The sequence below is a fragment of the Enhydra lutris genome, unplaced genomic scaffold (assembly GCF_002288905.1).
Source record: "Enhydra lutris kenyoni isolate GAN:26980312 unplaced genomic scaffold, ASM228890v2 scaffoldscaffold33, whole genome shotgun sequence".
In the NCBI taxonomy this organism is placed as follows: Eukaryota; Metazoa; Chordata; class Mammalia; order Carnivora; family Mustelidae; genus Enhydra; species Enhydra lutris.
In genome coordinates, this window is record NW_019154117.1 from 4896208 (window position 1) to 5033907 (window position 137700).

At 41.5% G+C, this 137700-nt stretch overlaps 3 protein-coding genes across 11 annotated transcripts in view; 1 reads left to right on the top strand and 2 right to left on the bottom strand.

The window, feature by feature from the left end:
* Positions 1 to 10852: 10852 nt before the first annotated feature.
* Positions 10853 to 65376, bottom strand: LOC111153617 (programmed cell death 1 ligand 2). Of its 2 annotated transcripts, XM_022512759.1 has the most exons (8): positions 65050 to 65376; positions 54080 to 54148; positions 42813 to 43118; positions 33734 to 33976; positions 28389 to 28415; positions 27022 to 27156; positions 21306 to 21355; positions 10853 to 11516 (listed from the first exon to the last, which is right to left on the bottom strand). In XM_022512759.1, the coding sequence occupies exons 1-8, from the start codon at positions 65072 to 65074 to the stop codon at positions 11511 to 11513; spliced, it is 861 nt and encodes a 286-aa protein (XP_022368467.1). In that variant the 5' UTR covers positions 65075 to 65376; the 3' UTR covers positions 10853 to 11510. The 2 variants fall into 2 exon arrangements, with proteins under 2 accessions (XP_022368467.1, XP_022368466.1); XM_022512758.1 differs by lacking the exon at positions 28389 to 28415 and having other exon boundaries at positions 33701 to 33976.
* A 29424-nt stretch (positions 65377 to 94800) lies between these two features.
* Positions 94801 to 114263, bottom strand: LOC111153609 (CD274 molecule). Of its 2 annotated transcripts, none has more exons than XM_022512734.1 (7): positions 114219 to 114263; positions 108280 to 108345; positions 107632 to 107973; positions 101094 to 101384; positions 99101 to 99208; positions 97153 to 97212; positions 94801 to 96144 (listed from the first exon to the last, which is right to left on the bottom strand). In XM_022512734.1, exons 2-7 carry the CDS (start codon positions 108329 to 108331, stop codon positions 96086 to 96088), a joined length of 912 nt encoding a protein of 303 aa, XP_022368442.1. In that variant the 5' UTR covers positions 108332 to 108345; positions 114219 to 114263; the 3' UTR covers positions 94801 to 96085. The 2 variants fall into 2 exon arrangements, with proteins under 2 accessions (XP_022368442.1, XP_022368443.1); XM_022512735.1 differs by lacking the exon at positions 114219 to 114263 and adding an exon at positions 113255 to 113279.
* Positions 114264 to 127719: 13456 nt separating this feature from the next.
* Positions 127720 to 137700, top strand: part of LOC111153610 (plasminogen receptor (KT)) — a 75391-nt gene continuing 65410 nt past the window's right edge. For 2 of the 7 annotated variants that reach the window (XM_022512736.1, XM_022512742.1), the window contains exons 1-2: positions 127924 to 128990; positions 131013 to 131099. In XM_022512736.1, coding sequence (XP_022368444.1) covers positions 131019 to 131099 — 81 coding nt within the window. In that variant the 5' untranslated portion in view covers positions 127924 to 128990; positions 131013 to 131018. Of the gene's footprint in view, positions 127852 to 127923; positions 128991 to 131012; positions 131100 to 135051; positions 135151 to 137700 lie in introns of those variants that run through there. The other 5 variants (XM_022512743.1, XM_022512737.1, XM_022512738.1 and 2 more) reach the window with 5 other exon arrangements.

Sequence of the window (137700 nt, forward strand, 5' to 3'; positions counted from 1 at the left end):
ACTCCTGGCTGGCGCCTTAAAACCAAGCCCTCCGCTCTTCCTCAATCCTGATGTTATCCTCCAGGTAAAAGGCAGATATTTCCCACCCTTTAATTAGTCTCTCATTTGTGTGATTAGCCTCACTCTGTTCCTAGACACAAGGAGTGTTGAAAACAGGATGTTTGGGTTTACAAACAGAGTTTAGAGGGAAAAAGTAAGAATATTGAGAAAGGAATATGGCTGGGTGCCTGGGTGGCTCAGTTGATTAAGTGTCTGCTTTCTGCTCAGGTCATGATCCCAGGGTCCTGGGATCAAGTTCTGCATTGGGCTCCCTGCTTGGTAGAGAGCCTGCTTTTCCTTCTCCCTGTCTGCAGCTCCCCCTGCTTGTGCTCTCTACCTCTCCCTTTCTGTGCCAAAAAAAAAAAAAAAAAAATGAATATGGCAAGTTGACATAGTTCTCAAGGAACCATGCCAATGAGGTACGGAAACTGGGCTCATCTGATGATAGATTGGTTAGAATATCTTGGTAGAGGAAAGTTCATTTGAGGATAAGATCTTGAGAGTCATGCTGCTGATGGAAGATCCCGGTCTGTGGTATCGCTGTGAAACAGAAGTGAAACTCCACCCTAGAACCAATGCATCAGACAGGGGAGAGCTGGAATCCATCTCATTCTACCATCACCCCCTCAACTGCCACCTGACCCTGAAGGAAGTTGAATGACTAGTTTGAACAGTTACAGATCTTAGGATAAAAAGGAGACCTTATGAGTATGGCTCCTTCGGGAATGTAGTTCCAGGATGTGTGAATATTTCCAACAACTGGGAGATGAACTTTGGTGAGTAGCTCTAGTTGTTAGTGAGTTCTTGCCAGTTCTAGGTCAAACTCTACTTCAGTGTAACTCATACCTCTTGAACTCGGCTTTCATGTTTTCCCTTGATAATTCTTCTTCAGGAGAAATACACCCAACTCCCTTATGTATTCCTAATCAACAATGTTTTCCAGCCCTGTCACTATTTTGGGTGTCCCACTCCAGATCTATTCCCATCAATCAATGTCCCAGTTAAGTAGGGCCGAGAATAGAACAAAACACCCTAGATGCAGGCTGGTCTAGACAGAGAAGTTGCATCAAAACTATTTGTTCACAGTCCTAAACAGTATCCTGCTATCAGATGTGCTAAAGTTCTTAGCTTTCTAGCAGTTGGATTTCAATTCAACCCCCATTTGTGGTTACAGCACATTTGTACTTTATGAATATGATGTTACTCATCATTTTACATTACGTCCTGAGATTTTTTTCACATTCACTGCTATCAAAGCAAGCTTCTTCCATCTTCGGTGCCCATACACCTGAAAGAAAGACTTCATACTCCATCTCCTTAGTCTTGACTTAGTCAGACTGGGATCTTAAATTAGAAAACTCTTGCTTACCTGACTATTCTCTCTGCTTTCTTAGTCTTCAGACAGTACAAGCTCACCTTCTTGTCCTTATGTGGGTTGCTAATTAAGACAGAGGTAAACAGAAAAAAAGACAATTTTTTAAAATAGATGCTTTGTCAGTGTGAGCTCTTTCCCCAACCATATTGATTGATGTGTATGCATATCAATGCAACTCTTTGTACGTGCTGGGATAAAAATGAAGATGTTCTGTGTTTATGGCCTCTCCTTGAGCTACTCAACTGGTAACCCTACTTAAAAAGAAATGGACAAGTTACTCTCCTTCTCCAAACCTGATTTGCCCTAGCAGTAGATGAGAATGTTTGCACTATTTGCTTTACCACTTGTCAGGAAGGCTCAACTAGATATTTGAAAATGCTTTGCAAATCTTAACGAGCCACAGAAATCGAAATGATGGTGATATTACTACTCTCGAGTCCAATTGGTTCAGGCTCTATTCGTTTCCTTCTCAAACCTGTTTGCAATGCTGGAGAGCCATCAGTTCCCGACAAAACACCATGATTGGATTTCTGATGGGTCCCTGCCTCCCTGTCAGACCCGCCTCCCCTGACACCTCACTTGGATCCATACTCAGATTATGATTCACTTGTTTCCTCCTGTTGCCATTTGCAGATTCTGACCTGGCTGCCTGTCAGGGCTTGTTGCATGACTCCCAGTTCCCATGTGACAATTCTAGCTCTGGATGGACTCCTCAGCTCAGGGCCCAGCTGCCAACACCCAGGGGCCCTGAGTTTGTGAGGGGCATGGTGAAATGACCGAATGAAAGATGAGTGATGGCTGCCTTCAGACCCATGTCTGCCCCTTCACCTGTGTTTTTGGTCTCTTGTGGACAGACAGAAAGACAGATAAATAGACCCACAGATAGGTAGATCAAATGAAATGCCATATACAAAAGCAAGTATCACACTTTCTTATACATTTTGCCCTCATTCAGGGCTGATTTTCAGCAGATACTGGATACTAGATAGAACTATCTAGATAGAAAATAGTCACTATCCCAAGCACCCTGAGTGACCCCCACCATCCTGACCACCTTGCTGCTTCCCCAGGTTCCCCAGATATCCCCCCGGCCACCACTCAACAACCACCCTCCAGAGGCTTCCCCAGCCTGTGGTCCGTTGCCACTGCTGGGCGGGTCCGCGAAATTTGCGAGTATCAGCCTTGCCTCCATTACTGATCTATTCCTTACTTGTCACTAAAAATCTTCTAGGCCCAGTACATTTCTCATTCCCTCCCTAGTCTTGTGCTTTTTCCTCCCACCCACTCCAATTCCTTGAGTCTTATGGTCTGTTTCCTTTCATCAGACACGTAACTGTGAGTGGCCTTGCTTTTTTTTTTTTTTTAATCATGTTGTTAGTCACTATACAGTACATCATTAGTTTTTGATGCAGCGTTCTGTGATTCGTTGTTTGTGTATAACACCCAGGGATCCGTGCAACAGGTGGCTTTGCTTTTTCTACAACTTCTCCCGTGTGGATTTCTCCAGCCCCTTGAGAATCCCTGAAAGTGCGGGTTATCTCATAGAGAACGTGTGCCCCTCACATCTCACGTGGTGCTGACTTGGGCGGGGGGATGGTCTAAGACCCCAACATGGACTCTGATGGGTCCCTGGGACTAGACCAGCGGCTTTTCCCCCAAGTTGGCCCTGAAAGGGAGAAGATGTTGTTGGGGAGTCCAATGAACCCCTAATCTCATTGATGAACACTCAGAAAAGTGCAGTGTCTGCCAGCCTGGGCTTGAACTTTTCTTCTTTTTTTAGTGTTCAACATTTCATTAGTGGCCTATATATAACACCCAGTGCTCATCACCACACGTGCCCTCCTTAATGCCTGTCACTAGGTCACCCCATCCCCCCGCCCACCTCCCTCTGTAACCCTCAGTTTGGGGTTACATGAGATCATGAGAGACTCTGGACTCCGGCTCGAGCTTTTCATTTCACCTCTCAGGGGGACCGAGCTAGAGATGGTGCGACCGGCATTTCCCCGAACAGCTTCCAAATGTCACATTCCAGCACCTTACACACACTGTTCTCCCCTTCTCTTCATTTTTAGACGAGAACTCAAACAATGTGTGTTTTGGAAAGACCCCTCTCACTCCCCACCCCTGACCTGCCTGCCCCCAGGAGGGTGGTTTCTGAGGTCAAGTCCCCAGGGCGCGATGTGGAGCAGAAGGGAGGCGCTCACCCATCACATGTGTGTGTCACACGTTCTGTCACAGGCCCGTCATGCGCTGTGTGCAGAGGCCGGCATCACACCTGACTGAGCGGGCAGGATGCTGGCAACCTTCGCGCCTCTGCGCACTTTCACTTAGTCAACTTTTCTTTTAGTTTCTTTTTAGCGTTTCTTAAAAACATGGGTGAAAATGTGCCCCTGACATGAGGGAAAGAACAGGGGCTGTGCTCATAAAATTGTTGCCAAAAATACTATAATATTTGCCATTCATGCATCCTTTTAATTTTCAAGAGATAGACACGGAAACTCCAAAATTATTTGATTTATTTATTTGAGAGAAAGAGAGCACCAGCAGGAAGAAGGGCAGAGGCTGAGGGAGAAGCAGGCTCCTCATTGAGCAGAGAGCCCGATGTGGGGCTGGATCTCAGGACTCTGGGATCCTGACCTGAGCTGAAGGCAGACACTTAATTGACTGAGCCACCCAGGTGCCCCTAAAATTTCAAAATATTTTTAAAAAATATTTTAAATTTAAATTAAATAATTTGATTTAAAACATCAATTTTATTATTTTTTCAGATTTAAAAGATAAAATGTTGGGATGTCTGGGTGGCTCAGTGTGTTAGGCATCTGCCTTCGGCTCAGGGCATGGTCCCAGGGTCCTGAGATCCAGCCCCACATCGGGCTCCCTGCTCAGTGGGGGGCCAGCTTCTCCCTCAGCTTGCTGCTCCCCTGGTTGTGTTCTCTCTGTCTCTCTCTGGCAAATAAAATAAATAAATAAATAAAATGTAAAATGTGTTTTTTAAAACCTTCCAAATACAGGAAGAATATAAAGAAAATAAAAATTGACCATAATCTCACCACACTGACAGAGACAGAGACTGTTATTGCCATTTTAATTTCACAGTTGAGACAGCAAAGGAGAGGAGGAAGGAAAAAAGGAAGGAATATAGGATTTTATTTTATATTTTTTTTTATTTTTTTTTAATTTTTTTTTTTAAAGATTTTATTTATTTATTTATTTGACAGAGATCACAGGTAGGCAGAGAGGCAGGCAGAGAGAGAGGAGGAAGCAGGCTCCCCGCTGAGCAGAGAGCCCGATGCGGGCCTCGATCCCAGGACCCCGAGATCATGACCCGAGCCGAAGGCAGAGGCCCAACCCACTGAGCCACCCAGGCGCCCGGAATATAGGATTTTAGATTTTCTTCCCAAACATGCTAAAAGCAGGACTTTGTGGAAGTAAACTCCATATTTTTTTTATTGACATATAGTTGATATATAAAATTCCTTAGTTTCAGGTATACAACATAGTGATTCGACATGTACATACTTTATGAAAGGATCACCACAGTTAAGTCTAGTCACCATCTTGTACTGTACAGAATTATTACCCTATTATTGACAATATTCCCTATGCTGTGACTTATTTGATAACCGCAAGTTTATACCTCTTCCACCCCTTCCCCTATTTTGCCCACCCCCTCACCCTTCCCCTCGCACCCACCAGTTTGTTCTCTGTAACTATGAGCCTCTTTCTCTTTTATTGTTTGTTCATTTGTTTTGTTTAGAATCCACATATAAATAAAATCATAGTTCTCAAAATCTCTGATAGAAATGACAGATATTTCATATTTCTAATAACACACTGCCAGAAGTACCGCTGCTATTTCCAAGTATCACGGTGTTTCAACGGTCAATAAGCAGAGCGAGCTCTGGCTTCCGTATCATGATATACATCTATATTTTAACATGGAATGCTTTGCAGAATTGTGTGCACAGGGCCATGCTAACATTCTATCTTTCCAGTTTTAGTGTAGGTGTTGCCAAAGGGAACACTTAAAATAATACTTTGCAAAAGTGCTGTACAATACCAAAAATTTTTGTAAAATAGAGAAAACTATATCATACCAATTATTCCATATTTCCATATGATCTTTATAACTGTCATTTTATGACTAGATAGTAGTCTGCATTCCAAATACAAATTACAATGACTAACTCACTTGTATTTTGTTTGACGGGTTATTTCCAGTTTGGGGCCATTCAGATAAGACAGTAATTAGTACATTTTTTCATATAAGACACATTTTACTTCAGTCTGTGGATTCCTTTAGAAAAAAATCATTAGAATGGTATTTTGGGGTAAAAGTATAAGCCTTGACATGGTTCTTGCTACATATCCAAGCATATGTTTTTAGTTCATTTTTTTAAACTTTAACTGAGTATAGAGTTATATACTTTGCTTTTTTTTTCCTTACTCCGTGTTATGGCAAAGCTTTTTTCTAAAAAATCACACATCTAGGGGCGCCTGGGTAACCCAGTGGGTAAAGCATCTGCCTTTGGCTCAGGTCTTGATCCCAGGATCCTCGGATGGAGTCCCACATCAGGTTTCCTGCTCTGTGGAGAACCTGCTTCTCCCTCTCCCTCTGCCTGTCTCTCCCCCTTCTTGTGCACGCTCTCTCTGTCAAGTAAATAAATGAAATCTTTAAAAAAAAAAATCACATATTTATATTTGCAATGAATGTCTCTATATCTTTAGCTTTCTATATCTTTTTGGATTATTTCAGATTTATAGAGTATAATTACTTAAACAAATGGTATGACAAATTGCATGGTCTCTGATCTATAGACAAATACATCTCAAAATAATTGTACTGATTTATATGACCACTAACAATTTATGAGTCCACCAATTTAACAACATATTCTGGAACAGTGTATGTTATCAATAAAAAGGATTTGCCTGGGTGGCTCAGTCAGTTGAGGATCTGCCTTCACCTCAGGTCATGATCCCAGGGTCCTGGGATTGAAACCCAAGCAGGCTCTCTGCTCAGCAGGGAGCCTGCTTCTACCCTCTCCCAGTGCCCCTGCTTTGTTCCCTCTCTCACTGTCTCTCTCTATCAGATAAATAAATAAAATCTTAAAAAAGAATTTGCCAATGTTATGATTGAAAATGCTTCCTTAAATTTTGTTTTGATTTAAACTTTAAATTACCTATAAGTTGAGCATTGCATGTGCTGAGTTTTAAAGCAAAGGGGATCAAGACCCTGGGAAGTTGCCTGATTTGACCAGCAGTCTGATTACATTTCTTTTCTCTTTTTTCTTTTTACCCTTTTTTTTGTTTCTTAAATGTGGTTATATTACTGTTCAATCTGTACAACCCGGAATTCTGGGCATTCGTTGCTTCCTCAGTACTTCTTGTAGCTGTTCTAACATGGAATTCTATTTTTATAGGACTGAGAGGAAACAGAACTGAGAGGAAAACATGCTATTTGGAGTTTACTTCCCCCTGGAGGAGCCTGCCGTTGAGAATACAAAGTCGTGTTTGACAATAGGTCAACAAAAGGTAAGCAGAGGGAAGAGAGGGTAGAAGGAAACTGGATCCTGATGTCATCGTTAGACCCCTGTGCCCGCCCACACCTTTAGCCGTTCGGTGACATAAGCCAGTGCATTCTGTTTTTTTGATATAAGCCCATTTGCATCAGGTTTTCTTTCAATTGCAACCAAATGATGCAACTGATACAACTTCTTCTACAAAATGCATTTAAAAATTAATTTATTTCATTCTATGTTCTTGGCCAAAGCAGTTCCCTATTGCTATCTTCTTGTCCAGTTAATCAATAAATATATATTAGGCTCTTGTTATATGGGCAAATGCCACAAAGTTTAAGAATGTTCCTTGTGCTGCAGTGTAACTGGAATCCATTGCCTCTGTATTTTCCTCTCTCAGGGAATAGATCTCCATTTACCTAGGTAAGTTTTGGTGCAGGAATTGGTTGGTTCTTTACCACCTGTTCTCAGTTCCAAACCTACCTTCCTGCCAGGAAGGGGCTGGAATTCAGCAAACTGTATCTACCAGATTCCCTTGCCAGCTGACTTCATGTAAAGTTCAATAGATGGGAGGCCCTAGGAGATGGGAATGCGGGAGGCAGAGAATTCCTTCCTGTTTCCAGTTCCTGCACTTGCCACTTTGGTAAGCAGCCCAGGCCAGAAAGTTAGCTGCTGTCTGTAGCTCTAATATTTGGGTTTCTTTGCTATCTACTTTTTGCTCTTTCTACCTTCTACTATCTTTATAACCAATTCCTAATATTAAATCCATTCCACTTTCCTGACCAGACGCTGGCTGGTAAAGGACTGGATACCAGGAGTAATCCTAGGAAACAGACTCTGAAAAACAGGATGCTGGGCTGGATTTGCTTCAAACTCAGAGCTGAGCACTTGACCGGTAGAAAATGGGAACGGGCAGTCAGCATACAGCGGCACTGTGATTCATTACACTAGGGGCTATCCAAACTAGGCTGAGTGTCAGCAGGAGGCAGGGTTTTGGAGACATACTAATGGCGCAGAGCTTACAGCTCCAAAGCTCAAATAGTCTTCAGCGCATCAGAGGGCTTCTGAGCCTGCCCTGAACACATCTCTTATTCCTTTTAGTTATAGGACAGATGTATCTAAACAATCAGACCCAAGTCCAACAGTCACAGACTGGCCAAGTCTCACATGGGAAAGCTGAGGCAGGAATTTGGAAGGATAGGACCCTGACGACTAGGAAAGGAATGTTGGGCAGACTTGGACGAAGCTGAAAATTTTGACCGCCCCTAATGCCTCAATATCCCTGAGCTTCCCTTGGAAGAAGCCTCTCATTTTCTATTTGCTGATACCAGACTTCCTTTGCTTGGGAACCTGTAATTAGCTCAGATGAGACAGTCCCCTTGCATGGAGACCCCCTATCCTTTTCAAACCCCACCGCTCTCAGCTCTCGTGGTCGTTGGGCTTTTGTTTAGAGTCAGATCCCAGCATATTCAGGGGGAGAAGGGCAGAGTCTTGCTCTGGAGGAGAAGGCTTTACTCCAAAAGAATTACATGATTTTGTTAAATTTATACTAGAAGAAACCTAACTAATCTACATTGAGATGGACTCTAAGGGTATCGGATCAAGGAAAACAGGATACAACATTGGGTTGGGGCTAAATGTAGGTAACCCTGATATAATCTGCTCTTCATAGGTTTTTGGACTTAATGCTCGGGTAGATTGTTACAGCAATAGCCCCCAGGGAATCATACCGTTGTGTGGATCAGGCCCTCACTTAAGTCCCTTCCACATTGATTTTGGCCTAGCTATCTGACTTGCTCTGGCCACTGAGACATTAGCAAGTGTGATGCAAACAGAAACCTGAAAACTACTTGCGCATTGGGATTGGCCCTCTTTTTGCTGTTTTGGATCAGCTTCCTTACTGAAAAAAAGCATGGATAGACCTCCCGAAGGTGCGTGGCTCAGCCCACAGCCAGCACCAACTCCAAGACATGTGAGTGAGGCCACTTCAGACCAGCATCCTCCAAGCAATCTGTCAACTGATCGCAAATGTGTGAGTGAGCCCAGCTGATGGAGAAATGAGTCGGCCCCACTGAACCCAGCTTGAATTGCTAATGTACACAATCATAAAAGCATAAGTGAGAAACGTAAGTCATAAGGTTTGTTATATAGTGGAAGCAAGCTGAAATGAATGTAGGAGTTCGAGCAGCTGGGAGTGGTCTGTTTTTTTAGTTCTTTTGGCTGAAACCTGTGTTCAACAGTGACATTGAGTTAATAGAATTTCTGTGGAATAATGTACAGGAAGGATCCTAAAGGCTTAAGGAGTTAGGGATAATGGAGTAATTTATCATATGTAACCTGTGCATCTTTCCTCACCTTCAAAGGGCCCAAGGAATATTCCCTTCACCAAAGCATTGAGAAATGCATTAGTGAGGGAGCCCCAGCCACCGTGGACACCTCCAGGTGGCTGTTTTCTGCAATGCCAAGGGTGCTGGGAGGAGATGCTGCCCCTGAGATGGGCTTCCTGTTTTCAGTGGAGAGGACATGATCCCAGAATAGTCATCAGAATTCTTTACTTGCAGGAAATCATCAGTGGTGGTTGGCCCTAAGAATGAAGTTGACGGCCAGCCTACCAAAGCATTACTTGATTTATATAATAGAAATCTAACTTGAGTTTTCACAATTGAGAGTCATAGCTTCTTCCCCAGTTCTCAGAAAGGACCTGCAACAACACCGCATACTGGAGATCTTCCTCAAAGCCATCCCCAAAGGGACTTGAGGTCATTATGAAGGTGTCTGTGCACTGGGGGAAATGGAAATACCCAGGCTTTTCAGGGATTCCTAAACACTACTCTGAAACGATACTAATCCTTAGGAACCCTAAATGTCACTGTAGGCCGCTAGTCAAAATATGGGCTTATAGCAGTCAGAGGATGAAGAGAGTTTGGGCCCAATCCCTACTCATTATGATATGTGACTCATGCATTCATTAAAAATGATACTTAGGAGGACTAGTCAGCCACACGGGTGGGAACCCGTGGTACAATGACAAATTTGGGGGGAAAAAAAAAAGGATAGACAATCACAACTATGGCTGAAATCGTGTACATGTCTGGACAAGGACCAAACGCCAACAGCAAAAACGAAAATACTTGTGTTGAGATGATGAGATCATAGGTGATTTCTGTTTGTTCGGCCTTTCTCAATTCCTCAAACTCTCCCAAATGTTATTTTTGCTTCTTTTGTAAAAGGTAATTTTTTCTTTTTTAAAGACACACAACTCCTCCAGTTCTTCTGTTTTTAAGGATTGCCATTACCTTCTTTTTAGCCATTCATATTACGGTCACAGAAAGTAAGAATATTACAGGTAACCGTTCTCTTCCGTATTAGGAGGAGTCTTAGAGTCAATCGTGCCTGAGGCAGCTCGCTGCAACATTAGCAAAATCTGCTCCCTCCTTGCCCTCCAGGAGCTCACTGTCTAAGGGGAAGCTATCACATGTGCCCCAATCCTCATGGCTCCAGACTAGAGAGATAGGCCGCTAACCTAGGACTCTGCTGAGCTCAACAATGCACACATCTGGGTACGTCACAGGTCAACTAGTGCTCCGAACTTCCCGACTGCAGGACACAGACCAAATTTAACAGGATTTACCGGTTGTCGCGGCATGCAGTTACTGTCCCCCTCGACGACACACACAAGGGGATCCCACAGCATTTCTGCAGTGCCAGCCGTCAAAGGTCTTGACTCGTGAGTGTTACTGTGTCACAGACAGGGACAGAGACACTGAAAGGTGGAGTTTAGAGTCAGAGAGAGGGCCAGGAAAGGAGCCTTCATTTGGGGCTTTGACCATTATGGGTACCCATCTGAAATCTTTGCACGTATGGCATATTAGCGTTTTGGTTTTTTTTAATGTATGCCATTGGCTTCTGAGGTTTAAAAAAAAAACAGCATTTTTAAAAGGGAAGATGGAGTTTAAAAAAAATCATTTAGTATGGTGCCATTACAGGTTAAAACAAATGCTTTGTGATTTAGATCTCACAGAAATACTCAATGGCCTTTCTCCACAATTGGAGTTGTCCACTGTGTACTTAAATGCTTTCTGTTAATTAAAATAACTCAGATTCTTTCCAGATTCCACTAAACCATACGATACGCCAATTATGGCTTGACTTTGTTTAAAGTTCTGTGAGTTCATGGACTCAATAGGCTTTTCTGGAATCAAGAAGAAACTGCAGATAAAAATAACTCTATTGGCAATGGGTCCATTTCTGCAACTGAAAATTTCCACTCATCTCTGCTTCTGGAAATCACTTTGGAAAAGCAGGGGGGGGGGGAATTCCCTTTGTTTTCGGCCTGGCAGCAAGAAGGAGCCTCAGAACACTCATTGGGGTCTACGATCCAGGGTGGTCATTTCCTAAAGTGCTATCGTGCTTTGCTTAGAGTCACAGCTGTGGAGGTGAGTGCCTGGATCTGGGAGGGGTGGGGTGCCTGGCTTCCTCTGAGCACACATGGCCTGGTGCTGCCTCTCTCTTGTTCAGAGTCCAGAAGCTTCTTAAGGATGTTCCATCAGGTCACCCCAGCTCCTGAAACCACAGGTTCAAATCTGGGGAGAGAAGTCCACAAATAGGAAAATCAGTTTTCTGGTTAGAAAATATATAAGCTCTCAAAAATCAGATTGGAGTGAGAGACTGCCAAAGCAGAAAAGCTCATGTATCTGAAAGCAGCATAGTTCCTGACCTTTTGTCTGCACCACTGCCTCTGCCACTCTACCACTGCCCTGGGTCCGCGTCTCCAACCTCTCTCTCCAGACCTAACGCAAGAGCCTTGTTCCGCCCATTCTCCCGCTTGTAGTCAGCTCGGTTCATGGGCTCACCTGTTCAAAACCTTTGCTAGTTCTCCATCACACCAGACATTTCCACCGTTTCTTTCAGACTCATTCTCCTCTCTGCTCCACCGGGCTCAGGTCCCAGGAGGAAGACACTGGACTGCTCACTGGGCTCTCCTCTCCCTAGCTTCCACTCCATGCTTCCCCCGCAGGCTGGAGATAAAGAAGACTGTAACGGGCAGCACAGTGAGGCTGGGGCGTGCATGCTTCTGCAACCTCCAGACAGGTTGCGGACTGGCTTTATCCTTGTGGGTGGCCCTCTCCCACTGTTTCTCACCAGCCTTGTGGCAACTCCTTCTTTCCTTTTCCCCTTCAGGCCTGGGGTAGTCAACTCTTCCTTGTTCTTGCCAGTTCCAGGGTGTTCAACCTTCCTAACCGGTCTCTCCCAACCTTCCTCCTGTCTTTGTAACTAGTAAAAACTTAGAAGCGTGCCTCAGTCACCCCTACTGAGTGTGCCCTCTGCTTCCGGCTGAGACCTGACTGAGGCACTAAGCCTGATGAGTACAATCTAACCTCTATGCCTGGAACTCCTGGCTCATATGATGGCCCCGACAGTCTTTCCTCTTATCTCCCCACTGGCTCTTACCAGGATAGGAGCCCATGCTTTTTCCCATGGATGCCCATGTCTCCTCCCCCTGGTCTCTTCCATCTAGAATAGTCTGCTATTTCCATTCTTGCTTGGTTCAAATGTCACCTCCTCCATGAAAACTTCTCTCTTCCCTGATTATCCCCAGCCTAAAGTGATATTTTTTTCCCATCTCTGAACTCTCATGCTGTATTTGTACTTCTTGTAAAGCCACAGAAAACTATAAAAAACTACACTGACTTCTGGCACAATTAAAAACTCATGAGCCCAGGTGGATGAGGCTGTTAGTGTCTCCTCCTCCAGGGAACACCTGGCTGCTGTGTGGCAGGAAGCTGGACATGGGGTGGGTGTCTCTGGGGATTCTGAGGATATGTAAATAAGGTGGGCTTTGGGATAAAGTGATAGTTTGAGAACTACGTGATTTTCTGAGTATGTTCCAAGAAGCACATGTGCACCTTAGAGGCCTTTGCAGGGACCTACAGTAAGGTGTTTATATCCCTCACTCTAGTCTCACCATGGTTTTAATCTACTTTTGTGAGGTCATAGAAAATGTATGTACTGGTCTCTGCCCCAGGTTCCTGCATAGAGTTCCTAAAATCCTTGTAATTTCCTATGAGATAAGAGCACTAGGAACATCTTTTGTTCTAATGTTCAGCCTTCACTTCCTGACGGAGTTCCCAAATCCCTTGAAATTTCCTGGATGATAGCACTGTCTTTTGTTGTAAAGAGGTGACTCTTGCTGAACTCCTGGATGGGGGCTGGTCACCAGAAAGACCAAGCTATGATTAGTAGCTTGGGATTTTTCAGCCCCATTTCCCATTCTCCTCCCCATTCTCCAGGGAGAGGAAAAGAGCTAAAGATGGAGTTAATGATTGGTTATGCCCATGTGATAAAGCCCCTATGACAATCCCTAAAGTAGGGCTTCCGAGAGCTTCTGCATGGGTGAGCACATGTTGGTGCTGGGAGAGTGAGGCGTGCATAGAGCATGGGCGCCCCACATACCCTGCCCTGTGCATTTCTTCCATCTGGATGTTCGTCATATCACTTCATAACCATTTATAATAGACTGGTCAACAGTAAGTAAACCATTTTCCCGAGCTCTGTGACCTACTCTAGCAAATTCATCGAACCCAAGGAAGGGACAGTGGGAACCTCAGATTTTTAGCTGATTGATCAGACGTACAGGTGACCACCTGGACTCGCTCTTGGCATCTGAAGTGGGGAGTGGAAGTCAGGGAGGGCAGTCTTGTGGGACTGAGCCCTTCATGGGCGGGATCTCAGGCTATTTCCAGGTAGATAGTGTCAGAGCTGAGTTAAGCCACAGGACACCAAGTGGGTGTCGCAGAGAATTTCCTGGTAGAGAAGAAACCCCATGCATTCATGTCTGAGGTGTCTATGCAGTAGTGAGAGTAAAGGAGACACACAAGAGGACTGAGCTTTCCCCCACTCATTGCATACAAGTATTCCATCTAATATTTCCTTTATGAAGGGTTATCATGGGAAAAGAAAGAAAAGGTTGGCACCCACTGAAGAGAAAAGGGGAACAAGGCACCTGTACCATAATGGGTGTGGAGGTTGTGGGCAGTCCTCAGGTGGAAGTTCCTATGGGGAAGACAAGAGTCTCATGCAACAGAAGAAAACAACAAAAACCCAGATATCTGATCAGTTGCTAGAGGGTCTATAGAATCTGGCTTCTTTAATCTTAGCCCAAATTACGCCAATGATAACAGGATTTTGAACACCTTATCTCCAATTCCTGATTGTAAGAATCTTGGAGTATTACTGCTGGGCTTCATTCATCCTTACACTTCCCACACAGCCTACTTGAGAGTCATGCAAATAGCAGACATGACGTGTTTCAGAGGGAATGAGAGAATGACTAGCACTATACTGGGAATCACAAGACCTTTCATTTTTCTATCGTTATTTCATTCAAGAAAGTCACTTAACACCTCTTAGCTCAAATCCTGCCATCTGTAAAATGAGGAAGTCAGGTTACATGGTTTGTAACTGCTAACGAACCATGTCCTGATGACGAGGATAACTTTTTTAAAGGAGCATGATATGTATCTATGGTATCAGAATCGACTCCTGAAGTTATACTGCTTGACAGCTTGGTTGCCGGTGTGAGAACAAGAAGCCATGGGACCAGACCTGACCTCTTACATCCTTGGAGTATGTATCTACTCCTTCTAGGCTCACTAGGTCAGGAACCTCTGAAAGGCAACTAAGACACTTGTATGTGTCCTTGAAAGAGGACTCCCTGAAGCTGATGAGGACCCAGTGGAGAGTTCTATACAATGCATTTGATATGCTGGGATATGAAAGAGGTGATACATAAAATGACAGATGAGGACAGAGATCCTTCTTCATCTAACACGCACTGCTGAGTACTTAAAAATGATACACTGGGACATTTAATAATGTATTCAAGTACAAAGAAAATTCAGGAAATATAAAAGAAGAAAACAATACAAGCTTCCGTCATGGGAGGGTGAGAGCCCTAGGGCCCTGAGCTGGCTGGACCCCCGTGGGTCTCTGTCCTCAGACTTTACAGAGCTGAGATTGGAGCTGGGGGTAGCGTTAGAGCATTGAGAGCAAGACCGAGTACATTCAGTGTGAGAGAAGGCACAGAGCCGTGGAGAACTTGTGGGTCAGGGTTCAGCACATGCTTTCTGTAGGGCTGGATTGTGAAATATTTCAACTTTATGGGCTATATGGTTTCTGCCACAGTCACTTAACTCTGCTGTTGGATGCAGGGGAAGGGGTGGGGGGAAAGCTAGAGGACAACATTAAACATGGCTTTGCTTCAATAAAATTTTGCTTACAAAAACAGGAAGTGATTTGGCCCCCTGGCTGTAGCTCACCACTCCTTCTGAGCTGACACGTATCAGTGGAGAGCAGAATGTTCACTTTGGTCGACCATCATTTCAAAGGCAGCTACTGAAAGTACAACACATCCTAGGATGTGATAGGCTTTGAAAGGAAGAAGAAGACACTGCACCTGCTTTCTAGAAATGTGTGACTCAGTCCTCTGGGGACAGCAGATCCTACTTGCTGTAAGCTGTTACATAGCATAAATGTTATAATTAATATACTTTTCATTTTTTAAGATTTTATTTATTTGAGAGAGAGAGCGAGTGAGCAGAGAGAACACAAGCAGGGGAAAGGGAAGAGGGAGAAGCAGGCTCCCTCCGCAGGGAGCCCAGTGCAGGACTTGATCCCAGGACACTGAGGTCACGACTGAGCCAAAGATAGATGCTTAACCGACTGAGCCACCCAGGTGCCCCTATACTTACTTTCTTTTAATAAATATATCACATATAGGACATCAATGTTTATAATGTGGTCCTCTGAACCTAATTTTACTATACCCAATGCCTGTTTTCTCAGGATAAGAAAAAAACCAACTTAACAGTAAGTGACAAATCAGGGGGAAATTTATAAAATATATCACAGGAAATGAGTTACTATTAACTCTAAGTGAAGACATAAGTAAAAAGATGGACAAAAGATGCATAGACAGTTCCCAAAAGAAGATAAAACCTATACATTTATGAAGATGTTTTATCTCACTAATAACTTTAAATGCAAAATAATGATGGAGTTGCCTGGGTGGCTCAGTTGGTTGAGCGTCCATCTCTTTATTTTGGCTCAGGTCCTGATCACAGGGTGAGATTGGGCTCTGTGCTGGTCGTGGAGCCTGCTCTAGATTCTCTCTCTCTCCCTCCACCCTTCCCCCCAACCCTCTGCTCACACTTGCTCTAAAGAAAGAAAGAGAGAGAGAGAGAGAGAAAGAGAGAGTAAGCAAGAAAGAAAGATGTACGGTTCTTAATTTCTAAATTAGCAAAATTGAAAAACAGTAACATCCAGCATTGGGACAGGTATAATGATTAAACTAGCTCTTTCATATATTGCTAGTACAAATTGGTACAACTTTTTAGAGGGCAATTCAGCAATACCGTTTGAGAGTCTTAGAAATACCTACAGGTTTACCCTAGTAATTTTGCATCTTAGAGTTTACCCATGGTAATAATCAGAGCTGCACACAGAGATTTATGTATAAGGCTATTGTGATAATACTTAAATAACAAAAACATAAAAGACTATGAGGTAGACATGAAATGTCCAGCAAGAGGGAATTAGTTAAGATAAATCCCAGTCCATGTATACAATAAAATATGAAAACTATTAATTATACTTTTAGCACATAGGTAATACTAATGACATAAAATTAAGTTAAAAAAACTATACCAAGTTATATATGCATTATAATTTAATTTTATGAAATTTAAATACAGAAAGATGTTAGAAATTAAAGTAATATTAAGTATTAACCATGGTAATCTGTGTGCAATGGATTATAAATTATTTTTGTTTCCTTTATGCCTTTTTATTTTTCATTTTTGTTCTGAAAAAATGATGTAATTTGAAAAATGTTCTCAAAGTTTTGACATGCCCAACAACTAAAATTAAGCAAGATTTATCTTTCAGTAGTGAGACAAATTTGGTCAAAATCAGTTACCTTTTACATTTACTGCAGAAGAAACTATAAGAAACACAGACAAAGGAAGAGTCAGGCAGACAAATCATTTCCAAACCCTTCAGTTAAGTTCTGTCAGAGATTTTGGTGACAGTGTTGTTCTGCCCCCTCCATATTTACTCAGCTATTCATGATTCCAAAACACATCAGGTGCAGGGTGCCAAGGCCACACATATCCTTTTGTTGCTGAGAGAGGTAGTGAGCTAAGCAGAAATCCCTAAATAGTGAGTCTGAATATCTGGGGTGGCAGGTTCATGGCTCAAGGGGTTTTAGACAGAGCCCTGGCCCCTCGGACAAATCTGTGACCAGATAACAGAGAGTCACTTACTTCTATTTTTTTAAGGCTCAGGGAAGTCTGACAAATCCACTTACTCCAGCCAAGACTGCCCCCTTCATGTCTTGGTGGCTGTGATGATTAACTTTTTGTGTCAGTTTAGCTCAACTATTGCCATCAGGTGACCTTACATAAAGCAGATTACCTTCTAGAATGTGGGTGGGTCTCAGTGAATCAGTTTAAGAGCAACCAAGATTCCCCAGAGAAGGAATTTTGCCTCAGACTGTAGTATAGATACCCCACCTGAGTTCCCAGCGTGCTGGCCTACTCAACAAATTTTGGATTCCATATTTCAAGTCTTAGTGAACTTGCAGACCGCAAGCCTGCCCTACAGATTTCATTCACACTTGCCAGTCTCCAAGTGGTTCTGTGGTTCTGTTCCCTGGGAGAAGCCTGAAGTACCCCTCCCTCAGCAACAGGTATCAAGTTTTCTTGGCAACCCAAACAGGGGCCCCAGACCCATCCTCTTTCCATTCCCCAAATCAGTATTTCCATGTCCTGTTTCCTCTTCTTCCTGGGGGGATAGTCTCCAAAATGCTAAATTAGTTCTCCATAAAGAGTTAACAACTGGTGAGCAACTTTATAGGGAGGAACTTAAAAAAAATCTGCTGAAATCTAACACATTGGTATTTGTCTTGACAAAATCATAAAACATTATGCTAAGGAAAAATGAGCCGTTTTTTCCTTTAATATTCCACTGCCATTGATCACTGTCAATTTCTACATTTGAACCAACCCACAAATAACTTTGAATGCAAATGGAACACATAAAACACAACATAATGTGTCAGCATTACCCAAGTGTTAAAATATGTAGGTATATGACAGATAAATATCATGTATCTTTGTGTTTTATCTGACAAACAGACAAACACAAAACCGTTTTTTGCATAAGAGCATCTATTCCAAGTTTAGCAAATTATATGGCCAAGATCTATGACTTCCCCCCACCCCTCACCCAAAGCAGACATCATTCATCAATCACCACACTCCGCACCTAGAAATGGTCTCCCAAACCATCCTCATCTCTGCCCTAGGCACCTCCTCAACCTGACAGGGGCCTGTTTGCCCTCCTCTGCTTTTGGTCCAACCTTCTAGGTTGTCAGTTTTACAAAACTAAAGCCCAGAAAGGGGGTTGAGCTTACCTAGAATTGTATAGCTAGCTCACAGAAAAACTTGAATCTAATTCTCTTGATTTTTAATCATGATCTCTTTTTTACAAAAAAGAAATATTTCAGGCACAGAACAAAGTATAAGAATAATATCATCAACATCTGCATACCCACACCCGGAATGATATCAACATTTGTGTACCCACCCTCAGAATATCAACATCTGCATGCCCACCCCCAGAACGATATCAACATCTGCAGGCCCACCCCAGAATATCAACATCTGCATGCCCACCCCCAAAATGATATCAAGATTTGTGTACCCACCCCCCGAATGATATCAAGATTTGCATGCCTACCCCCAGAAAATATCAACATTTGCATGCCCACCCCCAGAATGATATCAAGATTTGTGTACCCACCCCCCGAATGATATCAAGATTTGCATGCCTACCCCCAGAAAATATCAACATTTAACATGCCCACCCCCAGGATAATATCAACATTTGCATGCCCCCCCAGAATAATATCAACATTTGCATGCCCCCCCAGAATAATATCAAGATTTGCATACCCACTCCCAGAATACTGTTTGCATCTGTATGCCTACCACCCAGCTGAAGAGGTTAAAATTGGTGTTTATAATTTCCTTGCTGTTTTTTTTACTTTCACTTCACATGACTATTTCCATAAACACTATGTAAAGTTCTTTGTCAGCTTTTAAACTCCGTAATTGCCAGTATACTGTCTATATCTTTCTGAAATCTATTTTTCCTCTCAAAATTATACTTCAGAGTTATCCATCCACAAAATACATCCAGTGCTGGTACTTCCATTTTAGTTGTTATATATACACTCTATTCATCTGTTCTCCTGTTGATTCACATCTGATTATTTCTAATTTGTTACTCTTATAAATAATAGTACAGGAATATTCCTATGTGAGTCCTCTGTGGTGTATACCTAAGTGGTCCTGACCTCTTTACAGCATACCCCGCATTCTCAGGCAAGTGCCAGGGAGGGGTGAAGAAGAGAGAGGACGAGTCTCATTCTCTCACCTCCTTGACTCTCCCTTCCCCTGGTTGGAGGGTACAAAGGGTGACTATATGTAATCAGTTGGGGGAAAAGAGGATTAGTCTAATTTCTTTAATTTGACTTTTGGCCAAGATATTTACTTTATTTTGAATTTCAGATACCACTAAAAAAGGGTATGAGATTTTTCTGTTTATAAGGAGATGTATTGTTAAAAATGGTTGTGGTACCCTGTTAATCCAAAGAAATCACTCTATAAACAGTACAATATTCACACCATGTGGGGGCCATAGGATGGGACATTTGAAATGGCTGCAAGCCTTTGAGCATCCCTCATTCCTCAGACAGACGGTTCTGCCTTCGTTACTCAGATACAATACTTTCTCTCTAGGACAGAGGCTGCAACTAGTCATTAATAGGCTCAATTAGCCTATGGACATGTTTTATTTGCTTTGTTTGGGATTTGAAATACTTTCAGGACATTTTATATAAAATTTTGGATTTCCATCTTCTCGGACAGCCTTAGGCTAGTGCTAAATTGACAGCACTAGCCCTCCATTTTGTCACCATTCCCGATCTGGTTAAAGAATGTCCTTTTTCCTCACTTCAGCACCTGCCTGGCCCTGTGGGCATCTAACTTTACCACCTCTGCTCTCGGGACTTTTCACTCTATCCTCCTCACACTCAGCAACTGAAGGAAACACTTACACAAAGCTTGGAGCTCATGAAACTCAAGACAGATGCTGAGGCCGCTCCCAGGGAACGCTCCTGCAGATCAAGAGGACCGAGCTATAGGAACACAGGAGTGTTCTTTCTCAAGAAACAGGTGTTTCAATCAGGATGGCCAGCATTAATCTGAAGCTTTTTTGAGTCAAGAAAATCTCGCTGCTGATTCAGAGAAACGCAGCACAACTGGACCTCAAGTAGAGTCCAGGTCTGAGCGGCATTTGCTCCTTGGGACAGGTATTACGGTAACGGGTGTATTTCACGAGTGGCTTTCAGGGAGGTGGCAGCAGGTGCGGGGGGTGGGGGGAGGGCCGAACTTCATCCCTTCCAGTCATACTCTGTGCTCATGAGTTGCCATGTGTCCTGTATTAGCCAGACACAGATCCCGGTATTAAAAGTTTTCTAGAGTTGTTTTACGGTTGGTGTCTCTGGAATTTTATAGATACATTCAGCCGAATTCTCAAATGACCAGCTCTGAATATTTTGAGTAGCTGACAACAAGGTTATTTAGAAATTTCTGTGAATTGCCTATAATTCTGGTGAACTCATGAATTCATGTGTCACATCATGTGATTGCTAGATTACAAAAGGAGGGTGGCTTTCCCAAGAAAGTTAGAAATACCCACTGTACAATATGACCCAGGCCTGTGGGTCCCCAAAACAGCATTTCCCCAGCCTGAGTGATTTTAGCAACCCCAATTCTCCTGACCTCCACGTCACATCTACAAATTCCAGCTCCAAGCCTGTCAGCCTCACGGAGAGCCTTCTACTCCTCCCCCATCAAATTCTTGACCTCAAGCGGCCAACAGTGTACTTAGTAATCGTTGTAAAACCATGAGCTGTTGATTGCTTTGCTGTTGAATATCTTCCCTTGCTGTTAAGTGTTAACCATGTTATTAAGTATCTAAGCCCAGATGTCCTGTGCAGCTGCCCTTAGGAATAGAGACAGACTGAAGGCTCTACAACTTTCTATGGCTGTACCCAAACACCCTTTTCTTCCCAAGAAGGGTGTGGAACGACATGTTTGTAACAACAGCTAGTGGAAGTGCCATCCAACAGGAAGGTTCTGTACAGGCTGAAAGCATCCCGTTGCTCTTTGTGCACACACAGCACAGGGGCTATTGCTTAATTCAGGTTGGGAGACAAAAAGGTAAGAAAAACCATGACTACTCACAGCTCTGTCCACTTCCCTCCTTATGGCGGCAACAGATTTTTTTGTTGCGTCTGAAAAAGAGAAATTCCAGTGAATTCCAGTGAATAAGAGTAGCGAGGAAAGTATTCTGTTCCTAGATGAAAACACAGCAGAACAAAGTTTAATCCAAATAAATCACATGCAGAAGTCCAAGTGTGCACTGTGGCTCGAGACCTCAGGCTGAAGGACAGACAGGGGAGAATTGTGCCCTTAGGTGAAAACTGCAAATAAGGCAATCCTCTACTTTCCGTTCCTTCCTCAGTCACTGGTCCCAGGCACTCCAAGGCTGAGGGACTGATGATTTGGATAATCAGCCCAGGAAACTTCCAGCTTCAGGAGTTCCTCTCCATTTTCTGCTTTGCTCTTCACTTCAAGAGGTCGGACCAATTAATTCACACTACGGTGTACATGACAGATAATATTCCAAAGCAACTCAGGGGGCAGAAGCACAAGTTCACATAATGGGATGCCACACACCATTGTTCCCCTGGTTTCTTCTCTTCAACCACTGACATCACACGTCCCCCCTCACTCTGATTTTCTTTGAGCTTGATGCCCATGTCCTGCAGTTGCCTGGATTCCTGAACTCAGGGAATCCCTAATTCAGCTTTTGCTCTGCACACCAGCTTTTTAGGAACTCCTTCATGACAATACTGACCTTGACCTGGACTTTGAGGTCCTCCATCCAGCATTGCCATCTCCTCTAAGAGGATTCACATTTGAAAAGAGTCTAGGAGTTAACCCACAGAAATTGCCCTTACATGGTGGAGTTTCAGGGCAGTGCTCTCTAAGGCTTGGGGTTAGTGCTGCCATTCTGTGGTTCTTAAGCAACCTTTGGCCAACATATTTGGTCTTTGGTTTAAATCCCTGTAAAGTTCTGGCTCAGTCTTTTAGGGCAGTGCCATTCAAAGTGTAGAGCTCATGGGTTAGTGGTGGTAGGTGACCTACTGCTTACCAACCCACAATGAGACAGTTACAGAGATCTAGTGTAAACCTTTAGAAACTTTTATAGTAATTCTTTTACTGTGTTTTTTCCCTGATACTCATTGAAATGTCATATATTTATTGAATCCAGTAAAAGCTGGGCTAGTATGTCTTTTTATTTTACTTTTTGGTAATCCTATTTTTAGTATATATATTACAAAAGCATTGACCCTAGCATATTAGAAATATAAGAATAAATGGTTCCTTACCCTAGAGAGGTTGAGAAATACTGTGCGTAAGATCCACAGGCCCGTCCTAGGTATCTGGTCTCTAGATGTCTAGGCAACACTTTGTGGATTCTGTTCTTGGCTTTCCCATTGGCTCAACCAACAGTCAAGCCCCTTGATTCTTTTGGGTTGAAACTCTCTCCTTCCATTGCTCAAAATAATACTATTCAGATTGAGCCAATTTTTCTTAAGCACTTTGGTAACAAAAAGGCCACAGATTTTAGTGTCTGACAGACCTGTGTTCACACCCCAGCTATATGACGTTGGGAATATTTTCTGAACTTCTGTTTCTTCATCTGCAATATACACTCTACTTCTTGCTTCAAACAGTTTTTGTAAAATTAACTGAACAGGAATTTGTAAAGGGTCTAGCTCAGTGCTGTCCAACAGAACTTTCTGCAAAGATGAAAATTTTGTATATTTTCTCCGTCCAGTGCAGTGGCCTCTAGTCCCATTGTCACTATTAAACATTAACAAGGTGTAGGCACTTAAGATGTGACCAAGGAATTAAATTTTTATTTAATTTAAACTTAAATGACCATGTATGGCTATTGTACCATACAGAGCAGGTTAGCATGGCTACCTGCATATAGTAGGCTCAATGTGTCAAATATTATTGAATATCTACATATGTCAGGTAATGTCTTAGACAGTGGACATGTATTAGTGAATAAGAGAAACACAGCCCTTATGGTTATGAATAAGAACTTGATATTAATTTTACAACAGAAGTTGCCAGATTCTTCTCCAGAACCTAGTGAGTCTCCTGGAGTCCTGAACCTCTGAGGGCTCCACTTATGTAGAGACGGTAAGCAGAACCTTTTATGGACTGACCCCGGCTGCCCTCCCCACACATCATGGTGTGCAGAGCTGGGCACTGAGACATAGGTGGGTAAATGGAGCCAAGGGGCCTTCTCAACAAACGGGGCTGAGATTGCCACCCCTTTACTTGACTCTCTCAGATAGATTCAGAAGTTCAGGACAGCACCGGCCCTAAAAGGAGCTCAAGAGAAGGAAGTTAAGGGATGCCTGGGTGGTTCAGTGGGTTAAGCCTCTGCCTTCGGCTCGGGTCATGATCTCAGTGTCCTGGGATTGAGCCCTGCATCGGGCTCTCTGCTCGGCAGGGAGACTGCTTCCTCCGCTCTCTCTGCCTGCCTCTCTGCCTACTTGTGATCTCTCTCTCTGTCAAATAAATAAACAAAATCTTAAAAAAAAAGAGAGAGAGAAGGAAGTTAAGACTGACATCTCAGGCTTAACGTGAAGGCCTTGAGGCGAGGAGGCTGGTTGGGCGCAGTGGTAGTTAAAGAAGGAAGCCCCTTCGGCCTCATCAGCTCTTGAGGGTCTTGCTGTGGGAGCAATGGCAGAACAAGTGAGGGGAGCCAGAAAGTTGTCATGTTGGATCATTCTGGTCTGTGTTGGGATCTGGACCAGCAAGACTGGGGGATGGAGAACCTCCCTCCCCAGAGGGAACAGAGATGCACACGGCAGGAGTGGGAATAGCAATAGCAGCAGCTCATAACCAGGGCCCGCTGGGGAACTGACCTGGCTCCCCAGGAGCCTCCCGGCCTGTTCGGAAGCGGCAGCACTGTTGGTGAACTTAGCCTCCTGACAGTCTGTAGGAGGTGGGGAAGTAGAAGCTGTAAGAGGGAGACATTGGACTTCTGGCTAAGACAGGCAAGTGGGTGCTCAAGGTATTAATTAGAAAATTAAAAGGGAGGCAATTGCATTTGGAGCCCAGGGTATTCAAAGGGGCCCTAGATATATAAGGGTGTGCTGAGTGTATTGAAAGAAGATGTAGGTACTACGGAAGCATCTCACAAGGGGATTTGCTGTAATGGGTGTGACGAGGGGGCGGAATCAGGGGAGACTTGATGAAGTGGCAACTTCACTGAGATTTGAAGGATAACAAACTTCAGTGAACAAGGAGAAAGAAGTACTTTAAGAAGAGCAAATGCTGAGGGTTGCCAGAGGGAAGGGGGGGCGGGGTAATTGGGGGATGGACATTAAGGAAGGTACGTGATGTAATAAGCACTGGGTGTTATATAAAACTAATGAATTTCAGACCTGTACCTCTGAAACCAATAATACATTGTATGTTGTTAATATAAAAATTGATGTTGAACAAAATTACTAAAAATGAAAGATAACAATGAATTAAAAAAGAAGAAGAAGAAGAAGAAGAAGAAGAAGAAGAAGAAGAAGAAGAAGAGAGAATGTTGCCTGAGAAAACTCAGAATTGAAGGAAGCCATGGAGGAGGTCCAATCATGGAGACATGGTAGACTAGTGGCATTTAAAAGCCTGTTCTAGCTAAAAGTGAAAATAAACTATATCGGAAGTGGCAGGAGTGGATGGAGGGAGACAGCTCGGAAGGTCCTGTTCTAGTTCAGGTGAACTCCAATAGGGACAGCGAGGTTGGGTCGATAAGCCACGAAGAGCTCATTCTCATGTCACCACCCATTTTACAGGTAGAAAAGCCATCTAAAGAAGTTAGGTGACTCGTACAAGGTCACGGAGCCAATACATGGCAGCACTGGGTGCAGACCTAGCCTTCTGACCCTGGCTTGGAGCTCGACTAACAGTGCCAGCCATTCTCAACCTTTTTCCATGACACATGAGTCTGTGTGCATGGCAGATGCATTTCCGCATGTGTGCATGTGTCTCCCATGAGAGAAAGCAGAACTCAGTGCATGCGAGTTGTGGGGTGGGGGTGAAGAGTGGGTATTATATAGGCAGCCATGATTTTACTCTGGCTCATTAAAAACAAAAAAGGAACGATTTGCAGATTTATTTGCTTAACTCTCGTTAGCAACAAGGGTCTCCCACCACAGTTGGCACCCGAGTCTTACACCCAGCTTGGAGCTACAGATATCCTTGCCCCTTCTTGAGACTGGGATGAAGGATGAGGGGAAGAAGTTTTTCTTCTCTATCTTGAGTATGACCCATTTCATTCTTCCAAAGAGAGTCAAGACAGAAAATTCTTGCTCATTCCTGAGGTGACTGAAGGGTTGTCAGGCCCCAGGCCTAGAACTAGGTATAAATCTGTTTCTGAGGGGTGTGCATGGGAGAGGAGAAAGAAGATGGCAGAAGACAAGATTCTAATGAGGGGCATCTACCATGCTTCTCTGGGGTCACAGACTTGCAGAAGTGATCTTGTTTAGTTAAAGTTCTATCAGTTGCTGTAAATCCTCCTCTATGGTGAGATGCCCTTCCTCTCCATTTCTGTAATTTCTCTCTCTTTCTTTTTCTTTTCCCCTTCTTCCTCTTTTCCTCCCTTCCTTCTTCACTTCTTCCTTCCTCCTCATCCCCCTTTCTGTTGACAATAGTACGTCAGATTTTATAGCAGAGGGTTTTGTGGTTAGCACACAAGTTGATGCATACATAGGGCAACGGACAAACAGAGCACGAGAGAGAGTATCAGAGCAGGAGCAGAGAATATCTTATGGCAGAAGAGAACACAGAAGTTAGATTATAGATGTAGCATGACAACAACCTAAAGGTCCCCCGATTCTCAAAGAGTGGCCACGCCAAATTCCTATGGAATTATTTCCACATGTCATTTCTTTTCTATAGACAAGGCCATGTGTAGACTTTGGGAGCAGCTCATTGGGTGCTGACAAAGGAATAGTTTAGGAAAGTACCAGACAGTCTGCAGATATTGTGGCCATGGTTCAAATGTTGCACAACAGGAGTGGATGGGTGACAATAGGACAGGCTAAGGAGGGACTCCTGGAGCTGCTGAAAGACTTCAGGGCACCATCAAAACAGGCACTTTTCCTGTCCCCAAATGGCCTCACACACTTTTCTCCTTTCCTTACGAACCAGGGCATTCAGATTCCTGGGGGTTTGGGGGAAGGCTTAGCTCAGCCTTACACCCAGTTGGGGGAAACGAAGGATGAGAACTGAAGGAATCCTCTGAAGCGATCTTGGTACCCTCCCACCCACGAACTCTGACACACAGCCATCCGCATTGCCAAAATAACACTGATCTCATGAGGCTAAGGACACTTCTTAGCTCAAAGAACAAAGCAAACTATTTTAGCACAGGAGCAAAACATTCCTTTTAAAAACAGCATGGGGGGGGCGCCTGGGTGGCTCAGTGGGTTGAGGCCTCTGCCTTCGGCTCAGGTGGTGGTCTCAGGGTCCTGGGATCGAGCCCCGCATCGGGCTCTCTGCTCCACGGGGAGCCTGCTTCCTCCTCTCTCTGCCTGCCTCTCTGCCTACTTGTGATTTCTCTCTGTCAAATAAATAAAATCTTTAAAAAAAAATAAAAATAAAAACAGCATGGGGATTTCAGCTCACTGAAGACTAGAGCCATTTTCTTCTGGGGAAAAATCATCAGGACGGGCCCTCTGAGCCCAAAGTGATGCATGAGGCTTTGAGGAGATTCGTGGGAAACTGGGAAGCTGTAGGCCACTGGAGAGAAGCAGAACCCCACACTGCAGACACCAGTCCATTCAGTTACCTTGAATAAAACTCAGGTACTTACCTTTTCTAAAAGGAAGCTTTTGGAAGAGCTGTTTTCTTAGGCCTATCATTGTAGCTACGAACATCAAAACAATGATGAAGGAAGGGATGAAAACATGAAGCAGCCAGTTTGAAGAGGTGCCAGGTTCTTTGCCACCTGGATGAAAAAAAGGCACCAGAATCCCATTACATGGTAGCTTAGAGGTAAACCAACAAGTTGGCCCTCTGAGTAGATTATAACCAACACAGCCAATGTGCAGTGAGCATTTATTCCATGCCAGGTACTAATCTGTGTGTGCTGCGTGTACTAGCTCATTTCCTTCTCACAACCCCCTAAGTGGCAGGATTTGCAATGACCCTCATTTTCCTGATAAAGACAGTGAGGTGCAGAGAGTGTAGGAAACTTTCCCAAAGTTACACAGTAAGAGACAGAGCTGAGATATAATCTAGGCTGTCTGGTTCCAGATTCTGTGTTTTTCATCATTCTGATACCTCCATCCATCCATCTATCTACCTATCATTATCAATTTTGTTTCCAGTAGGATAGTCTCTGAACCCAAACATGTCTTCTCTCTCCACTGTCAAGCACTCGCAGTGCTCAGAAGCTATGCCATTAATCGTTCAATTTCAAGAATTAACAGGATCTTTTGGGAAAATATAATATTGTAGATAGTATTAACGTACAAAATCCAGTCATTCATACCTCAGTATGAATTACTACAATGGGGTCTTTCCTTGGCTCAGCTAATCAATGTTCTGGCACTGAGGAAATGTGAGTTTAGTAGAGAGGTGGATGAGACGAGCAATTTTGGAGACCAGGGAAGGTCTTGTAGAGGAGAGCTCTGGGTATCTATAGATTAGAATACGGGCTCCAGACTGACAATGGGAAGGACTGGAGGGGGCTTCATAATAGGAGGTAGAAGAGTACCCAAAGTAAGCTGTGCTTTTTCCAAAAGCCTGAATTTTGCCCTGTGGAGTAAGTTATACAGAATAAACACAAGAGCCTAGTCCAGGAAAAACCTGGCAAAACGGCTGGGGAGGAAGGGCTCAGTCCTGCCAACTGCCTTCCCTCTCTCCCATCTCAATACCTTCTGAGAATTATTGAATTTTTTAGCTGAGAAGGGATTAGACATCATTTAATCTGAGCCTCTCATTTTAGAGCTCAGGAAGTAAGGCTCAGAGATACTCAATAATCTATCTGAGGTTATCACTGCTAACTAAGTGGCAAAGTAAGGGTTGTGAGCCTGGATCTGTTTGATCCAAAGCTCAGGCCCCACAGGTATTTGTCTCTACTGAAAACAGTGTGGGGAACAGTAAGCAAGAAAGGATTCAGAAGCCCTGCTCATCTACAGGTTGGATAACCCACACTGACTACAACTGATTCTTTACTTTTTAGGAAATGCTTACTAAGAACCACTGCAGTGGCTACATGAGTCAAGGAGCCCTGGGACCTTCAGAGTCCTCACAGCAGGAGAAATCCCTGCCTCAGCATCACCCTGCAAACCTGTGTCCTTTGCAGGTTCCTTCAAAGCCCCTTCCATGTATATAAGCTCTATCCATCCCTGAAGACTTTCTAACAATGAACATTGGTGTGCTCAACCTGCAAGGATTTGGAGTGCAAAGACTTCACCTGAGTCACCTCTGAATCCCCTATAGAGCCAAATACCATTTACATGAAAGATGTCAGTAAGGATTTGGGGCGATAAATTAATCATCTGTCTACCTAGTCTGCCTGGCCCAATCCTTCCTGTCCTTAGTTACCTTGTGGCAGACTGATGTTTATCCCTTAAATCCATTCTCCCTGTCTTCCCTATTAGGGCATTAGCTGGACACATGGCTCCTCAAGACTACATTTTGGAGCCTCCCCTGCAGTTAGGCATGGCCAACCATGAAAACTCAGTTCAGGTCATGGGTCTTCTGAGTCTTGGCCTTCAGATAATGGATAGGTCTTCCACCATTCTTCTCCCTTTTGGAAACATGGATGTGGTAGTCATCCAGCTTTCACAGTTCCAAAGAGACAATATTCTACAGAATGGGGGAGCAATAAGATGGAAAGAACCCAGAAGGAACAGAATATAGATACTTCCCTGCTCTGAGTCACCTTCTATCTCTAAATATTACATAAGAGAGAAATATGTTCCTGTCTTGTTGGAGTCATATTTTGAGGTCTCTCTGTTATGGAAGCCTAGTCTATACCCTAATATATATTCTTATAGATTATTTTACAATAATTACATGTTACTTAACAATGATATGATGATGCAGTGGAGAACTATGTTTTATCCTTGCCACAATCCCATGCACTCTTGTTAGAGACACTATCTTTTTCCCCGTTTCCACATTGAGTGCTGAGGACTTTGCAAGCATGTTTCATTCAATCCCCACAATCATGCTCTAAGGTATCTATCATTATTCACCCTTATTCTACAAATGTGAGACCAAGTTCTAGGATGTCTCGGTTATATGTTCATGTTCTCAAAGCTAACAGCAGCAGAAAGAGAATTTAAAGACTCTTGAAGACTGTCAGAGAGTCCCCTCCAGGTCTCTTGGGACCTTCACTTCCTAACCCACAAGAATGTTGTTAGAGTTATTTCCAGTCTCCAATTTCATTACATGTCCTCATGAAAATGCAACAAGGCTGGCCAAGCAGAAGAACCCTTGTTTCAAAATGAAAATGCTTTCATTGCCCTTTCATTTCTGGTTAAAAATTAAGATGTTCAGTCATATCCTAGAGCCACTGGAGCACCTCCCATCACCACACTCTCATTGCTGTATTTGCTTTATTCATTGACTTCTGAAGAAGTATGTGGTGGGTCACAGAAGTCAGCAATGAGCAGCTCAACTGATGAGAATGAGTAGAAAGGGGACAGTCATAAGACAACTTAAAAATCCCTTTGAGGGACGCCTGGGTGGCTCAGTTGGTTAAGCAGCTGCCTTCGGCTCAGGTCATGATCCCAGCGTCCTGGGATCAAGTCCCACATCGGGCTCCTTGCTCATCAGGGAGCCTGCTTCTCCCTCTGCCTCTGCCTGCCATTCTGTCTGCCTGTGCTTGCTCTCTCTCCCTCTCTCTCTCTGACAAATAAATAAATAAATAAAATCTTTAAAAAAAAATCCCTTTGAGAATTAGATGTGAGGAATCGTGGGAGGATGTATGACTTTGGTCATTTGTTGCTGGTATTTGGACCACAAACTAGGGGATCATTTGACTGCTGAGATCTGGCAGCCCACACAGTCTGGAAGCTGGGATAATGGGACTGGGATTATTAAGGCTCATCTTCCAACCCACTAATCTGTCATTTATTGAACACTTAGAATAGGGAGACTGCTCTGTTTTTGCTTTCATCTGGGTATAAAGAAGACCCATGTGAACAATTAAAATACATGGAAAGTAAAATAGCAACGAACGATAAAAGACATATATAGTCACAGGCAAACAAAGTCATGGTACATGTAATCAGTCTTAGGAGGAGAGATAAGGTAAAAACCTCTTGTGCCCCGGAGTTCTCTAAGCTGCTCTGGAGAGAGGGTGGGCTTCAAGTTGGTGAAGAGGGTGATTATATTTTATGTGGGAGAAACTGCCTGAGCAAAGAAATCACGAAAGTGGGAGATGTGCAAACAAGTTCAGAGAGCACATGGTGAGGAAGGGGAGCTGACTAGAATGCAGGAACAATGTCAGTGGGTAGAAGCATGGATATAACTCTAAGCATCTTGGTAGAAATGAAGTCATAAGAAAAGCCTCATTTTTAGGGTCAACTTTGAGTAAAAATAGTGAACTAGGCAAGTTGGTCTTTCAAAATTTTCTATCTCTTTTTATCACAGTGACGATCCCCAGACTTGTCACCTTATGAAAACTGAGCTGTAACTAATTCATACTAGAACTTCAGAGGCATTTAAATGCTAACAATCACAGGGGGATTTATTTTTCTTGAAATTGCTTAACTGTCCTTTGCTGTGTGGAATCTCTTGCCTAGTTAAGTGCAAGCCAGTACTTTGGATGGAATGCGGTTTTCCAGAAGGGTCAGGGAAATAGGGGCCTGGGTAAGATGAATTTAGAAATAACTAGAATCTAGCCTTTGCACCACTGATTACATCAGTATTTTTTTCTTTGTGGTGGAGAAGTGAAAGAGCACACTGACCATTCCTCTGGAAACCTTGAACTAGTGAAAAGTTACAGATGAAGTAGGGTGGCCCTTCTTTCCATGGAAGCCAGCATAGCTGACGGCAGACTCAACAGCTTGTGGGTCTACATCAGCTCAGGATCTTCTAGGATATCACTCATATATGCAACTGGCGAAGAGATAAGGAGACCTTTGTGCAGCTAGAGATCTTTCACCCATCCTTGCCAGAATTGTATCCACGCAACCACCCCCTGACATGGCTCCTGGGCTCCAGTCAGCTCCCCTTCCTCACCACGTGAGTCTCTGATTTTTGTGACCTGCATGCTCAATAGTAACAATGAAAAGGTAATTACGACCACTGTTCAGGACAAGACAACTAAAGGCTCAGTTCTCTCAGGCCTGGAACTCAGAGTCTCCAGTCCTCTCCCCACCCCCAGAGAAGCAGACTGTGCCATCTGAAGTGCTGAGTGAGGGAAACCTAGAATGTCCGGTGGATGAGAGAGATCTCAATGACCAGTTATGGCTTGGGATCAACTGTAGCAGCAGGAACTGTAATCTGTTCTCTGAACTCTTGCATATGAAATCTTTTGAAGAGATCATGGCTGCCTCCCAGCCTGAAGGGTTAGTCACAGTGGACTTAATGTAGGGTTGTAGGTGAACTTGAGCATGCAAGGGACAGACTGCTGTAGTCCTACCCCACCGCCTCTCACTTCCCCTCTAACTTCAGCCATGGCTCAGCAGAAGTCTAAATGGATTTCAATCACCTCAAATGGCTACTTTGCTTTCTGTCCTGGGATGACTCTGACAGTGCAGATGCTGGGGGGGGCTCACTCAGCACACACGCATGCATAGCTCATGGGGGAATGGCCTGTGCAATCCTGGACACTACTGTCAATTTGTAGGGGTGAAAGTAGATGACCTTCACCTGACGTGCTCTGAGTGAGCATCTGAGGAGGCCATCTGTACACTTCTCAGGTGGTCCTTGGGTATCTGGGCTCTGTTTTCCCAACAGCAACAACTTTGATAATGTACCCTTATGTTTACTCTTCCTTCTGCTCTGTCTGAATCGCCCCAACCTCTCCTTTTTGCTCCCCGAGGTCGCCACTTAAATACTTAGATGCTACACAAGCTCCTGTCACACGCTCTGTTTTGTCTAACTAACATGAAGGGCAAAAGGTGAAATACAATGACAACACAGTAAATTTTCTATAAAGTCATATTTAAGTAGTGCTAGGGACTGTCCTTTATTCGGAGATTATGTCCTTTACTGGTATGGTAGGAGAATACTGAGTCCCCTCAAAGAGGTCCATGTTTGAATCCCTGAAACCTGTGAACATGTTATCCCACATGGGAAAAGGGATTTTGCAGATGTGATTATATTCAGGACCTTGAAATGGGAAAGTTAACCTGAATTATTGGGTTGTGGGAAGGCATCCAATGTAATTAGAAGGGTCTTTATAAGGTGGAAGAGTGAGACAGGAGAATTAAAGAAAGATGTGAGGACACAGAAACAGAGGTCTGAGGCATGTAGCTTTTGGCTCTGCAGGGGGAGGAAGGAACCATGAGCTAAGAAAGGCAGGTGATCTCTAGAAACTGGGAAAGATGAGAAAAGGAACTCTCCCTTAGAGCCTCTGTCACCCTATCAACACCTTGGTTTGAACCCAGCACAGCCCCTTTTGGATTTCTGATTTTCAGAAGCGTAAGTTAATTAATGTTGTCTTAAGCCCATGAAGTTTGCAGTAATTTGTTATAGGAGCACTAGGAAAATTATGACGTGCTTGGTGATAAAATGACCTCTTATGAAAGAATTTTGGTACTAGATATAAGTTGCTCTTACTTAGCAAATAAATGGTCTTATTCGGCAAATAAAAAATAGACTCCCAAAATCGTGTGAAATTGTCCTGGTGTCTGAAGATCTAAAGGGTGGGACTCAGCATACTCAGCAAAGGCTCTGATTTTACAAAAGACCAGTTTTCCTTGGAATCCCCATAACCACTTGATTATCAGCAAAGCCAGCAAAGTAATATTCATCCTGCTGATTCCTTGCACTGTGCCTGAGTCACAGCGACTCACTTTTGTGGATATTTTCTGTTTCCTCTTCAGATCCATTCTCTACACTGCCACACTGTGCTCTGAGCTCTGAGAGGTTGACCTTTATGGAACACATCAGTGGACTCCCTTGTTTTCTGACTTCTAGTGGCTTCAGCCAATGGGAGGCACCAGCAGGAGATTGGGAGGTGGGAGGAGGCGGAGGCTGGGGAGTTCATTTACCCAGCTTCCATCTTGCAGAGTTGTTACAGGTGGCGGAGTCCCTCTATTGGAGGCCACTGCTCCTGTCAAGGGGCACTTTCCCTGCAGCTCCCTTTCCCAGGATTCAGTAATCCCTCCAACAGTGGTAACTGCTTCTCTGACTGGGGAAGCCCCAGGGTCCTGCAATACTCTTCCTAGCTTCTCTAAATCCGGCCACACCTTCATACATAGGTCTTTCATCCCTCTGTCCTCAAATGACTCATTCTGAGTGTGCCATCTATTTCCTGCCTAAACCCTGACCGAGGGAGTTAGGAAGGGGGGAGCCACTCTTACCACTTTCACCATATTCAATGACGGCTGAAAAACGTTCGTCCATGTTAGCATTCCAGAACACACAGCTGACGTTCCCGCCAGGGTGCAGCTTGAGGCGCAGAATGCTGGTGACCTGGTAGAGGCCATCAGCGGTCTTGATGTGGCTGGTGTTGGCAGGAACGCTGATGTTTGACCAGGATACTTCTGCCAACGGATAACCTTCAGCCTGGCAGGTGAGCTCTACCTCATCTACCCCGGGGATCCTAAGTAAATAAGTGTTTATTTTCTTGTAGGAAGCTGGATAATAAAAGAAGAAAAAGAAATAATCTTTCTTTTCTGGTTCCGAGACGGCTTTGGACTTGATAACACGCGAAATGAATAAAATTATCATTATCGATACTAAGTAATAATGGCCTTACTTTTTTACACATTTCTTTGCCTCAGATAGCACCCTATTTACACTGAATGATATAATTCTTATAACAAAAATGGCATTGTTGATAGTCCCAATTTTTGTTGGAAGTAACTGAAGTGAGATTGAGTATTTTTCCCAAAGTCACGGGGCTAACAACTGGGAGAGTCGATGTTTGCACACCAGAAGTCTGATTGCACATCTCAACAGTACTTTATCCCACCACACTCTGTGGCTTCCTGTATTATTCCAAATTATCTCACGGCTGAGGACTGGAGAAAAGAGAGGGGGATAAATAAAATCACTTGATTACCCCCACATTCTTGGTTTATTTGTTGCTGCTTCTACAGGAGAAAATTCTCTTCCCACTTCCCTCTTTCCTTTCTTCTCTGTGAGATTAGGAGGAGAAAAAATAAAGACCTAGAGTCTGTCTATAAGTAGTTTGACTATATCTATTACTTGCTTCTCCTGTCCAACACACACACACACACACACAGTGAGCCGCACACACTTGTGGTACATGCTGAGTGAATTAATCAAACATCGCTCCCTGCCCTCTAGGAAACAGATCTAAAACGAATACAAGTGACATTGAAAGCAATAGGAAGACACAAGGACAAATTGTCCAATTATTTTAGATGATAGCCTAAAACAAACAAATATTGATAACACATGCAAATACCAGGGAATACGGGAAGTAACCTGTTGATTTTTCAGTGAAGGGAAGAGGAAATGCATACTAGTTTTCATTAGGTAGGAAATATTTAAGAAACAGAATTTTGATACAAATTTTGATCGCATATATGGCACAGGGGTGACAAAACTATTTTTTTTCTTAAATTGTTGGGAGGAGTAGAAATGAGCACACCCTTTGTGAAAAGCGATTTTAACTTAAAATCACGATAACAGTGAGGTACTAAGGGTTTTCTAGGTGCTCAACTTCGTGCCCTGTGATTTTACATCCTGCTGAGGGGAAAGGAATGTTCAGGCCCCTCTTCACAATTTTTGCCTCTTTGTGTCCCTGTGTTAAGAGTTGCTAATTTGATTAGTTATGGTCAAAGATGCTCAGTGGGTCACAGTTCACTGGACTGGGTGACTGAGTCTTGAAGCACGGTTCACAACCCACAGCCCTCTCTTAAGTTCTTGCCTCCATGTGGGAAAGCATACTCAGCTGGGCCCGTTGGCTGGCCTAGCTCAAAAAACCTCTGATATCTTCCCTGCTCATGGTTTTCCACCTTCTGCTGTAACTGGATGGGTGAGGTGAACTTTCTTACCCATGACGCTGGATAGATGAGTAACTTCAGGGTCTTCTGCAAACCTGAACTCTAAGCTAGGATGAGGGTGCAAGAAAAAAGAGGCCCCAAGTCATGTTCTCCAGTGTAGACCACCAGAGAAGCCCTGAAGCTGGGAGAGGGGAAAGGAGAAAATCATGTGCTCATCTGGTTATGAATTTAAAAAATGGAGTTCATTTCCCATTTGGTTATTGATTCTTGTACGTATAGCTTAGAGAGGAACAGAGGTGAGTGGCTCTAAAATCTGATTCTATCTCTTTAACATACATTACCTCATTTAAACTCTGTAAGGACCCTAGGAATTAGGGAAAATTCGTTTTCCTATTTTATAAACAGGGAAACAGCTGGAATCTGGGGTGGGGTGGGGGACTTGAACTCATGCCCTTCATGGCTACATTATTCTGAATCATCATAAGAGGAATCTTCATAAGAGGATGATTGTCTATGTAATAGCAAAATGTTTGGGGATGGAGTAACAGACACAGGAAGGGCGGGGACTTAGGGGCACACGGGACTAGTAGAACATGAGGAGAATCAGGTTTTGAAGCAGCCTAGTGAGGACTTGAACTGGTTAGACTTACCAGTCTCCTTTAGGCCAATTTTGATCTACCTCTGGCAATTTAACAGTATCTGAAGCATGCATTTTGAGGACTCACTTATCTTTCATTATATTTATCTATACTATTTCCCCTTGGTTTGATGTCCTCTTATGATCATTTATCCTATTACATTGCAGATTATTTCTGTAAGCACTGGGGTCTTTGAGGGAGGGATGGAGGAGAACAAATGGATGCAATGTGTTGCATATGAAGGTCTGGCCCATTCCTGCAGGGGAGCTCAGAATAAGAAGCTGCTCTTGGGGGCCATGTTGAGAGGTGATTTCATCGGTAGGAGAGTCAAGAATCAGAAGGGAGGCTGAGTCTGTAACCTGGGATATACAAATGAGGGAGAAGATGAGAGAGATGTTCAACTAGAAGAACCAGCAAGGCTGGGAAAAGGGATGGGCGCTTACAACCTGCATGTATACAATATTAAAGATGTCTCCACAGCCTTGTGCAATTCGGGAAGTGGGGGGAAAGGCATCATTATCAGCCACACACAATGGGGAAGCTGCACCAAGGAGGCTATTCTTAGGAAAAGATGAGTAAATTTTAGAATTTCAGAGCTAAAAGTGATCTTCCAATTCAAACGAGTCCAATTCCTACTCGGCTGTTGTTGTGTATAAGTTTCACACGCGTCAATAGGCCAAGATGGCGCTGTTTACACAATTCTTCTATTTTCTTTTTTGTTTACTTTACCTGTTGTAATAGAGTTGAAATCTCCAAAAGATTGTGGATCTATTTCTGCTTTTAGAGAATTTTTTTGTGTTTTTTTTTTTGTGTGTGTGTTGTATGTTCTGAAGTTATGTTGTTAGACATGGACACATTGAGGACTGTTACGTCTCCCTCTCATATTGACTTCTTTATCATGATGAAATGTCCCTTTTTATCTTTAATAAAGATAAAAGGAATAAATAAATAAATAAAAAACAATAAATAAAATAAAGATTATCTTTTCTTTTTTCTTCCTTTTTTTTTTTTTTTAAAAGATTATCTTTTCTGATATCTGTAAGCTGCTAGATAACTAACTTTTGGCTAAATACATCTATAAATGGAAACTCCTCCTGCTAGGAGCAGCCATTACCATGATTAGATAATAAGAAAGCTAAACTTTCACTGGAAAGATCATTCTTCTCCCAAGTCAAACTTTGCCTCTTGGCAGCTTCAACCCCTTGATAACTGTCTGGTTTACTAAGTCAATGTATGAGCTACATAGTAGTTAAGAACGTGGTTAGATTAGGCTTGAGCCAAGGGCTGGTTACGTGACCTTTAAAGCCCTCAAGTTTCTCCTTTATAACCAGGTATCATAATACCTATCCTTAACAGAGGTGTTAGGGTGATTGAATGAGCTAGGTGCCTAGAGCGTAGTAAAAATTCAATTAATATTAGCCATGATCATTAGCTGCTAAATATGATCCTTTGGGTATTTGAAGGTAAGTGGCAAGATTCCATATAGTCTTTCCCTTCTGGGTAAAACTTGCCTATTTTCTTCAACCATATCTCAAAGGACAATTTTTAGACCCAGTTCCACATACCAGTCTTTGGATTCACTTTGTTTGCCAATGTAACATGATCTATATTCCAGATTTTACCTAAGCAGTATGAAGTGCAGGATGACTAATTACTTCCATGTGTTGAGCACATTTTAGGCCCACATAGGGTTTTCATGCAGCCTAAAGTCATAAATGTTATTAAATGAATGATCCAGGTGCAGCTTTGTTGGCTGTAACAACTCTGTGGGCACCTGCAGACTGTCTCCTGGTTGACCCAAGAGCATCCATCACCCTTCGTCAGCCTTGAGTCAACACCTACCAGCTATTGAGTCTGTTACAGTTCTGGTCAACTACACCACCATTCATCTCACATTTTACCAGTTTACGCACAAGATGTGTGCTGTGTGGATCCTGGGCCTGTCTGCCCTCAGATCCATCCCGCAAGTGTTCTGCTCTGCTCTGCTCTGTGTGAAGGCCGACTCTGCAGGCCGTATCTCCCAGGCTCCTGACAGCCCACAGGAGGCACAGTGGGAAGTCTGGAGGGCAAACAGGAGGGAGAAGTTACGGTGTTTCCCCCCCAATGCCTTATGCTCCACGAGCCTCTCCAGCAGCCCCCACAGTTTCCTTCCTCCTGCTGCCGCTGGATGGGCCTGCTGTGGTTCTCGTATCTGCTCCGTGACTCAGGCCGCTGAGCTCCATTAGCCCTGCCCCCTTCCTCTCCCTCCAGTCCAGTGCAGGCAGCAGCTTCTCGTTATTGCTAATTGCTGATTCGCCTCCCTGTTCCCCCTGATTAGTTACTCTGTCTGTTCTAGTAAAAGAATTTCTGTTTTCAAATTTAAATTTCTGCCGGTTTGAATGGTTTCTGTCTCCCTGGTCATCTCTGACTGAAGGATCCCTATGCGACTGGCCACTCTGGCATAAGCAGCCGGTGGTATTATCTGCTCTATCATTGTAAGGACGTAACGAAGGTGAAAAAATGTAGTTTCACACGCCTTGGTCTTACAGAATGTAGGCAGGTTTCTAGGAATCGCTGACGGAAATCTTTTAGGCTTGCTCCCAATTCCTCTGTCAGATGACCTCGGAAGGAACCTCGGGTTACACAGCTTGTACTCCCCAGGAGCTTTTGCCCACTGCGGAATTCAGAACGTAATTGTCAAACTCCAGCTTTCCTTATTGCCCTTCTGTTTCCCCAAAGGAGGAAAGGGAGAGACTTAGCCCCATCACTAAGTGCTTTAAGCCAATGCTTTCTCTAGGTCCAGAGGCCAACTGTCCCTTATCCTTTCAAGGCTGCCCTGCTTCCCTTGGGCTGTTCCCTCTCCAGGTCCTTTGTCATCCCCTCCTCCGGGTAGAGGCCATGGTGAGAGAAAATGGAAGCCTTGTTGCCTCCTTCCTCTGCTCACTCAAGTCGAACTCCCATCTAGCCTGGGCCTTTTTGTGGGTTTGAAAGACTTCTGTGAGCCTCAGTCCACTCTGGGGGTTGGCGCTCTCCCATCCCCCTCCTCATTTCCTACTAGGGTTTTGGGGGCGGGTTTGGCCCTTCTGTTCCCAGGACTTCTGTGTCTGTCTGGGATCCTTGGCTCAGGCCAGTTCTCAGCCTGCGGGCTCAGTCCCTGGGCTCTCTGGCCTCTTCTCTTCAGCCACACTCCCTACCCTCTCTCAGACAGGTTCCTCGTTACAGCTGCCTGTCAGAACCCTGTGATCCTGTGTCTTTTAGACTCTCTAGCCCTTCTACCTAGTACTGTTTTTCCTGTGCTTTTAAAAAAGTAGTTTTCTTTTCACTATATTTAATATCAACTACTGCCCAGATATCAAAGTAGGTGCTATAAACCTGTTTTCAAGTTTATGCCATAGATCAGGCATTTTAAGGAAGAAGCACATACTTCTTCCTGTCCTGTTTTATTGAAGCAGATCCTAACTGAGGCACCGGGTCTCCCCTGATCAGGATAGGATACTCTCAGGTGATGGTCTTCAACTTTTCCTGTTTTTGCTTGCATTCCTCTTAAAGGCTGTGACACAGTATGCACCATCTCACACATTTATTAGGTAGGTTCTTAAAATTTTTTCTAAGTGTGTGTATTGGAAAAATATATAAGGTTTATCATTTTATAAACATTATATATTTTAAGTAAAACAACGATTTCCCTCTTACATATGTACCTAATGCTGTCTAGATATCAAAGGAGGTATCTTTTATACACCCCCCCGTCCTTGGAAAAATACATATACAAATTCTCCTGTAGGCGCCTGGGTGGCTCAGTGAGCTGGGGCCTCTGCCTTCGGCTCGGGTCGCGATCCCAGCGTCCTGGAATCGAGCCCCACATCAGGCTCTCTGCTCGGCGGGGAGCCTGCTTCCTCCTCTCTCTCTGCCTGCCTCTCTGCCTACTTGTGATCTCTGTCAAATAAATTAAAAAAAAAAAAGAAAAGAAAAAAAATTCTCCTGTAGGGGCACCTGGGAGGCTCAGTCGGTTAAGCATCTGCTTCAGCTCAGGTCATGATCTCAGGGTCCTGGGATTGAGTCCCACATTAGGGTCCCTCCTCAGCAGGGAGTCTGCTTCTCCCTCTCTCTCTCCCTGCGTGTTTTCTCCCTCTCTCAAATCAAAAAATAAAATCTTTTTAAAAATTCTCCTGTAATGGTCAGAGCTTTAAACTCTCTCTTTTTCACACTGTTTCAGTCCATGACCTTCAGCTCCCATTCCACTTTTCTATAGGATTCTATCCAATCTCAACATGTTGTATTGGGGATCCTTATATTTCTGTGCAACAACGAAACACGTATAGCTATTGAGATTAATTTTTTGCTTGTGATCACAAGGCTTCAAGTGTTCAGTTTCCTTCTGGACTGAAATCTAATTTCTATTATCAGAACACCTAAAATCAAAATGTAAAATATTATGAATATTGATAATGATTAAAAGATAAGAGTTTTCCTTCTCCTAATGTCCTCCATGGGTGTGGTGCATAAACAATGAATCTTGGAACACTGAAAAAAAAAGATAAAGGTTTTCTGGAAATATATCCCTTAAGGGGACGGGTGGGTCTCTCTTTTTCAATTTGTTCATGTATCCAAGGATGCATATGGTTGTTGGAATGAGGCAAGACTAGCCTCAGCTCTATTTCAATTTTTCCATTTTTATGACAAGAAAGGCTAAGGAAACTTGCTCATACGAACAAGTAAGTGGTTGTGGGAGGAGTTTTGTTATAGAGATGTCATTTCATGCTCAAAAGCCTTATGATTTATATGGCAAAAAAAAACAAAACAAAAAAAAAAAAACAAAACAACAACCCCTACTTCATTTTTTAGCATCAGCCCTTAACTGTATTAGGGCCTCCTCCAGCTTTGCTGAAAACAGAATTTGGCATCACCTGTTCTGCAGAAGGATTTGTTAGTCATTAGTTTGATAAGGTATCAATATTTCCGATTAGTCTTTTGTTTAGCAAGGTAGAGTTTTTCTACACCCCGAGGCAACACACCACATTGGTGAGAGGTACACTTCTTATGAAATGGAAGAAGCCAATGATAAAAGAGGAAGTGTTTTAGGGGAACCCCAAGAGACTTGCCTGGAAGCCTAATTCTCAGGCACACTCAGTTTGGGGAAAGAATACGTAGGGAAGAGGAAGAATTAGAAACTCATTTCCTAAAATTGCCCGGGCCCCTGCAAACCCTCAGAAAATCTTGTGATCCCCATATACCATCATTTGAAGAGCAGCAAGGATTTAAAGAATAAATAATTAAGATTTAAGGAATACACTGGTCTGCAGCTGAGCCATCTCTGCTCTAGGTGATGAAGCTGGCAGCGTGGCATCCCAGGAAGGAGGGGCAGCCCTCAGCTGGAGAGGAGTGGAAGGACTGGCCCTAGGTTGCCCAGAGACCCTACAATGCATTATAGCATTCAAGCAGAGGTTAACAAACACGGAGGCAGTGCACTAGGGGTGCAGACACGGAATTCATTACGGGATCGTGAGAATGTAGAGACTGCTTTCCTCCCATTAATTGAAATCAGACGAACTTGAAAGTTCTGGAGTTCATCCCAGTTGTGGGTACGGGAAATGCAATTAAGAGAGAAGGCAGTTACATCCAGGCTAATGACTCTCCTCATGACTTACTGAGAGCTAAAGGGAGAGGAGGGCTTTGGACCAGCTCTCCAGACACTCAACACATGCCAAGAACCATGCTCACTTCTTTAGGTTCAGTATCTTTTAAAATTTGTACCATAATCCTCTGTGGGAGGTGCTACTATGGTATCCTTTTACAAATAAGAAAAATCTGTGATTGTAAAGGTGAAATAACCGGCCCAAGATCACAGGTGAAAGCATTCACCCTCATGTCTAATCCTCCCAGTTTATCCTTCCTTGTACCAGATCATGAAGTCACAATATTGCTACCAAGGTCCATGGTCTTTAGGGTCCAAAGTCTATGGACTTTCCAGATGACGGTACAGATCCTCTGAGGCTTACTGGGTGAGACTGGGAGGGGACAGAGAAAACCCAGATAAGTCAGTGTGGGCTGAAAGACACAAGCTAGCAACAGAACCAAGTCTGTTCTTTTGTATTTGTTAGAAGGCTTTCCCAAAATGGCCTTTTCCAAAGCAAACATGAACTTGAAGATTTCTTCAGACTTAGGTTCTTGGCTTGTGTTGTGGTGAGGAGAGCCCTCAGTCTAGAGGAACTGGGACGGCGTTGGACCGGACTGGGTTCCCCAAGCCCAGCACTCTTCGCTTCTTGGACTTTGGCCGCTTCATTTGCAATACGTGAAGCTTGGACTAGAGCAGTGTTCTCCAAACTTTTGGGACCGCGTCCCACAGTGAGAAAAAATATTTTACATCATAATCCAACACACATGCACACACCCCATCTCTGAAACAAGAGTTCCACAAAACGACGTTCAGCCCTATTATGTGATGCCTTCTGATCTATTCATTTTATTTGGAGAAAGACACCCACCTGGTTGCTACTCACTAAACCGATGCTTTATTCCACGAATGGCCAGCAAACCACGGTTTGAAAAACTCTGGACTAGAGGAGTAAGTTTCTCTTAAAGAGGAGCTTAATGATCAAGCCAGTGTTGTTCCTTGGGGGAACTGTGAGCAGGCAAAGCTTATCTTTGGCACCTTCCTGGCTTTCAGGGACCCCTTTCCTGCCTTCCCTCTAGACCCACATCATTCCTGCAGCTCCTACCCTGATGTACCCTCACCTCAGCTACCTTATATTCAGATGTTAAGAAAGTATTTCTGGGCAGGTGCTTCTGTTTTCTCTGATAGCCCCGTCTCTGTGCAACCATCCTCCTGGTTTTTACTTGGGCAGATGCCTCCACAGATTCCCGCGCTGGAAACGACTCACCTTTGACTTTCAGAGTCAGGTACTTGTAGTCCCAGGCGAGGCCGTAGATGATGAGGCAGCGGTACTGGCCCGCGTCCGTCAGCTGCACTCGAGGGATGTGGAATGAGGCCTTCCCCAGGGGCAGCTGCTCTTCCAGCAAGCTGGCTCTTTCACTCTGCAAGGATGTATAGTTTTCCATCTTCTGCAAACTGGCCTTTAAGTTCCTGAGTTCCACATGACCTCCAGTGTCAAAGTGACACTCCAGGGTCACACTGCTCCCATGGTCCACTGTGTACAGTTCCTGAGGGGCCGTCACTGTAAATAAAGCTGAACAAAAAACAAGGTGTTCTCCCATTGTTTGCCTTCGCATCTCAGTTCTGTGGAGAGTGGGAGTTGAGGAGGCCCATCCCACCCCCGTGGTCCGGGAGACACCTGTCACGAACTGGGCTGTCCTTCAGGCTCCTTTCTCTCCTGTGCCCTGTCCTGTCTGGGCAAGAGTGGAACTCTTGATCCACTGTTTTGAGCTACTTCGCTCCTCTCAACATGCCCCACCTGTGTGGCTGATTATTGTCTTCTCACCTCTCACCCAGGCTCATTTTCTCTGTATGGATCAGATTATATCAACCCTGCCAAAGACGACCTCCTCTCGTGACGGGGAGTAATAATAATTATCATCTGTTGAGTTCTTACTAGGGGTTAGTCCTCTGCCAACACACAATCTCATTGAGTTTTCCCAGAAAGCCAGCAAGGTAGAGCCATCCTCTTGTTAGAAAATGAAACTGAGGGGCACCTGGGTGGCTCAGTGGGTTAAAGCCTCTGCCTTCGGCCCAAATCATGATCTCAAGGTCCTGGGATCGAGCCCTGCATTGGGCTCTCTGCTCAGCAGGGAGCCTGCTTCCTCCTCTATCTCTCTGTCTCTCTCTGCCTGCCTCTCTGTCTACTTGTGATCTGTCTGTCAAATAAATAAATAAATAAAAAACTTAAAAAAAAGAAAATGAAACTGAGGCACAGGAAAGTAGCCTGGATCTAGACCCAGGTGTGCCCTTAACCACCGTGTCACTTCAGCCCACTGGACAAAGTTCTTCTTTTTTGTCAGTAAGGAGAAAGGAAGAATAGAACTAATATTTAGTGTATACCTACTATGCACCAGGCACCATGCTAGTCCTCTGTAACTACATCATTTAATCCCGAAAATACAACCATGAAATATGTATTATTATTACTGTTTTACAGTTGAGGAAACTGGCTCAAAGAGGTTCACGCCAGGACATACAGTTAGTGAAGTTAAAATTTGGAGCCAGTTAGATGTTTCGCTAAAATTCTATAGTTACTGCAACAGTATTTCCCTAAATATGAGGCAAATATGAAGCATGCAAAATAATTTTATTTAAGGTAGAATTAAGGGCTAAAGGGAACTGAATTATTCAGAGAGGAATTTATTTCCTCTTTAATCCTGTTTCAACCCTTCAAGTAACATATAATTTGCAGCTAGATTCTCACACCTCCAATAATGGCTATTTCTCCTTTTAATAAAAGAGAAAGCTCCCAGGCAGATGCTGTAGGTATCGGGGTAGAATTTAATAACACTGCTTTCATCACATTTATTTTTGCTTATATCCTCTGTTTACCAGTAACAGTGGTCCTTGTTCTCCATTGTTCTCAAAGAATAAAAGCTGAGTTGATTTTAAGGAATTCTATAAAAACAACGGCATGAAGAGTGGTAAAGCAAAGTAAAACTAATGAAGGTAGTGTATGCATGAAGACACTGTGGGAAACTGCCCAAGGTTATGTCACCTCCATCATTAGTGAATGGATATTCATTATACAGAGGTGTGGCAAGATCTTAAAGTAATTTCTGAACGATGACAAAAGACTAGATCAAATTATATTCAGGACAGCTTGCTTAATCCATTCATGTAATTAGTCAAGACTTCCATTCAACAAATACTTGTGGCTTCTAAGCATATGCTATTCAAGGAGATTTTACTATTACAAAAAGTGGTACAGTAAGAGCCTGGGGTCTAATGACAGAGCGACTGGGGTGAGATTATGAGCTCTTTGATCTTGAATATGTCATTTAGCTCTGTGAGTCTCTGCCTCTTTATCTATAAATGTGCGAGGTTAATATCTGCATCTAAGTACTGTGGTGAATGTTAGACAAAATGGCACGTATGCAGTGCCTTATTTTGGCAGGGGATAGGCAGTCAGCAAACACTGGTTCCTGTCTTTTGTACCCTGTTAAAATTCTTGGGAAAGTGGTAATCTGTATATGCAACACAGGGCTGTAAGGACCTATTTAGCCAGGGCGACTCCATCTTGGTTAAAAGCCATTTTGTTGTTCGTGCAGTAAAACTTAAACTGACCCTGACCCCTCTCCCGAGAGGAACTTACTTAGAAGCAAGTCTGGGAAACCAGTAAAATATGGTCAGCTAGTTCCTAATAACAGAGCCCAGAATACAAGGCCAGGTCGGCCAGTTCTTGATAACAGAGCCCAGAATACAAGGACGAGTCCGGCCAGGTGGAGACATTCAATCAGTAAGAAACACACATACTTTTCCCCTAACCACCAAAGAATGTAAACCCCACAGTTTGGGCGCCAACCTTGAGCACCAACTCTGACCAGAGAAATAGGTTGGGCCAAACAGCTACTATAGGGTAAACTGTAATTCAATTGGCCACCTGCGCGTGACCTAACATGACTACAATCTCATTGGCCACCTATGTGTGGCCAGACTTTTGCTCTCTAAAAGGTAGTCTGTAAGATGGGGAGGGGTCGCCCTCTTCGGGGTCAGTCAGTCAGTTCTTGAGCCTGTGAGCTGGGGGTGGGCGCTCTCTTCGGAGCGGCCCTGGCCGGTCAGTCTGACTTCTAATGCTTGACATAAAATAGAGCTTTGCATAACTTTCACCTTGTCTCAGTCTCGTTCCTCTGACCAACCAGCCTGACTTCTAATACTTATCATAAAATAAAGCTTTAAATAACATTTCACTTTGTCTCAGTCTCGTTTTGTTTAATAACGGACCTAACGAGGGCCATTCTTTTTTTTTTTTTTAAGGATTTTATTTATTTATTTGACAGAGACAGATCACAAGTAGGCAGAGAGGCAGGCAGAGAGAGGGGGAAGCAGGCTCCCTGCTGAGCAGAGAGTCTGATGTGGGCCTCGATCCCAAGACCCTGAGATCATGATTTGAGCTGAAGGCAGAGGTTTAACCCCCTGAGTTACCCAGGCGCCCCAGGGCCATTCTTTATTAACTGTGATATTTTATTAACCAGGACAGCCCATTCCCTGACCATCCTGGGCAATTGATTTTTTCTTGAAAGATTTTATTTATTTATTTGAGAGAGCACCGTTTGAGGGGGAGGGGCAGAAGGAGAGGGAGACGTCACACTGCAGGGCTCCATCCCAGGACCCTGGGATCACGACCTGAGCCTAAGGCAGACGCTTAACTGACTAAGCCACCCAGGAACCTCCTGGGCAATAGATTTTCAAGTACTAGTAAATTCTGGGTTTCCTGTTGCTTAAATGGTTCACATTGCAATTCTCTTCTGACATGAGTCTCTCCTCCTACAATCCTGCAAGACTTTGAAGGTAGTGACCAGGCTGAGTTTGTTGTGGTATCTTCAGCGCCTAGCACACAGTACCTTCCACTTAAGGGTTTGGCAAAGGGCAGCAAGAGGGAGAAGTAAGAGAGGATGAGCCTGACCATACTCACTTCTGTCTTCCTCTCATCAAACTGCAACTTGCCCATGTGGCACAAGCGGGCTGGCATTCTTAGTCATCACACAGCACACTTGGTAGTTACGCCCAAACTTGAGCTTTCTCAAGAACAAGTGGGTGAGTTTACATTTTGCCTGCAAGTCCTGTTTTCACCACGACTAGAACATTAACATGCCTTTCTGACAGATTTGCAGTACAGGAAAGAATTCACATCTGCCAGCAGGCTGGGGCTGGGGCAGGTCTAGAACATGAGTGCTTCTCGGTCAAACACTGGGGATCACGCCCGCATTTGCCTGGACAGGTTGAGAAGACTGTGAAATGACACATGTGAATCGAGAGTCGTGCTTCCGAATTTCCTGCATGCTTCCATTTCATGAAATCCACTCGTAATAACTCTCACTCTGGGTCTCTCTAAAAGGACCTCTTAAGGGTAGATCCCTTTCTGATGGGGGTCACCTCCAAACGTTGAGTTATTAAGTCCTCTTCTAACCAAGACAGAGCTACCTGCTACCAAATCCACTCTGGCCCGAAGAGGAATAATTTACTTACTCATTCATCTAATACGTAAGCAACCATCTTCTGTGTGCCAGGTTCAGGAATTCACTTTTTTTTTTTTTTTTTTTAACACATGATACAGCAGGAAGCAGGGAAGATAAATGGGATTTGCAAGTAAATTCAGTTGCTAAGTCTGATATATAAGTGTAAGAGGACCTTGGGTGTTGCCTCTATTGAATTTATTTAGCAAATTTATCTACCGCACTTAGGCTTTCTTCTCATGAGAGAGAGAAAATGTAACTTCCTCTGGAACTCCCCATAGCAGACAGCAGAACTCCCCTCTATACACTCTGGGCCTTTGACAAAAGTCCATTTTCTGCTTGCTCCTTTTCTCCTCTGCTTTGTGCAGAGTGTGTGTAGGGGTTGTGGGTATAAAGCATGTTACCACTTAGGCAGGTGATATTTTTCAGCTAATGTTCATAAGAGGAAAGAGTAATTAGCAAACCTGAATCAAATATCTGAGTAGCTCAGAAAACTAGAGGACTAATTGTTATTTGGTGTAATTTTTCTCAATTAAATCTTCTAAGATGTGCAAAGCTGAGAGCTTGATTACCGCATAAAAATGAGGAGTTCAGGAAATGCAATATGCTTTTAAGATCTTAAATTATTCTTACTTGATGTAAATTACAGAGGCAATAAAATTACAGTTGCAAACAACTGCATGAAGACATGTTTCTCAAGCCTGGATGCACATCACAGTCACTAAGCAGGGTGCCTCAACTGTGGCCGTTATTGGAATCACTCGGGAGGCTTTTTAAAAAAATACCAGGCCCCACCTTGGATTCTTTAAATATAAATTTTAATCCTTTTGTGAGGCCAGCATCCATTTTTTTTAAATATTTTATTTATTCATTTGACAGACAGAGATCACAAGTAGGCAGAGAAGCTGGCAGAGAGAGGAGGAAGCAGGCTCCCTGCTGAGCAAAGAGCCCAATGCGGGGCTCGATCCCAGGACCCTGGGATCATGACCTGAGCCGAAGGCAGAGGCTTTAACCCACTGAGCCACCCAGGTGCCCCAGCATCCATTTTTTTTTTTTTTTTTAAAGATTTCCTTGGAAGCTTCTAATGTGCGGAGTATTCGGAAGCATTGGTTAGATAAACAAAATACCTGCACAGGCAAATATCTTTTATGATCCCGCCTCAGCTTCACCTGGAAGCAAGCAAGGGATGTCCCTAGGCCTTAGCCCTAGAGAAGCAGACTCCACCTTTTAACAAAGCGGAGGTGGTTCATGTGGACGTCACTGTCTGAGAAGCATTCTTTTAACATGAGCCTGCACTTGGGCTCTCACTGGGAAGCAGAGTAAAACCTCAACATTTATTCAACACAGTGAGGCAGACACTGGGCTAATCTTTACTTCATCATCTCCTTTGATGTTCCCCAAACTCTGCAAGGCAGGAGTTATCATGCCTATCTCATGGAAGGTGAAACTTATGCTTACAGAAGTGATTCAGCTTGCCCAAGGTCAAGAGTGGTAGCTCATGGAGTTGTGTGTTGTGTGCTCTCTGTGTCTTGAAAGCCCATACTAACAACTCTACAGATACGACAATGTATCCACTGGCGTGTATATATTACATCCATGAAGGAGATAGATATACTTTTCAACTTTATGGTAAGGAAAATATAATTTGGTTGGTGTGGGCATGTGCATGTGTGTGTGTGTGTGTGTGTGTGTGTGTGTGTGTGTGTATTTCTGGGTTCTTTATTCCATTTGATTGAGCTATATGTCTGTTTTTATACCAATACCATATTGTTTTGATGACTATACTTTTGTAATACAGCTTGAAATTAGAGGTTATTATATTAAGCTTCAACCTAGCATTGAACTCCTGAAGTTATGAGACAAAGGAGAACATTGGAAAGTTTCTGCAACTACAAGATTAAGCAGACAAAACAAAACAAAGCAGGTTTTCCCTTTCATTTTGGCTCCCTGAGTAAATTAAAGGGTAACACATTTGGCCAGGGCGTGAAAAATTCATACATGCATTTTCTTTAAGCAAATGAAAGCAGCTGCTTCAGGAATGCTGGAGCCTTTCTGAAAGTTCTTAGGGAAATTGTCTTTTATTTGCAATCAGGCATCTATAGGAGTCAGCACCTGTCACATCTCCAGAAACATAAAACAAATCATTTGCATTACCTCCCAAGATAGCTTCCCCTTCAAGCTAATTTTATACTTTTTTTTCCATTTAATAACAGAAGTTGAAGTTTTTTCAGACTCTGTACTTAATGAACTTGAAAGGTGGGGTCTGCTTGACCCCACAGCCTTCAGAAAGCTCTAGTTGTTAGTTTAGGATAGAAACCTGCTCTGGGCTCCTGATTCATCTACTCCTCTTTGTAGGAATACTGCATAGGGACATGTCATCTCTTAGAAATCCTTTCTGCAGCCTGATAGTTCTGCTTTGTATACCTCAGGGATCTGAAGAAGTAGTTTCAGAGCCTGAAGATAGGTTAAGTGGAGTGACCCAAGGTGTGGTCCCCACCCCAGAGTGACCTCAAGTGTCACCATGGTCATGTGACTCCCTGGCTTTTATCCCTCCCTGGAGGATGAAGGAAGAAGGAAAAATATGAATAAAAGGAATAATAATTGGAGCTACTTTTCCTCCAAGGCATGACAAAATACAGAAATGAATATTTCCCCTTAACCGTGTCTGGGTTACAAGATGACCTTAGGTTTTGAAATAAAAACATAAGAAAAAAAGAATTACAACATTACAGAAGAGTGTGCTATGAGGGAAAACGTACACGCAAAGAACAGACTGCAGAATGGAGTCCAGAAATAGACCTATGCAAATATGACCAATTGATGTTTGGCAAATTCAATAAAGAAAGGATAGTCTTTTCAACAAAAGAGGCTGAAGAAACTGGATATCCACACACGGAAAAGAAAAAGAATTACCTTCAACCCATACTTTATATCTTCTGTGACAAGTAACTCAAGATGGATCATAACCCTAAATGTAAAATGTACACCTATAAAGTGTTTAGAAGAAAACATAGGAGAAAATCTTTGAGATTTTCTTTGAGAACTCTCTGCAGAGTTCTCAGACAGGATGCCAGAAGCATAGTCTATGTAAGAAACAAAGATAAGCTGGATTCCACCAAACTTAAAATCTTTGCTGTGTAAAAGACACTGTTAAGAGAATGAAAAGATGAGCCGCAGACTGAGAGAAAATACTTGCATATCACACATCTGTTAAAGGACTTGCTTCTGGATTATACAACGAACTCTAAAACTAAGTAAGAAAATGAATAAACCAATTAAAAATGGTCAAATAGTTTGAATACAAACTTTACCAAAGAAGGCATATGGATATGTCCGTGTGAAAATATGCTTATCATCACGACATACTAGGAAAATGCAAATTAAGCCACAAAGAGATACTTCAACACACCTATTAAAATGACTTTATAAAACACAAAAATGTCAATACCAAGGGCTCCCAGGAATGCAACAACTGGAGTGCTTGTACTTTGCTGCTGAGAGAGCAAAGAAGTCCAGCTACTATGGAGAGGTTTGCTGGTTTCTTATAAAATTAAGTATATACTTACCACATGACCCAGCGATCCTACTCCCAAGTATTTACCCAAGCGAAATGAAAACGTATTTTCTAACTAAAATCTATACATTAGCACTTACAGTAACTTGATTCATAATTGCCCAAAACAGGAAACAACCCAAAAGTCCCTCAGCTGGGGAATGAATAAGCAAAATTTGGTCTATATAAGGGAATACTACTCAGCAACAGAAAGGAATGAGCTCCTGATACTATAAAAACATGGGTAAATCTCAGTTGGGTTATGATGGGGCGCGTGGGTGGCTCAGTCGGAGTATCTGCCTTCAGCTCAGGTCATGATCCCAGGTCCTGGGATTGAGTCCCACATCAGGTTCCTTGCTTACTGGGGAGCCTGCTCCTCCCTCTCCCTCTGCCTGCTGCTTCCTGCTTGTGCTTTCTCTCTCTCTCTAATGAATGAATGAATGAATGAATAAAATCTTCAATTGCTTTACGCTAAGTGAAAGAAGCCAGAAAAAACTCGTCTCTAGGTATGTAGCAGATAATCCCATTTATGTGATTATCTGGAAAATTTAGAACTATAGGACAGAGAATAGATCAGTGGGTACCTCACTTTAAGAGTTGGGGAGTGTTTTGTGTTTGTTTGCTTGGCAAGTGGTGGAATTGTTCTAGATCTTGACTGTGGCGTTGTTTATATGATCACCTGTTTGCCAAAAACTCGTAGATGTTTCTATTAAAAAGACTAAATGTTGCTTTATGTCAATTTGAAAATAAATAAATGTTTAAACAATGAAATGAAAATGTATTCTGCCAATTTTCCTCTTCAAACTTTAAGCTGTTCGATAGACAACAGAACAGAGCACCCACAGACAGGCAAGTAAGGAAAGGGTTCATGATGAATGTTTTATGTGGGTCATACTCAGAGTCAGCCTTCATCACAGTCTTTAGGAAACACATTTTTTTCAAGCATTAATCTAGCAAGAAACGATTGTTTTTTAAATAACTGTAATTTCTCTCAATAAAGGACTGGTTAAATAAATTACAGCATGTCCAATGAAATATATAGATTCACTTTAAAATGAGCGATATCCGTATTTGCTGATTCAGAAACAATAAAGAACATATTTTGCTGAGTGCTTACTAATATTTCTTTTAATAATATTTAGGAAATTTTTTTTAATGGAGAAAAGGGTAGACAGTAGAGTGTTATGGGGTGGAGGTTATGTAGGACTGGGGCAGGGGAATGTTTTCAGGGAAGGTTGGTACAGGTCTACCACTTGACATGGGTGACTGGTTACAAGCATTCACCTTATGGCAACATGATGGTTTACACTTGTTTCATGTGGTTTTCTCTGCCTGTGGCATCTTTTACAACATAAAAGTTTAAATACAAAAAAATTTTAAAGGATACCAAATCAAAGAAAATGAACTCCTGCGAATCCATTACCTACCCCAAGAACCAGAACATTAATAATGACATACATCTACTTCCTCCACCAAAAGTAATCAGCATCCTGAATATTGTGTTTATTAATCTCTGGCTTATTTTCTAGCTCTATCATATATATATACACACACACACACACACACACACACACATATACTGCTTATATCATATCATTATGATATGCATATCACATGCATTATATGCATATATTATACATATATATAGGTATATTGCAATATATATAGCTATAGGTATATATTGTTTATAAAAAGGACATTGTACTATATGTTGTATTCCGTGTTTGATTTTTTTTTGTATTTTTTAATCAATATTATGTTACTAAGACTCTTAAATGTAGTTGCATATTTTTGCAATTAATTTATTTGAATGCTGTATATTTTTCCATTCTGTTCATATACCACAATTTATGCATTATCCTGTTGATCAATGTGGATTTGGTTATTTTGGGCTTCTTTTTTGGAAGGATTAACAATGTTGTTATAAGCATTCTTTTTAAAATTTAAAAATAGAAATTTACATAGAGAAGGGAATAAAGAATTATACTGATTCAGTCCATATTATCTTTTTTTCTTTCTCAAAGAGAGGAAGTTTAGGGGTGAACAAGCACAGTGAGGGGGAGGAGGCCATCAGGGTGTCACCCTGAGAACTGCGGCTGTCCTCAGGCACCTGATGCTATAGCCTGATGCCTTCAAATGCTTTTGAAAGCATTCTTTTGAAAATAATTCTTATATCTTAAAATTTATATTTTTATCATACAAGTATAATTTTTGTATATTTCTTTTAATAGACAAGTAAGGGCATAATACTTCTTTTAATACACAAATAAATGCGTATTTCTCGTTAAAAAAAAAAAACAGAACACCTGGGAAACATACTAGTTAAGATTGTCCTTCTTGGGGCACCTGAGTGGCTCAGTTGTTAAGCGTCTCCTTCGGCTCAGGTCATGATCCCAGGGTCCTGGGATCGAGCCCCACGTGGAGCTCCCTGCTCAGCGGGAAGCCTGCTTCTCCCTCTCCCACTCCCGCTGCTGTGTTCCCTCTCTTGCTCTCTCTCTCTCTAATAAATAAATAAAATCTTAAAAAAAAAAAAAGATTGTCCTTCTTAATCCTCATCCTGGACTGCTTCCCTTCCCCAGAAATAAACGTTCTTATCCATCCTCAGACCCTTTTGTTACATTTTGCCGCTCAGGTAGCCTCTATGAGAAACCTTGGAAGTTAAAACTCCTTAATTAGGGAGATGGGAAATGATCAGACTTACAAAAACCAAAAATACCCCTGAGGAGAAAGCAGTCCAATTTAGACAAGTAATTAATATTTGTTTGAGCGGATATCATCTGCATAATGTACAGTGGAAAGCAGAGAAGAATTCTAAATTTGAGGAGAAAGCAAGATACAGCTTGTTTATACTTTCCTTTTGGTTAATTCTCTCTTTTTTAAAAGATATCATTTATTTATTTGACAGAGAGGGAGAGACCGCTCGATCTCAGGACCCTGGGATCATGACCTGAGCTGAAGGTGGACACTTAACAACTGAGCCACTCAGGCACCTCATCTTTTGGTTAATTCTTCAGCATACTCCATCATAATACTTTTTGGTTTTGTGAACATCCAGTATCAACATTGAATATATGTCTATAGTCAAACTTAATTCCAAAATCCCATTCCAAAGGGGGAAGATTAGGGGCTGCCTGCCATGCTTGTTTATCAACATCATCTTGCCCCGTAAGGCAGAAAGGACGTTAGTTGTGTAGAAAGCTTGCCTGTGGCGTCTATTAACTACATAATCTTGGGTAAATTAAATAACTTTTCTGAATTCCAGTTTCCTCATCTGCCCGATGGTTATTGTTTCTGTAAGACAGGGACATGGGCAAGCACAGGCCACCTGGGCACCATTCTTTTTACTGTGCACGTAATAGAGAGTAATCCCAGTTCCTCTCAGAGAAAGACTTCAGCCTGAGGACCCCATTCTCATCATCGGCTTCAGCTGGGGGCAACTGCTTACTCCTCTTCCTCAGACCCCCTCCTTTCGCCCATTCTTACCTGCTGTCTGATGAAGCTGCATTCCCAGGCTCAAAATTAGCAGATGGAGGAACATGATCTGTACCCGATCTGAAACAGACAATTGAACGTCTCAGCGCTTCCTACAGTTTTGCTGGGTCTCGTGATTGGGTGACTTGCTCATTCCTGAAAACAGGGAAATGACACATAAACAAGCCCCAGAAGAGAAGTTTTAGCTTCTCTCCCAGGGGCTCCGTTGTACTGAAGTCTACTGCCTTCTGGTCATCTTGGAGGCAGCAGAGTCATAGTGGACCCCCAGGAAGAGAAGTTCAAAGTTGTTGCCTGGAGGAGATGGGAGACGAGGTAAGAGGAAGCAAGGTGTTCTTCATCGATCCAAATCAGAAGCTCTTCTTCCTTTCCTGACTGTGAACCTGTTCTCATGAGTCACCCGCACTGGTAATTATCTGAGCCCCTTTGTCTCCTCCACAAAACCTCCCATAGTTTTTTCAGTTGTGGGTCCTTGAAAACCAAATGACTGTCAAATGAATAATGCACACCAACTTCTTCAGGTGGACTTGAACTCTGGGAGTCAGATACTCAAGGACAGCACTCAGTAGAGCAGAGCGAGATTCTCAATAAACACTTGATATGTGCCTGAGCAGGAGAGCGTCAGGCTCTTTTGAGTGTTGTGATCCAGTTTGCCCATTATTTGAACTACATGTTACTAAGAAGTTTAGACAGGAAGAGCACAGAACTGGCTACACTGAGTAGGTGCCTGACTTTGGTCCTTCTAGCCCTCCTACACTACTACCTTTGTTCTCAAATCCAAGGACTTCTTGTGGTTGAGGCAAAAGGGACAGGATATATCACTGTGAACTAGTCTGTCTTCAAAGAGACTTTCAAAATTTTATTGGCCATGGAACCATTTTTCCAAGGGAAATTGGTTGGAGCCATACGTCTAAGTCAGATGCTTCTCTGAGTGTGATGGAAAGCCAGCAGAAGATCTGGGATCAGGTGAATGACATGATCTCATTACATTTTCAAAAGAGGACTCAGCTTTGGCATAGACAATGGAGACTTGGGAAGGACAGTGGGTTGGACAAGATTAGAAGCAGGATGATCAGTGAGGAATGTTTTCACAGAGATGATAGTTTGGTTTGAATGGTGGTGCTGGTAGAGGTGAGAAGTGGTCTGTAGAGAGGTATATATTATATACAAATATGTATTTTTTCTTTAAACTTATTTTTTCCAACAGCCTTCTTGAAGTATAATTGACATACAATAAAAGAGTGTGTGTGTGTGCATGTGTGTGTATATATTCATATATACTTAAAATACAATTTAGTGGTACAATTCAGTGGTTTTCAGTATATTCACAGAATTGTGAAATCCACACCACTATCTAATTCTGGATTATTTTCATTACCCTAAAAAGGAACCCACTACCCCTTGATGGTAATTTCCCAATTCCCCTCCCCTGTCCTTCCAATCTCTGGCAACCACCAATATACTTTCTGTCTCAATTGTTTTGCTCATTCTGGATATTTCATAAAAATGGAATCATACACTATGTTGCCTTTTGAATCTAGCTGTTTTCACTGAGCTTAATATTTTCAAGATTCATTTATGTTGTAGCATGTATCGGTACCTCATTCCTTTTCATGATTGAATAGTATTTCATTGTATGAATATACATCTTGTTTATCCATTCATCAGTTGATGGACATTTGGACTGTTTCTAGTTGTAGGCTTTTAGAATAATGCTGCTATGGACGTTCACGTACAAACTTCTTTGTAGACATGTTTTCAATTCTCTTGGATATGTAGGAGTGGAATTGCTTGGCTAAATGGTAATTCTTTGTTTAACTTTTTGAGAAACTGCCAAAGTGTTTATCAAATACATAATGTGTAAATATGTTCTCTCATTCTACAAATTGTCTTTTCAGTTCCTCGGTAGCGTTCTTTGAAGCACAAATATTTTAATTTTAAAGCACAAATTAATTTAATTCTGATGAAGCCCAATTTATCTATTTTTTTCTTTTATTGGTTATGCTTTAGGTGGCATATCTAAGAAACCATGGCCAAACCCAAGGTTACAAAGATTTACATCTATATTTTCTTCTGAGTATTTTATAGTTTTAGTTCTTATATTTAGGTCCCTGATCCATTTTGAGGGCTTTAAAAAAAATAATAATTGTTCTTTTTTTTAAGGAGTTTATTTATTTATTTGACACAGACAGAGAGAGAGCACAAGCTGGCAGAATACCAGGTAGGGAGAGAGGGAGAAACAGGTTTCCTGCTGAGCGAGGAACCTGAAGCGGGCTCAACCCCAGCACCCTGGGATCATGACCTAAGCAGAAGGCAGTCATTTAACCAACTGAGCCACCAAGGTGCCCCAATAATTGTTCTTTTATAGTCTAAATCACTGTAATTTTAGCCACTAGAAGTCCCTTCAAGGTAGCCTCTGTTTGCTTTTCCCACATTCCTATTAATCTTGGGAATCTTGTTTGCTTTCTGCACAAGTTGCCTTAAGCTGATTTCATGTCTCTGCTGCCCAAGCATGCAATTAACCTTTCTCTATGGAGTCCTATTTTTTCTTCCAATTTTTCAAAAACTAGAAAAAAAAAAAACCAGTTTACCCATTTCTCCTACCCCCTTAACCCCTACCTCTGGCAACCACCAATCTGTTCTCTGTATCTATGAGCTTGGTTTATTTGTTTTAGATTCCACACATAAGTGAAACCATACAGCATTCATCTTTCTCTGACTTATTTCGCTTAGTGTAATAATACTCTTGAGGTCCATCCATGTTGTTGCAAATAGCAAAGTTTCATTCTTTTTTTGGCTGAGTAATATTCCATTACATGCACACACATACACACATGCACGCAGGTTGATTCATATCTTGGCTATTGTAAATAATACTGCAATAATACTGCAACAGACATGGGGTACATATACCTTTTTGTCTTAGCATTTTCATTTTCTTCAGATAAATACCCAGAAGTGGAATTGTTGGATCATATGGTAGTTTTATTTTTTATTTATCATTTTTTTAGGAACCTCCACACTGTTTTCCACAGTGGCTGTACCAACTTAGAATCCAGTGTGCATAGGGGTTTCCATTTCTCCACATCCTCACCAACACTTGTTATCTCTTATCTTTTTGATACTAGCCATTCTAACAAGTGTGAGGTGATAACTCATGGTGGTTTTGATTTGCATTTCCCTGATGATTACTGATGTTGAGCATCTTTTCATGAACCTGTTGGTTATTTGTCTTTTTTTGAAAAATATCTATTCAGATCCTCTATCCATTTTTATTTTGACTGTGTGTGTGTGTGTGTGTGTGTGTGTGTGTGTGTGTGCGTGCGCGTTACTATTGAGTTTTATGAGTTCTTTAGGTATTTTGGACTAATATTAACCCTTTATCAGATATATGATTTGCAAATATTTCTCCCATTCAGCAGGTTGACTTAAATTTATTGATGGTTTCCTTTGCTGTGCAGAAGCTTTTTAGTTTGATACTTTTTTAGTTTAATTTTTGCTTTTGTTGTTTTTGGTTTTAGTTGGTGTCAGATTAAGAAATCATCACCAACTCCAATGTCAAGGAGCTCCTCACCTAGGTTTTCTTCTAGGACGTTTTTGGTTTCAGGTCTTAGATTCAAGTCTTTAATCCATTTTGAATTAATTTCTGTGCATGGTGTAAAAGAGTGGTCCAGTTTCATTCTATTGTGTATGGCTGTCCAATATTTCCGACGTTATTTATTGAAGACTTTGGAATATATTCCTTAGTTACTTCATTTTGCCTGACTCTCTGTGTTTCTACACAGTAGATGAAACAACTCCCTCTCCTAGTCTTGAAGAACTGATCTTATGTAGGAAATGAAACTTGATCTCCAACCGTGCCTCAGTTCTTGGTTGTCCTGCAAACCTTTGTGCTTATCTAAGCAGTCGATTTTATTTTTAATAGCTTCCAGCAGTGGAGGATATGCCAAGACCTGTCAGTAGCCCAAAGAGGAGGATCTTAGCACCTAGATTCAGGTTGGTTGAAAGTCAGATCCTTAGGCAGCAACTTGTGATATATGCAAATAATACAGTCCTGTGGGCTGGAACTGTAAGTCCTATTGGCTACCAAGGCCAGGCAATCTGGAGGTGTTCTCTGGGGTTGGTCACAAAAATCTGGGCTCCAGATGACCATATCATCTTTCTTCTGGATCATACTGCTGAGTGGAAGCAAGGCAGAGGGAGAGCACCAAAATGGCGTCCACAGCCTATGTTTCTTGAGAGCAGCTCCGTGGGCCACTAAATGTGTGGAAGACCGTTGGGCTACCCCTCAGGCTGAAGCTCTAGGAGAAACAAAGTGCTAACTTTAAACTGGAGAAGATGGAGAAAAACAGATTAAGGAGCAGAAATCAGTACATGGTTTGAGACTCTAGTCATTCACATGAAGATGTTTAGTAAGCAGTTGGATAACAGTCTAGAGTTTGGGGTAGAGAGAAATTTGGGAGTCCTCAATGGCTACATGTTACTTAATGCCAGGGAGCTGTATGACATCACCACAAGAGACACACGAGAGAGAAAAAGCGTCCAAGGATTGAGATGTCGGGGATTCCAATGTGTCTCTGGGAGGGACGGCACTAGCAAAGAAGATCGAGGGAAAGGGCAAAAATGGAAATTAATCAAGTCTTTTATTTTCTGTATTCTGATGCTTGCTGATCCTGCAAGGTTGCCCCTACCAGGATTAGCCAGTTCCTAGAGATAGTAAACAACTCACCCCGGGAGGCCTTTCAAATGCAAAGGAAGCAACTGAGAACCCCTAACTTCAACCCACTCCTTTACCGCCCTAACCTCCCCAGGGCCAGGTACCACACAACAAGGGACAGGCCCTCAGTTCCAAATCCTGATGAGCTATTTCAAACTAGACAATTGAAGCCTGCCTACCCTGCCTTGCCCACTCCTTCTTGTGGAAACCACAATAAAGACTTCTAGCCACATTTCCCCTTCTGCTCTGCCTCCTGTCTGACCCTGATGCCTCCCTGTGTGGCCCCTAAAGTGTGGCATGCCTCCTTCTCTCTGGGTCTGAGAACAACAAACTTTTTTTTTCAATAGCAGTTATCTCCTGATCTGTTGGCCTCGCCATACCTCAATTATAATGAAAGAGCTTAAAAGGCAGTGCCATAAGGAGGGAGTGCTCGGTTGAGCCAAATGCTGCTGAGAGCTGCCATTAGCAGCGTGGAGGTCATGAGTGAGCCTGCCAAGCAGGACATCGGGGGATTTGTGCAGATGAGAGCCTGTGTAAAGTGGAGAGAAAATAAGGGTAAGGGTGCAGAGACAGGAGAATACAGGTAACATTTCAGAGAAGAGTGTTATAATGGGAGCGAGCAATGAGGCAGTAGCTAGAAGAGACTGTGAGGTCCACAGTGGGCTGTAGTCTTGTTCTCATTTTAGGGAGGGACATATCAGTGGGTATCAACTGGGAGCCCTATCAAGTGATTTCCATAGGGAAATGCTGGACCTTAGCTGGACTTGAAGACCCTGCTCCTTATTGAAATGCAAATGTACCCAGACAAGGTATCATCCTAATGCTGCACTTGCCCAGCATCCTTATTTCTGGAGCTCAAAACAAGAGCATGTAACATGCTCTGGCAACAGAAAGGATGTCTGGCTCACCCTCCTCTGGCTGTAACTTCCCTCTCTTCTTTGCCCATCTGAGGGGACTTTCCTTGTACAATGTCTCCTTTGGCCAAGAGAGAGATAGACACTGTTAGGAAGATACTTTCCAACCTTCTAGGGGTAGTATCTTCTGTGCAAAGGATAAGATCTCATACTCTAAAGTCAGACACATTTGAGCTCAAATCCTGGGTCTAGAAATTATGAGCCTTTAAGACCCTGGACGCTTTATTAAAACTCTTTGTGCCCCCTTTTCCTATAATGCCAATCGTAATAATAACAGCCACCTCGAGCCAGAATCTTGCGTGTGTCATCTTAAACTTATACATACATCTCTCATCTTGAAAATCCAGTCCATCCCCCAGTCCTGTTAATTCTGTGTTGGAATACTTCTGGATGATGCCTTTTCATTTTACAACCCCACTGCATCACCTTAATTCTTGTCATTCCTCCTTATATTGAAGCAGAGCTTCCTGCTCAAAATCCTTTGATGACTCAACATTTCACTGAGAATAAAATCCTAAGTCTGTCTAGTATCCCAGGCAAGAGAGACATTTGCCTTGCGCCCCATGCTTTAGAAGACCCAAGAGTGGCCATGTCTCTCCCTGCAGCGTGAGGCGTTTGCAGAACTGACAGTGTCCTCTGGAGCTCTTGACCCCACCACCCATTGCAGTCTGGGATCCTGGGACTCTGGAAATCTCTAAACGGCCCTAAGCCTGCTCCCAGGCCTGTGGGCTTCTTCCTCAGATCCACTGCCCAAGGGCTGACCTTGCTGCCAGGGTGCACCTCCCCACATCCAGAGACTTCCCTTGCTCTCTCTGGTGAGACTGCCTCGTGCAGATTGCGGGAGCAGCGCCTCTCTCTCCAGCATGCACAGCTCTCCTCTTTCCCAAGGCATTCAATTCCACCTAACATACCATATAATGTACTCATTTATATTAGATTACATTTATATTAGATTATCAGCTGCTATTTTACGTAAGAATATAATCACTAAAAGGACTGACATCTTTGTTTCGCGTACTACTATCCTTCAGTCCCTAGAGCCGTGTCTGGTAGGACGTTGGCACTCCGATAATACTGGCTGAATGAATGAGTCCTTTACCTGTAGGCAGAAGAATCTCCTGAACATGGAATTACCAAATGTGATCATGACACTCCTGCTGAAAAGACTTCAATAGCTCCCACTATTTATAAGGCCTTAGCGTGGACTACACAACCCTGTGTGATCTGGTCCCTCCTGCCTCAGTCACAGAAATAATACATGTGCTCTCCATGACTAGGTCCTCACAGGGGCTCTGAGTCTAATCTCTCATATCTGATCTTACTTTATCTTGTCTAATCTTATTTTCTATCTCAATTTCTACTTGAGCTCAAAGAAACTGTCCTGCGTCATAAATATTTCCTTAAGTGGCCTTACGTTCTTCTGCCTTCAACACAAGGAGATAAGCCTTTCCTAACTGCTCTCAGCTGTTCCTCTTGCCTTAATTGTTATCTGCTATTAACTAGTGTTAACTAGTGTTAACTAGGTAAGTAATAGCACTTGCCTATACCTGGTATAATAACTGGTTACACATCTGTCTTCTGTGCTAGAACAAGAGTTCTTGGAACTGTGTTAGGTCCTTATAATAATTTTCTTTTTCTTTGTGTGTGTTTGTGTGTATATGTGTGTGTGTGTGTGTGTATAGTGTGTTTCATGAGTGTTTATAACTGTTTATAACCAATTACGATTGTTCCCTGAATGGACAGATGAATGAGTGCATGCATGGCAATTTAGTATCATACTCTGAGACTACTGGCCCCCAAGTTGACTCTGTTGTCTATTGGAGAAACAGAAAACTTAATTTGGTTAATAATTTTGGCCCCAAATAAGAAAGAAATTTTAATCAGTTTAAGTCACTGACAGTGGAATGGGCTGCTAATGGGGTGGGGACATCACCCGCCCCCTTAAAATTGCTTGAGTGAAGGTGCATGTTGAAGGAAGTGCTTCCACAAGAGATGGGAGATTAAAAGAATATCTCTTTAGTAGGATTATTTACAAGGTTGTCTCCCCAAAGAATGTTCCCATAGGTACCCCAAGCCCCTCACCAATCTCTCTCAAAAGGCCAGTCCATCTCAATGAGATCTTTGCCCTCTGGGCGCTTTAGGAAAATGACATTTTTCTGAAAGAGCAGGTTCTGGAAACCTTCAATATTAGGAAAGTATGAATTCTTTTCTGTTCATGCTGGCAAAGCCTGAAAGAGTTTATTTGGAGAACTTATAGAGTACATTGCCAAAATTAAATAACTCAAGGATAATTTATAAAGCATCCATATGTAAGGCTCTCCTTTGGCCAAAAGAGCATAGAGATGACTCTTCACCATGAGATGAAATGAATGTGTTCAAACAACCATGCCTCCTCTTCAATCTCGTCTTTTAAAATTCACCTTGGTCTGGATGTAAGTATCTTACTGTCCAGGGCTGCATGGCTTTTCGTTTTTATCTTAATTGTATATTCCTTACGTGTGAGCGGCTTGGGCTGGAGCTTTCATGAGACAGGATGCTCATTGTAGCTATCTGTTCTCAGGCAAGCTACCCTCAAAGGGGTACATTGGAACATGAGCAGAAAAAATCAGTTTTCAATCACATAATCAGTTTAGCTGAATTTCTTTACTTCCAGATAATTCTTAATTAATTTCTGGGTAATTCTTAACAATGCTGCCCATGAACACACCCTAGCAGTTGAGATGTCATCGTGGTATAAAACAGAACAGAACAGCATAGGATAAAAGATTCAAGAACATTTTCTGGTGCCTCTACGAAGAGTCATGAAGGGTCTCTCACTCACAAGTTCTCAGGCTTGAGAGAGAGAGGAAGCAAAAGCTACTCTTTAGATTGGTGAAAAGTCCTGCTCAGATTGCTGCCCTGCCTTTGCTCTCCCCCGGGTCACTAGGGAAGCTGTTTCTTTTGAAGGTGTGGTCTCTGACCTAGGCATTAGAAGACAATAGTCTATTTAACCTCAGTTCACGTTTAACTTAAATTCAAATTGCATCTCAACTCTTTAGCCAACAAACACTATGCCCCCACTTTTCGCAAGTCTTCAAGTTAGGGAATCAATTCAAATCAAAGTGGGGAATCAAGAAAAGGGTTCAAGTAAGAAAGGGCTCCTGCCCTTGAAGACATGATGTCATAGTCAGAAAGCCAAAATTCTGTACACACGAAAAATGGTAAGAAGTGATGTGAAAGGTGTTGCATGAAAATGCCCAAAGTATGGAAGCTTACTGGTGGAAGGATACTTCTAAGATGAATGGGCTTTGGAGAATTGGAGCTACTCTTGAGGGCCTGAAGAAATGTTAGAAATAATCTCAGAGGTTCACACACACAGAGGTTGTTGAGGGGGACTGGGAGTAGCATATCTACACTGGAAATACAGGTTGAGCCAAAAATGTCAAGGGCTTAATGCCAGGTAGAGCTGCCAGGAAGAGATAGTGACAGTTACTAAAAGGAGTATTTAAAATAGATTAAAGGTGGTGGGGTTTTTTGTTCTTTTTTTTTTTTTTTTTTTTGTATACAACTGAGGGAGTGAAATGGAACGCCAGTCATTCAATTAGAGGGTCATGGTATTAATCCAAATATTTGGTAAAGTCCCTGATTCAGGGTCAGAAAAGGGAAGAAAGGCAGAGGAAGGAGAAACTTACTACAAGGCAATTCACAAAACAATTGACAAAGCAATTAACAAGTGATCATCCATTCAGGAAAGAAGGAGAAGCAACAAGTGGACTGTGGTTTTGAGACCTGACAGTTAAAACCATACTGACGCCACAGCAGAAGGGTGAGACGAAGGAAATATTAGATCAGGAGCCAGGTTTTAGAGCTGGGTTCTATGGAATGAATTGGTTTTGAGTCATGAAGGAATTGAAACAATACAAGAAAAATGAAATCCTAAAGTTTGGGACACAATTCAGTGATAGAGACAAAGATAAAAAAGTTATTCCGATATGCAAATGTTAATTGACATTGGGGAATGAATCAACTTTCTTATGGGGAGACTATAAAAACACAGGTTAGAGAAAAAGGTCTGAAGTCTGACGAATGCCCCCAAATTAGGGGAGCGGGTATAGGAGACGAGAAGAAGGCAAAGAAGAAATGGTCCTAAGACTATGAGAAGCTTCCCCACTATAGTGTCTCAGACCCGAGGGAGGAAAACTCTAAGCAGCAGAGGGCGTTGATAACAGAGGTCTGGAAAATGAGAAGTGGAACAAGCCCTTAGAGGGGTTAGAGAGGGCTGGAAGGCATTGAGCTGACTGGGGCTGGCTAAACTTTCAGATTCCCTCATGTCACCTATGCACTGTGCCAGGCACTTGGGATTGAGAGAACCTGAAAGGAGCAGTCCTTGCCCAGGAAGAGCTCTGGCTGAATGGAAAGGCTCCCACACAAGCGAAATATGGGAGAAGACACCTGGAAGCTGCAGGTAAGGAAGAGCTGCTGGTAGTGAGAGTTCAAGGGGTGAACATGCGTAGACCACTTCTGCTCTCAGAGCAATATGGCTCATCCACTCCTCGACTCTCAGGCTTGGAAGGGAGCTTGGAGAATATCCAAGCAATTGGCGTTTGACTCCTGAGACCATGTCTGATTATCGCTGACACTGAGTATTCTTGCTGTGCATTCTGTCAACGGCTATCTGTGATTCCATTCCACAGAACCATGGGAGTTCAGCGTCAGAAGGCCTTATTTGTAGGGAATTTCACTCAAGCCGCTCCTTTCAACCCTCTCCCATGAGAATCCATAGTCACCTCTTTTCTACTATCTGCACCCAGGCAGTGAGCAATGAAGAACAGAGGCCGCAGGTTTCTCTCATTTAGCTAAATTTGCTCTAATCGAATCATGTTGTTTTTTTTAAAGTAACGGTTGCCTGTATTATAAGTTAATTTAATTGTAGGTGCATTTTTGTTGTTGCTCTTCTGTGTTTTAAACAGCTTATTCTTAGAGCATAGCTTGTAAACACTGGCTCACCTGGAATGGCGATTGCCTGCCAAAGGGATAACCACAAAAGATGTCTATTGTAAAAAAAGACACCAATTTTTAAGTTCCAATGATCCTCCCCAAATCGTAAGCTGAGAGACAATCTCAAGAAAGTTCGTTTCTTTTTCCCTGCACATTTATTACATGCAGAAAAAAACAAACAAACCCTCATCTCCTAAAACTTTCCAACACGAGTAATAAGTAGACGAACAAGGAAGAGAAATCCCACTATTTTCGAGACAGCCAGAAATGAGCTTGTTGGTGTCTGTGAGCACAACTGCCAAGGCTGATTTCCTCTTGCCGCCAGTGGTGTGGAGTGAAAGTCTGCCCGCACTTACCCAACCGTGGCGGCCTCATCACCATCTGCAACACCGGCTCAGGAGAGGAGAAAGTCTCAGCCTCCTAGATACTCGCAGCAGAACTTGGTACCTCTCCTCAGGGAAAGACGCAAAGGAAAATAAAACAAACAGTTGCCCTTGCATCAGATCCCCTCCTGGAAGCCAACAAACAGCCAAAACAAAACAAAACAAATGTAGGTTATGCCTTGAGCACTACAACAAGCAGTAGCTCCAAGGCAGGACTCCTTCTGGCTGGCAGAGGGACGTACGAGGATGGGTCATGAAAAACCGTCACTTAAGGTACTTGAGGCAAGGGAGGAAAAGATATCCTCTCCATCCAGCTCAGGCTTCCTTGTAACATGAGGCTAATTCAAACCAAAACTGGCTGTGAGGAACTGACCGAAGCCCAGCCTCCTGAGAAGTTTTGGTTTTGCTTTAAGCATGGCTTCTTGGCCCTTGGGTACTCCTTGAACCATGTCCCTGGGGAAGCAGGTACAAGCATAGTGGTAGGAGGGGGGTGGGAAAGAACGCCAGCATGTTCTCGCTCTGCGCCTGGAACCTCACACAGGTACCTTTGTGAGCTTCCCAGTGCTGTCGTCAGGAGTTATCACAGACGGGGTGGCTTCAAACAACAGACACTGTGCTCTCAGCGCTCTCACATTTCTGGAGGCGACAGACGTGTGAAAACAGGCCACACGCCCTGTGAAGGCTTCAGGGAAGAATGCTCCCTTGCCTCTTCCTAGCTTCTGGCAGATTCTGGCAAGCCTTGGCATTCTGGGCTTGTAGCTGACCACTCCAATCTCTGTCTCCATCTTCACATGACCTTCTCTATGTGTATCTTCAAATGTCCTTTCCCCTTCTTAGGACACCAGCCATTGGATTATTGCCCACCCTAATCTAGGATGACCTCCTCTTAATTAATTACACCTGCAAATACCCTACTTCAAATAAGGTCATATTCTGAGGCTCCAGGGTCTCATAAATATTTGGGGAACACTATTTAACCCACTATGGTACTCCATTTCTTTCTTGGAGCAATGTGTGGTCTAGACACCATTAGGCCCATTTTACACATGAAGAAAGAGCCGAGGTTGCATAGTTGCATTTGAACTTAGGCCGCTGTGATCCCACTACATTGTGAAGCTTTTCGCTAGTAAGACTCAAAGCAGGTGCAAGAGAAGGCCAATGTGGGCCCAAGTCTGGATGACCAACGCCGTCCTATGCCCCGTTCCCTCGGGCTCATAAGGATGGGATGAGCAGGGACAGGGCGCTGAAGCGCAGATAGGACCTGTTTGGTTTTTTTAGCCATATTTCTTTAATGTTTTCTTGTCCTCTCTCCATGCCTTCCCTTTCATTGGTTTTCTTCTGAAAAAGTGGCGTTCTCCTTTCCTCTTGTTCTTTTAACTGTATCCCTCAAACAAGAGGGACGGAAACTTGTATTGACTACAGATGGGACTGGCTGCCTAGACCCCAAGGATGGGGCTGTGTCTGTGGGAAGCTAGCCTTCCCCCGGGGACCTGCTTCTCCACCCTCAGCTCCAGGTAGGCAGTGGCAGGGCGGATGTCTGCTCTTCCCCGACCTTCTTCCCCAGCTAGCTGATGGTCTGAGGAGTGGGCTGTGTCCCCTGTGTGGCTCTCAAGTTTACTGTCTTCGGGACCCCCACAGCACCCGCTGGCGTTCCTGCTTGTCTTGAAGAGAGGGCCTCACTCCCACGGTATGCCTTCCTCTGTCTGGTCTAAGCCCCTCCCTCTCTGCCTACTTCTTAGCTCCCAGCTCTTCTCTGCGCAACTGAGGCTTAGGAAAACAGACTCACCTCAGATGGGGGAAGGCTGGGGTGTTTTGACAACAGCACCCCAAAACACCTCAAACTGGAATCTCAGCACATCTGCTTGCCTCCTAAATCCATACGCTTTGACAAAACACCAGCAGGATAGATGCCAAAGTGTTAAGAGTGGTGTTTCTGGGTGCAGTGCTTGCAGGTGATTTTTTAAAGGTGCCTTCTTTTACCTTTATTTCCCAAGTAACTTGCCATGGACACAAAGGACTTCTGTAAAGACACAGAAAAATAATCCTTTAGAATCAGTAATGGACAGGACAGTTCAACTCCTAAACAATAGCAACAAGAAAACATTTTAAGAATTTGGCCAAGAGCTTATGTCTGTTCCCAATTTATTTAATTCAGTGCTGTTCCCTTTATAATAAAAGATCCTGGGGAGGCATAGCTGAATTGTGTGTGTGTGGGCGCGTGTGCACGTGCAGGGGTGGGTAGGATACAGACCACTACGTGTTGCACTGATGCTTGGTAATAGAAAATCAGGATCCAGGTCATAAATAATGCAGTATGAGCAGCACAGCAATAACCTCATCAGGGTACACCACCAGCCTACAAGGGCCCACCCAACTGTTTTGTAGAAGGGAAAACTGATGCAAAGAGAGATGGTACATCTTCACCAGGATCACCTTGTGAATGCAAGGCAGAAGTCACTTCTATCCTTTCTTCCCCAGATATTTTCCTCCAAATGCAGTGTATGTAATGTGATGTGATGTGATGTAAATGTTCATGGAAAGCCCCTGGAAGAGTCCTTGTCAAACAGCAGGAGCGAAATCAGCGTTAGCTAGTGCAGATTCAAAAAACAAGTCCAATCCTTCCCACCCGGCTTCACATTATAGAGAAAAATAAATAAATAAAATAAGAGAACACACAGCCTAAGGGTGAGAGAGAAGTGCAGCCAGCGTTTTGGGGAAATGAGCCAAGGTCAAGAGGGGTGAGAACTGCAAGGAAGGAGCAGCTTATCTGAACAAGTCTCAGCGCCTTCCCCAAGGACAGCAGCAAGACAGCTCCTTCTCTGCTCCCAGAGAACCCAAATTCTGCGGGTTTATCTGGAATGTGATGACTAGCAATGATGGCTAGCACCCTCTCTTGAAAATGGAGAATGTCATGGGTAGCTGGAGGCAGAGAGGGGAGAGGAGACCACCTGGGGGCCATCCTGAAAACCACCCTTCCTTGACCCATGATCAGCCCAGGGACTGGAGGTCAGCCTCTGGAGATCCTACGGAAGTCACCCACGTGGCTTGGATCCTACTTGGCCCCTGCCTGTGAAGTAGGGCATAGCCTTCCCCTGAGGAAAGGGAGGGTGCGGATGGGAAGGGTGTTCTGGCCAGAACAACAGAGATGGATGTTTGTTTTTAGAAGCAAAAAGGTCAAGGTTTGGTTCATTCCTGAAAGCAACTCAGATAAAAGGGAGGTTTATTTTAAGTTGAATAGGTTGACCTGAGTTACTGACAAAGTACGCTTCCTGCCCATCTCCTCCCAGGTGACTGCATAGGGAGAAACACTTGGGAGACACGTTCTTGTGGAGAACAGTTATGCAGTCACAAAGGTCAGATTCAGTAAGGGGAGTCTCTGAGGTCCAGGGCCAGGAAACGAGGGCTGAGAGTGGAAGAGTGGCAGAGGCTGACCTGGTCCGCTAGCCTCTCTAATGTACAATACAAGATACGGATTCCAGAGACAAGGAGGACATTCTGGGGACCTGAAGGGAATGTGGACTGTTCTCTTCCCCTCTCATCTTTGGGGGAAAGAAAGGGATGCTGGATATCCTGAGGGTTGAGAGTGCTCTTAATAAAATGTGACACCTGCTTCTTGCTTGGAGTTTCTGAAGGGGCGGGGAAGTTTCCCTGAAGTACACCAGGCCTGGGGATGGGAAAGGCCGTGAGGATATTTTCAGGGATGAAGAAAATAGGGACACCCCTCATCTCAGGCCCTGGAGCCCTCGGTGACCATCAAAGACTCCATGGCTTCTGTTTCCTCAGGGGGCACAGAAGGGAACTAAGCCACAGGCACAGGGGTCCTAGGCCTGTATCAGAGGCCACACTTACTGGCCTGAACCAGACCCAGCCTGGGGTATTTGTCTCTTCCACAGCAAGATAGCTGAACCATTGTTTACCCTGTCCTGGGAGTAAGGGGAAGACTGAAAGGGATATGAGATGGGAATTTCAAGTGGGACTGGGCTCTGGCAGTTCCCTAAATGTTAAACCTAGAGTTACTATATGACCAAGCACTCCTCTCCTAGAAAGGAATATAACCAAGAGAAAATGAAATACATGTCCATATAAACATGTGTGCCCCAATGTTTGTAGCAGCATTAGTCATTACAGCCACAAGTGGAGCAAACTCAACTGTCCAGCAGCCGGTGAATGGATAAGTCCACGCTGGTATACCCACCCAGGGGAACAGCAGTCAGTCTCAAAAGTGAATGAAGTACTGATTCAGTCTAGAGCGTGGATGAACCTCGACAATGTCATGCTCAGAGAAAGAAGCCAATCTCAAAAGATCACATACTGGGGCACCTGGGTGGCTCAGGCGCAAAGCGTCTGCCTTCGGCTCAGGTCATGATCCCAGAGTCCTGGGATCGAGCCCCGCATTGGGCTCCCTACTCTGTGGGAGGCCTGTTTCTCCCTCTTCCTCTCCCCCCTGCTTGTGTTCCCTCTTTCGCTGTGTCTCTCTCTGTCAAATAAATAAGTAAAACCTTTTTTAAAAAATCACATACTGTATAATTGCACGGATATGAAATGTCTATAATAGACAACCTCCAGAGACAGAATATAGTTAGGGGTGCCCTAGGACTGGGACTAGGAGGGGATGTGGAGACAGGACTACTAAAGAGTATGGGGCTTCATTTTGGGATGACAAGAATGTTTTAAAATTGATTGTAGTGTTTGCTGCACAACTCTGTCCATATACAAAAAGCTACTGAATGGTACACTTTAAATGGGTGAATTGTATGGTAAGTGAATTATATCTCAAAAACTTGTTAAGAGAACTGGAACTGAACTGAGTCATAAGTGAGCTGCAAATTATGAAACTGGACTGAGATATGATGAAGCTCACTCTCCACCCAACGGGCGGGGGGACGGGAGGACGCACGGGAGGTAGAGGCCGCTTCAGCCACGTAGCCCACAGAAGCTCGTCAGAGAGAAATGGAAGAAGGCAGCAGAGAAGAGAGAGATAGCCCTGACTAGAATTCTGGTCCTTGTTCTAGTTCCTTCTGCTGTCTGGCCTGTGGTTTCAGCATTAGGTTTGCTGGAATTTTGCTGGAATTCCAAAACGATTAGGTTTGGAATTAGTTTTGGAAATTTGAAATTCCAAAATATTTTGGAATTTTTGCACAAGTGTTACATCAGACAGTTGTAATTACACAGAGGAGCAGAGGAACCTGAGATTCCCTCACTGCTATATGCTGACCTTGGCCTGGCCTCAGCTGCGGTGGTTTGGGGGAGAAGGATAAGGTAAAACTAAGGAACTAAATAATCTACATGGATCCCAATGTTTCTCCTGTTTCCTGGTCCTGACTCGTCTCTGGGAGGAGACAGGGAGGCAAGACTGCTGGCCCCAGACATTGAGGCCCACTCTAAGATGCTGCGGGTATGGTCCCAGTAACTCAGGAAGGAAGGTTCCCCAAAGCCAACCTGAAGTGGTTGGGGTGGGTTTTTCCTATACCAACCAAGAAGCTCTTGGACACCAGCTGGGCATCCGACAGTCCAAATCAGTTCTGGCAGCGGGGCTCCGTAGCTCAGGGTCTCGCAAATCAGTTCTGACCCAACTACCCAGAGAAGATATCAGATTCCATAGGTTGAGGGCTCAGTCCTACAAGACTGACCCCACTTCATGTGCCAGTTCCAAGTCCACGCTGCTACCCAGACTTCCGATGGAGCAGTTACTGATTGGAGGTTCCCATGACCCCTCTTGGAGTTTGGTGAATTTCCTGAAGAGGCTCACAGAGCTCAGGAAACCTGTTTACTCACTAGATTGCTGACTTATTACAAAGGACATTAAAAAAAATACTAATCAACAGCCAGATGAAGAGATACAAAGGGTGAGATCCCAAACAAAGGCCCTCCTGTCCTGGTAGACTTTGGGCCCAGCATAGTAGCATGTGGAAGACTTCTGATTCCCCAACCTAGAAGCACTTTGAACCCTCTCGTTTTGGGTTTTTATGGAGGCTTCATTCTGTAGCCATGATTGTTGAAATCAATGGCCATTGGTGATTGATTTAACCTCTGACACCTCTCTCCTGCCAGGAGGTCAGGGAGTTAAGACTCCAAATTTCAAGCCTCTAGTCACATGGTTGGCTCTCCTGGCAACCAGCCCAAACTTAGGTGCATCCGAAAGTCACTTCACTGACATAACAAAAACATAGCTTTTGTCACTTAGGAAATTCCAAGGGATTGCAGAGCTCTGTGCCAGAAACAGAGACCAAAGACCAAACGTCTATTTCTTTTAGAAATCAGAAATCATATAGCCCTTTCATCCAAGGACTCCCTAACCATTGCTCATTAGGGCTACAACATGGCCCCAGGACTGAATGGAGGAGGGAATCTTCTCCTCATTCCTGGACTGATGTCCTTTGCCCTTAAGATTTTTAAAAGAAGAGGCAGTGCTTGGATGAAGAGGAGGGGATTCAACGCCAGATAAAGGAAATAAGAAGTTCTCATATTGACTCTTGGTTTCAACTCGTTAAAAAAGAAAAGAAAGTGAAATGATGATTCATCTTTTCAAATGCAGTCAGAGACAGGAGAAGACAGCTGACTCATGTTTTGAGGACTCTGACCCAGATCAGTTTTTCCCAAACCTGGCTGCACATCAGAATCCCCTGGGGAACTTTAAAAGCCTAGAGGTGCCTGGGTACTACCACAGACCTCCTGACTGAAAATCTCCATGGTTGGGGTGCAGAAATAGGCATTTTGGGGGAAACTTTGATCAGGTGATTTTGATGGCTCCAGCGTACCCTAACTGATGGCTCAGCATTAGAGAATATCACGGGTTGATTACTTTGGTCACCACCATCCTTATGAAGAACAGTGAGTAAAAGGGAGGAAAGGAAGGTGAGAACCAAAAACAGTGGCCATTACAATATGTACTGGACACTGGAGCCTGTCTCTCATCCTGAGATAGAGTGTTGGTGGTAACAGTGGGGGGCAGGGGTAAGTGCTACAATAGGAGTAGCCACTAGTCCATGTATGGTATACAGGGGACTCAGTCATTTTAAGCTGGGAGGTCTAAGAAGTCTTGTTTTACAAAAGAGGAAACTGAAGTCCACAGGAGTTACGCGAACAGGTGAACAGGGAGAGGCTGAAGAGGGTTCCGAACAACAGGGGAAGAGGACAGAGCCCTACTCTTTCTCACATCTCTGCACCTTCTGCTCCTCCCTGCAGATAAAGGGCAGGTGAACTGGGCTTGGAGCAGCACAGGAGTCACGATCAGAAACCCTGTCCAAATCTGTTTCATCTTGTGCCAGCCATGGGGGCTTGGACAAATGATTTTCTCTCTTGGTGCCTGTTTCATTATCTGTAAAATAAGGATAAACCTAAAATGTCGAATACTGTATAGATTAAATGGTTTGATACATGAAGAGTGCTTAGAACAGGGCCTGTTAGCACACAGTAAGTGCTCAATAAGTGTTATTTATTCTTATGCTATTACCTGATTGGTGTGGTAAACCCAAGATCATATTTGTAAAAATATGATTAAAACCTAGCTCATGTTCCCCCCTCAGAATTAAAATATAGAAAGCTTTGTTTTTTAATTCCAAAATGACACCCCGTATCATTATAAAATATATTTTAAATTAAAAATTAGTAAAGATTGGGGCGCCTGGGTGGCTCAGTGGGTTGGGCCTCTGCTTTCGGCTCGGGTCATGATCTCGGGGTCCTGGGATCGAGCCCCGCATTGGGCTCTCCGCTTGGCGGGGAGCCTGCTTCCTCCCCTCTCCCTGTCTCTGCTTGCCTCTCTGCCTACTTGTGATCTCTCTCTCTGTCAAATAAATAAATAAAATCTTTAAAATTAATTAATTAATTAAAAATAGTAAAGATTACCCAAATAACCATACCTGAGATAACCACTAATATTTTGGTGAACATAATTTTCTATAGCTCTCTGGATAGATATATACACATATATGAGTGTAATTTTAACACACGTCATTATATTAGGATGTTGTTCACTGAAGTGCTTTTATCACTCATCAAAGATATTGTAAGCACCTTTCCATATCAATAATTATAGATCTCATGATTTTTTGTAAAGACTGATGAGTATTTCGTTGTAAGGTACATCAGTATTTGAGCTGTCATTATTGATGGCCACTTAGGTTATTTCTCATATTGTTGATATTACAAAACAATGGTGCCATAAATGACCCCACCCAGTGAGCTCTGGGCCCTTGTTTGACTATTTCCTTGGGAACATTTGCTATAAGGGTTATCTCTGGATCAAAGGATATACACCTGAAGACACAAGTCCCACTGGAATAACACATATTGTGGAAAAACAGACGGGCTAGTCATATGGCTTAACGGCACTTACAAAGCCACCAACTTGTATTTTTTGCAGCAACTCAGGACCTAGCTGTGGGAGGGCAGTGGGCAGTGGGCAGTTTGCAGGAGGGCAAACATTTAGAAGCGTCCCTGCCCACAAGTTTCAAACATGTTCCTATACCAGCAGGTAAGTTTTTAGACCTGAGAAGGAACTCAGTGGGAGAATTTACTCATCTTGTTGGGCTACCGTGGCCATGCAATTTCTTTGAATATCTGCCTTTTCCAGGAAATCAGATAGGGAAGTTCATTCTGTTGAAAACGTCACTTAACTTTTGAGGAACTTTCTGAGGGTATAATGTCCAAGGGTATTTTACTCCAATCGTGTTTGGGGAAGATTTTTCCTAACCTTCCTCATCACCTGGCCAATAGCCTGAGTATTTTCCTTAGCAAATAAAGCTGGGATGTGCAGCAAGAGACATGAGTGGTGGCCATATGGCTCAGCACCTTCTACTGTCCAGCGACTGATAAAAGATGAATCGAGTATGGGAAGGAAAGCGACACAGGCTGGACCACATCTAGACTTGGTCAGTTCACACTAGCTCTTCTTACAGGTGGAGGAAAGTAAAGAAACACCTGGTCCTTCACCCTAAACCAGAGGCCAGCCACTCCACTAATTTCACTCCAGCCTCTTTTCCTGACCACGTCGGGTATGGTGGAACATTCCATCACACTGGTTTGGTGTGGGGGAGGATTAGACAGAATGAATGGAATAAGCAGCTACTACCTGTAGTAATTCCTAGCTGAAGGGGAAACAGTAATATAGGCTAACATTCACAGAGGTCTAAATATCGTCAGGGCAGTTCCAAGTGCTTTATGTGTATGAACTCAATTAACTCTCACAAGAACCCTATAAGGTAGGTACCCTCATTAGTCTCATTTATAAATAGGGAAACCGAGGCATTTATGGGTAGACTATTTGCTGGAGGTCATACATTGAGTAAACGGGAGAACTGAGTGAACTCCCATAGTCTAGCTCCAAATTCTTCTACTTACTATTGCTCCTCCTCATGTTTGTAATAATGGGCATCTATCTTCAACTAGACACTCCCCAAATGATCAGGATATATATATGTATATATCCTTAGAGAAGCCAATATGAGTTCTTCAGCCTGTTAGTCAAAGTGAGGACTCTTTTTTTTTCAAGATTTTTAAATTTATTTTAGAGAGAGAGACAGACAGAGAGAGAGAGAGAGAGACAGGGAGAGAGAGAGAGCATGAGCAAGGTGAGGAGCAGAGGGAGAAGCAGAATCCCCAGGGAGCCCGGCCATGGGGATCAATGCTAGGACCCCAGGATCAGGACCTGAGCCGAAGGCAGACACTTAACTGAGTGAGCCACCCAGGTGCCCCAAAGTGAGACCTCTTAAGTATATCAAACCTGACAAATGAAAGAGGATTGAATGAAGCCCTTCCTGGCTTGGGGTTAGAGAAGAGAACAGCATCTTTAGGGGCAGAACCATGGGGATTCTAGTGGCAGGATCTGACGTGATGTATTTGAATTAAAAGTAGAAGGTATGTGGGCATCTTTGCTTCTACTCTTTGTAGGCTCTGGTTACTTTACTCTTCCCCTCCTGTTCCCTTGGTCTCTTCCTCATAGGCTATAGCTACTTTGTATCCAATAGACACATAGGCATTATTGATCTCTTTCCCATGCAAACACTCTGATATGTGTGTATATCTCTATGTCTATATAATCTACTTATGTATATATACATCCATATTTCATTCATACAAATATATATCTACAAGTTGTTAATTTTCTAAGTGTTATTAAGTAATCAAATTTAACATTTTACTCCATATACGGTATGTCTAAGGTCATTAAATTATGACCTCACTGCTCTATAAAACAGGAAGAGAGTTGAGTCAAATGAGGTACCCAAGGCTGTCAAAGGTCCAGCCAGAGGCCTGACCCATGACATGATACTAACAGTGAAGTGACAGAGATTCTGGGGTAAGTGACCAAAAAGAGCAGACAGAGTTAGCAAGTGTGTGTGGTGCATTGGCTGGGAAGGAAGGGAAACTGAACATTTCTGGGCCTGAAGAGAGGGAGCAGTACCTTTCCATTATGGGTACAGCAGCCAGGATATTCACTCCCTGTCCATACCCACACTGGGCAGTCAATGTCTCTTCTCCCTTAGGAGATTTAAGGATAATCATAGAACTTAACTTGCCACTTGCAAGACATTTGCTACGTCTTTTCAATAGATGTCTGTGTGCGCATGTGTGTGACATTATTCATTTCCAGTAAGTTCTTGAAGTTCAAACCAGAGCACCCTCATAACCATTCTGATTTTGAGGAAGCAGTGTCCTGCTGTACTTCCCTCTCTCCACGTTTACCCTTTGGTTCCCCAATGGTAGCTCCTCTCTTTGTAGGCACCAAACTGGAGGTTTCCCTGACAGTCCACAGAATTCCTCAGTATCTCTCTTTCATTTAACCCAGGAGAAATATCAAAGAGAAACGTCTTTCAGAGCTCCATGACCTCCATTTACAAATTGCTCTTAGTAGCAGTTTGGGTTTTCTGGACCCACTTTCTCTAAAAGTCCCACCTGTCTTTCCAGCTTAATTCTCTTATTTACCCAGAAACACCAAACCTCTTGAGAAACAATACTTATTCTTTCTTGGCGATATAATGAATCACTCTTGGAACAAGGAGGGATCTATAGCCTAGGATTCTAGGACTATATAGAATATCCAGCAAGGATTTAAGGGTCTTTAACATACAACACAAGAGCGCAAGTGAAAAGTGGGCCAAGAAAAGGGAGGGAAATAGGAATAACATCAAACCAGAGGCTCCTCTTCTCCCTGGGCACAAGCCAGGAATGTATGCTCCCTGTCAGGATATACGGGCTTGCTGTAGCTGGGCTGCCATCTGCTTTTTTCCAGACTTATGACACCCGTCGTCTGACTATTCTCCCTGCTTCTATGCCCCTTCAATGCTTCGTCTACACCACAGCAAAAGTGATCTCACAACACAAGCAGGATCAATCATTTTCTTCCTGAAAACCTTCGACAACTTCCCATTGCATTTAGAATGGAAAACAAACTTTTTATCATGCACTCAAAGTCCTGTATGGCTCATGTTTCAATTTCATACTTCCTCCCTACCTCACTTGCTACTCTCCTATCACTCTGGCTGTGCCTATCTATCCCCTGATCATGTCAAGCTCAGTCCCACCTCAAAGCTTTTGTGCAAATTGTAGCTCCCACTGGGAAGTATACCAACTTTTGTGCAGCACAGTTTAAATGTTAGCTTTTCAAAGAAGTTCCTGCCCTACTCACTGTGTTTAAAATCAGTTCCTGATTGTTTAATTTTACTTCGGTCTCTTATTCATGGGTCTTGTTGCCCTTGATGTGATCATGCATTTGCTTATTACGTATTTCTATCTCCACCCCCAGACCCTCATAGAGAGCAAGTTCCACAAGGCAGGAGCCATGCCATGTCTGTTCTGTTGTCTCTTACACCTTCAGAATCTAGCTCAAAGCTTGATATGTAGTAAATACTCAGTAAATATCAGTTGAATGAAAAAATAAAATTGGCTCTAAGCTTTCCAAGCCAACAATGGACATTTAAACAACTAATAATATTTCCAGGTTGGGCGGTAAAACAAAACAAATTCTCACTTGAGAAAACACAACTATGGGGTGCTTGGGTGGCTCAGTGGGTTAAAGCCTCTGCATTCAGCTCAGGTCATGATTCCAGGGTCCTGGGATAGAGCCCCGCATCCGGCTCTCTGCTCAGCAGGGAGCCTGCTTCCCTTCCTCTCTCTCTGCCTGCCTCTCTGACTACTTGTGATCTCTGTCAAATAAATAAATAAAATCTTAAAAAAAAAAAACCAAACACAACTGTTTTGGCCTCAAGATCAAAGGGACCTTTTTCTTAGTGTACTTAGAAAGTACACTGTGGAATGAAATGAAGAACGTCCTCATCTGTATTTTAGACTATACTCAATGACCAGTTTCAAAAAGTTGCTTTGTTAAAATAACTGCAGTAGAGGCCAATGACATTATAGCTATTTCAATTCAATATATCCTTCTTGCTGGGATACCAGGACCAATATGGTTTTGTCTAGATGATCAGCTATAACACACACTGATAGCTCTCCCTCCAAATTCATATACACCTCTTGTTCCAGCAGACTATGTATCCCAGCCTCCCTTGCAATGGGTATGATCGTGTGATAGATTTCTAACCAATGGAATGGGAGAGGAAATTATGTGCACTGTCTCCAAACTTGGCTCATAAAAACCTCCCATCAAGCTTCTCTATACTTTTCTAGCTTAATAAGCTGTAAGGAGACCCCCCACCCCAAGGGAACTTTGGAAACTACATATTGAATATAATAGAGCCATTAACCATCTGAATCCCTGAATGGCTACACAGAGCACACTGCCTACCTAGGTGGATACTGACTCTGTCCTTTTGTTTATAGAAATTTTACATGCCTAGGGACAGAACATATATATTCTTCCACCAACTCATATTCAGTATTTATAATGTGCTTGAGGTTTTTTCTTTCTACATATTAACTCATAATTATCTTAACAGCTCTCTTAAGTGAGATATTATCATTGCCTCCATTATACACATGAAGAAGCAAAGTTAAGTAACTTATCCAAGGTCAAATAAATAGGAAGCAGTAAATCCAGAATTCAAGCCCAAACAGCCTAACTCTAGAGCCCCTGCTCTCACTCACTCTACTATCCTATTTTCTTTTCTTTTTTGGGGAGGGGGGGTAGGAAAGGGGCAGAGGGAGAGGGAGAGAGAAAATCTCAAGCAGACTCCATGCCTGGAGTAGAGCCTGATGCAGGTCTCAATCCTGAGATCATGACCTGAGCTGAAATCAAGAGTTGGACACTTAACCAACTGAGCCCACAGGTGCCCCATCCTATTTTTTAATAGAGTTTTATAATACTCTTCGTTGATACAGGTGCAAACTAACTAAATAAACAAGCCAAACTTTAGTCTTTTCTGACATGTATGTGATTCCTATAACCATTGGAAAAACTCTAACCATTGGCATGTATTATTGTGGGTCACTAAAGCAGTCTCTTCACCAGTGTTTGATACATATAGGTCTAACAGTGTAATCCTGAGATTATAACCTTTTGTTTCTTCTGGTTTTTTGTTCCCCCCCCCCCCCACAAGGGAGATGGAGGCAGTGAAATCCTTGGATAAGACTGCATGAGCTGGTGGGAGGAAGACGATGGAGTAGAAAAGCACCAGGAGTCTGTCTCACCATCTGGACAATAATTACATTGACAGAATCTGTCTGATACAGCTATTCAGGAACTCTGGAGTCTATGGAAGTTTTGCAACTTGCAGGGGAAGGCATGGTAAATTGCAGTTAATTCTGATACATTTCAGCTCCTAGCACAATAGCAGCTGCCCATTCCCCACCCCGAGTCTTGCAGCAGGAAGCTAGCTATGTACATGTTCCTGGAGTAGCTCACACACAGCCTGTGGGAGCCAGGGAAGGTGAAAAAGACCCTGTCCTCCCAATACTGAGGATCTGTGCTCTGATCAGTGATGGCTGGATCAGATCACAGAGGTACAGACAAAGAGGCAGTGGCCATTGTTGTTGTACCTCCTCTCCTTGCTGCAATCCCCTCCACCTCCAGCTGAAGTGACTTCCAGGGGTCTTAAAGGGTCAGTACCCTTTTCCTTACTCCATCCCCATCATTTTTCTCTTTCTTCCCTCTGGGAAGCCAGACATTAAAGACGACATTTGAAACAATGGCATATATTGGAAAAAATGTAAAAGTGACTGTATATGGCCAAGGAAAGGAACAGGTTCAGGAAAGACTAGAGAAGACCTTAAGTTTACATCTTAGTTTGATTCTTGGTACAGAGACAGCCTACAACAAAAACAACAATAACAATAATAACAAAGTGAAAATCGTAACAAAGCAGCAAACTCAGAGGAATTGGAGAATTTGATTTCCAGTTACATTATAATAGATTCAAATGTCTTGTTTTCTATAACAATAACAACAAATAAGGCATAGAAGGTAACAGGAAAGTATGGTGCAAAGAAAAAAATAAATCAACATAAGCTATCCCTGAAAAAGACCTGATGGCAGATCTACTAGACAAGAACTCCAAAACTCTTAAATGTGCTCAAATAACTAAAGAATGACATGGAGAAAGTCAAGAAAATGATGTATGAACAAAATGGAAAGATGGTAAAGAGAGAGAAAACCTAAGAAGAAACCAAAAAGAAATTATGGAGCTGAAAAGTACAATACCTGAAATGAAAAATTCACAAGAGGGATTCAAAGGCAGATTTGAATGGGCAGAAGAAAGAATCTGTTAACTTGAGAATGAGACAGTGGAAATTGTCAAGTCTGAGAAACAGAAAGAAAACACATTGAAGAAAGGTAAACAGAGCCAAAGGGACATGTGGCACCCCATCAAATGAGCCAGGACCTGCATCATGTGAGTTCCAGAATGAGAAGAGACAGAGAAAGGTGCAGAGAATATATGAAGCAATGATGGCTGAAAACATCCTAAATTTGATTAAAGACATGAATATAAACATCCAAGAAGCCCAATGAACTTTAAGTTCTGAACTCCACTAAGACACATTATAATCAAACTTTTAAAAGACAGAGAAACTTGAAAGCAGCAGAGAGAAGCAACTCATCACATACAAGTGATCCTCAATAAAATAACTAGCAGATTTCTCATCAGAAACTTTGGAAGCCAGAAGGCAGTGAGCTGATAGTTATTAACACTAGACTTGCTCTGCAAGAAATGCTCAAGGGAGTCCTGTAGGGTAAAATAAAACAATAGACAGTAACTCGAAACCAAATGAAGAAATAAAATCTCAGTAAAGATAAATATACAGGTAATTATAAAAGCTAGAATTATAGTAACAACATTTTGTAATGCACTTTTTGTTTTCTAAATGATTTAAGAAATTAATGTGCTAAAAACAATTATTACTTTATGTTATATAAAAGGTGTAATTTTGTGACTTCAATAATCAAAATGGATGGGGACAACTCATAAAGGATCAGGATTTTTGTATGTTATTGAAGTTAATGTGGCATAAATCTAAATTAGAGCATTGTAAACTTAGAATGTTAAATGTAATCCCATGGTAATCACAAAGAAAATAGCTATAGAATATATATGTACAAAAAAGTGAGAGAGAGAAAGGGATTTAAACATCTCCCTACCAAAAAAAATTAACTAAACATGAAAGAAGACAGTAATGCACTAAATGAAGGACAAAACAGCTATAAGGCTTATAGGAAATAGAAACATGACAAAACTAAGTCCTGCCTTATCCATAATTACTTTAAATTTAAGTGGATTATGGGGTCCCTGGGTGGCTCAGTCATTAAGCATCTGCCTTCGGCTCAGGTCATGATCCCAAGGTCCTGAGATCAAGCCCTGCATGGGACTCCCTGCTTGGCAGGAAGACTGCTTCTCCCTCTCCCACTCCCTCTGCTTGTGTTACCTCTCTCACTGTCTCTCTCTGTGTCAATTAAATAAATAAATAAAATCTTTAAAATAAATAAATAAATTTAAATCAATTAAGCTCTCCAATCAAAAAACAAAGATCAACAGGATGGGTAAAAAACACATGATCCAACTATATGCGGTCTATAAGACACTTTAGCCCCAAAAGTCCAAAGATGGAAAGTAAAAGGTTGGAAAATTTATTCCACACAAATAGTAACTCAAAGAAAGTAGGGACATCTATACTAATATCAGACAAAACTAACTTTAAAACCAAAAAGTTTGTGAGGCAAAGAAGGACATTTTATTTTAATAAAAATTTAATTTGCAAGAAGATATAACACTTATAAATACATTTACAAACCTAACTACAGACCATCAAAATATATGAAGCAACAACTGACAGAACTGAAGGGAGAAATCTTTTTATAATAATAGCTGGACATGTCGATACCCCATTCTCAATAATGGATAGAATAAACAGTAGGTAAATAGAGGACTTGAACAACACAACAAACCGACTAGATCTGTCAGACATATACAGGACACTGTACCCCACAACAGCAGATTACACATTCTTCTCAAATGAATGTCATACTATAGGTATAATTGTATAATAAATATCATCAAATACCTTCTCTGACCACCATGGATGAAGTTAGAAATCAATAAGAAATAAAACTGGAAAATTCACAAATTTCTAAAAACTGAACAACACGGGGCGCCTGGGTGGCTCAGTGGGTTAAGCCGCTGCCTTCGGCTCAGGTCATGATCTCAGGGTCCTGGGATCGAGTCCCGCATCGGGCTCTCTGCTCGGCAGGGAGCCTGCTTCCCTCTCTCTCTCTCTCTGCCTGCCTCTCTGTCTACTTGTGATCTCTCTCTGTCAAATAAATAAATAAAATCTTTAAAAAAAAAAAACAAAAAACTGAACAACACCCTCTTAAACAACCAATGGTTCAAAGAGGAAATCATAAAGGGAATTAGAAAATACTTAGGAATGGATGAAAAAAAAAAAAACTACAACAAACCAAAATTTGTGAGTGCAGTGAAAACAGTCTTAAGGGGAAACTTATAGCTATAAACACATTAAAAAGCCAGAAAGATCTCCAATCAACAGCCCAACTATATATAACTTAAGGAACTAGAAAAGATGAGCAAATTAAACGCAAAGTTAGCAGAAGGAAGGAAATAATAAAGATTACAGCAGAGATAAACAAAATAGAGAGTAGAAAACCAACAGAAAAAAAATAAATGGAACCAAAATTTGTTTCTTTGAAAAGAGCAACAAAATTGACAAACCTCTGGCTAAATGAATTAAGAAAAAAAGAGATTTGAATTATCAAAATCAGAAATCAAAGTGGAGACATTACTCCTAACTCAACAAAAACAGAGGGATTATTAAGGAGTACTGTGAACAACTATATGCCAACAAACTGGATAACATCCATGAAATAGATAAATTCCTAGAAATAAAATCTACCAAAACTATGCCATAAAAAAATAGAAAATCTGAATAGAACTATAACTAGTAACGAGATTCAAACAGTAATCAAAAATTTTCCAACAGGGGCACCTGCGTGGCTCAGTCAGTTAAGCGTCTGCCTTTGGCTTGGGTCATGATCCCAGGGTCCTGGGATCCAGCCCCACATCAGGCTCCCTGCTTAGTGGGGAGTCTGATTCTTTTTCTCTCTCTCCCACTCTGCTTGCTTCATGTGCTCTCTCTCAAATAAAAAAAATAAAATCTTAAAAAAAAAATCTCCCAACAAAGAAAAGTCCTGGACCTGATGGTTTCACTGGTGATTTCTCCCAAACATTTAAAATAAAATTAATACCCATTTTCCCATATACACAAATAGCACATAGGCACATGAAAAGATGCTCGGCATCACTAATCAAAGGAGAAATGCAAATCAAAACCATACCAGATACCATCTCAAACCCTAGAATGGCTACTGCCAAAAAACCAGGAAAATAACATGTTGGTGAGAATGTGTAGAAATTGGAAACCTTGCACATTGTTAATGGGAATGTAAAATATATAGCCACTGTGGAAAAAAATGTGGCAATTCCTCAAACAATTAAAAATGGGATTACCATATCATCCACCAATTCTACTTTTGAATATATATGCAGAAAATAATTGAAGATAGAGTCTCTAAAGAGATATTTGTATGTCCATGTTCATGACAGCATTATTTAAAATTGCTAAAACTTGCAAGCAACCTTAGGTGCCGATGGACGGATAAGCAAAATACAGCATATGCATTGAATGGAATAGTATTAAGCCTCAAAAAGAAAAGAAATTCTGACATGTGTTACAACCTGGTTGAACCTTACAGACATTATGCTAAGTTAAATAAGTCAGTCACCAAAAGACAATTACTGTGTGATTCCACATAAAAGAAATATTTTAGAGTAATCAAAATCATAGAGACACAAAGTAGATAAGTGGTTGCCAAGGGCAAGGTGAGGTGGGGAATAGGGTGTTATTATTCCCTGGGTATAAAGTGTCAATTTTTAAGATGAAAAGAGCTATGGAGATGGTAGTCATGATTGCACAACATGAATATATCTGTACACTTAAAAATGGTTAAGATGGTAAATTTTATGTTATGTATATTTTACCACAATTTTTAAAAAGTAATAGCACTATGGAGGAAAAAAAAAAGATTGCATGAGTTAGAGTGTGTAACTCCCAGTGAGGATAGGGAGAAGAGTTGAACTGATGATTTGCCCAGGTATTATCTGCATGGTAGAGAAATGAACCCATTTATTTGTCTTAGTATAGCAATTCAGGTACCACAGCTTGGAAAAGATTTGAAATAGAACCCTACCACATCTTTTGATCTTTGAATTAGTATGATAATTGAATTAATATATTTACAAAAAGTTTTTTTAAAAGATTTTATTTATTTATTTGACAGAGAGAGAGATCACAAGTAAGCAGAGAGGCAGGTAGAGAGAGAAGGGGAAGCAGGCTCCCTGCCTAGCAGAGAGCCCGATGCGGGGCTCCATCCTAGGACCCTGAGATCATGACATGAGCCAAAAGTAGAGGCCCAACCCACGGGGCCACCCAGGAGCCCCCATTTACAAAAAATCTTGCTGCTACAGTAAATTTTGATGATGTATCAGATGTGAAGCCCAGAGCCTGCCAGATAGCCCACGAGTGTGGCAATGCCTCAAACCACATCCTCTTTTTCCTCTTTATGGCTCTAATGGGGTTTTGCTTATGGCAGTTTAAGGGCCAGTGGAGTGAGGGGTTTCTTAAAAGGCAGAGTTTGTCAAAGTGTGGTCTGGGGACTAAATCTGGTCTACTCTCTGTTTTTGTAAATAAAATTTTATCAAAACATAGCCACACTCCTTTGTTTACATATTATGTAAGGCTGCCTTTACACTATAATGGCAGAGTTGAGTAGTTACAACAGAGATCATGGGGCCCACAAAGCTCAAAATATTTACTCTCTGGCCCTTTATAGAAAATTTAAAAATGCCCACCCCTGTTATAAGGGAGTAGGGAGAAGGAAGGATAAAGAGTAGGCTGGAAGCTCATTGTGGGGGTCTTAAATGGGGAGGCCAAGGTGTTCAGAGTTTATCCTACACTCAGTGAGGAGCCACCAGAGTATTAAGAAAGTGCTATGATGACAGAAATATGTTGAAGGAGAATTATAGTGGCTTTATTATAAATGTTGAGAAAATGGGGGCTAAAAACAGAAGGCAGGGAGCATGATCAGGAGGAAGCTGTTATTATTCACACTGAAGTAGTTAGGGTCTGGTGGAGACACTGTTGGTTGTCTGTCAACATTCAAACCCCCACCTTCCATGGTGGCAAGGCCCTGACTTAGTTAAGGTATCTATCCTCCTGTGACACAGAGAAAGATGATTTCATCCCTGACTCCTGAGTAAATCTTTGCCAACAACTGGTTTTGGGATGGGCATGTGACCAGAGTGTGGAACTACCACAGCTGTCATGATAAAAGCTTGGGCATAGAGTCAACCACCCAGTAGAGTGGGGCCAAGAGAATTATAGAGAAACAGAGACAGAGCCATTCTACCTGTATATTTCTTGCTATTTAAGATAATGGTCTTCCTATTGCTTGAACAAATATGAACATTCTGATGTAAAGGCCCAAAGTGTATGGTATCAGAGAGTTCACAAAAGAAGTAGTTGGAACAAGAGATCTGTGAAAGGGGATTAGATCAATATTGAAGCTCAGTTATGGGGAAAAGAGAGGAGTAAATGTGGTCCTGATATTTTGGCTCTGGTAACCGGGAACGCAAAAATCATTAACAGAAATGGGGAAATGATAGATAATACCCACTGTCTTTGTTTTAGTCAAGTATTGTCCCATGAGGCCAGCAGACATCCCAGCAGGGAATTTGCTTTGCATATTGTTACATGACTCTACTCAACTCCAGATGTGAGAATATGAGATAAAGTTTATTTGCTCTTACAATATTGTGGCTGTGAGCAAACATTCTAGGAATGCAGTTACATGCAATATTTATTTTTTATTATAGATGTTTAAGTTAAAATAGAAAGGATATATCACTTTATAGTGGTTGCTAAATTGGAATAAAATCACTTCCTTGTAGAATTCAAATATCTATTTTTTCAGGGTGAAAGACCAAAATATTTTCCTAAAATTAGAGTGCACTGGATTTATAGTAGAAAAAATTCATTTAAGCATACATAGATAAGTATAACTTAATTTCCTTGTTTTTAAAAAATATATTAAATCCTATATTCATCTGCTTTTAAAATAATGCACGAGGAGAAGATATCCAATAAAAAAGTAAGTGGTGAGTATGCTTTCATACTTATAAAGAGACAAACACATTCAGAGAGGAAGAGACTGAATAAAGATTTGGGGTGAAAGTGGGAAGGGAAAACAGTAGGAGAAAGAGATGCAGTATCTTTTCATTGCGGAAATTCCCCCAGGATGGGAGCCTTGGTGCCTGCCACAGCACGGCGAGGGCTACAGGTGAAAAAAATCACAACTTCAAGTGTTGTCCTGATGCCAAGAGTAAGATTTCAAACCCTTCAATACTAATTTAACAACATTTTCTAGACAAAAAACCCCCAAGGACAAAGCACACGAGTTGATCAATGTAACAGAAGAGTCCAAGGATAGATAAACATGGGAAGAGGTGGTATCAGTACATACCTCACAGAGATTTTTAGGAAGACTGATTGGATCGATACACACAAAGCATGGAGAAGATTGCCCAAGATGCAGTAAATATTTTTTAAAAATCTTAATACTATTTATTAAATCTCTTTCATATATTCTAGTGCTCTGATATGGCACTAGAACAGATGAAACCACAAAAATACTACATTCGGGTTAGGACCAACGAGGCACCAAAATACATTAAAGAACTTTGCAAAGCCTTTGTGTGTGTGTGTGTGTGTGTTTGTGTGTGTGTGTGTATGTGTGCAAAGCCTTGATAAAATATGACTTCAGTGGTAGAGAGTATAATGGTTGAGTTCAGACTGCTTTAATTACTTTCTGGTGCCGCAGTGGCTTTTCAAACACTGTTATTTTTGTCTTTTGTTTTGGGAGGAGAAGCTGTGCCCATAATTTATGATAGTATGTTTCAGTCCTTGTGTTTTCAAGGGTACCTTAGACCTGGGTTCATCTCTGTATTCTACATAGAGTCTAGGAGATACGGTATACATTGAATGAACGTTTGTTTAAACAAAGAGGACAAGTTCTCACTTATGGGGTCAGTTCTGTTTAGTGAGAAACCAAGCAGGGTCATTGTTTTGCTATCTTTTGTTTTCAATCTGACTTAAGAATAGACAGAAATTTTTGACTTGAGGTGTAAAAAGAGGAATGCTCTCCACTAGAGAACAGTCTGTTCTGAAATTACCAAGATGTGAAGCACCTTTCCTTAAAAACAAAGCATAGCTATCCAAAAATAAACATTTTCTAAATTGTCCCTAAATAAGTTACGCTATCTTATTTAAGTAATTCCTGTTTTGTGGTAGCTCAGCATTTACTGACTTGAGAGGCCCAGGTGAATCAAAAAGGGATCAATGCCAGAATTTTAAATGTGCAAATTGAAAAAGAAAAGAAATTCTACTTAATTTTAACATAATGAAAAATTCCAAAATTATTAAGATGATCAACTTAGACCTTCAGCCCAGCACAACTTTAATTCAGTTATTTTACTTTGTGGAAGGAAAAATTAAACATTTCAACTTACGATTTTTTAATTAAAAAATACAATTTTAATAATAAATACAAAATTAATTTTATTAATTTTTAAATATTTTATTTATTTGAGAGAGAGAGAGAATGCACGAGTGGGGGTAAAGGCAGAGGGAGATGGAGAAGCATACTCCCTGCTGGGCAGGGAGCCCTATGTGGGGCTCAATCCCAGGACCCTGAGATCACCACCTGAGCTGAAGGCATGTAATCGACCGAGCCACCAGGCGCCCTCGAAAATTAATTTCGATTTAAAAAAAAAATGGTTTTACGTAAGAGACTCTTAATCTCGCAGAACAAACTGAGGGTTGCTGGGGGGAGGGGGTCGGGAGAGGATGGTGGGGTTATGGACATTGGGGTGGGGGGTGTGCTATGGTGAGTGCTGTGAAGTGTGTAAACCTGGCGATTCACAGACCTGTACCCCTGGGGCTAAAAATACATTATATGTTTATTTTAAAAAATTTATAATAAAAAATATATATATTAAGTTTTAAATTTCAGAATAACGTATTAAATAGTTTAAATAAAGCTTAACCATTATATCATAAAAAAAATGGTTTTAAAGTCATCCATAACAAAACCAGTCTGGTTAGATTTATAGCTCTTGGACCTTGAAATAATTCAATAAATCATTTCTTAGCATTGATACTATCAACACACACACAGATTTCACCATGCCTTCTACTAAGCACATTGGAGATAGTCTCATTTAGACCTCACTCCATTTGACCCAAGGAAACGGGCTCACTGAGGTTAAATTACATACCCAAAGTCATGGAGTTAATAAGCCTGGAACTTGACTCTGACTCCAGGTCTCTAAAGCAACCTCTCACTCTTCCCAAATACACGTACATTTCTCAGTACAGCTAGATTTTTTTTTTTTAAACTTCCATAGTCACTGGGATGAGGCAACTTTTAGAGCAGTGGTGGGTACAAACACGAGTTTGTTGGTTTTGTCCCTGTTTTTCAGTTTTCTCCTAGATGCCTGAATCATTTTAGTCCAGTTTTAAAGTCCCCCAGCTTCTTCAGTGTCCTAGAAAGAGACCATTTTGTTTGCTTTTTTATATGTTAGCATTTATAACTTATTTCAACCTTGCTAAGAAAACTGGTTGATAGAGAGAGGCTACTGTCAGTCATGTGTTGTTGCTGATACCAGTTTTTTCATTATTCAGGCTTGATGTGGCATTTTAACTCTCAGAGCAAAAAAAGTTCTTCTAATCAGTTTCACTTATGTAAATTTTGTTGTCTATTGAGTAACTTCTCTGTGATCTTGTTTTTTTTGTTTTGTTTTGTTTTCATTTTTCACAACTGCAGAGCATTAAGGTGAAAACAGCTTCTGTGTCTTGTCAAAGACCGGCTGTTTGATCTTTGGGTGGATAGCCAAATCTTCCCATGGAGAAGCTAAGATATTGAAAGGGGAAGCCCAACTTTGGGGGATTTTGATAGTCACCAATAACCCCCCAAATGCTGGCCAAAACTTTCACCTTGCAGTTTTGCAAAAACTTCACTTGGGTTAGAACTCAGTTCTCAGACTGGGTACATATGTTAGGATCATTCTTGCAAGTTTCCCCAAGATCTATATGTTTTCATTATTTCATATCTATAGAAGCATATTTCATGTCTATGGCAGCATATTTCATGTCTATGGCACCATAAACAAGGGGTTGATTTGGTTTATTCATTTTTAATAATAGTATCGTTTATCACCATGTGGATCCAGATCCACACTGCATAAATCAGAGTCCGTAAATAAACTGATCATGCTTCTCCATACTCAGAGCTATACTGGGAATGAAACCAGTGGAAAATAGGGAAGAAGTAAATGAAAGAAAATAATTCAGTCCAGTTGAGTTCAAGTCTAGATTAAAAATCCAGAAGTGGTTGAATTTAGTTATTTAAACTCCCTCACCTCTGTTATATTTGGTCTTACACATTAATGAGTTATCATTTCCAGTTCCTGGAAGGCAAATAATTGAGCTCAGACTTTAAAAATTATAATTTATCTGGAATAGGTAATATGTTCAGAGGATTCAAAAGTCAAAAGGTGGGGCGCCTGGGGTGGCTCAGTGGGTTAAGCCTCTGCCTTCGGCTCAGGTCATGATCTCAGGGTCCTGGGATCGAATCCCGCATTGGGCTCTCTGCCCGGCAGGGAGCCTGTTTCCTTCTCTCTCTCCACTTACCTCTCTGCCTACTTGTAATCTCTCTCTGTGTGTCAAATAAATAAATAAAATATTAAAAAAAAAGAAAAAAGTCAAAAGGTCCTACCAGTAAGTCTCCCCCTAGAAACCCAATATGCCACTCCCACTTGTGCTCTCTCTCAAATAAATAAATAATATCTTTTCAAAAAAGCTTCTTATGAAAAAAAAAAGCTTCTTATGCACCTTTCAGATATACATTTTTGCATAAATAAGCAAATGTGTACCTATATTTTTTTCTTTTCAAAAAATGCAAAATTTTTATCTGGAAGGATACACAGTGTACATAATATACAAATTAATTATATAAATAAATAAATATATTAATAATAAATTAATGTATAAATTAATTATATACAGATAGCATATGTATGAAGTACAAAGCAAGCAAAGTGTCCACAGTATAAATGTTGTATACATTATTAATATAACATGCAAAGTGAGCATATTGTGATCTTCTCTACCTTCTTTTTTTTTAGCAATAAATGTATCTCAGAGATCTGTTTCATATCAGTACTGAAAGAAGTTCCTTATCTGTTTATGTGGCTATCGAATATAGTATTCTCTTGTTTGGATTCTGCCGCCCCATTCATTCAACCAGTTCCCTATTGATGGACATTTGGGTTATTTCCAGTGTTTTGCTACTATAAACAAAGCTGTAATGAAAATCCTTACACATACGTCATTTTTTTATGTATGAGAACATAACTGTAGGGTAAATTTCTGTAAGTTGAATTCCTGGGTCATGTATAATTTTGACAGATATTGCCAAATTATCCTTTTCAGAGGTTGCACCAATTTACATTCCCAGTAAAATGTAAGGGATCACAGATTTTCTTCTACCATTACATTAATCGTGTATATAAATAAGTAAGTAAATAAAATTTTTAAGAACTGCTCTCCACATGGTGTAGTCTGAATGTTTGTGTCCCTCCCCTCAAACCCACATGCTGAAATCCTAACCCCCAAAGATGATGCTATTAAGATGATGGGGCCTTTGGAAGGTTCTTAGGCTCTGAGGGCAAAGCTCTCATGAACGTCATTAGTGTTCATATGAAAGAGACCCCACAGAGATCCTTTATCCCTTTTGCCATGTGAGGGCACAGTGAGAAGGTGCCAGTTACAAACTAGAAGGAGGATCCTGACCAGAACACAACCATGCTGGCACTTTGAACTTGGACTTCCCAGTCCCTAGAAAGGTCAGAAATAAATTTGTCGTTTATAAGTCACCTGCGCTGTGATATTTTGTTATACAAGCCTGCATGGACTAAAAACGCACACCATCAGAGGTAAGCATCTTCTCCACTCTCCAAGGTCCAAGCTGACTCTGGCCTCATTGGTGAGTCCTACATTATAACATTTGCTGTCCTCTCCTCTCACTGTCCTGAGATAATTCCTTAAACTCTCATATTCTCTAGCACTTGAATTATTACTTTTCTTGAATATATGTATCATGTTTTCAGTTAGACAGTAAGCTCCATAATGACAGCAGCCACATTTAGTATCTTTGACTCCGCAATGCCTTGTGAATGCCTGGCCTGTAGAAGTTGTCCAATGAGGAACTGAGACCCATTGAGATGTTTGTAATGGAACTGTGAAAAATATGAGTGGAATTTCAGATACTTTCAATGTCTCAGCTTTGCCAGGCGGGGGAAGGGATATCAACTCTTAGGTTACAAAGGAGAGCAGAGGTAGAGGGGAATACATGAACAAAAATCAGATTAATATGTTGAAACTTGCCAAAGCCTTCTGATAAACCCATTTACTTCTTTATCTTGAGAATTTTCCTCTCTCAAAATGTAGGTACTTGGAGCACCGTCCTAACTCAATTTCACCACCATTGTAGTCATCCCAGTGATTGCAAAGCACTGAATTTGAGAGTGTGCGATTCTTTGGCTGGAATCTCCAGGAAGGAGATTATGCAAGATTAGACATTTACTTGTTTTTACCTCCCCTTCAACTCAGACGCTGCTGCCTATTGTCTTAGACCTAGCCTTATATTAGGTGTCCCTTTTGCAGTGAAGAGGGTGTTACCATTTCTAACCTCCCCTCCCCTGCCCCATCATCCCCTGGTTTGCCATCTAGCCTGAAAGGCTCTGATGAGGGACTGAATCCTGAGGCCTGGATGTGATTTCACTCCACACAACAGACTGCTGCCCGTCTCCCCAGCTTTGACTCTCCTTTTCTGCAAGAGATCCAAGGAGGCCACACTGGTGTGGAGGTCAGGAATCTGTGTGTATCGGTTTCTTGGGATGGAGATGGATATTCTGAACTTCCAGACAATCCAATTCCACATTTCTATACTACAGAATGTGCAATACATTCATAAATCAGTGGAAAATGGAGCCAAAATATGAGCTTCACGATAATTAATAAGAAGTGTACATTTCAACCAATTTGGCCACTTACTCTCTATTCAAAATTATGTCAAAGTCTTATAAACATTACTTTTAAATGGCCATTTTGTGTTTTTCTGTTGAGGGAAAGATGTAAGTAAATAATCAGCAAGAATTACAATAAAAAGTATTGCTTGGTGTATCTCATCACAAGCCCATCACATTAAATGAGAGAATATATGTAATCCCAGCGTCCAGCATGGAGTACGTGCTCAATAAATAGGGATTGTCACAACTATCACTGATAAAACCCGACCACTAACAACTATTCAAAATTTCTTCAAACTTTAATTTCTTTTAAAATGTAAATAATTCTGGAAATAATTATAATAAGGATAATTTGGCTTATTATATTAATTTCCTTGAAACTCTGGGGACGTGGAGCAGGGAAAAATTATAAAAATAGAATGTATCTGTCTTCACGAATTTGGCCAGCAACAGCAACAGTGCAAAAGTTAATTTTGAATTCTAACTTTTAAAAGAGTAATAATTTATGTGTTTTCTAAAATATTTAGATAAAAATATATTTGGCCCCCTTGCAACAGAGAGTTGCATGCTTGTAAAAAGGACTGGAGTAAAACTTTAATGAAAGCTTACAGTTCATTTTCAGGCTTCTTTTCCTGTAATATGGGCCCCCACCCCTCCAATGTCACAGAATTCCAGCCAGAACCATGGCCACCAGAGTCAGCCAGGAAGACTTGTCAGAAAGGTTAGATATTCTGCTGCCCAGCACTTATTTTTATCACTTTGATTCCAGCAGCTGGCACAAGTATCATGTCATTATCTTTTCTATAGAGATACTCAGTCTTTCTTTGAAAACATCTAGAATCCAACTGTATTCTTAGGAATAGTTGTTATCATCTTTTGAGTGTCTGATTCGGAGAAATGATCACAAGTCTCTTTAAAGTGAGCTTGCTGACTCAGCAATTAAGAGTCCTATACTTCTTTGAATGACAAACGTTTTCATGTTTGTCTTTTACTATAAATTTTTTATGCCCCCCCCAACCCAAGACCAGGCCTTAATCCTTTCCTTGACTTCATGCTAGACATCTCACTTCCTTTTCAGAATGTGAAGACGGGACACATCCAGATTTATAGGCATTGGCTTGCGTATCCATGTTTACTGATCTGAGAAGTGTCCTCTCTGAGAGGAAAGTCCCTTTGTTTCCTCAGAGCCGTCTTGGGGACCACTCCTTCTCTCTCATTCTCCCTCCCTCAGGTCTTCAATTTGTACAACGCAATTTTGACTCTTTTCTTGGTATCGTCCTAAAAGAAGCTATAGAGTATGAAAGATGGAAAGTTTCCAATACACTCTTTCGAAGAAAATATTTTTTTTCAGCATTTTTATTGGCACAGAACTAAGAGTATGCCACATAAACAGCGGCCGTGAAGGTAAGAACTAGGAAGGTAGCTGCGGATATTCCCAGGAACTTTGTCCATCGGGACATTACACTGGGTGTTGTTTTATAAAGTCTAGAAAACAAGACAGTGGACAGGCTGGTGTACCAAGGAACAAAATAAATAAGAATATTTTATTAAATTAATGCAAGTGTAAACAATGACAATTAAAATGTAGAACTAAATAGCCTCTCTGCCAAGCCATTTAGAAACACAAGACAAGGGGATAAAGTGCCTTCCAAATCCAACACATAAGAGACATTAACATTTAGGAATGGAGTGAATAGAGTGTACTCTGGCTCACCCAGAATCCTCCCTTACACTCCACACAAAGGATATCGTCATGCAAACAAGGGATGCTGTACAGATGAACATGAACAAAAAGACAACAGAAGGAGTTCTGTCGGAGATTCTGTTTCCTCAGCCTTGACAGGTGGCAAAACAAAGGTTCTCTTTGTCGATAACCCAGGTAAATGGCCAAGAGAGCAGGAATATGCTGGAATATGCCTCCTCCTGGGAGGCATGGGAACCTCAAAGCCTTTGAAATGCAACATCTTAGATCTATGTAGTGATGAGAACTGGTAGGACTCAGGGGTTCGGGCACAGCTCATGGCCTTTTCTAGCACAGGTAGGAGTCAAGGTACATTACTGAAATTTCCAAAAAACAAAACAAAACAAAACACAACACAACACCCACTCCTATCATTTTGCGAATACAATATCAAAGTCTAGTTTTTACTCAAGAGAAAACAGATAGGAAAAAAACAGAAGTTCCAGACATGATTCTCTCATATAGAATTAGTAATAAAGTCAGCCTTTTTAGGACCAGGTTGACCCAGGGTACCCTGGAGAACCCAATGGTCTCACTATGAGGAACGCAAAATAAACCAAATCCAAACTCAGTCATACAGCAATCAGTCAACAATTACTTGTCATCCAAACGTCAATGAAGTACATATTTAGCATGTACTAAGTCTTATAAAAGATACTAACAGGCTATGGAAAAGCTGATCTAGACATAAATAAGAGATAGTGTCTGGCCCCTGGGAACTTCACATTTGTTCCAACAGCCCCATGAGAAATAATACAGTAAATAAAAATAGCAAAGTGCACAGCAGGCAAATAGTGTGTTACCATTTATGTGAATAAAAATATACCTTTTATATAAGTTTCTACATATATTATCAAATATCTTTAGAAGATTACAAGAACAAAAGGCAAGAGTAGCTGCTTCTGGAAAGGAAAACTGATGGCTAGGAAGATGGAATGAGGACTTTTTAATGTCTCCTCTTGGACCTTCTGCATTTTGAATCATAGAAAGGTATGAATTCAAATTTTAGCAGCACTTAAATAAAAAAAGAGAGAACTGCTGAACAATAACAACACCATATATATAAACATCAGATTGCATGGCAAAGGCAAATAAATCAAACATAAATATAATGATAGAAAAGGAGCTCAAGAGTTATTTTCCACAATTTAAAAAAATACTGACTTGTCCTCATAAACTAAAATCAGTTTGATTAAAATGTATTTTGGGGGCGCCTGGGTGGCTCAGATGGCTAAGTGTCTGTCTTCAGCTGGGGTTGTGATCGAACAGTCCTGGGATTGAGCCCCATGTCAGGATCCCTGCTCAATAGGGAGTCTACTTTCCTCTCTGCCTCTGCCTCTCTCCCCTGCTCATGCTCTCTCTTTCTCTGTTTCCCTCTCTCAAATAAATAAATAAAATATTTTAAAAAATGTATTTTGAACTTCCAAGGAACATCCTGACGTACTGCCCAGGGCATGCCCTCCCTTAGGGAGCCTTTCTAGTCTCTCCTCTTCATGCCATCTTTCTCCTCCAACACCTTATGTCATGTTACTGCACTAAGCTGTAATAATGAATTTCCTTTTCAGTCTCCCCCATGATACTATGAGCTCCTAAAAGAGAGGTTCTTTGTCTTGCTCAGTCACTGCCTGGCCTAGTGACATGGGTGCTTCCTAAATGTTTGCTAAATGAATTTCTTAAAGCAAAACACAGCTCTAGACTATATCCTAAAAGGACAGTGAGTGACAGTTGTAGAAATCTGAGATCTGCTATTTACTGACTCAGGCGAGTTACCTTAGCTCTCTGCTCCCTCAGCTGCGAAATGGGTATGATAACAGTGCTTACCACAACATAGCTATCCCAGGCATTAAATGAGATTCTGTGTGTAGGATGCCACATAGTTGTTAACACTGACATTTAAAATGGAACAGATGCTGTAGTAACATATCTTACCTTAGGGTCTGAGAATAAGATTATTCGAGTCAACCAAAGTACTGGTGGGTTAAACAAGGTAATATCCTATATAAACCACGGGTCTGCTCTCTACGCTTCCTATGTCCTGGTAGCTGTGGAGGATACTAAGTACCTCATCAATACTACACATTTTACTGAGCATGCACAACTCACTAAGCAGTAAATTTAGTTCCGTGACAAAATTCTAACTTCTGCTACAGTATATCTTCAAAAGAAATCATTCACGACCACACTCACATGACAAGACTCCAAAGACTCAAAATAGATAAAAATCCCATACTTAAATACTGTTCCAACACTGGGACTCTCAGTCACACAGACAACAAGCAGAGACACTGAGTGAAGGCAAAGGGCACTTCTGCAGGAACTGACCATTAAATTATCAGGGAATCGCAACTTGTTTTCCTTGGATGAGCGATGGGCGATTTGCACGGGGGCTCATCTTTCAGAAGCGTCCCTTCTCTCTCCCTTAGGTGCCCGTGAGTCTCCCAGTTGTTTTGAAGGACCTTGCAGCCTACCCCCTCTGCTCCTTCTTGCTTTGTTCTCTTCCTCTTCTCTCCCAGCTTCCACAGTTGAGTGCTTGGGCCTGGAAGTCCTGCATCATCTGCAGCTTGCCTGGCCCATGGCGCTGCTCTGGTCACGCGTTGCTCTGCCACACTCAAACCACGGCCAGAGAATCCCTGCTTTTAAGATCAGGAGTTTCAATGCTGGATTATGTCTCTTCAAATTGTATCTCTGGAGACTGATGACGACAGGCATAACTCATACTTGCTAGACGATAGAACAGATTCGCAATGAGAGAGAGGCAGATATTTATGTCCCATTATCTTTATATGATAAAGGGTGACCAACTGTCTGGTTTGCCCAGGTTTGTTCTGGTTTTAAAACCGGGAGTCCCGTGTCCTGAAAAACTCCTTAATTCTGGGCAAAGCAAGAGACATGGCTGGTCACCCTAGGATTCGCCGAACAACATTCACTATTTAGTTTTATAAAAGAGTTGAGTGGAATTGACCACATAATGAAACCTGCCTGGGCTCATCCAACTTACTTAGATTACTTTAAATTAGGGCTTGTTGTGAAGTTTGGTCTCTAATTGCATTAAAAAGAATTAGAAATCTTAACATAACTTTCTTCTTAGTTCAGTCAGCTGGGTGAGGTCCTTCTGATGTTTTATAAATGGAAATATTTATGGTAAAATGAATTTAAATGGATAGGTTAAGAGTAAAGTTCTACGGTCAGGCTAGTGGGTTCCAGGTATGTTCTTGGGCAATTTGATATTTTTCTTGACCCTCTGTTTTCTCTACTATAAAATAGGAAATATCCTTGTATTTATCTCTTTGATTTTGTGGGGGGAGATTAAACAAGGCAATGTATATGAAGTAGTTAGCACAGTGTCTGCTGCTCAAGTTTCATTCATCTATCTAACTATCTATCTATCTATCTATCTATCAATCTATCTTACTCACCCACTTAAGTCAACTTGGTCCCCTTTTGCAGGGAGATGTTAGGACGCAGAGCTATAAATCTAGCAGAGAGAAGCTGCCTCCTCCCCCATCCCCAAAGCTGCTCACCTGTCTACACGCCAGGGCTACCCCTAAATTTCCTCGGACTGTGGGAAGAGTTCTTATGTAAGTTGTGAGGTAAAGAGGAGCCAGCAGTTCCAACAGCCAGCATTCTTTAAAGTGAGGAGAGATTATGGCTGATAGCTTTCTCCTTGTTATTACTTTAACTTTTTGTTTCTATTTCTTTCAACTTTCTAACCCCTGTTAATATTCTTACCATTTTGTTTCTTTGAGTTCCTGTCTCCGGTGACACATTTTTCCACATCCATCATTTTCCCTTGAGAAAAAAAAAAAAAAGTCATTTCTATTCCCTTGTAACACAGCCCTACATCCCACATAGTGACTCAAGTTTCAATTCCAAGTTCCTATGAAACATTTTTAATCCCCTAGGATATCTGGTAGACTTCTGAATTTATTCCATGGGTTTCAACCCCTGAGGTCAATTCAACAGTTTAGGGCATATGCTTTTGGTCCTACATTTATTTTTAAAGTTTACTTATTTTTTTAGTAATCTCTACAGCTGATGTAGGGCTCAAAGTCACAACCCCAAGACCAAGAGTTGCATGGCCTTCTGACCAAGCCAGGCAGGTGCATGCTCCTAGATTTTCTTTAGGAGGATATACTTTAATTCTCCATCCTTCCCTCAAAGATAGACAACACACTGAGACACTTTATTATACATTAGTTTTCTAGCCATTCCTAATGATGACTATTTACTTTCCATGGGGAAATATTCAAAATGCAAGCTGGCAAGAGTCACTTCCTTGGACTAATCTACTCCATCTCAAGATCATCATGTCATTGGACCTTGAGCCTTCTATTCTGGATAATTGTCTCAGTTCTGTTAAATACCTATTCTTTAGAAATAGCTGACCTCCACTAAATTACACCACTTTCTCAGATCCACCCATCCTCTTAAGCGGCTGTGGGGAATTTTTCAACCACCATTGGAATTCCCTCCCATCTTCCACTTCCCTATTTGACCTCAAATAACTCTACACACAGATCATCATTGGATCCCCTGGTATACTTCTCAAAGTACTGTGGAAATGTCTACTTTAAATCATCTTTAAATGGGAGGAAATTATTTGAATAGACTCATTTTCCTGTGTTTTAATTGTTCCCGTGGGCAAATTGAGAAATAAACACATGCAAATTATTTTGAAAACCGTATAACACCCTTAGCCGGAAATCTTGTAAAATACTCTATGGTAAAAGCATCACCATTCTACAGAAAAAAAACAAAAAAACAAAACTATTTTATTTCTTAGTGTGCCCAGAAAAGAGCTCAATATAATAGTGCAACTAATGGGGCACCTGGGTGGCTCAGTGAGTTAAGCCTCTGCCTTTGGCTCAGGTCATGATCAGGATCCTGGGATCGATTCCTACATCGGGCTCTCTGCTCAGCAGGGAGCCTGCTTCCTTCTTTCTCTGCCTGCCTCTCTGCCTACTTGTGATCTCTCTCTCTGTCAAATAAATAAATAAAATCTTTAAAAAAATAGTGCAACTAATGCAAGACTCAAGTTCAACCCAAGCTGACAAGCATTTTAGCTTTTCCTCCCTTACTCTAAGTCTGGGGTTATTTGCATGATGGAAAGAAACTGTATGATGCTTGGTCTCCTTCACCCTCTGTACATACCATTCTCCTACCTCTCACTCCCATACACATGATCTTCACTCAGCAATCCTGCACGGCTTTACTGTCATTGCTATCGAACAACGGAATGTGTTTGTGCCACTTTGCGAAGGCGAACCAGGTTTCCCTGCAGCTATGGTCCAGCTGTCACCCCCTTGGAAATGCTACTACAAGTGTTCACTGCCACCTGCCAATGTAAGCAATGCTGCAGGGCAGTGAAATGAACAGGACTGTAGTAAGAGGTGACACAGTTTCACATGGTAGCATAGCTGAAACCCACTTTGCATAATTGAAAGCAGCTCCTAGAAGAGAATGCTAGTAAGAAGGCAGCATTTTATAAATCCATGTTTTCTGATTGGGCCATCACTAGCATTCTGGGTAAGAGAGTTCCCAGTTACATGGGACTGAGGTGCATGTTACAGAAGGTTGAGCATCTCTGGCTCTGCCTATAAGTGCCACCTTGACAAAAGTAGCTACCCCATACATTTCCCCATATGCACAGTGGAGACCATTGCAATAAAGGAGATACCATTTCTCTTTAGACAGAAAATGACTGCCAGGGTTACACCAAGAAACACCAGGACAGCTCCCAGAACCATGACGTGAGTCCTCTCATTTGATGGAACTGGAAGTGGTTCTGAAAAACAAAAGAATCCAAAAAGAAAGTGAAGATGAAATTTTGATGGGAAGAGGTTAAGAGAAGAATCATCCTTGAAGTTGAATTTCAGTTAGCTTTGGGTTACAAACAGTTCCTGACCAGTGAGTGGCTGGAATGGTGAGATACCGCTTATAGGAAAATGGGAGCTGCACAGAAAAGTGGAAGCAGCCCAGGCTTTGGACAGATGGGCCTGGGGCTACATTCTGCTGCCACTCACTAGCTTTGAGATCTCAGGCAAATCCTTTCACCTGCCTACAAAATGGAAATGATAATAAATTTATTGTGAGGCCAATGTGAATTGCTCAGTACCAACTATGAGACTCGGTGACCTCCCTTGTATTCTTTTACCTAGAAGCTAGCGCCTGTTGTACATGGTAAAGATGGAACAGGAAGGCCAACTGGCACTGCCCAAGAGCTTCTACCTCCTGGTGTGTGTGGCCACGGTTGAGGGCCATTGCTCACGGTCTTTTCTTTCTCAGTTTGAACATCTTGGGACATCTGATCCTGGGTACTTCCCACCAGTCTGTGGGTCCATGAAGGAAGAAAAGGGTCCCCTGGCACATGATATTCAGAGACTGCTTGCTAACTGTCCTTCCATTAGTCATGATCCCTGACGACCTCATTCAGAAAGCTTTAAAGCCACAACAGTGGTCAACCTTTCTCTAGTAGCTTACATTTTACAAAGCCTGTTTATATCTATTTCGATCTCAAAATAAGTTCAGTTAGTCATGCAATTAAAAAAAAAATCCTTGGTGATAGATGAGGAAACAGACCCCAAGCATTTCGGTGAATTACCCTAAGTCTTCCCTCAGATAAGTTGTCATAAAGCAACTTTTAAATGGCAGGAACCCACCAACGCAGCCCCTACCAAAGTGACTCATAACCCAGTAAGAGCATCTTTTTAAGTTTCTCAACTTTTTTTTTTTTTTCCTCTCTTTTCATTCATGGGACAATCTTGTATTGCCCTTTCCTGTTGGTTGAATTTTCCACCTGAGGTCTTTAATGTTTTTTTCTGAAGTAGCTGAAGCTAAACTGGCAACCTCTACTAGAAGTGGGGGGGCATGAGAAGTGCTTCTCAGAATACCCCTGGGTTCATGTTAACATCATGCTCTCTTGCTCCACTTTCTCCAAAGGTCTCAGCCTCTCATCAGACTCTGCATCCCACCGTACCCACTCCTGTAGGGTAGTAAGAAAAAGAAATAATTGAGTCTGGGCTGGGAAGAGCCTCAAATCATATTCATACACTGTAGCTCACTCACCCCTACAGTAACCTTGCCCAATAGTTTATAACTTTCATAACTGTTATAATTAGGGAAAGTGAAACATGCAGAAGTTGAGCAGCTTAGGCAGGGACCACAACCTTACGTCTCATGCACTAAGCAGACAGACTGCTTTGTGTTGAAATGCCATAGACTATCTTGGGGTTGGGGTGGATGGATGGGGTACGTTCCATTTGCTGGCTACCACAGAAACCCTGGAAAGAAAAGAGCAGCTCTGATGTGCTGGGATCTGGATTCCTGTAACACTGCCTGAGCTGCCCCCAGGTCCCTTAGCCACAAAAGCATTTTCTACATGGGATGGGATTGCCTTACCTTTTTCTTATCTGTTTCCTGGAAAGTGTGAACAGTGTCTTACTCTTCTATGAGCCCCTGATGCCTGGCACATAGGGCATATTCAGTAAATATTTGCTGAATGTTTATTAAACAGCAATATGACTTGGATGAGTGCAGATGAGGAAGCTTTTTTAAGTATAGTGTTATGCATGCATTCACTTATTTAATGAATGATGGATGCCTACAATGAAAAGGCAACATGCTAAAGGACAGTAGGAGGTACATTTGAATTGAGACATTCAGAATAATACCTGGGATGACCAACTTAGCAGTATTGTTTCTGTCTTCCTCAGGACCTGATCTTCGAAAAGTGCAATAGAAAATCTCATTAGCTGTTGTGTTGATTCTCAACGTGCTGGTCACATTGAAAAGCTTCTCTTCCCCGTTGGAATTAGTGATGGTGGTTTTGCCACTCAGGACTTGGTGGTCGCTGCTTGTCCAGATGACTTCAGCCTCAGGGTAACCCTCAGCCTGACACATTAGTTCGTGTTCAGAGGTGACAGGATCCACAGAAATTCTTTGGTTGATTCTGCGGTATGGGGCTAGGTCATGAGCAAAAAGAAGTCAGGGCTTTCACTTAGGACAAAACTAGATATGTGACTTGGTGTCATCTACATTAGGAAAAGTATCAATTCAGGTGGGTTCTCAGAGAAACAAACTTGATGTTCAGATGTTTCAGCAGTGAGAAACCCCTATTAGTCCTGCTTCAGCTCGCCCACTCATAGCTGGGCTATGTTTTAGCTCAAAGGAACAACTACCTTGCTACGAAAATCATATTGCTATTTTTATTAGCTGCAAGCAAATGCACAGATTAAAGAGAATTGTCATCTTTAAACCAATAGTCTTTTCATCCAAATATAAAATATGTCTTTCCATTTACTCAAGTCTTTGTATCTTTCTCATAAAGCTTTATAGTTTTTACATAGGGCCAGCCCTTTTCTTCTTAACTTTACTTCCTGGATATTTTCTTTTTGTTGTTGTATTTCTGTCTTTGTAACAGGAACCTCTCCAGCTGACCAGCATGGTTTTCTTAGCCTTTATTTAACAAACAGAAAATCTGATTTTCATGTGCCATTCACTCTTCCAACTATGGGTCAAGGATCAGAAATTAGGCATGAAAAGAGTATGATATCATTACAGAAACTACTACGTGTTCCTGAGTCACACCTTTTAAAGTTTAAACTTATTTTCTGCTTCAAAATAGTTTTAGATTTACAGAAAAGTGGCAAAGATAGCACAGAGCCCCCACCTACCTATCACCCAATTCCCCCCCTATTGTTAACACCTTATACTACTATGGTGAATTTGTCATAACTAAGGAACCAATGTTAATACATTACTATTAGCTGAACTTCACACTTTGTTCCATTTCACTAGTTTTCCCTTAATGTCCTTTTTCTATTTTAGGATCTCATGCAGAATACCACATTTATGATACTTATTTTTTGAACTTTTTAATGCTGGCTATTTGAATAAATCATCTAAATAATTATTATACTCAAGAAAGAAAGTTTAAATTTTAGGTCATTGATGAAAATTTAGCTCATTACTTTCAGACCCTTTTAGGATTAAGATATCAAGTGTACTATTTTAGTAGATTATTTAATGCATTTACATCACCTAAGATCTTCATTCGTGTTTATTCATTACAAGCATGGTAATGTATCATTATTCTGTTGGTATAATCTTTATTTTACTCCTAATACTTTAATGTAACCACCAGTGGTCCACACAGAGCCTTGACTCTCCATTCCTTTACCAAAGGTATAACAATGGCTTTGTGATAAGATCTATTCACAGGGATTTAATACAAGGCAGCCAGAATCAAAGAAGAATGAAATGATGTGATGTTTTTGTGGTCTTGATTCAATGAAATCACTAATAGAAACACTGGAAAGCAACAGAATTATAATTTCAAAACACATAAATAATGGTTCTCATTGAGTACTTGAGTCCTCAACCTTGTATCTGTTATGTTCAACAATCCTTCAAAAAAATAAATCCATTGATCATACTTCCTGAAATAGTATTACCATAACAGGGTCTAGTTCACATAGCACAGGGCTTTATTTCTGGGCAATTTAGTTTACAAGACTAAAATCACAGATAATGGTGAAGTACTAAAGGTAAAATGTTAGCTTTTTTACTCTTATCATTTTTAACAGAATAATAAAGGAGAGTGTTGTTTTATGCCTAAGCATATGTATAAATGTGGTATGCTTCTCAGGATCCAATAAATGAGTGGAGTTGTTCTACTCACTGGTCAGATATCCACTATTCTAGTCTCTAAAGTAGGACGCATGTGTTGCGATACAGGAAGAAAATATCAGAGCTTCCACTTACATATAAATTTTTATCATAATAATTAAGAAATAATCTAAGCTCTATCAACTTTACTAATTGACACTGGGCTTCACTTTGTATGCCACATGAGGGTCTTACGGGAAGAGGGAAGTTTTGTAGACAATGCTGTTATGAACACTGGGGTGCATGTATCCCTTTGGGTTAGTATTTTTGTATCCTTTGGGTAAATGCCTAGCAGTGTAATTGCTGGAACATAGGGTAGTTCTATTTTCACCTTTCTGAGGAACCTTCACAGTTTTCCTACAATATCCAAATTATGGAAACAACCCATCCGTCCATTGACTGATGAATGGATAAAGAAAACATGGTATGTATGTGTATATAAACACAAACACACCACACACACGCATGCACGCGCGCATGCATACACACACACACACACACACACACACACACGAATATTACTCAGCCATAAAAAAGAATGAGCTCTTTTTTTTATTTGCAATGATGTGGATGGAGCTACAGAGTAAAATACTAAGTGAAATGGTAAAAAAAAAAAAAGTCAAATATTATATGATTTCATACATACTGGAATTTAAGAAACAAAACAAATACGCGTAAGGGAAAAAAGAGAGAGAAGGCAAACCAAGAAACTGACGCTTAACTGTAGAGAACAAACTGATGGTTACCAGAGGGGAGGTGGGTGGAGGGATGGGTTAAAAAGGTGATATGGATTAAGAAGGGCACTTGTGATGAGCACTCGTTTTATGAAGTGCTGAATCCCTAAACTGTACACTTGAAACTAAAAACAAAAACCAATACTCAAGATTTTCAAGACATCCACCTTTGTTAACAATGAATTTCACCTTAAACTATTAGCTAATGATAGTGAATCATCATAATTAGCAAGGCATTAAAACAGGATTACATTTTTATTTCATTCTTTAAAAATTTCTGTCTTTATACATTTAGAGAAGGTACAATACATTAGGTTGAACCATATGAAGTTAGTGATGTTCAACTTCTTTTACCTTTTAAAAATGTCAATTTCTTATGCTATATCCTTTACGTTAGCATAAGTATATCCTTTCTAACTATATACACACACAAACACACATATTAGCTAACATGCTTTACCGATGGAGTACGTTATCAAAAACATATGCAGACTCCTGGTTTAGTAGATATAGAGCACACATGTGCTAATCCAATGGCTACATCAAGACCAAGAAAAGCTCACTGTAGTTTTGAAGTCAATATACCACTTTATACACACTCTGGAGGTATAAATACGGGGAGTAAAATCTGGTTGTTAGGGACACATACTTCAGAACTAGACTACGTGAGTTCAAAACCTGCCTTTACCACTTACTGGCTGAGTGAACTTGGGTACATTACTTAACTTCTTTGGGCTTCAATTTACTCCTCCATAAAATGAGAATAACACCACACACATCATTGAATCTAAGATGCCATCTACAGAAAGACACACTTAGATACGAGATAATAAAATGTGAAAACATACATCTTAGACATAATGGAGCCCCTACCCCATAGAGTCGTTTGAGTATTAAATGAGTTAGTATAGACAAAATGGTTAGGACAGGGCCTGGCACGTAACAAGTACTACATGAGTGTTAATCTCCACTATGGTAAGTAAGTACTAGAGCTGCTCCCCCTCCCCTTACTACTACCATTGAAATGTACTCATGTAATAGTCTTCAGAAAGAACCGGCAGTGCCTCATGGACAAACTTGGAAATAAGTTTTCACATCTTCAAACCTCTTCATGTTTCAAAATTTTTAGCCCTATCCTATTTGAGGAAATATTTCATTCATTCATTCAACAAATATTTTTTGTGTGCTCTTGTCAAACTCCTCCTGCATGCCAATTCCTAGGCATTGAGCAGTAAATAAAACAGACCCAAATCTCTGGCTTTGTGGAGTACATATATAAGAAAGAGGAGAGCAATAATAATACAGGTGCATCTGTATGTGTTAGATGAGGATGAACAGGTTACGTGATACATTAGATGGGGAAAAACACTATAGAAAAAATATAAAGGCTGGCTGGTGAACTGGGGATTGATGGGGTTGGTGGGGAATGATAGCAGTTAATCCTTGGTTCACATGAACAAATTAACTTCATCAGGATAACTGTGCAAAATTTTGTTCTTTCAGTTGTCTGATCCCATTTAAGTTCCTTAAAGTATGAGTGGGTGTTTCATTTTCCTCGTTATTATGTTCAATGTTTATGGAAAAACAGCATTCTTAATTGAAAGTCAAATGCCTGAGAGTATGATATTTAAACTGATAAGCATGAAAGGGGCAATAATACCTAGAGTGATAACAATAATTGAGTTAATCCAAAACTAAAGTCTTAACACATTTCAGTTTTGAAATGCTTCACCTATAAAATCCCATGGTGAGTAAACTCCCTGTGGGGAAGCTGTGTTACCACATATTTGCAGTGATGGGAAGAGAAGTGTTACTGTGAAATCATTTGCATATAGAGGTGACTCAGGAATTATACTTCCTTGAGTTGTGAAGTTCATACAAGAAGGCTGTTTCCATGGGTGACACTGCCCCAATGCAAGTGAAGCTTGGTGGCTGGCTTATTCTCAGTGTAGCTCAACTCAACACCCAAGACTCCTGTTTGCAAATGACCACAGGATGGACTGGGACTAGGATGCCAGTTAAGTAATTTATAATATAAAACGGAATGGACAAAACAAATCAGATCGTCAAATCTGGCTGGTCATCTGCTTTGCTCTATCAGGAACCCCTTCTTGGAAAATCCTCCAGTGCCAAAGGTTTCCTACTGTGTTGAACCGTAACAAAGGACATTACAGATCAACAAAGGATTATTAGAGAGACCAGAGTACCTGAAAGAATACTCTTCCTTGTTACAGGACAGCTGGACCACTCTGCATACTTGCCAAAGGTTGATGAGAGACCCTCTCTTCTGGAAGCGGAAACTTATGCTCTATTCTTCCTTTCACCTGACTGCCAAACTTACGGTCTTCCTCCCCAGCCCAGATGCAGCAATGCTGGCTGTTATGAGACTAAGCACTGATAATTTCTTCAATGTTATGAAACACAGTCAGTGTGCTGATAAGCTGAAGAAAAGTTGAAAATCACAAACTGGGATCCCACCAGCTTGCTTTCGTAAATATCACTGTTCTGGAGAACTATATGGCAAAATAAAATGAAAATTAAATCTACTTCCCAAGACAAGGGACATCTTGACCACAGAAGCATTAACTGATCCAGAATCAGAAACCCAGTAATGTGCCATAAAAATAGATGCATTTCTCCCAGTTGCTATATTATTTGGATTGAGTTTACAATGATCATTTATCCCTTTACGATGAATGTAAACGTCTACTTGTAATACTGACCTTCAGACTGAAGGTAGTTAGACCAGGAATGAAAGAACAAGGAGTAATGACTGGATTCTTGTCACACACTAAAAAGTCATCATGTAAACGAAAGAAGCTGGCAGATAATCTCAGAACTGTGACTAGAGAGGGCAGATACTAGCTCAGTATCAGAAAATAATTTCAAAAGGCTATTGAAGCGAGGTCCAAGTGACGGGTGTCATTGTGGAAAGTATGTGAGCAGAAGGTCCCTTGGGGGGATTTCTGTTCTTTGGGAGTTTGGATTAGCTGCTCTTACTTGGGATCCTTTCATCTCTCAATTCTATGAATCTTAACAGTGAAAGTAGAGGGGATCAGCTAAGGTGTTTTCCTTTTCTTATCTAGTGGCAACACAAAATTTTGAATACAGGTGACCTGATGACATATTTGTGGGTCAGTACTCGGGAATTTGACACTCACAGTTCCTCTACAACACTCTAAGATAACAGCAGCATAGACTTTCAAGATGAATATATGCCCAGTGAGCATAATTTATACTGTCTCTAAAGAATAGTTTCCTTTATGTTTGATATTATTTTTTTGCCTTTATAGATTGACTTCAAGTCTTTTTAAATGTGAAACTCACAGTGGAGTTTATTAATTTGGAGTTGACATAGAGAGGTATCAAAGAGGAAAATGATGGCAGACTTAATAAATTTTTAAAAAATTATAGATGATTAAAAAATTTCCTGGCAGGACACAGAAACAGTGGCTACTATCTTGACATGCCATGGAAGATGGCAGTGAAGGGAGAAGGACACTCTTGTAATACATGTTATTCCCTTCCACAGTGTCTGAATGGTTTGCAAGTACATGTATCATAATAATAAAAATGTAAAGACCAGGAATTTATTTTTAGGAGAACAGAACATACTGTGGAACATGCCTCTACCATGTCTGGCTCTGGATCTCCAGGGGCTGCCAAAGAGGAAGTGTTTGAGAAATGCTCATTGGAGGAGCCTGTGAATGAATGAATGAGCAGACTGCCACTGTGGAGAGCAAGGTGGATCTCCAAGAGGGAAAAGTGCTCATAAAGACTGGGCCTCTTCACCTGTATGCATCCTTACCATGAACTTTCAAAGTAATCCGCTTGTAGTCAGCACCGCCATAGCCAATCAAACAGCAGTAAACCCCCGCATCCTGCAACTTCACGTCTGTGATCTGAAGCGCGGCCTTCCCCAAGAAGAGCTGGTCCTTCAGCAGCTGGGCCCTCTGGCTGTAGCTGCTGTGCTGAACTTGCAGGTCTTCTTTCCCGTTCACAAACTGAATAATTTTCTTATCCTCCATTTCCCAGTAGACGATTAGTGCAAGCAGGTTTAACTGTTTTTCTATTGGGAATTTGCACTCCATGGTCACATTGCCGCCGTACTCCACCACATACAGTTCCTTGGAAACTGCGATCTTAAATGCTGTAGAGAAAGACGACCAATTTTCAGAAGTTGGGAAACTCCTCAAAAAATTTACAGATAGTTTCAGTAATTATCCCTGGGAAATGGATAACACGTAATAGATAAATAGATAATGGGTTAATTTTCCTACTTTCAGTTTGACCATACTGCCTATACCTTTGTCCAATACAATGGGTTTATGAGATACAGAAAGAAAAACAGAACATTCTTCCTACAAAAAAAAAATTACATTCATCTTAAATTATTATTACAGTTTTTAACTTATGGTTAAAATATAGAACCTAACGAAAGGATTTGGTGTCTTACCTTTCAGCAAATGGCAGTGGGCCATGAATGCAAAGACACTAAATATCCTCATTTTTCTGGAGTGACCTAATTATAGAAAATATAAAAACAAAAATGCTTTATTCAATAATTGAGCACCCAGACGTTATGGGTCCTGGCAGTTCTAAATAAATAGCCTTCAGATAACCAAAAAAATGACTGATTTGTAAGTGTGAAAATGCAGCATGGAATTTAGAAGTTTAATACCTTTACTTAATATCCTACAGTCCTATAAAGCCAAATGGAAAAAAGTTACAGTGATGAGAATCTTTAAATGTAATTACAAGGCCTGAAAAAAACTTGTAATGAACACTCGAAACAGGCTAAGAATAAAATATTATACTAAAATCCTCTCAACTATTTCATGTTTTTTTCTGCAGTATAACATATCTAGAAATCCAAACCTGCCCTGTGCAAAATTTCAATGCAAGGACAACCTGACCTCCACATCTCTCACCTTTCAAAGCTTTTTCTTCCACCCTAGACCCTAAACACTTTCATTCTGTCCTTAACTACTCAAGCCTTCCGTATCACCATCCCAACTATGCCACTTTTCTTGCAGGTGCCATCCTTCAGAAATCTCCTCTTCTGTCTTTCGCTTATTCCAAGTTATAAATCCTATTCTCTCAATAAACTGATTCTACTAGTAGCAGGAATGAGAGGGAGAAACAGTTGAATTTGACTAATTCATACTAAGATGTGAATGACTTACACCCACTCTTTTAGGGCTAGAATCCGCTAAGATTCTATTCTTCATTTTGTTACTCTGCGTGAAATTCTACCAATTATTTAATTTGGCAAACACTGATTGAACAACTGTTCTATCCCAGGCACTATTTTAGGTACTAGGAATATAGCAGTGAACAAGAAAGAAAAATCACTCTCATTTTGGACCTTATATTCAAGTAGGGGAGTAAATAAAGAAGATTTGTACTGCATTTCAGCAAATTTATTTCTTAATACACTTTCCCTCTTGTGTTATACATATGTTTACACACTTTGAGAAGTTAGTTTTCCCTCTTAAGGTCTCTCTGACCTCTTATATACATACAAAAACTCACCAGTGATCAGTTAAATAGTTCCAAAAATCAGTAAGAAAACCACACACAACTCAACAGAAAACAAGCAAAATGTTCTAGCACACAGTTCAGAGAGTAAGAAATATAAATGACATCTACACATCAGTAAGGATGCTCATAGATGGGACTGGAAGAGATTATGCTGAGTGAAATGAGTCAAGCAGAGAGAGTCAATTATCATATGGTTTCACTCACTTGTGGAGCATAAGGAATAACACAGAGGACATTGGGAGATGGAGAGGAGAAGTGAGTTGGGGGAAATCAGAGGGGGAGACAAACCATGAGACACTGTGGACTCTGAGAGACAAATTGAGGGTTTTGCGGGTGGGGGGGTGAGTCCAGTGGTGGGTATTGTGGAGGGCACGTATTGCATGGAGCACTGGGTGTGGTGCATAAACAATGAATTTTGGAACACTGAAAAAAATAAAATTTAAAAAATGAAAACAAAAAGAAAGATGCTCAATATCAACAATTTTTAAAAAAGCTTAAGTTTAAAACATTAGGTACTATTTTTCACTTATTAGCCTAACCAAAATTATAAAGATTCCTAATATTTAGTGCTCGTAAGGGTATGAACAAATGGGTTTTCTCACTCCCTGGTGGTAGGAATGTGAAGTTATATAACATTTTTTGGAAAGCAATTTGGTAATCTCCATTAAAATTTTAAATGTATATGACATACAAGCTTTCACTTCCTCTCCTAGAAATGTATCCTACAAAACCAAAAACATATACGTAAACAATACATGTGATGTGATGACATTGCTAATCTTAGCCACAAATTGGGAATATTCCAGATAGCCTAACTAGTTAAATGTTGTGACAGTCCTACAATGTAATACCACTAAGGACAGAATTGTATTAATTTTGCAAAGATGTAGAAAGTAAGTTGTAGAGCTGTACATGTAGCAGAAATCTACTTCAGTTTAAAAAAAAAAAAGAAAGAAAAATCTGTGTGTGTTTAGACATAGGGAATGTCCAGAAAAATCCATACCAACATACTGATAGTGATTGTCTCTAGGAGTGAAATCAGAGGGACAATAAGCAGGCTTTCACTTTTTTATATCTTTTTAAAGATTTCTTTATTTATGAGAGAGATAGCAAGAGAAAGGCAGAGGGAGATGGAGAGAGAGAATCCCAAGCAACCTCCATGCTGAGCGAGGATCCCCACATGAAGCTCAATCCCATGACCCTCAGATTATGACCTGAGCCTAAACCGAGTCTGGCACCCATCTGACTGAGCCACCCAGGCACCCCATTTTTAAAATAAATTTTCAAAGGAAGAAAGGATGGGAGAAAAAGAAAAAAAAAGGGGAGATGAGATTGTTAATGATTTCTTTGGTGTTTTTCCATGTCCATATTTTCAAATAAATGGGTATGTTTTCCTCTTCTTAGAAAAAAATAAAAAACAAATTTAGTGAACCATTTCACCTTGCTAAGCTGCGGAACGTTTAGGAGACAGAATAGAAGAATGGAAAGAACCCTAGAAACTCACACATCAGAGATGAGGCAGAGTAATAGTATTAGTTTATTTTTATGTTTTTCTTCATTATTTAATATAAACACAATATAGAAAATGAAAAAAGAAGGGAAAAATCACTGACTATTCCATTACTTTAGCCCAGGAAACATTTCCTAATGCCTAGAAATATTTTTGGTTGTCAAAATGCAGTGGGGTGGTGGCAAGGACTGCTACTTCCTAGTGGTGAAGGCCAGGAATGCTGTTGCTAACCATCTACAATGCGCAGGACAGCCACCACAGCAGAGACTTATCTAGGCCTCATTGTCAACAGTGCCAAGGTTGAGCAACCTTGCAACCACTGTGAGCATTCCAGTACACATTTTTCTTCTAGTCTTTCTCCCTACGAATCTTTGTAAAAACAATCATAACCTTATCATACATTTAACACTCATTTTTCTCATTGACTATATCAATATGTTTTCCATTCTACCAAATGATATTCATAAATATTTTGGAGTTCCTATAATGTTTATTTCCCCTACTGTTAGGTTTAAGATTGTTCCCAATTTTAAAAATATCATAGATATTTGTGTATTCAGCAAATATTTAAGTGCCTATGGTGTGCCACGTTGCAGGCCAGGCCCTAAGAACTGATTCCCCAAGTAGAATTTTTAATCAAGGAGAAAGACCTTCCTGTTTCTTGACACATGTAGATAACTGGTACGAATTATACTGTATCTTTACTGGGTATGGTTTTAAAAATATTTTTTCTAATTTGATTATTGAAAAGTTACAATTTGAATTTTTCATGGGTTTATTGATTATTTTGGTTCTTTTGTGAATTATTTCATCATTTTTCACCCTGTTTATCTTATTAGTTTCTTATCAATCTGTATGAACCATTCATGTTCATATACACATATGCAGGTAAAAATAAAAAACAATAAAGTAAAATAATCATCATTCTCTTGTTAACATTAGGTGCATAATTCCTATTTCTCTCCTTTCTGTTCTCATGCAGGCCTGTAAGAACATGAAGATTGTTGAAATGAGTCTGCAGAAGCTATCTCCATGACCTTTGCTTGGGCAAGAGTTGATTTCACCACAACCAAAAAAAAAACCCAACAACTGTAATATTATAAACAGAAATATACTTCTTGGGCAAAAGAAAACTTGAGATAACCTTTAAGATACCCAAGCAAAGAACTGCTGAACACAAAGGGAAATGAAACCCACTCATGGGTTAAAATTCGTTTTCCCAATGTTTATGGCATACTCTGGTAGACTTCCTATCCTTAAAATGAATTTGGTTGAAAAGTTTACTGGACTCTGATGGGTTAGAGTTGATATTTACCTAATTCCTCATGATACCACCTTTTTCCAAGGTTTCCTTCCCTTGGAGTACAGCTGTCATTAGTGGGAGGAAAAAAGAAGGACAGAGACCATGTGAGTAACCGTGCTCCCTACATCATCCCCACATCAGGGCAGTTGGTCTAAGAGAACACTGACATCTTCAAGTAAGAAACTATATGATGGTATATCTGGATTCCCAAACAAGAGCATTCGAAGAGCAAGGAAATGTGGACTAGGGAAGAAATGAAGAATGGGGAAGCAGGTTTGCCCCTGGGGAACTCAGTATAACACCATGGAACCTGTAGTACTTCTGTATCTCCCAAGGGTAGCAAGGTAGGAGGAAATGACAGGAAAAGAATTCAAGCTTCCATTCTCAAAAGTAGGAGCAAGAAGTGTCTTGATAGCTATTGGTTTAGGGTTTCCTTTTCCTTTTCCTTTTATTTATACTTATAGTTTTATAAAAACTATAATTTAATTTTCCAAAAAAAAAATTCCTAGAGTTCAACAACGTATCTCCAAGATGAAAACCCACCATTAATAGATCGAGAGTGATCTATTAAACCCAACTAAACCCTGTGCCCAGACTCCTTCCCCTCAGTCACCCTGAAACATTCTTGTATGTTTCCCAGGTGGCTTCAAATCTCCATACTTACCTCAGTGGTTTCTTTTAAGACTACACTCTACTGTCCTGTAACCTCTGCCTACTCTATTCCACTGAAAAAGGCTGATTTTTTTTTTCTTTAGACTATCATAGTTCTTAAAAACTGTGGGCAATGTAAACGGAGCTCTTTCTTAAAGGTGATTTCCAATATGAATCGAAAGACCTTTAAAATATTCAGACTCTTCACCTAAGTAGTTAAACTTAAAAGAGTTTATCTGAAGGAAATAATCAGTAATGTCCCAGAGATTTACAAGCAATGATGTTCACTGAATGGCTAAGAAACTTAACCACTATAAATAATCTTTATGCCTAGCATGGGGTATTAATTTTGTACCATGGAATGCAGCCATTTAAAAAATATTTATCACATTTTAGAAGACTATTTAATCCATAGAGAGGTACCTGGGTGGCTCAGTTGGTTAAGTGTCTGCTTTCAGCTCAGGTCATGATCTCAGGGACCTGGGATCAAGTCCCTCACTGGGATCTCTGCTCAGTGGGGAGTCTGCTTCTCCCTCTCACTCTTTCTCTGTGGTCTCCCTCTCTCTAAAATAAAATCTTAAAAAAAAAAAAATCCATAGAAAAATCACACAAGGCATTTTTTTTTTTAGGTGCAAACAAGGTGAAACAATGATACTTGAAACACTCCCTGTATTATGAGACAAAAAGACCATGGTATTTCTCCATCAGGACTCCTGAAGATCCTCAGAGCAAACAGAGCAAAGAGCTCCCGTTGGGGTATCCTGGCTCGCTCTTACAGTAGGAGGGAGCCTTAGGAGATGCTGCCGGTGTGATGACTTACTCAGAGCATACTGCTAGGGAGCAGCTGAGGGTGGACGAGGACCCAGGTGTCCGACCTCCAGCCTAGGAATTTCCCGCTAGAACCAGCTACCTACCCCAGGGCCATATTCTTGAACGCACAGAAACATATACTTACAAAACTGGTATTAAGCAAAACTGAATCCCTACCTCCCCCCTGCCCTACGAAAGGTCAAACCTCTTAGCTGTTCCTATTAGTCTATACAGGTATCAGCTCTACAGCCTCGTCAAACCATCGCGCTTTGCCTGGTCCTTCTCTTCTCTTCCACCCAAAGAAAAGGACTTCAGACCAGCTGCTTTTTAAATTGCCACCCGAGGGGCGCCTGGTGGCTCAGTTGGTTAAAGCCTCTGCCTTCGGCTCAGGTCATGATCCCAGCCCCGCATCGGGCTCTCTGCTCACCGGCGAGCCTGCTTCCTCCTCTGTCTCTGCCTGCCTCTCTGCCCACTTGCGATCTCTATCAAATAAATAAGTAAAATCTTTAAAAAAAAATTAAGTAAAGTGCCACCCGAGATGGCCAGAGGCACCTCTGGAGGGAAGGATGCTCCCTACCTGCTGGCGGAGGGACTGGCGGCGGGCTCGTGGGCTCAGCACGCTCCGTCCCCGCGGCGGGGCTGCTGCCAGCGAGCGAGGCACACTAATGAGCAGGCAAGAGGAGGGGCCGAGGTCTCCGCCGCCCCTCCCGCCCACCCTCGCCCGTCCACCGCCAAGCCCCGTCAATCCGCGTTAGGGTTAGTTACTTCCCTCTGGGCTGCCCCGCTTTCCAGTGGGGAAATTAGCGGATTCTGCACTCTTGGAAAAAAACGTGAAACCGAAACTGAAACTTACCGTTCGGTTTCTTGTAAATCAGCTTTTAAAAAGAAAAGCTTCAAAGATTAAAGCAAACATCATCCCCTATTTTTAAGATTTATATATTTATTTGGCAGAGAGCACAAACCGCGGGAGCAGCAGACAGAGGGAGAAGCAGGCTCCCCACTGAGCAGAGAGTCTTATGTGGAGCCTGATCCCAGGACCCTGAGATCATGAACTGAGTCAAAGGCAGATGCTTAACTGACTGAGCCACCCAGGAGTTCCCAACATCTCATATTTTTAAAAACAAAGGTTTAAAACAACCCAACTTCAGACGTTGTAAAGTAAATTACCATAAGGATTTCAGACAGTTTTATCTTCAGGATACAGACACCTTAAATTCTGCCATCAGGTTCCTCCCTCTGATAAAAAGCTTTTTACAAGATGAGGGAACCTCTTGACATAACTTGATATAATTCTACAATATATACAAAATATAATGACAGGTCACAAAGCTTTGATTTTTATTCTAGAAAGTAGGTGCGTCTATAATAGGAAATATATTTTTAATACGTGGATTTTGAGGACTTCCTCAAAGTTCCTCGACATAATGAAACTTCAGTTGCTTTGTCATTAGAAGAACTTCCTATCACCAGTTACACCTTTTAAGAATGCTCTGGATCCCTGTGATCCTGTCATCTTTGGGAACCAGATTAAGTTAGCAAATTCCAGGTGAAGACTAAGAAAACTCTTCCACTGGTAACTCCAGATCAGTGGATGAGCCACGCAGAAATCACGTGACTCACCCAGAAGGTGACGGCATAATTTATTTATGCATTCCCCACTGTTGGACTTCTAGGTGCTTCCCTCTCTTTCTCCTTCTTTCTTCTCCTCCTCCTTCTCGCTTTCTTTCTAATTTTAAATTGATACACTGAACTCTTGTTTGACTTTCCTACTTACTCATTTCAGCTGCAATCCAAAATACTGCATAACACGAATGAATAGTGAGATGTCCATTGACTTGGTTATGACATTTTCTTCCCAAGTAAGAATTTTCACATTCTCAGAATATCACATATTTTAATTAAAAAAAAAAAAAACTTGGAAAAATACTGAGGATGATACTGCCTTAAAAATCTGGTAGAGAGTATGAAATTCTCTTTAGCCTCAATAAAGTTTAATAGACTTGAATTCAGCTGAGATGCTCCCTCTTTCAAATCTCTAAGATTTTATTATTTATTTGAGAGAGAGAGAGAGAGAGAGAGAGAGAGAGCATGAGCCAGGGGGAGAAACAGAGGGAGAGGGAGCCTGTGGGTGGGGCTTGATCCAGGACCTCTGGGATCGTGACCTGAACCAAAGACAGATGCTTATTTGACTGACCACCCAGGGTCCCCTCAAATCTCTTTTTAAGGCCACATAGTGGAATATAACAGTGTTACCTCTGCTATTTTCTCTTTAATCTTTCATTTTTCTAAAATTGATAAAGACCCAGGACATAGATGTCATGACCTGTGAGTGTGGTCATGACTATCAAGATAGAAAAAACTGGCTCTAGAACCTACCACTGCCCAGCTGAGTTATCCTGAGCAACCAATTTACTGAGTAGTACCAGGACTAAGTAACGTCCTCTTAGACGGTCTCTATGATCTATGAAAAATTTTTAAAACTGAGCGGTGCTTAGGTTTTTTTGTTTGTTTGTTTTACCAAAGCCATGTTCAGGGTCTACATAATGATCAAGCTGATGATGGTAATGGAAGGTACTTACTTAGCTTGCTGTTTTACATATTTGATTTACCTATTAGTAATCTGATGACTGCTGATTTTGTATCTTGCCCACCTGTTTGCATCCTGCAGCCATTCATTTTCCCATACAGTTTATCAAGTTTTTTTTTTTTAAGATTTTATTTATTTATTTGACAGAGAGAGCGAGAGAGCACAGCAGGGGGAGCAGTAGAAGGAGAGGGAGAAACAGGCTCTCCTCTGAGCTTACAGGGATCCCAGTGTGGGGACTCGATCCCAGAACCCTGATATCATGACCTGTGCTGAAGGCACAGACTTAACCCACTGATCCACCCAGGCACCCCATATCAAGCTTCTTAATGAAGTTCTTGATAGCCTCTGGAGATAGAAAAATAGGGTGTGTTTAGAAAAAAATAAATTTTATCACTTCAAAAAAATGTATGAAAATCTGTATGTAACTACACTGAAATGAAAATTTAAAACCTTAAAAAATACAAAAATCAAAACAATCCCCATTTTGCAATTTGGGCAAAGTAGACGGAGAAGTGCTAAGATGGGGAAGGACCAGTGGGAAGCCAGAGGTAGAGAATGAGATGCCCAGATCATCTTCACCATTGTTATTTCCCATTCATGCTCCTCTTACTCTGTTCATTTTTAGAGGAAAAAACTCATCATTGCTGATGTGCTCTTTCTCAGAGATGCTATTTCTGGGTTTGGTTGAATCACGGTTGACTTGGGGTAGGTGTTTAAATACAGAATCCAGGTTTCTGCCAAAAACCTGTTGATTCCAGTTTTCTTGGGGCCATCCCTGGGTGGCTCATGTGCACACTAAAGCTTTAAAACTGATGGTATAATGTTTAAGGGAAAAATGAGCAAGAGTTGTTTGCTATTATAGTCTTAACTCCCCTTTCTCTAATTTTGTTAATTGGTATCAATACCACCCTTCACTCTACCTCTGCTTATCCCACTTCCACTTTTGCTCCTAAAATAAGAGAGATGATCTTTGCTTGTCCTGATCTTAAAGGGAGGATAGATTCCAAGTTCTTATAACTGGGCTTGAAATGATGTTAGCAATTTCCTGGCAAAGGAGCAATTTCCAGTTAACTTTCTTGATCATCAAAAACAGGGTAAAAGTGAAGATACTTTAAAAGATCAACAACATGCTTTCTTCGCATCGAATGCTTAAAAATGCATTTTATTAGTATGTATAAAGACAATATCCAGATTTGTCTCCATGTTCTATTTTTGATTGTGTAGGACTATAAACCGCTGCCCTATGTTATGCCTATTTCTCTCTCTGTGTCCCCATCCACCAACTCCTGTCTTCTGTTGGTTCTACCTTCGCCATCTATTCCCAGTCTGTAGATTTGTGCCAAACAGATTTCATGGAGCACACTTTGCCCATGTTGTACAACTGTTTAAAATACAGGAGTGGTTTACATGCACGAATGGCCAGAGAGTAGCAGCTTGTCACCACTTGGTGCCCACATTCAGATGTTTCCCTCACTTGCACTCTGTATGTCTCCCTCCTTCCTGTCCTGAGCTCTGGGGAAGAGCTGGCTAAGTGAAGAGCTCTAGCCTTCAAAGGGCAGCTCCCATATCATGGGTACTTTAAAACAAAGTTGAGACCTCCAACAAGTCCCCTGTCCTCAGGAATTCATAAACCCAGACATAAATAATTGTGACTTGAAAAACTGTTGTAGAGCTTTGGGGCTCTATGGTGAATAATTTAATTCTAAGGAATCTTAACAAAAGTGAAGGCCACTGAAAATAAAGTTTACAACTGAGAGATACCCTTTTAGAGGATACTAGGAAATATTTTATTGACTTAATATCCTAGAACTAACTAACCTAAGTGAATGCTGTACACATGAAATAACCCCCTTCGAGTCATTTCACTTGATTTAAGGGCATGATTTAGTTCAAATGTTTCTTGTGGAATTGCTTCCAGAAGTATTATTTTATATTCACACTTAGATTTAAACTGAGAACAATATGAGTCTTAAATGTCTAAAAGTCTTTGAAGCTTTTCCTTTGAAGGAATAACTGATTTTTGTTTTCTGGTCTGAGTAAGTGATCAAACACTAAGTTATTTAAAGGTTATTAGTCACATCTGAATTACTGGATTGAGAACCTACTTAATCTACCACTCATGACTGCAGACTCATCATAAAAAAATGAGAAGTAGATTTGCTTTCCCTACCTTGCTGAAAGAACATTTAGGCCTTTCTGTTTCAAGAGAGACTGTGTCCGGAAGATAAGCAGTTTCGCCAAAACCCAGTGAGGGTTGGCATAGGTTTGGTTTGGAAAACGTAGTCCCAATTTTGCTTCTGGTATAGTAGGGTTGGTTGGTATCTGTTACTCTGTATTTCACAGATGCCAGTAATTCTGGAGATAACCCTCATTGGATTGATTTTGGTGAAGGAGATAATTAATGCCTGCTGTAACCACAAACAATTTAGCATATCATTTTTCAGGTGTTTATGGAGGACAAGGGGAAGATGGGGAGTTGGCATGGAGAAGAATAAATTTTTTTTTTTTTTTAATTTCTTTGACAGAGATCACAGAGAGAGAGAGAGGAGGAAGCAGGCTCCCTGCTGAGCAGAGAGCCCGATGCGGGGCTCTATCCCAGGACCCCTGGGATCATGACCTGAGCCGAAGGCAGAGGCTTTAACCCACTGAGCCACCCAGGCGCCCCGAGAAGAATAAATTCTAATGTTGAAATGCTTCTTCCCAGGCTTACTTAGAAGAAATCAACAGGCCTGTACCAGTGGTGTAGCACTTCCCAGGGCTGCTTGCCATAGGAAGACAGAAAAAGAATTAACGCTGAGGTTTGGGTATGGTTTTTCTGTCCTTGGGTAGCACAAACATATGTTGTGCCAAAGTGGATCATTTTATTCATCAGAGTTCAGAGACTGTTCTCAATTTTTTAAAAAAAGGAATTCGTGCTGAATTTCTCAGGGGTGCAAGCGGCTGAGAGTCACAGGTAGAGAGCAGGATCACATGAGCTGCATGAGGAGGGAGTTAAGAGGGCTGTAGTCTAGTGGTATGGAGACCTCATAGTTGAGAATGAGGAGAAATATAAATAGCTACTGTAGTGGAAAAAATTCGATAAGAGAGAAAGATCTAGAGAAGATTTTGGAGTCTTAAATATGCTATGCAGAGCATTGCAGGGACTCCTTAAGAAAGCTTAAGTATTATTTTTCAATATTTCAGCTGTCAGTTTACATTTCCTTAGAAAGCTACTACATGCTTGGCCTGAACCATGTGAAGCTTCAGCTTTATTCATGTTGCACTCTGAAATATAATTGCCCCCGGCTCAAAAAACTTCCCTTGACTTTGCTGCCCCCTTAAATTACTGTCATCTCGGGACTGTGGATTCTGAGAAACAAACTGAGGGGTATGAAGGGGAGGGGAGTGGGGAGTCTGGTGAGCCTGTGGTGGGCATTAAGGAGGGCACTATTCCATGGAGCACTGGGTGTGTTGCATAAACAATGAATTTTGGAACAAGAGAAAAATACAGTTAAATTAAGATGTTAAAAAAAATTGATATCATCTCTGACTACTCCATTTCAGTAGCAAACCTCAGCAAACTCTATCATCACTTTCAACTCTCAAATTAACAAAACAAAATGCAATAATTACAATAAAGACTAATGAGCAGTAATAAAACATATAGCATTTTTTACACGTTAGACACTGTCTTGGTAATTGACATGTATTAGCACATTTAAATTTTATCCTGTGAGGAGGATACTGTTTTTTTTTAATTTTTATTTTTTAAATTTATTTTCAGTGTTCCAGAATTCATTGTTTATGCACCATACCCAGTGCTCCATGCAATCCGTGCCCTCCTTAATACCTAACACCAGGCTCACCCAACCTCCCATCCCCCCACCCCTCCAAAACCCTCATTGTTTTTCAGAGTCCATAGTCTCTCATGGTTCATCTCCCCCTCCAATTTCCCCCAACTCCCTTCTCTCCATCTCCCCATGTCCTCCGTGTTACTCCTTATGCTCCACAAGTAAGTGAAACCATATGATAATTGACTCTCTCTGCTTGACTTATTTCACTCAGCATAATCTCTTCCAGTCCCGTCCATGTTGATACAGAAGTTGGGTATTCATCCTTTCTGATGGAGGCATAATACTCCATAGTGTATATGGACCACATCTTCCTTATCCATTCGGAGGAGGATACTATTATTGCCCCTATTTTAGAGCTGTGGATACTGAGGCATAATGCTTAAGTAACTTATTTAGGTTTTCACAGTTAGGAAGTGGCACAGCCAAGATTCAAACCCAGGCACCCTGGCTCCAGTGTACATGCTCTTAACTACTATAAGGTGTGCAGTGAAATCAGTATCCTTATGCACTGCTGGTGGCATGGTATATTTGTTCAACCTCAAAAATTGAAACATAGAGTCAGTTATACCTAAGAACTGAAAGCATATGTGCAAAAACCTATACACAGATGTCCACAACAGCATTACTCATAATAACAGAAAGTGGGGATAATATAAATGCCCATCCGTTTTGAATGGATAAACAAAATGTGTTTATTATTTTTTATTTGTATTTTTTATCCATACATTTGAATATTATTCAGCCACAGAAATGAATGAAGTACTAATATATGCCACAACTTGGATGTACCCTGAAAACCTTACGCTATGTGGAAGAAGCCAGATGCAAAAGACCAGCATACCATATGACAGCTATGTGGAAGAAGCCAGATGCAAAAGACCAGCATACCGTATGACTCTATTTACATGAATGTCTAGAATAGGCAAATCTGTTGAGAAAGAAAGCAGATCAGGGATTGCCAGGGGCTGGGGGAAGTGGGAGAATGTACAAAGCTCACTGTTGTTCTGCGGTTCAAATTGTGCCCGAGCTACAAGCGCACACCATGATTAAAGTGTTAGGTTAAAATTTAGACTGTGTTCCCCGCAGCATGGGACACCATTCCAGAATAGCTTAATACTGAAGTGCTTCTAGCCTGAGTGCACACCGTGCAACTACTTGCCCTCCTTCAGACTGAGGTTCTTGGCTAAACCTAGTTGCCAGATTAATGGAGAAATTCACACTCATTGTGAAATCGTTTCTATTAAAAGGAAATACTACTATGCATATTTTGAATTTTCAAAAACTTCATTTTTTAAAAAGCTACTTTATGGTGTACTAGGAAATACTGAATATTTTTATGGTCCTCAGGGAGAGGACTTCCACTGAGTTCATGATTTTACATCAATTCTCTCTAACATTTATACTACTCAACTCAATATTTATAATCAACATATTAAAAAGTTATATATATGAAGCTGGTCATCACAGTGTTACTGACATAGCAAAAAAAAAAAAAATCCAACAATGAGAATTATATACGTACTTGCAGAAAATCATACACCTTTTAAAAATGGGACATATGAATGCTATGTAACAATATGAAAATTATTATGCTATAATGCAAAATGATTAAAAGCACCTATTTGTGTATGTAAAAACATAGACAATACATTCACAAATTTATCCAGTTAGAAATAATGCACATATCCATGAAAGTTATCTGTCATTTGATACTGAAATAAATTTCCTTTAATCCTCTTAGCCCACATTCTATTAAGTATGTTCAAAATTTATATCTAGATTTCTCTCCGTTCCCAAGGTATATATTCTCATGGTCGCCTTTTTCACTTATATTTTAAAATTGTGAATGATATAATACATACAAGAATATAATGTGGGTATACAGTTTAAAAGGTCAGTGCTGAGAGCATCAAGGGGAGCCTAGAAGGCTGGTTTGGTGTTTGTTCATGCGCTCAGCCTGGGGGTGATTAGACACCTTCTCCACTGATGTGATGGTCAACCAGGGCTAAGGGCAGGGATGGCCCTTCCTCAAAGCTAGAGCCTATTCAAGTACATGCTATTCTCCCAAGTCATTTAGTAGCAAAGAACATAGTACCAACAGTTCAAGTATTTTTTTTCTATGAGGCTAGCTAGGAGAGCAGCTTGACATACTCAAGATGGAAACTGCTGGTGAGAGTAAGAAGAAATAGGTATTTCTCAGAGCAGTGGAGGAGAAAGATGGCTTTGTCCAAAACTAAAATTAGTAACTCTGGTCAAATCTGCTCTTTTTCATTTCCTGCCTTAACCTTTTTTTGGCACTTAAAGAGTAGCAGACCGAGACTCCAAAAGATTGAATAAACCATGCCTGTGTTTAGGAGTGCCTGGGTGGCACAGTCATTTACACATACGACTCTTGGTTTTGGCTCAGGTTGTGATCTCAGGGTCTGGAGATGGAGCCCCTGGTCGGGCTCTGTGCTTGGTATAGTCTGCTTAAGACTCTCTTCCCCTCAGTAGTTCATTTTTGCCTTTGTTTCCCTTACCTTTGGCGATATATCTAGGAAGAAGTTGCTGTGGCCGAGGTCGAAGAGGCTGCTGCCTGTATTATTCTCAAGGGTTTTGATGGACTCCCATCTCACATTTAGGGCTTTCATCCATTTTGAGCCTATTTTTGTGTGTGGTGTAAGGAAATGGTCCAGTTTCATTCTTCTCCATGTGACTGTCCAATTTTCCCAACACCGTTAGCTAAAGAGAACTTTTTCCATTGGATATTCTGTCCTGCTTTGTTGAATATTAGTTGACCATAGAGTTGAGGGTCCATTTTTGAGTTCTCTATTCTGTTCCATTGATCTAGGTGTCTGTTTTTGTGCCAGCACCATACTGTTTTGTTGATTACAGCTTTGTAATAGAGCTTAAAGTCCAGGATTGTGATACCACCAGCTTTGGTTTTCTTTTTCAATATTCCTTTGGCTATTCAGGGTCTTTTCTGGTTCCATACAAATTTTAGGATTATTTGTTACAGATTTGTGAAAAAAGTTGATGGTATTTTGACAGAGATTGTGTTGCATATGTGGACTGCTCTAGGCAGCACAGACATTTTTACAATATTTGTTCTTCCAATCCATGAGCATGGAACGTTGTTTCATTTCTTTGTGTCTTCCTCAATTTCTTTCATGAGTTTTCTATAGTTTTCTGAGTACAGATCCTTTGCCACTGGTTAGGTTTATTCCTATGCATCTTATGGTTTTGGGTGCAATCATAAATGGGACTGAATCCTTAATTTCTCTTTCTCTGTCTTGCTGTTGGTGTTTAAAAATGCAAATGATTTCTGTGCATTGATTTTATATCTTGACACTTTACTGAATTCCCATATGAGTTCTAGCAGTTTGGGGGTAGAGTCTTTTGGGTTTTCCACATAAAGCATCATATCATCTGGAGAGAGTGAGAGTTTGACTTCTTCTTTGCCAATTCAGATGCCTTTTATTTCTTTTTGTTGTCTGATTGCTGAGGCTAGGACTTCTAGTACTATGTTGAACGGTGGCAGTGGTGATAGTGGACATCCCTGCTGTGTTCCTGACCTTACGGGAAAAATCTCTCAGTTTTTCCCCATTGAGAATGATATTCGCTGTGGGTTTTTCATAGATGGCTTTGATGATATTGAGGTATGTACCCCCTATCCCTATACTGTGAAGAGTTTTGATCAAGAAAGGATGCTGTACTTTGTCATAATGCTTTATCTGCATCTACTGAGAGAATCATATGGTTCTTATCCTATCTTTTATTAATGTAATGTATCACATCGATTGATTTGCAGATGTTGAACCAACCTTGCAGCCCAGGAATAAATCCCACTTTGTCCTGATGAAGAATCCTTTTAATGTACTGTTGGATCCTCCTGGCTAATATTTTGGTTAGACTTTTTGCATCCATGTTCATCAGGGAAACTGGTCTATAATTTTCCTTTTTGGTGGGGTCATTGTCTGGTTTTGGGATCAAGGTAATGTTGGCTTCTTAAAAAGAGTTTGGAAGTCTTCCTTCCATTTCTATTTTTTGAAACACTTTCAGAAGAATAAGTACTAATGCAAACCAACTTTTAATTTCTATTTATCATGCAGCCATTAAAAAAAAATGAAATCTTGTCATTTGCAACAATGTGGATGGAACTAAAGGGTATTATGCTAAGCGACATAAGTCAATCAGAGAAAGACAATTATTATATGATCTCACTGATATGTGGAATTTAAGAAACAAGGCAGAGGATCATAGGGGAAGAGAGGAAAAAAATGAAACAAGATGAAACTAGAGAGGGAGACAAACCATAAGCGACTCTTAATCTCAGGGAACAAACTGAGGGTTGCTGGAGTGGATGGGAGTGGTAGGGATGGTATGGCTTGGTGATGGACAATGGAGAAGGTGTGTGTTGTGGTGAGCGCTGTGTGTTGTGTAAGACTGATGAATCACAGACCTGTACCCTTGAAACAATACATTCTATGTTAATAATAAAATTTTTTTTTAAAGAATCAACAATGGACAGTAAATTAGTGGATTAAACTATAAGAAACAGGCTATTGCATTATTTTAGTATTTCTCCACAAGTATTTTATTAATTCCAAAGATAAAAATAAATAAATAAATCTTTAAACTGTGTTTAGATTCAAACAAACAAAAAAATTCCAACTTCAACATTAAACCTATTCTGCAAACAGAAAATCCATTTAAAATGTTGATAACTGTGAAAACTCTCAACAAAGTGGGTTTAGAGGGAAATATGTTAACATAATAAAGGCCATATATTAAAAACTCATAGCTAACATTTATACTCAGTAGTGAAAAACAGAATTTTCCTCTAAGATCAAGAATAAGACTAAGGGGACGCCTGGGTGGCTCAGTTGGTTAAGCAGCTGCCTTCGGCTCAGGTCATGATCCCAGCGTCCTGGGATCGAGTCCCGCATCGGGCTCCTTGCTCATCGGGGAGCCTGCTTCTCCCTCTGCCTCTGCCTGCCGTTCTGTCTGCGTGTGCTTGCTCTCTCTCCCTCTCTCTCTCTCTGACAAATAAAGAAATAAAATCTTAAAAAAAAAAAAAAAGAATAAGACTAGGCTGTACACTCTTGCCACTTTTATTCATACTCGAAGTTCTAGCCACAGCAATCAGACAAGAAAAAGAAACAAAAAGCTTCCAAATTGGTAAGAAAGAAGATAAACTGTCACTATTTGCAGATGACATGGTACTGTACATAGAAAACCCTAAAGTCTCCACAAAGAAAAAACCATGAGAACTAATAAATTAAGTAAAGTTGCAGGATACAAAGTTAACATACAGTAATCAGTGCATTTTTTAACATCAATAAGTAGCAGAAAGAGAAATTAAGAAAACAATTCCATTTATAATTGTACCAAAAAGAATAAGACGACTAGTAATAAACTTAACCAAGGAGGTGAAAGACCTGCACTCTGAAAACTATAAATCACTCATGAAAGAAAATTAAAATAACACAACAAATGGAAAGATGTTCCATGCTCATGAATTGGAAGAATTAATATTGTTAAAATGTCCATACTACCCAAAGCAGTCTATAATTTCAATACAATCTCTATCAAAATACCCACTGACTTATTTAACTTAGCATAATAACATCTATGTCTACAGTGTTTTACACAGAACTAGAACAAATTAATACTAAGATGTGTATGGAACTACAAAGAAAAGACCCTGAAAAGCCAAAGCAATCTAGTGAAAGAAGAACAAAGCTGGACATATTACAATCCTAGATTTTAAGATACACTTCAAAACGGTAGCATAAGTAGTAACAGTGTGAAACTGCACAAGAATAGACACACAGATCAATGGAACAGAATATAGAGCCCATAAATAAACCCTCATTTTTATGGGCAATTAATCTACAACAAAGGAGGCAAGAATATAGAGTGGGGAAATGAAAGTCTCTTCAATAAATGGTACTGCGAAACTGGACAGCAACATGCAAAACAATGAAGCTGAACCACTTTCTTACACTACACACAAAAATAAACTCAAAATGGATTATAGATCTAAATATGAGACATGAAACCACAGAACTCCTAGCACAAAGCATAGGCAGTGATTTCTTTGACATTGGCCTTAATACATTTTCCTACATACATCTCCTCAGGCAAGGGAAACAAAAGCAAACATAAACTATTGGGACTACACCAAAATAAAAAGCTTTTTGCACAGCAAAATAAAAAGGCAACCTACCAACTGGGAGAAGATATTTGCAAATGATACATCTAATAAGGGCTTAATATCCAAAATTTATAAAGAACTTATACAATTAACACCAAAAAATAAACAATCCAATTAAAAATGGGCAAATGACCTGAATAGACATTTTTCCAAAGCAGACATACAGATGGTCAAGAGACATGTGAAAAGACACTCAACATCACTAATCATCAAGGGAATGTAAATCAAAACCACAATGAGATACCACGTTACATATGTAAGAATGGCCAGAATCAAAAAAGACAAGAAATAATAAGTATTTGCAAGAATGTGTAGGAAAAGGAAATCTCGTGCACTGTTGGTGGGAACGCAAACTGGTGTAGCCACTGTGGGAAACAATATGGAGTTTCCTCAAAAAATTAAAATTAGAATTACCATATGATCCAGTAATTACACTACTGGGTGTTTACCCAAAGAAAATGAGAACACTAATTCAAAAAGATATACCTATCCCTGTTCATGGCAGCACTATTTATACTAATCAACATACGAAAGCAACCCAAGCATCCATCAGTAGATGAATGGATAAAGAAGAGGTGGTGTATACGTGTACACACACACACACACACACACATACACACAGGAATACTACTCATCCATAAAAAAAGAATTGAGATCTTCCCATTTGTAACCATGGATAGACATAGATGTTATTATGCTAAGTGAAATAAGTCAGACAGAGAAAGACAAATATCATATGATTTCACTTATATGTGGAATCTAAAAAACAAATGAATAAAAAAACAAAAGCAAAATCGGACCTATGAATACAGAGAAATACAGAGAAGAAGAAGCAGATGGTTGCCAGACCGGAGTAGGTAAGGGAGATGGGCAAAATGCGTGAAGGGGAGTGAGAGGTACAGGCTTCCAGTGCTGGAGTGAATAAGTCACAAGTGTGAAAGGTACAGGGAGGGAACATGGTCATTGGTACGGTGGTCAGGTTGTATGGTGGTAAACACAGAATAAGGTATAGACTTGTCAAATCACCATGTTGTACACTCGACACTAAAGTAACATTGTGTGTCAACTCAACTTCAATTTTAAAAAAAATGTTTGCAACTGTGGATTTTATGTTTAAGGGACAACCTCTCACGAGACACATTCTCTTCTGGGAAACTGACACAACCGTGGTGGCTAACACCATTTCTGGAGAATAACAGTGAGATGGCTCAGCTCGGCACGGAAGCATGGATTTCTCACATACTCGGGTAACTCAGGGACCTCACTGAGGCCGTTATGTGAGATTTTCATTCTGCTTCCTCTTGGTCCCCTCGAAGTCTGACAGCTAAGCCGCTGTTGGTTTGAATTTGCCTCTGCAGTCCCCGCGCCTGGCCGGAAAGCACACACCAGGCCTCAGTCGGGCGAGCGGCCCCTTTAAGGAAGCAAGCGCTGCCCTGATTGGCCGAGCTTTGGCGTCCCTGTCTAGGCCGTCCAGACCCGCCCGAGGCTCTGCCTGGCGAGTCCCGGCCCAGTCGCGATCAACGGGATCCCCGGGGTCTGCAGGCCTTTGCAGCGAGTACGGTCCCTCCGCACCTCCGCCGCCTGGGGCCCAGTGAGTGAGCGCCGGTCGGACAGCCCGCATTCCGAGAGCTGGGGTGGGGGGGCCGGGCCGCCGGGCCGCGCTGGCCCACTCCTTGGGAGCACCTCCAGTTGGCTCCCCTCCCTCCCCCAGGGCTGACCTGTATCTCCAGCCTCGCTTCCAAAGACCGCTCGGAAGGACTCCTGGCCCCTCCCGTATCAATGTAACGCAGTTGGGGGAAAGTAGGCAGGGCATTTTTAACGGAAATAATCTCAGGACTGCAGGAAATACCCGAGTTACAACAATGGGTCTACACTAGGGAAAACCTCCCGGAAGCTGTAGGTTGGTTCAGAGCTGGAATACTTAGGGGAAGTGGCCCAGTTTGAATGGAACATAAAAAAAAAAACAGAAACCGAATGAAATTATGCCACCAGTCATAAATGTGTGTAATGTGTTATCTGATCAGGAAATTAATCAGCACAGACATGTGGATGACAAGAGGTCATGGGTCATGAACTTCTCTCTCTCTCTCTCTCTCTTTTTCAGTAAGTAAAATAAAATCCTTGTTCCCAGGGTGACTGGAGGAAGGCTGCCTGGAGCTTGCTGCCCCTGCACTCCTCAGAAGTACCCCTTCCCATTGTAAACTATGGCACAGACGAAAGGGGCTGGGGCATTAAAGAGCCCTTTCTAAGGTCTCAGGAATAATCAAAGGAAAAATGAAGGCAGAAGAGACCAAATCAGCACTCTAAGCCCTCTGAGACACACTGGTATCTTAGTTGTAAATAGTGAAACATTTGTCACCAGTGATAAAGTGCTGGAATTTTTGAAGGACTTAACCTTATTCAATTGAGTGAGTTCAAAATTGTCCCTATTACAAGATCACTCTTGCTTGATTTTATAGAGAGAAAGCTGAGAGTATTCTGGGCGTCCTAAGGAACCTCCTAGACTTTGGAAAATGGCTTTGTTAGGATGGGGAAGGAGACGGAAGTTGACAATACTGAACCCCAGGGCATAGTTCACAAGGTGTTGTACACTCACTTTCAGTTGTGGTTTCTGTTGAGGAAAAGAGGGAAGTTCTTCACCCTGCTTGGATTCTACCTTTAACCCGTGGGAGTGTTCTCTGACACATCCAAAATACCATCCAGACTCAAGAAACCAAGGTCCAAAACCAGGTAAGTCTACACCCTAACCTTCCAGATAGTTTCTCTTCCCTAGAGGGCTCACATGAGGACTATCTCTCCACTTCAGGAGAGGTCCCACCCCCTTATAAACAGGAGCCCTCTAAGAGACATAGTTCTGTGATAAATGGTGTGTATGTGTAGGAGTAGGATTAGAGGACAGTTGTTTCCTTTATAATGTTTACAACATATGGAAAAATTCAATCATCTACTCCTATGCACAGAAAAAAAAGGAATGGAAAGTGACCTGAGCTAGGTTTCTCTTGTACCAGTCATGCTCTATGCAAACATTTATGGGAAAAAGACGTTATGGGGACTGCCCAGATGGAAAACATTGCTCCTTCCTTCAAGCAAGTTTTGGTCTGCTGTTGGAGACAGCTGACTTGTGGGGGAGGGGTGGTGTCAAAGTCTGCAGAAAGGAAAGAACTTCTGTAAGGTCTCCCTATCCTCATGCGGTGGCCTCTAACTCTCTGGACAGAGAGGATGGAGTGGGGCAGTGGCAGAGGGACAGGGAAACCTCATGACCTGCCTGTTCTGTACAGTTCAGTTTCCTATGTCCATCATTGAGGCTGACTCTGGCTCAGAGGTTCCTATCATTCAAAGATGCAACCTTGGCCATAATACAGGGAAGACACTGAGGATGGCTTGCAGTTCCCACTCACGCGGAGCCAAATTAGCAAGGATAACACATTCTACCTATCTGGCATGAAATGCCCTTCCTTCCCCCAGTATCTTCTCCTCAGTTAACCAGAACCTACTACTTCCTGATGAGGATAGGGAAAAATAGAAGCTCTGCTGGTTTCTCACAGAAGAGTGTGAATTTGGGGTAGAAAGCATTGAGACTGACCACTCTGACCTAAGGTTCACAACCCTTCTGAGTAGCTTACCAAAGAAAACCAGTAATATTACTGGAAATAGAGCAGTTGTAACATCCCTGAGTTTTGCAGTCTTCTGAAAGTAAAATTAACAACTAACTGAAGGCCTTCTGTAACTATACAATTGGATTAAGAACAAAAAATTGAAATTTGGGCCCCCTAGAAGTGATGGCCCACTTAAGAACTTTTTTTTCTTTTAAGATTTTATTTATTTCTTTAACAGACAGAGATCACAAGTAGGCAGAGAGGCAGGCAGAGAGAGAAGAGGAAGCAGGCTCACCGCTGAGCACAGAGGCTGATGTGGTGCTCGATCCCAGGACCCTGAGCTCATGACCTGAGCCAAAGGCAGAGGCTTAACCCACTGAGCTGCCCAGGTGCCCCAAGAACTTCTTAAGTAAGATAAATAAGACAGGCAATGCCATGTATTCATTTAAAAATTGCTTTTCTCAGGACATTTAAGTATCATTTTGTTCTTCCCCTCTTGAGAACTTCGGCAGTAGCCTGAAGAGAACAAAGGTGAAGCCAGAAGAGGAAGACTAAGGGATATTAGCAGTGCATGACAGAATAAGGGGTACTGTAGGAGAGAGGCAGGGATTACAGCAAGAGTACTGACATAGTGACCTTGAGACACCTAAAACTCCCTAAAACACAAATGCAAGGAGCACAGAGAAATCTCTCCTCAAGGAGTACAATGCATCTTCTGAATCACCCCTTCTCAAAAGCAAAGTTTCTGTCATCCAGCTGTATAGGATGTCAGAGAATGGATGGTGTCCACCCTGTCGCTCACAGAAAAGAGTGGTCTCTTTGTTCGTTTGTAAGCATTCAGTTCTCTAAGATTTACAGTGGGAAGAAAAATTAGAAACATGGAGCTGTATGGCTATAGGGCAGGAGAAGATTTTGGAAGTTGTCTAAGTTTAGTCCCCTGGTCTTAGGTGAGCAAATGTTGAGCAGGCTGGTTATGTTTGCCCAAGATCAGACAGCTAGTTAGAAGCAAGAACTATAATCTACACCGTGTTCCCAGGAAATCTGTCTTATTTTTTTCTTTTTACATTGTTATAAGCTTACGGTAGCCCAAAGCAGAGCATATGAGGATATACGTAAACTGTATTGTTTTAAGCCTCTTTGCTTTTTCACATTTTAGGTCAAGATGGGATTTATATTTTCAAAATCCATGAGTGAAAACATGAAAAACCAACAGGAGTTTATGCTTATGAATGCTCGACTCCAGGTACATTTTCAAATAATTAAGCTTTTATGTTGTTACAGTGGTTAAAGTTTCTGTGACATGTACTCCAGAAGTACTGTTCTCTTTGACCTCAAAAGGTAAAATATTCTTGGGGGCTCTATCCTCAGGATCAAGATGAAATGCACTATTAATTATCTGGTGAATGGGTGTGTTTAGATCTCCAATCCAGATACTTTTTAAAAATTTCCATCCTGAAGTAAGACATACCCGCTTAGAGTGTAGGGTAGGTAGAATGAGGCCGCTCCCCTCACCACGTATCTGCAACCTAATCCTCTGTGAACACCTTGCCTTTCATAGCAAAAGGGACTTTGCAATGTGATTAAGTTAAGGAGTTTGTGATAGGGAAGATTCTGGGTTATCCTAGATTATCTGGATGGGCTCAAGGTAATCACAAAGGTCCTTATAAAGAATACAAGGATGTATTCTAATGAATGGCAAAGGAATTCAGGTAGCCTCTAGGAGCTGGAAAAAGAAAGTATATGGATTCTCTCCTAGAGCTGAGAGAGGGAGTACAATCTCACCAGCCACCCACTTTGGATTTCTGACTGCAGAACTATAAGATAATAAATTTATGTTGTTTTAAGCCACTAACATTGATAATTTGTTATAGTGACAATAGGAAATTAATATACAGGGTAAAAACTTGACACTGGGTTTATACATAGGCTAGATAGAAAAGATCAAAGCAAAGTAGAAGATTGTCTGATTGCCTAATATCAGTTGTCAAAAAGGATTTTAAATTGTTGGATGTCATAGTCAAGTGTTAAAAGTTTGACTAAAATTATTTTCCTAAGATTTCAAATGAAGATCTCTTGACCTTTGGGGTTCAATATGGCCCTGGGAGTAAAAGATCCTACTGTGAGGCAGTATGGCGAATGATTAAAAGTAAGGACTAAAGCCAGACTAACTAGGTTTGAATCCCACTCTACCCTTCGCTGACAGTATGATGTGGGCCTCAGTTTACTAGTCTGTCAACTGGAGATGACAGTATCCCCTTCAGAGGGTTGTTTTGAAGAGTAATAACGGTAGTGTACAGAGAGTATACAGAACAATGTATACAATGTATAGAGCACAGAACAATGCCTCAAGTCTTCAGGACAGTGTCTCTCACTTTAAAAGTATTAGTTGTTGCTACTGTTATTATTGCTATGAAGAGTGTCTTCTGCAGGATAATGATTTCTTTTGGGAGAATGGAACAATTTAAAGATTGGGAACTGAATTGTTGTAACAGAACAGAATGACATAGGGGAGGACCAAACATTAGGCATACACACCAGCCAAGAATGTCATACACCCAGAGAACTCTTATCCAAGACCTTTGGAAACTACAGACTTTTACATCAGTGAAGTCAGAATATGTGAAGGTCTGGGATTGTATTCCACCTGCAAGCTCGTTAATTAGCCTGTTACTGTTTCATGGACGCTGGCAGAATATAGGAGATACTTCCATCAGAGACAAAGGACTTCATTACTCATAGCACAGTGAGCAATATGATCATGAGGTTGGTATGAGTATCCCTATGTCCCTCAAGTCTCATAGAGGTGATTAAGATGGACTTAAATGGGTGCTGTGCACTCAATGGGTGTATGGCACATTTGAGGAACACTGGGCTTGGGGAATCTACTGCTTTTATAGTGGTTAGTGAGCCAGAAGAGTTGGGGGAAGACTTGACCTTATCCTTGAAGGTCATTTACTGTAAACACAACCCAGACAAATGGCCTGTAAAGAACAGTCTGGGCCTTGCATTCTTGGCCTACTCAGCAAGAATGTGTGGGGACATTCAGGGCCCATGTACAGTTACACCTCCCAACAATCTGCCCCTCAGCCCAGCCGACCAGCCTTGATTTCGGCCCACTGATCGCAGTGACCAGTATAGCTAGTGCTGAGTTCAAACGAGCAGGAGCACTATTGGCACCGTCAGTTTTCCAGCTTAGCTGAACCAAAGGTAAACCAGGCCCATGCATTTGTGAGAATCTCTGTGGATCCAAGGGCCCTGTTAAGCCAGTAGCTCTACTTCATGTGGCAGAGTAGGAGCTGAAGATTTTCCCAAAGGGGTAGCTACTACTCCTTTATGCAAAACTGAGGTGACAGTAGGGCCAGGCCAGTCATACCCTCAACTATGTCTTTATTTGACCAGCAAACAGGCCCTTTCCTTATAATTGTCATGTCCTAGTTGACCCACCCCAAGATGGGGTTGAGGCTGGAGAGCCACAAGCCTCCATGGGTCAGATATTCATTTTTAACAAGAGCTCAGTTGTAGCCAGTAGCTGCCTCCCCTTTTTGAAAGGAGTATGCTGTGGGTTGAACTGTGTGTCCTTCCCACTATTCTTAATTAAGTTAAAGTCCTAACCCCTGCTATCTCAGAATGATATATTTGGAGAGAGAGTCTTTACAGAGTCAATCAAGTTAAAATGAAGTCATTAGGATGAGCCCTAATCCAATATATGACTGCTGTCCTCATAAAATGGGGAAATTTGGACAGAGGTGTGCCTACAGAGAGGATGCTGTGGGGCTATGAAGCAGCTATTTATGAGGCAAGGAGAGAGGTGTGGAACAGATCCTCACACAGCCCTGGAAAGGAACCAACCCTGCTGACACCTTAATTTTGGACTTCTAGCCTCTGGAATGGAGACAATAAATTTCTGTTGTTAAGCCACCTAATTTGTGGTGTGCTTTGTTATAGCAGCCCCAGAAACTAGGAGGTATTTGGTGCCTGTGTTTGCAGGTGGTGATTGGCTGTGATTTTTCTCTTTTTCTCCTTGGGACTCTATATTGTTTCTAAAAGACCACCTGGAAGGGGTCAGGGAATCCCTGAATGAGAGAATGTCTCTTTATTACTATGAATATTTACAATATAAGCAAGTAACACATCAATTTCATTATACATTTATATGCAGGGGACATAACTGCAGTATCCTGAATTGGCTCAAGGGTCACTTTCATTTCCCTTTCTTACTGCAAATGTTGCTCAAACTCTTATCAGTTGAATTCCAATGCTTTTTTTTCCCCCATGGGAACACAGACCAAAGAATTTAACACAGGGGTTAAACAGTTGTCCTAGCTGAGGTTATCTCCGAAGTTAAGGAGACTATACTGTCTCACAGCTGCAGACGATGGGGAGTGCAAAGGGACAAGGACAGCCTTTTGCCCTTTGGCTCCTCATTCCAGAATTGATGCTGCTTCCTCCCCGGCACACCCCTGGTTGCTGGAGGTAACTGGTGTTCAGGGCCCTCATTCTTTTAGCCTCTACTGGGTCGTTGCTCGGCCTTGCACCCTCAGCTCTTAAAGCCATCCTGGTGCTGAGTTCACCCTCCCCACATGGGACCAAGTGTACTTGGGCACCTGTATCCAACGGAGCTATAAACAGTTGAATTCCTCCTCTCTCCTCTCTGAATGAAGTTCTTCAGCATATCTAACCTTCCTCCCTAAAGCAACTGAAGTTGGGACGAGAGAGTAGCTGAGTGCCAGTAAGCAAGGCTTTGCATTTCTTCTCCATTTCAAAGGGCCTCCCTTCAGCTACAGCCACATTGCCAGGCCTTTTGGCAGGGCTGTGGGACTTGCTACCCCATCTTCTTGGTAACATTCTTTCCCTCTCCCACTCCACAGGACAACAGGCCACAATCACAGCACCCCCAGGGCAGCTTATTTGAATTCTACCTTTTGTTGTTCAGCGCCATTTAACCCACTGGACAGTGAGAGACCCTTCTTATTCCTTCCCATTCTTACCACCACCTGGGTGAGACAATTTCCTACCAGATCCCAGAAAGCCTTTTCATATCTAATAACCCAACCAATGAGGTCCCTTTCAGAATGTCCTTTGGCTTTCAGAATGCCATGTCTCTGTTAGTATCTCTTCCTTGTCGCTCAAACTGGCAGGCTCTGTGATTTTACCCATCTGGCAGGTTAACAATGTAATCCTTTGCTGCTTCACAGATATTGGCGGAAGACTCGATACAACGCTGCAAGCAGCCTGAGTGTGTATGTTCATTATCTACTACTTTAGCCATGAGTGGTCATCTAGGTTGCTCTTAGGTGAGACATGTTACTTCATCTCTCAGGTTCCTTACTGCAAACATAATTCTGAGAAATGGCCCATGTAAACAGCAGTCAGAGCCTGTATCCTTGGCTCACCCAGTAAAAAGTACCGGTTGCTCCTGGCCCACACAGATTGATTCTCCCAACATGTGTTTGGCTAAGAAGATTAGTTTTTCCTTGTTGATCAGGATAAACTTTATTAATTATCTTCTAATTTTAACGAAAGATGACAAAGAGGATATAGATCAACATGGCTGAAGCAGCTTTCCAACCCTAAAGCTACTTAAGTTCTGATCCTAACTAGAACAGGCTAGAGAGAAAAAAATCTGTGGAAATTCTGGAAAATCAGGTGGTCCTCAAATGTTCCCCATTTAAAAGAAACTTCTAACATCATTCCTAGAGCTTAGAGCTATTCTTTTATTGAAAAAAAAAGTATCACAAAACATTTGATACATACTGGAGAATGTATTTATAAGTTTTGAGGCATAATAAAATGAGCACCAATGATCACAATACCCCTGAAGCTACTGATAGGTATGTTCCATCCTACATGTTGAGTGAACCCAGACAGCTAAAGCTGACCTGGAATCTCATATCCCAGAGCCCCGGAGACTGAGAAGGACTCAGCAAATGTAAAGAATGAGCCACTGGAATAGAAGATTACATGCCTTTGCGACTTCTTTAAAAGATTTTTTTAAATCCCAGTTGAAACACCATATATACTAATGCCTTTAGCTTGTGATAGTATGTCTTTTGGCTCCTTTCCAAAATAGGGCATCTCAATAAAAGGGGTAAATAGAAGAAATAAAGCAAAACTTATAGTAAAGAAAAGCCTAATGACTAGAATCCTTTGCCAATGGCTTTTTCTTAGTTCTACTTTTTATTTTAATTTTTTTTGGTAAAAAAAGAAATCATAACTCAATAATCCCATATTATTGGGTTCTTTTTTTCATTCAGGGAAAAGGACCCAAATTAGATGCTCAGCTACGTCTCATACCAGTGTCCAGGTTCCTAGCTGGCTATACATTCTATTCACCTGGGAGCCTTGGGATTTTAGTCCCATCCAGACCAGTTAGATCTCTTCATGGCCAGGCACGTTGTTATTGTTCTAAGCTCTCCAGGGGATAGTGATGCACAACCTAGCTTGAGACCTCTGCCTTTTCTTTTTCTATGATGCTACATAATTATAATTAATAATTGGCAGGGATTTAATATAATGCATATTGAAGATGGCACCAAGTAACTTTTTCAATTTAAGTAAGTTAGTCATGAAATTAAATCAGTCACAGGAGTCTGATTAATAAAAATTCATAAAAAGCTTCAAATCAGAAAGTTTTTTTTATGAACAACTTTGGTTCAAGTTGAGCTGGAAAAGGATTCACACTACTAGTTATAATGATGTTTTCAAATCATTAGCAAACTTCAGTTTCCCATTGCTTTGTTTCACCTGTTACTGAGGATTGTAGACGGATGGCTATACTCAGTAAACTAAGTATCACTCAGTAAAAAATGAATACTTCCTTAAAATGCCATTAGATGGCATACCTAAACTAATTTTATATCACCTGAGTTGCCAGTAGAGCATTCTGATGTTAAACAATAGGATGGCAATTGGAAGTGGAAAGCAGAAAGAATGAAGGAAGATTCCATAGGTCCATGCTGTGCTCTACTGCTGTGTAGGCAAAGCAGATATAGTCCATGTAAAGATGAGTCAGGTACCTTTTCCACTGTTTACTATGTATAGGCAACAAACTAAAGATTTAAAAAAATACATGAAAGCCATCCTTTGACCTGTATGTCTGTTGTTAGAGTTTGGTGTTAAGGAAATGACAGTTACAAACCAGAAAAATATAGTTATGTAATACACACAAAATAATGTGCTATATGCTAAGCAGGACTCAGAAATGTATAAGGTACAGGCTCTGTATTCAAGGAGCTTTTCATCTAGTTTAGTGGGAAGAGGTTGCATTATGCTGCAATAACCAAATGTTTGTATGGATATGGATATATATGGTAGGCAGAACACTGGCCCCCTACAGATGTCCACAGCCTAATCCTGGAACTTGTGAATATGTAACCTAATGTGGCAGAATGGACCTTGCAGATGTGATTAAGGGAGCAGACCTGGAGATGGGAAAATTATCCTTGATTATCCATGTGAACCCAATCTAAACACACAAATTCTTGAAAGTGTTAAGAGAAAAAAGAGATATAAATACCATATGACTTCACTCATATGTGTAATTTAAGAAACAAAACAAATAAGACAAAAAAAGAGAAACCACAACAAAAAAGGCTCTTAACCATAGAGAAAAAATTGAGGGTTACCAGAGGGGTGGTGGTGAGGATGGGTGAATTAGGTGAAAGGGATTAAGATCCCTTATGATGAGCATTGAGTAATGTATAGAATTGTTGAATCACTATATTGTACACCTAAAACTAACATGGTTTTATACATAAAACTAACATTGTTGAATCACTATATTGTTCACCTAAAACTAACATGGTTTTATACATAAAACTAACATTGTTGAATCACTATATTGT

Excerpts from the sequence above, each read along its gene's own strand:
- LOC111153617 (XM_022512758.1), bottom strand. The coding sequence starts at position 65,074 with ATGGTGATGAGGCCGCCACGGTTGG. Across the intron at positions 54,149-65,049 it reads GATGAGGCCGCCACGGTTGG|ATCGGGTACAGATCATGTTC; the intron begins GTAAGTGCGGGC and ends TGTCTGTTTCAG. Across the intron at positions 33,977-42,812 it reads CCTGACTCTGAAAGTCAAAG|CTTCCTACAAGAAAATAAAC; the intron begins GTGAGTCGTTTC and ends TTTATTATCCAG.
- LOC111153609 (XM_022512734.1), bottom strand. The coding sequence starts at position 108,331 with ATGAGGATATTTAGTGTCTTTGCATTCATGGCCCACTGCCATTTGCTG. Across the intron at positions 107,974-108,279 it reads CCACTGCCATTTGCTGAAAG|CATTTAAGATCGCAGTTTCC; the intron begins GTAAGACACCAA and ends CTTTCTCTACAG. Across the intron at positions 97,213-99,100 it reads TTTCTGTCTAAAGAGAAATG|GGAAAATGATGGATGTGGAA; the intron begins GTATCTCCTTTA and ends TTTTTTCTCAAG.